Here is a 144,179-nt window from a genome sequence, read left to right on the forward strand (position 1 = left end):
TTTTCGTTACGGTCTACAAGCTGGTTTGTAACAAGTGTTCATTTCATCAGCTGTTGTACAATATAAAACACAGAAAAACTATTTTGACTACACTGGGCCTTTAAACTCAAAGGCACACTGGGAAATACGCAGATAACTATCAACAGCACAATATGGTGTATGTCAAGGTTCTTTGTTCATTTACTAAATATCCCCTCTGCTTTTCTGATTACCTGTGTTCAGTCACCTGCATTCACAAATGTGACTACATCGAGAGGTAAAACACAAATCCAGGGGGATATAAACGTGGACTACATTTAGAAAACATAGCAAACAGAAACCATGCTGTTTGGATGGCAGCTGGGAGGGTTATTGTGTACAATGTGCTGCTGCTTCAGGATTTTTTTTCTCCAAATATGCCACACATGGCTTCAGTTCACACCCTGCCAGACCTAGGTTTAAATATGTTTTATTAACAACATCAAACCCTGCCCATCTGGTAGTACAGAGCAAATACTCAATGTAGTTTAACGATTTCAAATAGTATTTCAACCCAGGTTTAGAATACTAAACAGTAGCGAACATAGCGAATACCATAGAGTATTCGTAATGAAAAGATGCTAGTGTTTTCTCCCAATTTGATATGAGTACAATTCAGGGTACAGTAAACAAACAAATCCCTCCAAAATGGCCTCAAGAGGCAGTCGATAACTCATTCACCCGTGCCAGAGCTCTTCACTCAGGTTGCATTCCTGTGCTCAGACATTGCAAGCATCAATCAATGTTTGCGTGCCACGTCCTCGACTGAGCCCCTGGGCACCAGATTGCTATAAAATATGAAATGGTTTGCTGATATGTAAAATACCTATCCAGGCGTTGTAAGATCTATAAGGGTCAGATAGGTCTGAGCAGAGGAACACAACCTCAATCTTAAGCTCATTAGAAAGACTGCTTTCCTGACCGGAGACTTGCTAAAAAATTTTTTTAACTAGTCAAGTCCATTAAGAACAAATTCATATTTACAATGATGGCCTAGGAACAGTGAGTTAACTGCCATGTTCAGGGGCAAAACGACAGATTTATACCTTGTCAGCTCAGGGATTCAATCTAGCAACCTTTTGGTTACTAGCCCAACGCTCTAACCTCTAGGCTACCTGCAGCCCCAAAAAGATTGCTAATGTCAGCCTTTTTCAATTATCCTTCCTAATTGAATCTGAGACGTTCCCACTACACGCTATTCAGCCAACTCGACATATTGGAGGATTTCACTGACGCCTGACCGGTTCAGATGTTTTATCGAGGGCACACCAGGACAACTGTTTCCCTTTAGCCCACACTGACAGCATACTAATTTATGCTAATTATTATATACAACTTTATCACGATGGATGTTATTAGATGGCTAAATGTTTTGAGCCACTACGAACTGACCAACATGTCTCGAAACAATGTGCCACATTCTTCAACTTTCTCATTTCAAATTTGAACATGAATGTTAATTAAGTTAGCTTGGGTGACAAACTGCATAACTACACTTAAAAGTATAAAGGCAACATGTAAAGTGTTCGTCCCATGTATCATGAGGTTATTTGCACAAAAACCATAAGCACAAAAACTTTATTTCTTTCAAATTTTGTGGACAAATGTGTTTACATCCCTGTTAGTGAGCGTTTCTACTTTGCCAAGATAATCCATCCACCTGACAGGTGTGGCATATCAAGAAGCTGATTAAACAGCATGATCATTACACAGGCGCACCTTGTGCTGGGGACAATAAAAGGCCAAAATGTTGTCACACAACACAATTCCACAGATGGCTCAAATTTTCAGGGAGTCTACAATTGGCATGCTGACTGCAGAATGTCCACCAAGATTATAAATTGTTAAAGCAGCATAGCTTTCTCCAACTGTAGGCCCTGAGTGTATTTGTTTGACTTCTTCTTCTTTTTTAAAGCAAATCACTACATTTGGCATAAGCCACCATAGAGAAATTCAGACACATATGTTCAACTCATAGCTAGTTTATGACTGAAAAGTAGCTAGACTCGGGAGCTCATGGGCACACAGGCTACATTAGTAATATGGTTAGACATCATTACACCACGGTCAACAATAATTGGCGACTAGTTAATTTTCAGACACTAATCATCCTCTGACCACCATATTTAGACTCATTTACCCCAGTCTTTAATGGTAGAGGTTTTTTGTTGTTGCTGCTGCTCCCTTGCCAGAGAGCTCATGTTTCTTTACGCCCATTCAGCACCAATCACACCCTTTTTTAGGCCTTAGTCCCACCCACCTCTTCAAGGAGTCAAATGCGGACACATGTCTGTCTATGGCCTTGTGCTAAACCGAGTGAGGGTGAAAGCAGCCTACAATAAGGAATAACTCCAGGTAAAAATACACTTTACCTAGTCCTTGGCTTATACCCTAAGCAGGGGTGGCCAATTCCAGTCCTCGAGGGCCTGATTGGTGTCACAGTTTTGCCCCAGCGAACACACCTGACTCCAATAATCACCTAATCATGATCTTCAGTTTAGAATGACATCTGATTAATCAGCTGTGTTTGCTAGGGATAGAGAAAAAGTGTGAGACCAATCAGGCCCTCGAGGACTGGAGTTGTCCACCCCTGCGGCCTAACCTGACTTTGTTGCAGGTCATGTTCGTCTTCAAATTATTGTCTCTGGTAAACACACTATATCAAACCAAATAAAATCTGATAAAAGTTTATTTTTCACATGCACAGGATACAGCAGGTGTAAACGGTACAGTGAAATACTTTTATTACCGTATCAATATCAAAAAATAGAAAATGTGTAAATATAAAAGTATCAATATAACAAATAGAAAAAGTGTCAATGCTAGTACAGAAAGAACACAATAATATACACTATGTACAAGAACAATATCAATAATGGCAGTGATACTGGTGATAGATGAGGTAGTTATAGTATATGCATATAATCAGGGTTGGAGTGTCTGAGCAGCAGGATACATTTATAATAAGAGTCATGTGAGTGTGCATAATCAGTGCAGATAGTCTGAGGGTGCAGGTAGACAGCCATTGATTAGCTGTTCAGCAGTCTTACTGTGGTGATGGACTGGGTCGTCTACATCATGCATCAACAAGGGAATCTACATTCTGAGAGCCTGTTTCTGTCCTGCCTTCGACTTTGTTGCAGGGCATGTGATGTCCTTGGCCTCTTCATCCAAAAACACCCTGATCTTCTCAAAAGTATATGTTTGTCGAGCTGTGTCCAGTCCGGGTGGTGTTTGTACAGGCAGGTCATCTCTTGGAGGAAGGACGTCAGCATTGCGCAGCAACTGAAACCTGTCTCTGAGTCTGAACACTCCTTGGTGACAACAACACCAGGCTGGAGCAAATGGGCTCCTGCATTTTTCAGCATGTTTTACAAAAATATAGTTTTAGAGTTAGATAAACTTAGATTTTTACAGGACATATACAGGATACTACCCTCCATGACAAACTTCACTCCAAATCAAAACTTCAGACCTACCAACCTGATTTTGGACAAATTTACCTGGAAGGATTCCTACTACCAAAGATGTTTGTTTATACAGCAAATGCTCTGGCAAACCACCGACCAGCAAAAGAGTCACAAGAAACCTGAAAACACCATCCAACCTGGAACTGAGTGAGTAATGTTTAGTCTGAAGCTACTTTTAAATATTTCACTTTATAAGGTGTGAAATGAGAGGTGTCAAAGCCCCTGAGCCCAACAATGGCAGGAGCCTTTAAAACCCTCGATCTGTGCAGAGGCCATTACAATACAGTAGCCCCTGGATTCATCTCTATTTTGAACTGGTATACCGCCAGGACACTTCAATTGTAAATTACCGCAATAAGAAACACTATTGTTGATTTGATCACAGAATATATCCTCCTCGCAATCTCCAAAATACAAGCCACAGGACAACTTTGTTTGGACGTCGTAAAGGACCATTTGCTGAAACTGAAGAGATGTAGCTATAGCTTTTTCCACGTGGAAAAAGACAATGAACAGAGACCTGCTGGCTAGCTGGGATTTTCTAAAAGGAATCTGCCTCCCGAAAAAAGCTTCTCCCAAGTGGGTGTGACACCTACTTCCGTTGCCTGCTGTACTGCTGCTTGCATTCCATCTGGTGATCTGGTCACTTTCTGGCCTGTCTCCCCCTGTATGGTACAGGTACTCCCACCACACTCCCCCCTCTCTGCAGAGCTTTCGCTCACCTCCAGCACATACGCACTGTTGGGGTGAGTGACTCTGAACTTACAATGGCTAGTCCCAAGCCGTTATATTTTTTTCTTGTGCTTTATGCTTTTTGCCTCATGACTCCTACGGGCTTTGTTGACTATGAACTTGCTTGTTTACCCAACATTGGGACAGACTGTTTGTTACCACACCTGGAACTCTGACTCTATTGGTTACTCGGACTCTTGGCCTCCCATCCTATTCTAACCACCTCTCGCCGGCTTTGTATTCATGTTACCTGATGAAATTGCTGTACATTATGATCTTGTTACCATCTAACACACAATTTAACTGTAATAATAGAGCTCTCCCTGTCCTCTGCCGTGCCTTGATGGTGTTACTGCTGATGATATGGAAATGTGCATGTACACCCTGGCCCATATACTGTTGCTAGCCCCAATTCTGACTTGTGCTCTGATATCTGCTTCACTGATTTCTGCTCTCGTAAAAGCCTTGGTTTTCTGCACTTTAACACTAGTAGATTATTACCTATAATGTATCAATTGAAAGTGTGGGTTCACAGCTCCAATCCAGATGTGTTGGTCATTACTGAGATGTGCTTAAGGAAGAGTGTTCTGAACACTGATGTTAACCTTTCTGGTTATAGCCTTTTTTGGCAAGACAGATCTTCCAAAGGTTGGGGAGTGGCAATCTTAACCAAGGATCAACTTCAGTGCTCGGTTGTCTCCACCAAGTCTGTCCCCAAACCATTTGATTTGCTGGTTTTAAGCATTACACTTTCAAATAGCTCTTTGTTGACTGTTGCTTGGTGTTATCGTCCACCATCAGCACCAGCCTGTACCCTAATGCCCTCAGCTCTCTCCTGACCCCTTAAACTAAGTCTGAAATTGTCCTTCTAGGTGACCTAAACTGAGGCATGCTTAAACCACCTGACCAAGTCCTAAAGCAATGGGACTCCCTAAATCTTTTTCAGATTATTACCAATCCATCAAGGTATGACTCCAAACACCCAGAAAAGGCTACTCTCCTTGATGTTATCCTCACAAATCATGCTGATAGGTATTAGACTGCTGTTCTCTGTAATGACCTTAGTGATCACTGTTTTACAGCCTGTGTTTGTAAGTGCTGCTCAGTGAATTGACCTGTCCTGATTTGTCATAGACTTTTGCTGAAACACTTTAATGAGGAAGCCTTCCTTCATGACCTGGCCTCTGGAAATTGGTATAGAATCAGCTTGATCCCCTCTGTCGAAGGTGCTTGGACCTTATTTTATAAATATTTTCAGTAGTATTGTTAACAAAAACACCCCCATAAAGAGAATTTGAATGAAAAACAGGTTCAGCTCCTGGTTCGACCGTGATCTGGCAGAGTTACTCCACCTCAAGAATTCCATTTGGCGAAAGGCACACGCATACTCAGGCTGACTGGCTCTCGTTCAGGTAAATGAGAAATAAGTACACTCAGGCTATCCGGAAGGCCAAAGTTAGTAACTTTAATGAGCAGTTATCTCTCTGTGGGTCTAACCCCAAGATGTTCTGGAAAAATTGTTAAAGACCTGGAGAATAAACCCTCCTCCTCACAGCTGCCCATGTCCCTTAGTGTTGATGATGTGGTTGTTACTGACAAGGAGCACATGACTGAGCTCTTTAATCAACACTTCAATAAGTCACGATTCCTATTTGACTCAGCCATGCCTCCTTGCCCATCCAACATTTCCTCATCTCCCACCACCTTTAAATGTGACTAGCCCCGATGCTCCTCCCTCTTTTTCCCTTGCCCCGCTACAAAGTTTCTCCCTGCAGGCGGTCACTGAGTCCGAGGTGCTAAAGGAACTCCTTAAACTTGGCCCCATCTGGGTCAGATGGTTTAGACCCTTTCTTCTTTTAAGGTTGCTGCCCCTATCATCACCAAGCCTATCACTGACCTTTTTAACCTCTCTGTATCTGACCGTCTCTCCTCTCTGGGGTGGTTCCCAGTGCTTGGAAGGCCGCCATGGCGTGTCCTTTATTTAAAGGGGGAGATTAAGCAGTTCGTAACTGTTATAGGCCAATTTCAATTTTGCCCTGTATCAAAAGTGGTGGAAAAACTTGTCAATCAACTGACTGGCTTTCTTGATGTCTATAGTATTCTCTCTGGTATGCAATCTGGTTTCCGCTCAGGTTATGAATGTGTCACTGCAACCTTTATGGTCCTAAATGATGTCACTATTTCCCTTGATTCAAAGCAATGTTGTGCTGCTATTTTTATTGACTTGGCCAAAGCTTTTGATATGGTAGACCATTCCATTCTTGTGCACCGGTGAAGGAGTATTGGTGTGTCTGAGGGGTCTTTGGCCTGGTTTGATAACTACCTTTCTCATAGAGTGCAGTGTATAAAGTCAGAACATCTGATGTATCAGCCACTCCCTGTCACCAAGGGAGCACCCCAAGGCTCTATCCTAGGCCCCGCGCCCTTCTCAATATACATCAACAACATAGCTCGGGCAGTAGGAAGCACTCATCCATTTATACAGTATGCAGATGATACATTCTTATACTTAGCTGGCCCCTCCCCAGATGTTGTGTTAAACGCTCTGCAACAAAGCTTTCTTAGTGTCCAACAAGCTTTCTCTGCCTTGTTCTGAACACCTCCAAAACAAAGGTCATGTGGTTTGGTTAGAAGAATACCCCTCTCCCCACCAGTGTGATTACTACCTGTGAGTGTTAAGAGCTTGAGGTAGTCACCTCAAGGGCTCCAGAGTGGCACAGCAATCTAAGGCACTGCATCTCAGTGCTAGAGGCGTCACTACAGACCCTGGTTCAATTAAAGGCTGTATCACAACCGGCTGTGATTGGGAGGCCCATAGGGAGGAGTACAATTGGCCCAGCGTCGTCCGGGTTAGGGTTTGGCCGGGGTAGAACGTCATTGTAAATAATAATTTGTTCTTAATTGACATGCCTAGTTAAATAACAACAACAAAAAACAAATCATACAGGTCCTTGGGAGTATGACTAGAGGTACACTATCCTTCTCTCACCACATATCAAACCTGCAGGATATAGCTAAATCTAGACTTGGTTTCCTCTATGGTAATCGCTCCTATTTCACCCCAACTGCCAAACTAACCCTGATTCAGATGACCATCCTACCCATGCTAGATTACGGAGACATAATTTATAGATCAGCAGGTAAGTATGCTCTCGAGCGGCTAGATGTTCTTTACAATTCGGCCATCAGATTTGCCACCAAATGCTTCTTATAGGACACATCACTGCATTCTATACTCCTCTGTAAACCGGTCATCTCTGTATACCTGTCACAAGATGGGGCGGCAGGGTAGCCTAGTGGTTAGAGTGTTGGACTAGTAACCGGAAGGTTGCAAGTTCAAAACCCCCCGAGCTGACAAGGTAAAAATCAAGTAAACCCACTGTTCCTAGGCCGTCATTGAAAATAAGAATTTTTTCTTAACTGACTTGCCTAGTTAAATAAAGGTAAAAAAAATAAAGACCCATTGATTGATGCTTATTTATAAAACCCTCTTAGGCCTCACTCCTCCCTATCTGAGATGCAGCCCTCATACAACACCTGTTCTGCCAGTCACATTCTGTTAAAGGTCCCCAAAGCACACACATCCCTGGGTCGCTCCTCTTTTCAGTTTACTGCAGCTAGCGACTGGAACGAGCTGCAAAAACCACTCAAACTGGACAGTTTTATCTCCATCTCTTCATTCAAAGACTAAATCATGGACAGTCTTACTGACAGTTGTGGCTGCTTCGCCTGATGTATTGTTGTTTCTACCTTCCTGCCCTTTGCGCTGTTGTCTTTGCCCAATCATCTTTGAACCATGTTTTGTGCTTCTACCATGTTGTTGTCATGCTGTGTTGTCATGTGTTGCTGCCATGCTATGTTGTTGTCTTAGGTCTCTCTTTATGTAGTGTTGTGGTGTCTCTCTTGTCCTGATGTGTGTTTTGTCCTACATTTTTATTTCATTTTTTTATTTTTAATCCCTGCCCCTGTCCCCGCAGGCCTTTTGCCTTTTGATAGGCCATCATAGTAAATAAGAATTTGTCCTTAACTGACTTGCCTAGTTTAATAAAGGTTAAATACAATAAACAAAGACATGTAAAAGAGTTAATTGACCATGATAGCTGGCTATGAACACCCCCAAGTGAATTGTCAAGACCTGCTTCCTGTTGTCATACATTTTTTATTATTAAATTATATTCATGAATTTATTATTATTATATTTATTATTATAGTGTCAAAACACGAGTTTAATAAGTCATAACAATTACTCCCTACACACATCCCACTTTGTACACTGGTTGAATCAATGTCGTTTCCACGTAATTTCAATTAAATAACTTTGAACCAACATGGAATAGACATTGAATTGAAGTCTGTGCCCAGTGGGCTGTGTAACACGTGTTCAGATTACTTGCATTTTGCTAAATTAGTACCTTAAACTACTCACGCTCCGATTACTGCTTGTAGTCACTCCCGACTGAAATTGATTAGCTTGTGCTAGTGCACGCAAATTAATCACTCACATCGATATTGTATTGAAATCAATGGGAACTGGGACTAACTGTGGTGACATGTACCTTTTGCGCTCTTCGAAAAGACAAACTACATCAAACTTGGGTATTCTACATGTAACTGTCGTTAGATGACAACCTGTTGGCTTTTATCAACTGATCTCCTTGTGGGAAAATGTTTACAGTAGATGATCAATACAAAATAGGAAAAAACACTTTTAGTGACAGTGGTTGGCTTTCATTTGAGTGATAGTTTGACTGTCAAATCAGTGTATTAGTTTGTGGCCAGCGACTTTTATACAAAGAGCGTCGGAAATTGTTTGTGGCATTTGAGTTTGAAAATGACAATGGCGTTTTAAGTCCTGCGACGGACAGGCGCGTATGACAAAATCAAATGGTACCAAACCAAATATATTCATCTGATTCAAGCAATCAATTTAGTGTCAGCGTGATGACTATAAACTTTTATTATAATTTCCAATCTGAGGTTAAAAAAAGGATGTGTAATTCCACTACATTTTATGTGGTGAAAATGCAAGCTTGTGTAATGTAGTAACATGTTTTGTCCACCGTAAGGGAAATAGCATAATATAACAATTTAAATATGTCACAGTAATTCAATAGTTTTTATATATGATCATAGTAAAAGTAGCACACTCACACATTTTTACAATGACATATTTCGTCCTACTCAAGCACAATTTAACCTGGCGCTCTAGGCTAGTGTCCATAGGGTCTGTGCAGCAGGCTGAACATTTTACATGTTCTGTTATCTCCACCCGGCACAGCCAGAAGAGGACTGGCCACCCCTCATAGCCTGGTTCCTCTCTAGGTTTCTTCTTAGGTTTGGCCTTTCTAGGGAGTTTTTCCTAGCTACCGTGCTTCTACACCTGCATTGCTTGCTGCTTAGGGTTTTAGGCTGGGTTTCTGTACAGCACTTTGCTATATTAGCTGATGTAAGAAGGGATATTTAAACATTTAAAAAAAAATACATCCCTGGTTGTACATTTAGCTAGCCACCATAGAGGAAATGATGCCTTATGAATCTGAAGATAAAGCTAACCAACTAGCAAGCTAGGTTTAATGTTAGCCAGCTAACGTTAACTACTTGCAAGCAAACGGTAACGTTAGGCAGTTTAACTTTCTGACAAAATTAGTCATGAGATCAATGTCTCTACATGTACAGTAGCTAATGTTATACTCTTACTGTAGGGGTGTCAAATTCATTCCACAGAGGGCCAAGTGTCAGTTTTTGTTTTTTCCTTTCAGTTAAGACCAAGACAACCAGTTGAGGAAAGTTTTTACTAATTAGCGCCCTTAATTCGTCCTAGTACAAGGTTGGAGCGAAGACCCGCAGACACCCGTCCTCCGTGGAATTACTTTGACAAGTGGTATACATGGATAACTGCTTCACGGCAGACTGGAAGTCCTCTGTCATTTGTGTTTCTTCTGTTCAGCTTGCTTTGGACGTTGTGTCATGTCATTCCAGTTCACACTGATGAGTCTCAGATGAGCTGCTACATATTCGATTCGTTTTTCAATTTGAATTCAACTGTCATTGAAGTTGGTGGCAAATACTGGTTTTAGATTTGAGGCGAGAGACTATTGCCATGTTTTGGTAACTGCTCGGAGTGACATCATACACCCAAGAAGCCTCAACCAATCACCCGACGGATATGAATGACTTGACCGGATATGCGATAACCCAGCATGTTGAGAAAAATTATTCTAAGAAAAGTGCATGGTTAATAGTGCCCTTATTTTTTTAAAGATATCAATGACAAACTAGCATGGGTCATCATGGTAATGTCTTTGATGGCCTTAAAAAGTTTCAAGTTGATAGCCCATTCTGGAGTGGATTTATACATGGAGACACAGCATCTGATTTCCTGATTCATCAGTCACTCAGCCATCTCTTAACCAATCTTATCTTTTAAGAGATGAGATGTACCATGTGCCTACATACTGAACGGTGGTGTTATTTGGACTTATGGTTCAAGAGAAGTAGTTTTTCAAAAGGTTTTTCAAAATGTGAAGATGGAGAAAAAGCTGGCCTGATAGACCTTATGGGTCCTTTAGGCAAATGGATTCAGCTTGAAGAAAGACACATTGTTTCAAGTCTCTAGGTCAAATGGGGGAAGGATTTGAGGGTTTAAGTGAGACTGCTTATAACAATTCCACCAATGGGCCAATTGGTGCCATTCTTTTAGACCAAGTTACTCATGGCCTTTAGTTTGTGTGCCAAATTAGAAAAAAGGTTACCAATGTATGCTTGAGTTATTTGACCATGTCAAGAAAAACATTCTTTAAGAACCTCTAATAATATGGTCCACCCCAGTCCTAGAGGGAAAATGTGCTATTGTTCCATCTGTCTGTGTTTCCTCCACCTTGCTTTATAAGTGCTGCTCTGCTGCTTTCATCTCCTCTCCTGCATCAGTGTTGCGTCTATCATGGCTGACAAAGAGTCAAGACTTATTGTACATCCAACTAGCAGGGGCTGCCAGGTCTGATGTGCGATAAGACCATCAGGACACAAGGCAGCCAGCCAGGCACAAAGCCCCACAAGCTCTCCCCAAGTAGACAATAACAATTCAGCACTTTTGTACTCAGCTATAGGGATCTAGCAGTGATTCACAAACTTGTATTACATAACTGTGTACAGAAACCCCTAATAAGCCTCATACAGTACTCACTGGGGTGGGAATGTAGTACTGAAAAAAGTTTGTCCATTTATGTGCCACTACGTCCTTGGTAGTTGCTACTAATTCTCCCTGTATTTGAATCCATGTATTAATATCGGGGGGTGTTGTCTCCCAGCAAAAGGGCTTTGGTGAGACTTCCTGTTGGCAGAAAAACTATATCATACCTCATAAGAGAGGTGAACTAGTCATGGTAGATTTGTCTTCAGGGCATTATCCATACATGCAAAGTCAAATTAATACAAAGCTTAGTTGTCATGAATGGCAACTCTTTGTCAAACAAATGGCCAGAAAAGGAGAACCAGGAATTTCAATCTCCTCACTGAAAAATGGAACCATCTACTTTTACCCAATTACACACTATATAAACACAACTATCTGTAACATACAGAAGTTTAACTGTACACACCCCTGGGTTTAAGATTCCACCCAAGGTTATTATAGTTTTGTGTTCGATGGGGTTGAGGTCAGGCTATTTTTACGTGCTACAGGGCTGAGCCGTTGCTGCCCCTAGACGTTTCCACTTTACAATAACAGCACCTACAGTTGACTGGGGCAGCTCTAGCAGGGCAGAAATTTGCCGAACTGATTGTTGGGAAGATGGCATCCCATGACGGTGCCACATTGAAAGTCACTGAGCTCTTCAGTGATACTATTCTACTGTGAATGTGTCTATGGAGATTGTATGGCTGTGTGCTCGATTTTATACACCTGGCAGCAATGGGTGTGGCTAAAATTGCCGAATCGACTAATTTAAAGGGGTGTCCACATACTTTTGCATATATAGTCTAGGTTTGGTTAGGTTTAAATTATATATAAATAACTCCAAATGTGACTGGTGCACTTAACCAGCATGACTACCACAGCATTCTGCAGCAATACGCCATCCCATCTGGTTTGGGCTCAGTGGGACTATCATTTGTTTTTCATCAGGACAATGACCCAACACACCTCCAGGCTGTGTAAGGGATATTTTACCTAGGAGAGTGATGCTGCATCAAATGACCTGGCCTCCAGAATCCCCCGACCTCAACCAAATTGAGATGGTTTGGGATGAGTCGGACTGCTGAGTGAAGGGAAAGCAGCCAACAAGTGTTCACCAACTGTGGGAACTTCTTCAAGACTATTGGAAAAGCATTCCAGATGAAGCTGGTTGAGAGAATGCCAAGAGTGTTCAAAGCTGTCATCAAGGCAAAGGGTGGCTATTTGAAGAATCTCAAATATATTTTGTTTTGTTTAACACTTTTTTTGCTTACTACATATTCAATATGTGTTATTTCATAGTTTATGTCTTCACTATTATTCTACGATTTAGAAAATGGTACAAATAAAGAAAAACCCTTGAATGAGTAGGTGTTCTAAAACTTTTGGACCAGTTGTGTACATCTTGTTTGGCCAGCATTGTGTCAAGTCACACCGGTTCACACTTACCGTGGTATGTGCAGAAAGTAGCCCATCACAATATTTTCCAACTGATCTGTTGATAGCCCCTGCTAAATTCAGGGCATCAATGTTGTTGAGAAAAGTAGCAAAACTTTTGCAATTCTCCATGGTTAACAACATATATCTATTTTTAAATCTGCGGTAGAAAGGATTATCATCAACACATTCTGACCAACTCACGTTATAGACAAGCATGCTACATGGCAGACCAATCCAAATTCATCTCCCGGCATGTTCAGCTCATCCATTATCTCAGCCAAATAATGGCTCGTGGGAAGGTTCCTGCCTTTTTTTTCTGTGATAAAACCAACTATGCTCGTTAGTTAACAATTTTATTTGTATTTACTGATGGCAAACTGCTGTAGGTGTTGCATCAAAGATGACTGCCAGAGGATTCAGTATGCATGTGAAGCGCTCACGCAGCAGCTTCAGGAGGACCCGTGCCAACGGTTTTGCAACAGTAGTTGACTGCAAGTGTGCCTCAAGGTTGAGAAGACACGGCACCACATCAGACAGCGAATGGCTGTAAATTTGAAGTTGGTCGTGTGGATTGCGAACGGCTCTAGCAATTTCCTAAGCTCTTCTAGCTTGACCCAGTCACGCTCCTTGCTCCCCCTTAGATTTCTTCTTCTCCCTGTTAGCTAGTGATCTTGATTCCGCCATTAGTACGTGAGCCCCCTAAACGGGACCAGATCATTTAACTTTGCATCTTGATTGACCTTGCAGCATGATTGATTAATTTCAGACCAGGGGCCTCATTTATCAACCCTGTTTAAATTTCATACAAAAACTCTGGCGTAAATGGAGATTCTAGGATTTGCGTGCCCCACAAATTATTGGGATTTATTGGTCGAATGCAACATATACATGCACGCGACATATAAATCTGAGCCCTATTATATTTGTGCGGTCTTGAACAAGCGTTACAACCACGCCTGGAAAACGCCTTCCATTCAACTTTTAAGGTAACAAAAACACAGTCATTTGCTGTATGATTTGATGATGTTGGAACTGGACCATGGTAGTTCCTAAAAGAAAGCTCATTGGCAAATGTGATCACATTTCTGTAGACGTGTGGGCAAAATGTTTCAGTGACTTTTCCAAACTAAAAATGCATGCAGCTTAGCGATTGCCAAACACTGCCAGCGCCTTCTGCAAGATCGACTGCCCTTTCAAAGAATTTAAAGGTAAACTCTACAGCCAACCATTCTATGCAAAATATTAATTGTTGTTCAATATTGTGTTTATCAATATGTTATTGTGTTTCTTTCTCTTGCCTTGGCATAGACTCTGAATTTAAATAGGCTAGGCTACATACTCTTAAGGCTGCCGGTCTATTTACTTTTCAGCATGCTTGGTTTAGCTATTGAATGAGCAATTGATAAATGGTAATTTAATATTTGTTGTGTAATTTAATCCTTGTGTGGTGTTCATGTTTTTGTTATTCACCCAATGTTTGCAGGTCTGATGGACCCACAACATTATTGGGTTTTTAATACAATACAGCCATAACAATTTACGTAAAAATACTTAATACTTAGATGTTGACTTATATCAATTACAAGCAATATAGACAGCATACATGGTTAATATTTGACATTTTCATCTGCTAGATCACATTTATCAATAAAAGCGGGAATTTGTTTTTTTTATTGATAAAACAACAAATTGGAAGGAACGAACCATCAAACAGGCAAAGCGTCAATACAGGACTAAGATTGAATCCTACTACACTGCCTCTGATGCTTGTCGAATGTGGCAGAGCTGAAAAACTACTGCGGACTACAAAGGGAAACCCAGACACGAGTTTCCCAGTGACGCGAATCTACCAGACGAGCTAAATGCCTTTTATGCTCGCTTCGAGGCAAGAAACACTGAAGCATGCACGAGAGCACCAGCTGTTCTGGATGACTGTGTGATAGCGCTCTCGGTAGATGATGTGAGCAAGACCTTTAAATAGGTCAACATTCACAAAGCTGTGGGGCCAGATGGATAACCAGGATATGTACTCAAAGCATGCACGGATGAACTGGCAAGTGTCTTTACTGACATTTTCAACCTCTCCCTGACCGAGTCTGTAATATCTACAAGTTTCAACCAGACTAACATAGTCCCTGTGCCCAAAGAAGCAAAGGTAACCTGCCTAAATGATTACCGTCCCATAGCACTCACGTCGGTAGCCATGAAGTGCTTTGAAAGGCTGGTCATGGCTCACATCAACAGCATCCTCCCGGATACCCTAGAACCACTCCAATTTACATACTCCCCTAATAGATCCACAGATGACGCAATCTCATTCACACTTCAGACTAACCTTTCCCCACCTGGACAAAAGGAACACCTATGTGAGAATGCTGTTCATTGACTACAGCTCAGCGTTCAACACCATAGTGTCCACGAAGCTCATCACTAAGCTAAGGACCCTGGGACTTAACACCTCTCTCTGTAACTAGATCCTGGACTTCCATACGGGCCGCCCCCCAGGTGGTAAGGGTAGGCAACAACATGTCTGCCATGCTGATCCTCAACACTGGGGCTCCTCAGGGGTGTGTACTTAGTCCCATCCTGTAATCCCTATTCACCCACGACTGTGTGGCCAAACCTGACTCCAAAACCATCAATAAGTTTGCTGACGACACAACAGTGGTAGGCCTGATCACCGACAACGATGAGTCAGCCTATAAGGAGATGGTCAGAGAACTGGCAGTGTGTAGCCAGGACAACAACCTCTCCCTCAATGTGAGCAAGACAAAGGAGCTGATCGTGGACTACAAGAGAAGGCGGCCGAACAGTCCCCCATTAACATTGACTGGGCTGTAGTGGAGCAGTCAAGAGTTTCAAGTTCCTTTGTGTCCACATCACCTACGAACTATCATGGTCCAAACACACCAAGACAGTCGTGAAGAGTGCACAACAAACCTTTTCCCCCCTCAGGAGACTGAAAAGATTTGGCATGGGTCCCCAAATCATCAAAAAGTCCTACAGCTGCAACGCCGAGAGCATCCTGACCGGTTGCATCACATCCTGGTATGACAACTGCTCGGCTTCTGACCCTAAGGCTCTAGAGAGGGTAGTGCGTACGACCCAGTACATCACTGGGCCAAGCTTCCTGCCATCCAGGGCCTATATAATAGGCGGTGTCAGAGGAAAGCCCATAAAATTGTCACAGTCTTAGACTGTTTTCTCTGCTACTGCACGGCAAGCGGTGTCGGAGCGCCAAGTCTAGGCCCAAAACAGCTTCTACCCCCAAGCCATAAGACTGAACAATTAATCAAATGGCCACTGGACTATTTACTTTGACACCACCCTCACCCTCCATTTGTTTTGTACACTGCTGCTACTCGCTGTTTGTTTTCTATGCATAGTCACTTCACCCCTACCTACATGCACAAATTACCTCAACTAACCTGTACCCCTGCACACTGACTCGGTACCGGTACACCCTGTATATAGCCTCGTTATTGTGTTACTTTTAGTTTCTTTGGTAAATATTTTCTTAACTCTTTTTGAACTGCACTGTTGATTTAAGGGGTTGTAAGTAAGAATTTGACAGTAAGGTCTACACTTGTTGTAAATAAAGTTCGATTTGATATATTTCTTGTGTCCCTCCCCAATGTGTACCTGGCTGGGTTAGAGTGGGGGAAAATACAGATTTTTTTTTTTTTTTAATCAAAATAATGTATTGTTAGAACATTGTCCAGGTTCTCACAAGACATTGTGTAGTTTCACACACCACAAAGGGTAAAGAGTGTGAGAAAAACGTGAGACACTGTGAGGGTCAGCCACATTCACCCAGTAAAACCTTGCAAAGGGACTGGGGGAAGCCCAGCTGGCAACCACACATATTAGAGAAGGGGATTGCCTTAATCAGCACCCAGTAGGTGGCGACTCCCCTGGTGAAGTGCGCCACCACAGAGGATGGTGCTGGGAGGCCAGCTAGGCTATATGCTTGCAGGATAGTGTCTACAATCCAATGTGACAAACAGTTCTTTTGAGAGAGGCTTACCCTGTATTTCTCAAGCACGCAAACAGCTGATCAGAGCGACGGATCGACCGAGTCTGCTCCACACGCTTAGGGATCTCACAGAACACAGAGTGCGTACATCATCATGAGCCCCAGGGGGCATGGGGGTGGATGAGGCTCTTAACACCATTTCCCTGTCCACGTGACCTGGGGGCAGGGCCTTTAGTAGGAAGGCAGGATTAGGCCGCAGAGTAACACTGGCCTCATCACTAACAGACAGCGCATGGAGCTCGCAACCTTCTTCGTAGAGGCAATGGCCACCAGAAACGCTGTCTTAGCGTCTAACGGTTCAAAGAGAGGTCTGGATAGTACTCCAATAACCAGATCCAAATCCCATTTGGGAACTGAGGGGGCTATTGAGGGGTGAAATCGATGGACTCCCTAAAGCAGGGGTGGGCAATTCCAGTCCTCGAGGGCCTGATTGGTGTCACAGTTTTGCCTCAGCTCCAGCTAACACACCTGACTCCAATAATCACCTAATCATGATCTCCAGTTAAGAATGCAATTTGATTAATCAGCTGTGTTTGCTAGGGATAGAGAAAAAGTTTGACACCAATCAGGCCCTCGAGGACTGATTGGTGCTGCCCACCCCTGCCCTAAATAAAACCTTGCCATGAGCGGGTAGCTGCCAAGCAGACCATCCCGCTCTTCATTATGACATGCTGAAATGGCTGCAAACCTTAAGTGTGGATGCAGCCATGCCAGCATCAAACTAAGACCTCAAGAACTGGAGCACAATTCTTACGCCGCAACAAGTTTTTGATGATCCGATAAATGGTTGATTTAGGTGCAATCTAACTGGCAGCAATATCCTTGCCTGTGAAGCCCTTTTGTGCAAAGCAATGATGATGGCACGTGTTTCCTTGCAGGTAACCATGGTTGACAGAGGAAGGACAATGATTCCAAGCACCTCCCTCCTTTTGAAGCTTCCAGTCTCTTATTCAAACTCAATCAGCATGACAGAGTGATCTCCAGCCATGTCCAGTTCATTTGCATGGCAAAGAGGGACTTTGATCAGATTAATTTAAATTAATTGCACTCTTCATAACATTCTGGAGTATATGCAAATTGCCATGATACAAACTGAGGCAGCAGACTTGTGTCATTCTCAAAACGTTTGGCCATGACTGTACTTTGTATTCCTCATTTACTTAAGTGTTTCCATTATTTTGGCCTAAATTTCAATGAATTATGGGAAGCTGTAAAATAAATTCTTTTTTTTTTTACCAGGGCCAGATGGAGTCCTTATTTGTTTTTCTGGAAAGAAGTGGGCCTTCTGCTGATGAACATGATCAATACTTCAATTCAAAAGGGTTCCTTTAGAACATCTGTAAACACAGCTCACATCTTTCACTGTTATTGAAAAAGGATACAACTCCTGTGTTATGTTCTAGTTATTGTACTATGTCGCTTATTAATTCAGATTAAAAAGTATTTTACAAACTAATGCAAGGGGATCAAACGGGATTTGTTAAGGGCTGCCTTGTATCAGACAATCTAAGAAGACTATTGCATGTGATTAATTTTGCTCCAGATTCAAATGCTTCCTCTGCTATCTTATCATTAGATGTTGAAAAAGCCTTTGATTAGGTTAGAATAGCAATACTTATGGTACTACTGTAGGTAATCTGGTTTTAGGTGCTAAATATATCAATCTGATTAAAGTTTTATACCTCAACTCTGGCGCAATGGTGATGACTGGTACTAATTGTTCATCTCTAGAGCGGCTATGCCAAACCCAGCATCATATGATGTGTCACTCCCTGGCCATAGAGGCTTTTATTCTCTATTTTGGTTAGGCCAGGGCGTGACTAGGGTGGGCATTCTTGTTTCTTTACTTCTATGTTTTCTATTTCTTTGATTTTGGCCGAGTGTGGTTCCCAATCAGAGGCAGCTGTCTATCGTTGTCTCTGATTGGGAATCATATTTAGGTAGCCTTTTTCCCACCTGTGTTTTGTGGGTAGTTGTTTTCTGTATAGTTGATTTGCCTTACAGAACTGTTTGTTTTTTCGCTTTGTTATTTTGTTAGAGTGTTATGATTAATAAAGTATCATGAACACTTACCACACTGCGCTTTGGTCCACTATTCCTTCCGACGAGAGACGTAACATGATGCAAAATGCACCATATGTAGATAATTTATGTATTTTAAAAGTTACATACATTATCTTGAAAACTTTTGGGACTATGTCAACAATAAGCCTTGTTCACACTGCAGGCCTTAAAGTGGCAATATGTCATTTTTTGGGGTGACCTGACCACATTCACATAAAAATGTGAGTTATAGATCTACACTAATACTTGAAAGCAAGTCTAAGAAGTGGTAGATGTGTTATATGTGCGCTACTTCTATTCTTAAGTTTTGTTTTTGCTTCTTCTACTTTAAGTTTTCTACACCAGCTTCAAACAGCTGAAACAACAGTATTTTTGCTTATGAAAAATATTTTTCACAGTGGTTTAGAAATCAGGCAAACTATTAGTTTTAGCAACCAGGAAATGGCAAAGCATTTTCTGCATAGTGTAACTTTAATGCTCAAATATAAAAATAAAAAAAATCCATTTTGAAATACTGACTGTCCAAACAGCAAGTTCCAAGTGACCAAATAGGATTTGTGTGTGTTCAGACAGCAGTCGTTTTCTGGCATGGCTATGCTAGTTGTCATAGTAACGATGGGTGTTTGCACAGTGGTGTAAGCTGACTGGTGCTGTGCTTCCTATCCCTCAGAAGTTCTGTGACAAGCTAAGGTGACACAATGCCTACCATGGTTGTTTCCCAGTTGCTTTGAATGTTTAAAATCATAGTGTTAGAACACTTTTAAAGCCTCAAAGGATAAGATGATCCTGATAAGAAGTCCTTTTTGGCTAGCCAAGGCAGTCCACTAGGTAGCTGTCCAGCTTTCTAGCACAATCAATCATTTACTTCTAAACAATTAACAAGCTAATTAGCTACCACATGTTGTTGTCAAACTGTCAACAGAGAGGCTAGTAAGCAACAAGATATGCCAAATAACAGTCTAAAAACCATTTGTGGGCAAATCAACCAGATTTGAATGTTCACATGGCCAAGAATCAGATTTGTATCTGGCTTCAAACCACCTAGGAAGGTAGTTTGAAATGTGGCTTGAAATATCGGATTCCATGTGCTTTTTGAATGTTCAGACTGCAGGACACATTTTTGATTATGAACACGGCTTTAGATATCAGGGAGATGACATTTACAAGAGTCTGGAAGCGATTGTGACCAAGAATTATACTTCCTTTTTTAAACAAGGTTAAATGTGATTATATAGATGGACTCAGTCCACATTATTGTTCCAGTCTCGCAATTAAAATAAATGTGTTGCCCCGTATATCACCTCTAAACTCTATAATTCCTCTGTGGCAAGTAACAGGATATTGGGACAGGCTTCATAGTGCAATCTCCAGTTTTATTTGGAATAGAAAAAGACCAAGAATCAAATATATAAAATGTCTTTAGTACCCTCCCCGTTATGTACCTTCTGTTCACAGAAAGCCATCGGCTCATTTATGCATGTAATGTGGAATTCTCATCAGGTTTATTGTTTTTGAAAAAAGATCACAATATCCCTATCCCACATACTTGAGAGTCGATGTACCTTGCTCTCCTGTTCTGTTGCTGTTGAATGGCAGCACATCAGTATCAATGTCGTTAGATCACAAAAGGACAGTGGCTAGCAGGCCTAACCACTGCAAAGATAATATTGCCTAAGATGGAAGCCCTAACATACACTGGCATGGCTCCAATGGCTATTCTCGTTTTTAAGATCATGTTCTTTTAGAATTGACCACTGCTCATTGTCATGGAGCCAATGAAAGAACCTTATTAATGTGGTCAAATGCAGCTGAAAGTGTAAGATCTCTTACTATGAGAAGTTCAATCTAAAGGGTCACTCGGGTGGGAGGTGTTGGGTGGATTTTATTTTGGGTTTATTTTCTAATGAATCTTGTTGCTGTTTTTACTTGTAGTGGTAGAATCCATTAGAGTAGCATATATTGTTTCTTGTACAATGAATGTACCTTATGTTATTGATAAGCATGTAATTATTATCATGTGATATGGATGTGCAGTGACATGGTATGTCATTTGTCCAGTGCTGTTTATTCTGCCGATTTAATTGAATACAGAATAATAATACAAGTTGTAAAAGATAAAATGAAAATTAAACATCCCATAATGCTTAGGGTCATGTATAGAAATGCTGGGCAGACCATTATTTTGCCAATTATTGTAGTTACCATGGCTATGCTCCCATAGGATGACAATGCCCCGATCCACAGGGCACGAGTGGTCAGTGAATGGTTTGATGAGCATGAAAACGTTGTAAACCATCCACCATGTCCGTCTCAGTCACCAGATCTCAACCCAATTGAACATTTAGGGGAGATTCTGGAGCGACGCCTGAGACAGCGTTTCCCACCACCATCAACAAAACACCAAACGATGGAATTTCTCAGGTATATGTGCAGTGGTAGAACGCCATGCTCTCAAGAACATTTCGATTTTCGGGCATTACTAAATTACATCAAAGCTCTTGCACTGAACAATTTAAAACATTTAATCCAAATTTTTGTCAGAACCGCCTCTTATCTTTCGGTCTCATTAAATATTTTGATGCGTCTTTGCCTCTGTAATGAGGTTAGCTACACACATACAATTTCAAATATAAAGGACTTCAAACATCTGAGACTGCCCGTCTCCCTCTCTGTCAGCACGGATGAATCCAGATGGAGGGATCCGATGTATCAAACTCGACAACACACACTCCAACCAATCAAAGAACATACAGTGTGGACCCAGACCAAGGAAAGCCATTATCTGAACAAAGTAAACATACCATTTACCCATGCACATGGAAGTCTGGGGAACTTATTTGCGTGAGTGTGTGTGTGTGTGTGTGTGTGTGTGTGTGGTGTGAGCGTGTGTGTCTCTAGAAACGATTAGCTGGATCTCTCTGTTCTGTTCTCTTCATGGACTATGTTTGATGATTAACTATCCATCCCTGTGCCCACATCAGTACCACTCATGCGTAATTGGGTTGGCTGGCATTTGTCTGAATCAGTCAGGGCGGATGTACTTACTCAAGTGTTCTGTTTCAGGGAAATGTACAGTCCCAACCCCCTTAGCTTTATTACTAAACTCACCATAAACTCACTATAGTAATCATAGAGTATAGCTCAGTACCACAAATACTATAAAATGCTAGCCATTCTGCTCACAATGCCAATAATGTTATTTTTTATATACAGGTAGATAACCAGGCAATTCCAATCGAAATTCACTTTCTGAATTGAAAATAGCCGATTAAGGTCTGTGAAGATATTGTCAATTCACTTCCAGAAATGATCAAATTGAAAAAGGAATTGACCCTGGATGTTCAGCTTACAGTCACTTCGGAGCCAATGTGTTGCTTTGCTGACCACCAACATGGCCTTGATATCATAGTATAATATAACCACTAAGCATAGAGTATTGCTCCCAGAGACAGGACAGCAGAAGGCAGAGGCCAAGCCATTAATAAACCTATTTACATGAATAACACAGCCCACATGGCAGAATCTACAGCTGCCATCAGAGGCTCTGACTGTATCCAAAATGGCACCCTATCCCCTTTACCGTGCACTACTTTTGTCCAGAGTCCTTTTGGCCCTGGTCAAACGTAATGCACTATAACAGGAATAGGGTGCCATTGGGGACGTAGCCTCCGAGACCGCTGTCACAATCTCCTGTCACGCGGGCATCAAATGATGTAGCCAGGCAGTGCTATAGCCACACGAGAGATGGACGGTGACATTTCATAACAACTAGCCAGTCTGGAGCCATGCACATGCAAAGGCTTTTGGCTGCCGGAAGCTGTTGATCATACAAGGTCTGACGTAGTGCAGGGGTACCATGTCATTGGTTAAGGGTGGGGGAGGGTTGTGTGTGTGCTCGTGCGTGCGTGTTTGCATCTGTGTTAGTGGACAATAGAACAAGGCCCACAAGCAGTAACCCTGACACCTTTCTGACAGTAACAAATGCCACAGGCAAAGTTATTGGAAATAAAGATTAGGGGGATGAAGGTACAGCAAAGAAAGAGAGAGACCTTGAGAAGAAGTCAATAGCATAAACATGTATCAGGCAATAGTTACACCCAATTCTCATTCTCTCCATTCATGAAAAACAGAAATGGTATCACTGTAAATAGTCAGGCTTTTAATTTCAAAGGAAGGGGGGAGCGAGTGCGAGACCTTAACCGAAAGTCAATAATGTAATTTCTTTTCAAGTTAATACTAACACTCATTTCTCACTACCCATTTACTAGTTACATCACACCTAACACACAGTGAGGGGCTCTCAATCATGAAAATGCAGACTGCAACTGCCAAACGTGCTACTGGCCCTAATCGAACGGTGTTGAGTAGAGCAGGTAATGTACAGTGCCTTCGGAAATGATTCAGACGCCTTAACTTTTTCCATATTTTGTTACGTTACATCCTTCTTCTAAAATGGACCAAAAAAAATCCTCAGCAATCTACACACAATACCCCATAATGACAAAGCAACAACAGGTTTTTAGAAATGTCTGCAAATGTATTTTCAAAACTTCAAAAAATATTCAGACCCTTTTACTGTTAAACTCGAGGTTGAGCTCAGGCTTATCCTGTTTCCATTGATCACCCTTGAGATGTTTCTACAACTTGAATGGAGTCCACCTGTGGTAAAGTCAATTGATTGGACATGATTTGGAAAGGCACACACCTGTCTATACAAAGTCCCACAGTTGACAGTGCATATCAGAGCAAAAACCAAGTAATGTGGTTGAAGGAATTGTCCAGAGAGCTCCGAGACAGGATTGTGTCGAGGCTCAGATCTGTGAAAGGGTATAAAAAAGCTCCCTAAGAATACAGTGGCCTCCATTTTTAAATAGAAGAAGTTTGGAACCACCAAGACTCTTCCTAGAGCTCGGGGCCAGGCCAAACTTAGCAATCGGGGGAGAAGGGCCTTGGTCAGGGAGATGACCAAGAGCCCGGTGGTCACTCTGACAGAGCTCAAGAGTTCCTCTGTGGAGATAGGACAACCACCTCTGCAGCACTCAACCAATCAGGCATTTATGGTAGAGTTGCCAGACAGAAGGCACTCTTCAGTAAAAGGCACATGAAAGCCAGCTTGAAGTTTGCCATAAGGCACCTAAATACTCTCGAACCATGAGAAACAAGATGGTCTGGTCTGATCTGATGAAACCAAGGTTGAACTCTTTGGCCTGAAGGCCAAGTGTCACGTCTGGAGGAAACCTGGCACCATTCCTACAGTGAAGCATGGTGGTGGCAACATCATGCTGTGGGGATGGTTTTCAGCGGCAATGACTGGGAGACTAGTCGGGATCGAGGCAAAGATGACTGGAGCAAAGTACAGAAAGATCCTTGATGAAAACTGGCTCCAGAGCACTCAGGACCTCAGACGGGGGAGAAGGCTGACCTTCCAACAGGACAACAACCCTAAGCACACAGCCAAAACAACGCAGGGGTGGCTTTGGGACAAGTCTCTGGACTTGAACTCGATCAAACATCTTTGGAGAGACCTGAAAATAGCTGTGCAGCAACGCTCCCCATCCAACCTGACAGTGCTTGAGAGCATCCGCAGATAAGAATGGGAGAAACTCCCCAAATACAGGTGTGCCAAGCTTGTAGCGTCATACCCAAGAAGACTTGATGCTGTAATCGCTGCAAAAGGTGCTTCAACAAAGTACTGAGTAAAGGGTCTGAATACTTATGTAAATGTCATATTTCATTTATTTATTTTTTATAAATTAGCAAACATTTCTAAAAACCTATTTTTGCTTTGTCATTAAGGGATATTGTGTGTAGAAAATATGAAGAAGAAAAAACAATTCAATCAATTTTTGAATAAGGCTGTAACACAACAAAATGTGGAAAAAGTCAAGGGGTCTGAATACTTTCCAATGGCACTGTATGTTGCAGTGTAGCCTACAGTCCACAAGGGCAGAAATAAAATTAAGGGAAAATAGTGATTCTACTCAAATGTTTTTCCTAATTTGTGTGATGCCAGAACTGCCAGACGTATCAATATTACTTTCGCCACATTCGTTTGCGAACCAATACGTTGCTGCAAACAACGGACACCGTTTCTTCCCCTCGGACATCATTGCACATGTGAAGAGCACAATATTTACTGCAATTCTTATCTTTTTTTTCTCACAATACTGCGTGAAGTCTCCTCAGTTCGCGCAACAGAAACAATAACAACAATGCTTGGGGGGCCGTGGCGCTGTTTCCACCTACTACAGAAAATGTATAACTGGAAAAGTATTAACATTTGAAATGTTTATGACTTTCTAATGTCAAATTATTTGTATTTCTTTGGAAGAGTAGTTTTTACTTAACCAGGTAGTCCCATTGATGTCAAGCAAGCACCTTTTGCTGTCTGCCCAGAGGGTGTGTGGTTGCACACCCACACACAAGCATAAACTTCTCAACCTTAAAGAGATCCTTCAACACATTAGAAATCACATAAACTTAAAAAGGTTAACATAGATTTTTCCCTCATTCCTCGCTTTTGAGAGTAATCTAAATAAAATGAAAAATGACGAGTAAGCATACAGGTATCAAATGTTCACACAAGCAATTTCCACTCAAGCAGGTGAGGGGAAAGGGGCTCTCCTTCCACAACGACCATATACTTCTGGGCCTTCTGGGCAATGACTGGGAGACTGTAACTGGTAGTTACAGTCTTGTCTCATCGCTGCAACTCGCGCATGGACTCGGAAGAGACAAAGGTCGAGAGCCGTGTGTCCCCCGAAACACAACCCAACCAAGCCGCACTGCTTCTTGACACAATGCCCACTTAACCCAGAAGCCAGCAGCACCAATGTGTAGGAGGAAACACCATGCACCTGGCGAAGGCGTCAATATGCACTGCACCCGGGCCCGCCACAGGAGTCGCTAGTGCGATATGGGACAAGGACATGCCTGCCGGCCAAACACTCCCCTAACGCGGACAACGCTGGGCCAACTGTGCACCAATTGGGCACCGCCCCATGGGTCTCCCGGTCACGACAGAGCCTGACCTAGAATCTAATGGCACCAGACCACTACGCCACAGGCCCATTACGCTCAGGACTCCTTCTACGATTACCACCTTCTCCACAAATACATTTACATATAAATCATTCCATCTAACCCATAACACATTCATTGCTCTCTACTTATATAATTATAAACATACCAAAACACTTGCTCAAGTCAGTTGCAAAAAATGTGTTTCCACCAAACCCTCCTCTGGAACAATGAACCCTTTCATGTTCTACCTAACTAAAACCATATTGACTTTCACAGGGAAGAGAGGACACATGTTATAACACTTACCAACCTTGATAAGAATGATATTGGGGCAAGCTACATTCTAGTGGCTCCCCTCACTGTCTCTAGAAGCCTTGCCTTCCCAAATCATAATTAGACCCATTGATAAATTATCCAACCCAAATTTCGAACGACATTGCTTAGTGATTCATGTCAGTTCTATCACTCCAAGTTAAAACCCTCAACGTAGCATACACCGACACTAGAAGAATGTACATTTACATGAACATACAGTATATTAATTTTATACTTCTAGTATTAACTTCTCTCATCACGGTCATAATTACAGATCAGTATCTTAATGCATTCTTAGTCAAAATGACTATAAATTGTGCAGTGTGTAGTCCTCCACAATCAACTTGATATCCCAAATAAACAATTTTGGGCAAGTCTAAATCAATTATGGGCACGGCACTCATTCTTCTGAAGTCTCTTCGTTGTCTTCTTCAGATAGCTTTACAGATCCTCTTCCCAATGGCACACATGTTCAAAGTGGATGGCCCATGATAATGTCCCCACTTTCAATGTATGAGGAATAATCTGATTTTCCCAGACAGACTCATGTCTCACCTGAGCCGCCACCACCTTTATCACCCATTATGTCTTCTCTATTTGCCGACCAGTATACCAGAAACATGAGAGAAGTTTAGAACGAATCTCTCTCAATGCTCACTCCATGTGGACGGTCTCAGGACTCATGTAGAAGTGGTGAAGGACAAGGCCATAGTGAACGCCATTGTCGCCATTACTTCAGCCGGTTAGTGGTGGTTGAGGATCACACTGTTCTCGGTCTAATTATCCCTTCCATGCATTTAGTCGCCTTTGCCATAACCTCGAAAGAGGACAGACCAGAACAACGGTTTAGTTTGAGGCATTTCTGAGTCAGGAATTCCAGGAAAACTCTTCACTGTATGACAAATTATTACTTCAACCAATATTCTTAATACAAATGTCTAAGACACATGTCAAAGAGAATAACAACACATAGTTGAAAAAAAATTATACAATGTGATTTTCTGGATTTTTTTTTTTCTCATTTTGTCTGTCATAGTTGAAGTGTACCTATGATGAAAATTACAGGCCTCTCTCATCTTTTTAAGTGGGAGAGCTTGCACATATGGTGGCTGACTAAATACTTTTTTACCCCACTGTATATCGACAAACCTGAAAGGCCACTCGGCAAGGAAGAAGCCAGTGCTCCAAAACCGCCATAAAAAAACCCAGACTACGGTTTGCAACTGCACATGGGGACAAAGATTGAAAAATATAACTGTTTGGCTATAATGACCATCGTTATGTTTGGAGGAAAAGGGGGAGGTTTGCAAGCTGAAGAACACCATCCCAACTGTGAAGCACAGGGGTGGAAGCATCATGTTGTGGGGGTGCTTTGCTGCAGGATGGACTAGTGCACTTCACAAAAGAGATGACATCATGAGGAAGGACAATTATGTGGATATATTGAAGCAACATCTCAAGACATCAGTCATGAAGTTAAAATGTGGTAACAAATGTGTCTTCCAAATGGACAATGAACCCAAGCATACTTCCAAAGTTGTGGCAAAATGGCTTAAGGACAACAAAGTCAAGGTATTGGAGTGGCCATCACGAAACCCTGACCTCAATCCTATAGAAAATATGTGGTCAGAACTGAAAAAGTGTGTGCGAGCAAGGAGGCCTACAAACCTGACTCAGTTACACCAGCTCTGTCAGGAGGAATGGGCCAAAATTCACCCAACTTATTGTGGGAAGCTTGTGGAAGGCTACCCAAAACGTTTGACCCAAGTTAAACGATTTAAAGGCAATGCTACCAAATAGTAAACTTCTGACCCACTGGCAATGTGATGAAATAAATAATAGCTGAAATAAATCATTCTCTCTACTGTTATTCTGACATTTGACATTCTTAAAATAAAGTGGTGATCCTAACTGAGGATTAAATGTCAGGAATTGTGAAAAACTGAGTTCAAATGTATTTGAATAATATGTAAATTTCCGACATCAACTGTATAATTTTATACACTTCTACAACCCACATAAGGTATATATTCCAACCAACTTGGAGTAACTGTCAATCATTACCAACATGTATTTCTTCCTTTTTTACTGTTCAACGCTGGTCCGACCAATCTGATTCCACACTCCAAGACTGCTTCCATCACGTGGACTGGGATATGTTCCGTATTGCGTCAGACGACAACATTGACGAATACGCTGATTCGGTGTGCGAGTTCATTAGAACGTGCGTTGAAGATGTCGTTCCCATAGCAACGATTAAAACATTCCCAAACCAGAAACCGTGGATTGATGGCAGCATTCGTGTGAAACTGAAAGCGCGAACCACTGCTTTTAATCAGGGCAAGGTGACTGGAAACATGACCGAATACAAACAGTGTAACTATTCCCTCCGCAAGGCAATCAAACAAGCTAAGCGTCAGTATAGAGACAAAGTAGAATCTCAATTCAACGGCTCAGACACAAGAGGTATGTGGCAGGGTCTACAGTCAATCACGGATTACAAAAAGAAAACCAGCCCCGGATGTCTTGCTCCCAGGCAGACGAAATAGCTTTTTTGCCCGCTTTGAGGACAATACAGTGCCACTGACACTGCCCGCAACTAAAACATGCGGACTCTCCTTCACTGCAGCCGACGTGAGGAAAACATTTAAACGTGTCAACCCTCGCAAGGCTGCAGGCCCAGACGGCATCCCCAGCCGCGCCCTCAGAGCATGCGCACACCAGCTGGCCGGTGTGTTTACGGACATATTCAATCAATCCCTATCCCAGTCTGTTGTTCCCACATGCTTCAAGAGGGCCACCATTGTTCCTGTTCCCAAGAAAGCTAAGGTAACTGAGCTAAACAACTACCGCCCCGTAGCACTCACTTCCGTCATCATGAAGTGCTTTGAGAGACTAGTCAAGGACCATATCACCTCCACCCTACCTGACACCCTAGACCCACTCCAATTTGCTTGCCGCCCAAATAGGTCCACAGACGATGCAATCTCAACCACACTGCACACTGCCCTAACCCATCTGGACAAGAGGAATACCTATGTGAGAATGCTGTTCATCGACTACAGCTCGGCATTTAAAACCATAGTGCCCTGCAAGCTCGTCATCAAGCTCGAGACCCTGGGTCTCGACCCCGCCCTGTGCAACTGGGTACTGGACTTCCTGACGGGCCGCACCCAGGTGGTGAGGGTAGGCAACAACATCTCCACCCCGCTGATCCTCAACACTGGGGCCCCACAATGGTGCGTTCTGAGCCCTCTCCTGTACTCCCTGTTCACCCACGACTGCGTGGCTACGCATGCCTCCAACTCAATCATCAAGTTTGCGGAAGACACAACAGTGGTAGGCTTGATTACCAACAACGACGAGACGGCCTACAGGGAGGAGGTGAGGGCCCTCGGAGTGTGGTGTCAGGAAAATAACCTCACACTCAACGTCAACAAAACTAAGGAGATGATTGTGGACTTCAGGAAACAGCAGAGGGAACACCCCCCTATCCACATCGATGGAACAGTAGTGGAGAGGGTAGTAAGTTTTAAGTTCCTCGGCGTACACATCACAGACAAACTGAATTGGTCCACCCACACAGACAGCATCGTGAAGAAGGCGCAGCAGCGCCTCTTCAACCTCAGGAGGCTGAAGAAATTTGGCTTGTCAACAAAAGCACTCACAAACTTCTACAGATGCACAATCGAGAGCATCCTGTCGGGCTGTATCACCGCCTGGTACGGCAAATGCTCCCCCCATAACCGTAAGGCTCTCCAGAGAGTAGTGAGGTCTGCACAACGCATCACCTGGGGCAAACTACCTGCCCTCCAGGACACCTACACCACCCGATGTCACAGGAAGGCCATAAAGATCATCAAGGACAACAACCACCCGAGCCACTGCCTGTTCACCCCGCTATCATCCAGAAGGCGAGGTCAGTACAGGTGCATCAAAGCTGGGACCAAGAGACTGAAAAACAGCTTCTATCTCAAGGCCATCAGACTGTTAAACAGCCACCACTAACATTGAGTGGCTGCTGCCAACACACTGACTCAACTCCAGCCACTTTAATAATGGGAATTGATGGGAAATGATGTAAAATATATCACTAGCTACTTTAAACAATGCTACCTGATATAATGTTTACATACCCTACATTACTCATCTCATATGTATATGTATATACTGCACTCTATATCATCTACTGCATCTTTATGTAATACATGTATCACTAGCCACTTTAACTATGCCACTTTGTTTACATACTCATCTCATACAGTATGTATATACTGCACTCAATACCATCTACTGTATCTTGCCTATGCCGCTCTGTACCATCACTCATTCATATATCTTTATGTACATATTCTTTATCCCCTTACACTTGTCTATAAGGTAGTAGTTTTGGAATTGTTAGCTAGATTACTTGTTGGTTATTACTGCATTGTCGGAACTAGAAGCACAAGCATTTCGCTACACTCGCACTAACATCTGCTAACCATGTGTATGTGACAAATAAAATTTGATTTGATTTGTTTTCTCGCACAATAGCATATCCTATAGAAATGTTACATAACATGAGCATATGAGCTCTCATGAAGTGTTTGATAAGATTTTCGATCACATTTGCATTGATAGAGTGATTAGAGGGACAATAGAGTGCTGAGTACCAGGCAGTTAGCAAGTTTGGTAGGCTACTAATGACCATCAGCAGCATCAGAGCTTGGAGAAGCCTAATAACCGTGATTAAACGGTCACTTGAAATTTGACTGCCTTCATTACTCATGACCGCCGGTGTGGTTCACCACAACAGCCCTAGCAATAGCCATCTACTAGACATATGTGCAGTGCTTTTTACTAAACACAAGTCATCATGTATTATTGTAAAGGTCAATTCGGGGACTTGCTGTGTATTTTAATTGTTTTATCAATGTTTATTCACTTCTGAATCTCAGTCTCTTCAGCCCAGCTAGTGAGTTTGAGCTGTAGTAGCAAGTGACTATGGTGTCGGATTACATTACATAGCCACCCGCACTGAAGGTTGGAAAGCCCTCCTTATTTCATTCGCTGAAAGGCACCACTTCTTGGCAAAAAGATACGCATTCACGTGCCGCACTGTCCAACGAACCACAACACAGGAAACCTATCCGCATCCACATAAACTAGTTCTTTCATGAACAAAGAACGTTGTATGTTGAATTCAGTTCCTTAATCTAGCCTTTGGATGTATTACACAGTCAAAACATTAAAGGAACTGTCAGTCTCTCTCAGTTTTCTTCATTTAGATGAGTAGGCAGGGGGGGGAAAACTTAAAATACACTCATTTTAAATATGTAGTTATAAGGTATTATATAAACCAATGGTCATCTATAAGGAATTCATTCAATGAATTCCTTTGTCTAATATATGTATCTATTCATTCACCACTAGGAAGGGTTCACTTAATTTTAAGGGTCCATAAAAGAACATTTATAATAAGGCATTTAGGGGTAAGAATAAAAGATATGCCTAAAACTTATTAAGCCCTTTAGTCCTTTCAATAAACCATTTGGAAGACCTTATTAATAAGAGCTGTCCTAACCTCTTAGAAGCTGTCAGCTGCAAGCACGCGTTTGCATGAATCTGCCTGCGTCAAAGTGTGGAAAATGGTTTGGAAATTATGAAGATGTATCAATCAATCGCCTGTCAGTGTAACGGAGGTGTTTGTGAGCAAAATGAACATTTTGTCTTCTCTGGAAGATAATGGAAATAATATTCTTCTTCTTGTTTTTCTTATTTTTTTAGTGAACCACCTTTGTTTGATGATTAACCTTGCTTGAGACCTGATGACTTGATTTAGCTTGCCAAGCTAATGTATAGGCTTTAGCTCAGTGGGCTAACACAGTCTTGTAGTAAAAAGGAGTCGTGGGTTTGAAACCCGGTGGGTCACACTGGCAGTTGTAAATTAATCAAGCAATGCCAGGCAATGGCTAAATAGGTGCTGCGTTAACTCATCTGAATGGAGGGAGTTTACAGTTGATTTAGGAATTGGCTTTCCCATTTAAGCTCATTCTGATATCACTCGCTACCTGTAAAATTCCTGCTGCAAATTTGGCTCCTGCTTCGCACCATTCACTGCGATCTAAGACTTCCAAGACACACCATAATGCTGGAACAAGCCCGGTGCCCAACAGACTGATCAAACCTCTCTCTAATACAAAACACCAGCCAAAATACTGTCCAAACACTACAGTTCACCTCCTGTTCTCAATTATAACTTCTTTAGAGGGCATCAAAAATCCACCAACTCAAAAATGTTGTAACACGATCTGTCAGATGCTTTAAGACAAGAGGACTCTCACCATGTTGTGGAGCCCCCAAAAAACAGACGGTTCTGTCTGACTGAGACATATTCCACACTTCAAGACACAGCCACGCAGAGCCTCTTGTGTCAAATGGGCCACACACAGCAATAGAAGAGCTGTAACCAGTCAATCCTTCGAGTGAACCATTGCATCAGTACATCAATAGAGGTCTGGTTATGCTGCAGGCGGTCTCTCTGTTTATTGGCTAACTCCCCTTATTTTTAGAGGGAGCACAGAGGGATATGTGCTAATCATGTTAATGGAAAAATTAAAACCCAAAGGACAGCCTGGTAGCTGGTTGGATGGCAACATCAGTGTTCTAGCCTTCACATGGTCAAGCCTGGAGTTATCACACTCATTGGGGACCTATGGAGCATACATGTCTGTACAGTACATGTGAGAAGTGATATTTTTTTATTTAGGCTACTATAGCTCATATGATTGATATATAATTATTGCTGGTGCATTTTATACCGGCCACCCCACAGCTGAGGGTAGGAAAAGCAAATACTTTCCATAAACTGCAGTGAGCTCAGTAATGCCGTACAACAAACTAGTAATATGTCGGAACCTAGTCTCCATTCTTCCAGTACCCAATGCACCTTCTGATATGTCCATTCATATTGTCCATGAACTTCAATCCAGTTAGCAGCATATGTTGAACGATTTGAGTCAGAACACCAACTTGGCACTGGCCCAAATGTGTGCCCACAGTGATTTCTCTGCTTGCGTTGATGTTCGAGGTGCTAGGAACACCATCAATTATATCCTTTCTGCCAGGGATGACAGGATGTCGATCTTCCTCTTCCTGCTCTGGACCCCCTGGACTCCTCCGGTGGCTGTTGTGTTCTTTGTCCTCATCAGAAGACACAGCATAGAGGTTGTGAGATCTGAGAGTGGCAGCTCTCTATTGTCACATCCTACTTCTTCTAAGCAGCCTTCGAGTGACTCATGACTGCCTATGACTGCTGTCCACCCTCAAAATATGATCTGATTACCTGGCATTGGTTTATTAATGAGTCATGCAGTTGCACAATAATTCAAACCCAGCATATTGATTTGAATCCCTTACATATTTTAGCAGTGGTGCCATCTGCACTGTGCTGCAAATCGCTGCATAGGATGATATGTTGGTTGTCTGAGAAAGTTAATGTTTCCCAAGACAGACACTTGCAGCATGCAAGTGAGTATATCCTCCAACCCCTTGGTGTTGAATTGGAGTAAACGAAATAGCTTAGCTCACTTTGTACCATATAGTCTGGATGGGCAGACAAATGCTGATCAGCTGCACAGGTGTGCTGAGTAAGAAATGCTGCGGTGCTGTCCTCGGTGAGCAGACTACTGCGGTGAGAGGAGCGGTCCAGGGAACTGAAATGACCAGGTGTGGGGAGCCGACTTGTCCATGGTGCTGAAATGGGAGACACAATTGAGCTATAGTACACCGAGCTATCTATGGTGCCAACATGGTACTTAGTGGCATTGTCCATGGCACTGTAATAGTAGCCAACACGGTACTATAGTACACCTTGCTGTCTATGTTGATGAATGGCCAATTTGGTACTTAGTGGAGCTGTTCATGGGTCTGAGATGAACAGCGCTCTGCTGTGTTGAATTGATCTGTCTTTGGTGCTGAAATGACAGCTGTATGTCTTGCCATGGGTTTTCAACATAATTAATCGGATTCACATCAAAATTGCAGCGACGTAAAGTACTTAAGTAAAAATACTTTAAAGTATTTTGACTTTTTCTCAAATAGTATTTTGCTAACTTTTACCTGAGTCATTTTCTATTAAGGTATCTTTACTTTTACTCAAGAATGACAATTTGTTACTTTTTCCACCACTGCAAAATTGCAATATTGACAATATTATAACAACAAAAAATGTATCCCCTTTTTCTCCCCAATTTTGTGATATCCAATTGCGATCTTGTTTCGTTGCTGCAACTCCCCAACCGGCTCGGCAGAGGCGAAGGTTGAGTCATGCATCCCCTGAAACATGACCCGACAAGCCGCACTTCTTAATCACCCACTCGATTAACCCGGAGGAAAGCTGCACCAATATCTTGGAGGAAACACCATTTAACTGACGACCGAAATTGGTTTGCAGGCACCCGGCTGCCACAAGTAGCTAGAGCGCGATGAGCTAAGTAAAGCCCCCGGGCCAAACCCTCCCCTAACCCGGATGACGCTGGGACAATTGTGCACCGCTCTATGCAATATATTTTTATTGCATCTCAGCCGCATTTAACCCCCTAGAGTCAATTGACGCACCAGTGCAAAAAAAATCTCATCAAAATCCATCCGTTTTGCTCAGGGACCACAAGTGTCATGGGACCCGTCTGAAGGTAACCAGCACCAGTTTTAAAAGACAAATGGAAGTGTGAAGGTAGTTTTGTGCCTACCCCAAAAAATGGGGTTAAATAATTATGTGTTAAAAATATCTCCTAGATTTAGGACAGACACTTCAAAACCTTATTTCTTCTGATAATTTTTTTGACTGTCCTTGAATGTGTTATTCAATGTGTTTCTATGAGCTTTAGTAGTAAAGGCCAAAATCACAATTTTATAAAATCATTTTGTCATATTTTTTTTATATTCCTAAAGGGGTCCTAATCGTCCACCAACGATTTATACTTTAAATATATTTTGATATATCATTTTTAAAATGAGTTTTATGGTCTACTATAGCGTTTTTTATATTGTCACTCGCGACCTTTGGACGCAAACATTTCACACATCCCCCACAGAGGTGGCCAGTAATTAAGCCTTTTATATCTACCGTTTACTGTCTGCATATTTAATGTACAGTATGCCTGTTTGAATCATGTAACAGTTCCTTTGGGGATATGGTGTCACCATGCATACATACTTTCAGAAGAAATTAGAACCACTCTAGATACTGAGAAACAAATTAGATTGCTGTAAGAGTGCTGCACTTGGTATTCAGATGGCTGAGCGCCACATCAAACCAACAGCTCTCTCTAGCAATAATGGAAAGCAAGCAAACATCTTTCAGTACCAAGGCAAACACTTCACCTGTTATTTGTGTGATTTTAGTAGCCTAGCCGTGGTGGTGGCAGTGGTAAAGATGAAGACAGTGAATGATGAGCGTTCATTTGGCAGAAATGGGCTGGACCACTACCACCTCCCATTCAATCCACTTTTGCAAACTAGCCCGGAGTTGTACGACGACCTGGGGAAATAGACGGTAGCCTGGCTGAGAACTCAAGCACACGCCGGCTTCATTCTGAAGCCCAAACTGACGTGCTGACTTCGGAACTTTGTCACACATAAAAATGAGACAGTAGAGAGAGACAGAGAGAGAGAGAGTCACTACAGCCCATATCTTAACGAAGGCCAGAAAGTATCACAAGAGAGTATCGTTCTTCGAAGAGGACAGTGCTGGATAGAGGAAAACGACGGTGTGAATGAACATGACCTAATACCCGTTCAACAAGTCCGGAACTCGTCGGGATATTGTGCTTATAATATGTGAGTAAACTAGCCTACTGTCTATGGAGAACTCATTTTAGGCTTGATAACGTGGGCACGGGAACTGTGGATTAACATGTTTACTTAAAACTGTAGAAATTTCATGAATTATTATTTTATGACACGGGCTACTTTAAATATACTTTTCTGCCTTTGGTCCAATGAAAAATCATAACTTGTCATGCGCTCTTCGAAGATCAAGACTATTCACATTTGTTGCACTGACATGTCATATAAAGTCCTCCAATACGAAGCTTTTAACCTGGTAGCTAATAGTGCAATGGTGTTGTTTTGGGCCAAACCCAAATGTAGAATTATATCCTATTGTCGTAATCTAGCTGCATTTTTTTGGACATTGGCAGCGTTTGTGACAATACTTGCGCCACTTCGTTCGCTTGTCACACATGACATTGTGCAGACAAGAGAGCGTCAGTTTGGTTGATAATGCATGACATGCTGACTAGACCGCGTCCGCGTGCGCCATCGCATGTTCGTTTTGTCCACCCACACCAGACGCGATCAGGACACACAGGTTGAAAAATCAAAACGAACTCTGAGCCAACTATATTAATTTGGGGACAGTTCGAAAAGCATTAAACATGTATGGCAATTTAGCTAGCTAGCTTGCTGTTGCTTGCAAATTTGCCCTGGGATATTAACATTGGGTTGTCATCTTACCTGAAATGCACAAGGTCCTCTACTCCTACAATTAATCCACAGATAAAAGGGGAAACAGAGTTTGTTTCTAGTAATCTCTCCTCAATCAGGCTTCTTCTTCTTGGGTACAATGATTGAATAACATTTTTTGTGTACATTTATTTTGCGACGCAAGCGGTGTTGTCAGCATGTAAGCCGACATGTAGCCTACATACACTACATGACCAAATGTATGTGGACACCTGCTCGTCAAACATCTCATTACAATATCATGGCCATTAAATGGAGTTGCCCCCCCCCCTTTGCTTCAATAACAGCCTCTACTGTTCTGGGAAAGCTTTCCACTAGATGTTGGAACATTGCTGTGGGGATTTGCTTCCATTCAGCCACAAGAGCATTAGTGAGATCAGGCACTGATGTTGGACGATTAGGTCTGGCTCACAGTCGGCGTTCAAATTCATCCCAAAGGTGTTCAATGGGGTTGAGGTCAGGGCTCTGTGTAGGCCAGTCAAGTTCTTCCACACCGATCTGGACAAACCGTTTCTGTATGGACCTCGCTTTGTGCATGGGAGCATTGTCATGCTGCAACAGGAAAGGGCCTTCTCCGAACTCTTGCCACAAAGTTGAAAGCACAGAATCGTGTAGAATGTCATTGTATGCTGTAGCGTTAAGATTTCCCTTCACTGGAAGTAAAGGGGCCTAGCCCGAACCATGAAAAACAGCCCCAGACCATTATTCCTCCTCAACTAAACCTTTCAGTTGGCACTATGCATTTGGGCAGGTAGCGTTCTCCTGGCAACCGCCAAACCCTGATTCGTCCGTCGGACTGCCAGATGGGGAAGCGTGATTCATCACTCCAGAGAACGCATTTCCACTGCTCCAGAGTCCAATGGTGGAAAGCTTTACACAGTTTGGAACTCGGTAGTAAGTGTTGCAACCGAGGACAGATCATTTTTAAGATCATCTTAAGTTGTCCCATTCTGTGAGCTTGTGTGGCTTACCACTTCGCGGCTGAGCTGTTGTTGCTCCTAGATGTTTCAACTTCACAATAACAGCACTTACAATTGACCGGGGCAGCTCTAGCAGGGCAGAAATTTGACAAACTGACTTGTTGTAAAGGTGGCATCCTATGACGGTGCCACATAGAAAGTTTCTGAGCTCTTCAGTAAAGCCGTTCTACTGACAATATTGATCTATGGAGATTGCATGGCTGCGTGCTCGATTTTGTGTGTCTGAAGCAGCCAAATCCACTAATTTGATGTGGTGTCCACGTAGTTTTTGTGTATATACAGTTGAAGTCGGAAGTTTACATACGCTTAGGTTGGAGTCATTAAAGCTCTTTTTTCTACCACTCCACAAATTTCTTGTTAACAAACTATAGTTTGGCAAGTCTACTTTGTGCATGACACAAGTAATTTTTGCAACAATTGTTTACAGACAGATTATTTCACTTAGAAGTCACTGTATCACAATTCCAGTGGGTCAGAAGTTTACATACACTAAGTTGACTGTGCCTTTAAACAGCTTGGAAAATTCCAGAAAATGATGTCATGGCTTTAGAAGCTTCTGATAGGCTAATTGACATCATTTGAGTCAATTGGAGGTGTACATGTGGATGTATTTCAAGGCCTTCAAACTCAGTGCCTCTGCTTGACATCAAAATCAAAAGAAATCAGTCATGATCTCAAAAAAGAATTGTAGACCTCCACAAGTCTGGTTCATCCTTGGGAGCAATTTCCAAATGCCTGAAGGTACCACGTTCATTATGTACAAACAATATACGCAAGTATAAACACCATGGGACCATGCAGCTGTCATACCGCTCAGGAAGGAGACGCGTTCTGTCTCCAAGAGTTGAACGTACTTTGGTGCGAAAAGTGCACATCAATCCCAGAACAACAGCTAAGGACCTTGTGAAGATGCTGAAGGAAACAGCAGTACAAAAGTATCTATCTATAGCCACAGTAAAACGAGTCCTATATCGACATTACCTGAAAGGCCGCTCAGCAAGAAAGAAGCCACTGCTCCAAAACCGCCATAAAAAAAGTAAGAACACGGTTTGCAACTGCTCATGGGGGCAAAGATGGTACTTTTTGGAGAAATGTCCTCTGGTCCGATGAAACAAAGACATAACTTTTTGGACATAATGACCGTCGTTATGTTTGGAGGGAAAAGGGGGAGGCTTGCAAGCTGAAGTACACCTTCCCAACCGTGAAGCATGGGGGTGGTAGCATCATGTTGTGGGGGTGCTTTGCTGCAGGAGGGACTGGTGCACTTCACAAAATAGATGGCATCATGACAAAGGACAATTATGTGGATATATTGAAGCAACATCTCAAGATATTAGTCAGGAAGTTGAAGCTTGGTCGCAAATAGGTCTTCCAAATGGACAATGACCCCAAGCATACTTCCAAAGTTGTGGCAAAATGGCTTAAGGACAACGAAGTCAAGGTATTGGAGTGGCCATCACAAAGCCCTGACCTCAATCTTATAAAACATTTGTGGGCAGAACTGAAAAAGCCTGTGCGAGCAAGGAGGCCGACAAACCTGACTCAGTTACACCAGCTCTGTCAGGAGGAATGGGCCAAAATTCACCCAACTTATTGGATGAAGCTTGTGGAAGGCTACACGAAACATTTGACTCAAGTTAAACAATTTAAATACAATGCTACCAACTAATTTAGTGTTTGTTAACTTCTGACCCACTGGGAATGTGATGAAAGAAATAAAAGCTGTATTAAATCATTCTCTCTACTATTATTCTGACATTTGACATTCTTAAAATAAAGTGGTGATCCTAACAGGATTTTGCCTGTGCTTAGCCCTATTCTGTTTCTTATTATCCTAAAAAACTCCCTAGTCCTGCTGATGACAAGCATACCCATAACATGTGTTGTGTTGGATTTGCCCCAAACATAACACTTTGCCCTTATGTCCTTAATACATGAAGTTAATTTCTTTGCCCCCAAAAAATTCAGTTTTACTTTAGTGTCTTATTACAAACAGGATGCATGTTTTGTAATATTTTTATTCTGTACAGGCTTTTTTCTTTTCACTTTTCACTCTGTAATTTAGGTTAGTATTGTGTAGTAACTACAATGTTGTCGATCCATCCTCAGTTATCTCCTATTACAGCCATTAAACTCTGTAATGGTTTTAAAGTCAGCATTGACATCATGGTGAAATCTCTGAGTAGTTTCCTTCCTCTCTGGCAACTGAGTTAGGAAGGGCGCCTGTATCTTTGTAGTGACTGGGTGTATTTATACACCATCCAATGTGTAATTAATAACTTCACCATGCACAAAGGGATATTCAATATCTGCTTTTTTTTACCCATCTACTAATAGGTGACTTGCTTTGCGAGGTATTGGAAAACCTCTCTGGTCTTTGTAGTTGAATCTATATTTGAGATCCACTGCTCCACTGAGGGACCTTACATATCATTGTATGTGTTGGGTATAGATATGAGGTAGTCATTCAAAAATCTTGATAAACACTATTGCAACACAGAGTGAGTCCATGCAACTTATTATGTAACTTGTCAATCACATTTTTACTCCTGAACTTATTTAGGCTTGTCATAACAAAGGGGTTGAATACCTATTGACTCGAGACGTATCTGCTTTTCATTTTTTATTAATTTGTAAAAAATTCTAAAAACATAATTCCAATTTGACATGATGGGGTATTGTGTAGGCCAGTGAAACAAAATCTAAATCTAATTGATTTAATATAAATTCAAGCTGTAACACAACAAAATGTGTAAATAATGATGGGGGTGTGAATACTTTCTGAAGCCACTTTTCATCTAGCACAGTCCTTTGGTAAGTCATGCAGTGTTTAACGTCCTTCTAACTATGGACGTAAACTCTATGTGTTTTGGGTGTTTTTGATGATTAGCGAGCTGGTGCCACCTTACATTGTCAGGCTAAGCTGATTTTATGGCTTATATTAAAAATGACGTTTGAAAAGTCAGTAGAAATACTTTAAAATGAACCTGTCAAACAGTAGACCTACCATGCCTTGCTTTCATGTGATTTGCGTCTTAGGTGTAGAGACCCTAGCCTGGTCTCTGATTTGTTTGTGCTCTTACCAACTCCATTGCTGATTGTCAAGCTCATTGTTTGGCATGACAATCAGTGACAAGGAATTGGCATGATATCACAACCAGACTGGCACTCAGGCTATGGAGACCCAATAGAATTAGAATGAGTAGAATTTATACACTGTATTTCTTCAGTCCATGGATTATTTTTTTTGTGATCTCTCAATATGGCAACACAATAGCCACTTGCGTGTGTAGAATAGTGAGAGAGGCACAGAATTCGGACAGTATTTTCAGCAGAAGATACTTTCTTGTACTCTGTCAGTGGGTATTGTTGGACCTCGACCACCCAGGAATTAAAGGTCATGAATTTCTCCAGGCAGTGACATTTGTCCTCTGAGAAGATCATCTGTGACCTTCCAAGACCTCCCGTTGTCTTTATGTAAAAAAAAAAAAATCCTAGACAAAAACAAAACATGAAGAATGTGAACTGGGTCATTCCACGAAATGAGTGCCTTTGGCATCTCTTTGATATTTTAAGTGGATATTGTGCACAAATATAGAATTTTAAAAAGCTTGATCTATTCAATGAAGTCCTCTTTATTATGGACCATATGGAAAATTGATTGAATCAGAATAGAAACTGGTTGAATAAATACTTGCTAAAGTGCCCCCCAAAATATTAGCATTTTGACATGCCTCTCAGTGTGACATCCACTGTGAATTCTGGGAATATTTTAACCCACTTAATCCCAACATTTATCCAAGTTTTCAACATCATTGTAAAGCCATAGGTATGTTGTTGCTTTGACAAAGTCATTTCTGAAGATTAGTGATTCAAGGTTAAAAAAAATATATATATATAGAAAGACAACCTATCCCTCATTTTAAGGTCAACCCTGTTATGTGAACTGAACTCTTGTTTTAATATCAAATCAAAGTTTATTGGCTGAGTGCACAGTTTATCAGGTGTTGTAGCGGGTGCAACGAAATGCTTATGTTACTAGCTCCTAACATTGCAGTAAAATGTCAAACAATTAAATGTAAGAAAATAAAAAAAGACATGAAATGAAGAACGGATGGACAAATCTGATTAACCACCCATATAGCACTGTATCAGTAATCAAATGCAATCTATACATATGTACACCGGGAGAATTTGCACAATATCAGCTAAGAATGTACAGCAGTAGATACTGTATATTAGATTAAGCAATATCACGAATCCAGTGTATAAATACATATGCAGTGTGTATAAACAGTGTAACTAAAATACAATGTACAGTAATAGAAATATTATGATGAGCTACGTCGGGATTATAGTATTTAAATTCACGGTGTGAAACAGGAAGTTCAATGTCTCTAGCATATAGCAGTGTTGGGTGTGTGTGTGTACGTGCGTGCGTGTGTTTGTGAATATGATGTGTGTGTGATGGCTTGTGTGTGTTTGTGTGAGTGTGCATCACCTGGTAGACGGTTAGTGGTGACTGTTCAACAGTCTGATGGCCTGGTAATAGAATCTGTTTTTTAGTCTTGGCTCTGATGCACCTGTACTGTCTACGTCTGTCAGACGGTAGCGAAGTGAACAGTCTGTGGCTGAGGTCCTTCTTGGCCTTCCTTTGACACCGGGTGCTGTAGATGTCTGGGAGGGCAGGCAGCGTGTCTCAGGCGATTCGTTGTGCTGCCTGCACCAACTTCTGGTGAAACTATTACTTTTAAAATCATTTTTTCAAATGAAACAGTTAACATCTAATAGTCAAATCATAGTGTAAAAGTAGGTGAGCTGGTTCTACCTTTTTTGGCCATTTTCCGGTGTTTTGTGGTGGAAAACTGAGCAGGTTGAGCACAACACGATAACCCTGTTACCCATAGATAGACAGGCTAGAAATGTTTTATCATTTTCTTTGTTCAAGTGAAGCTTGCATTGAATTGCCCCTCCCTTGTTGCACACAACAAGGGGACTTATGCTACGGTTAACCCTGTGACTTTTTTGGGCACTTAATAGGCACTTAGTAGTCATTTTATTTAACCTCGCAACACTACTACTTGATGGCTCAATCCTACTACTGTATGTGTTTTTACACATTTTTACACATTGGATTGGGGTTCTAATTATGGTGCAAAGCAACTGTATTGTCAAAACAAAACTCTTTGGTAGTTTGTTCCAGCACAGTGGTAATATTTCCCTTTCCTGACAAAATTGGACAAATTCTGACCTGGCATATGCTTTCTTTAGGACTTAAGGTATATCAGACAAGCTACAGGACCAGTGATTTTATTAATGAATGTAATTAACAGACCTGTTCAAAATGTAGTCCTGATCAAAATGTAGTCCTTGACCTAATGTCACTCAAAGTCCCATTGCAGCTTACGTGTACTAAAATCCTCTGGAGTGTCATGGAAATAGTGTAGGTCTACAATAGTAATTAGTACAATAATAAGGCCCCACAATAGACTAACATACTGTCTAGTAGGTGTACTTGTACGTTAAGCAGCCTTACTCTACAGAAACATTAGACAGGCTCCTGCACTATGGGCCGTTCAGACTCTGACAAGGCTACTTACAATAGCGATTGAGGCCTTTGTATTGTATAATTAGTTGGGGCCGAACCTGTGACTAAATGGCTTTGTCAGGTCCAGGCATTTTCTTAGGCAGTGTATCAGGCCAGTCAGTGTCCCCACCGGCTGTGACTGTAAAAAAGGCCTGTACCTTTGACTTTACCCGATGCCGAAGTTTGGCTGCCGACTAAGTTATCAGTGTGTTTACTGTTTACTATTCAGGGCCAGTGAAAATTGTCGAAGCAGCGAGTAGAGATGGTGAAGCTATGGCAGTGGATGCCCAACAGTCTGTGGATATCAGTCGGTTGAGAGATCCTGAAACACTAACCATGAAGGTTGATTTACTGCGCAGGTGACTAATTTTACAGGACAAACTAACAAAAATGTAAGAAACTGGACATTGTCAAAGCGGCTAAAGGATTCTTGGATCTCCAGGACTTCACGGCTGAAACAACGCAGGGTATACTGTCTGAAGATGCTTCCCCTCTCAGGCCTCAGAGCCTGTGTAGGAATCTTGAGTACTTTTTACTAAGTGAAGGAGTACATTAACTTTTGTTTAGTTTTTTGAAAAATTACATTAGTGTGTCCTATTTTTATTGTTTATTTATTTTTTGTTAAAGGATCTCAGTTTTTACCCCACCCAGTAGGTGGCAGCAATACACCTATTTGGATGTAGTATGTCAATAAAACCTTAAAGAAGAAGATTGTGCATTCATCCCTTGTGGGTTTTACGTTTCCTGTCTTCTTTGTAGGCCAAGTGTTTCCTCAAGTAAGTCTAGAGTTCCCTGCTTTCCCAGTAGGTCCAGTCTATCTTGCCCCCTCGGTAGGTCAAGAGTATCTCGGCCCTTCGTTAGGTCAGATGTGTCCTTCTCCCCCAGTATACTCTGTTTTTTTTTAAATTCGATCTTTCTTTTTTTCTACTTTTTACCCCTTTTTATCCCCAATTTCGTGATTTCCAATTGGCAGTTACAGTCTTGTTCCATCGCTGCAACTCACGTACGGACTCGGGAGAGGCGAAGGTCGAGAACCATGCATCCTCGAAACACGGACCTGCCAAGCCGCACTGCTTCTTGATACACTGCTCGCTTAATCCGGAATCCAGCCATACAACTGGCGACCGAAGTCAACGTGAATGCGCCCAGCCCGCCACAGGAGTCATGATGTGTTTTGTCCTACTTTTTCATTTTTAATCCCAGCCCCCGTCCCCCTCAGTAGGCCTTTTACCTTTTACTAAGCCGTCATTATAAATAAGAATTTGTTCTTAACTGACTTGCCTAGTTAACACCAGTGTATTAGCCTTTTCTTGGTTTGTTTGTTGTTATGTTATGAAACATGTATTTTCCCTCTCCGTTTGCATGCATTCTGTAATGTTGATATTTTGCATCAGAAGTATGGACTCTATTCGCATTAATACTTTTTGACTTACACCCTCCCCCTGTTCAGAAATGGGAGTCCAATTTTTTCTGCCACAGCATTTGCCTCAAATGGATGCATTTAGAACGGTGCAGGCTCCCCAGAGGAGGAAGGGAAGGACCATCCTCCCCAGTGAATTTCATAAAAATGTAAATTGTAAAACTAAAAAATATATCATTTTTAGATAAAACTATAAATATATTCACGTCACCAAATGTATTAAAACACAGTTTTAAATCAAGGTCTACAGTAGCCTCCACAGCACTCTGTAGGGTAGCACCATGGTGTAGCCGGAGCACAGCTAGCTTCTGTCCTCTTCTGGGTACATTGAGTTCAATACAAAGCCTACAAAACCTTGTTAGATACTACTGCACTGTTGGAGCTAGGAACACAAGCAGTTCGCTACACCCGCAATAACATCTGCTAAGTATGTGTATGTGACCAATAAAATTTGATTTGATTAGATTTTTAGGAGGGTCATGGTTCTCACCCCCTTCCATAGACTAAACAGTAATTATTACAACTTCCGGAGGACATCCTCCAACCTATCAGAGCTCTTGCAGCATGAACTGACATGTCCTCACAATCAAAGGATCAGATAATTAATCACTACTGAAAGCATAAGCCTCAGTTAGCTAGCACTGAAGTGTATACAATGTGGTGAGTAGTTGACTCAAAGAGAGAGAAAGACAATAGTTGAACCGTTTTGAAGAAATTAATTTAAAAAATGGAGAAGCAAGAGAGTGACAGAGAGATATTTCATAGCCAAAACAATTAAACTCAGTTTTTCACAATTCCTGACATTTAATCCTCTGTTTTAGGTCAGTTAGGATCACCACTTTATTTTAGGACTGTCAAATGTCAGAATAATAGTAGAGAGAGATTTATTTCAGTTTTTATTTCGTTCCTCACATTCCCAGTGGGTCAGGAGATTACATACACTCAATTAGTATTTGGTAGCATTGCCTTAAAATTGTTTAACTTTGGTCAAACGTTTCAGGTAGCCTTTCACAAGCTTCCCACAATAAGTTGGGTGAATTTTGGCCCATTCCTCCTGACAGAGCTGGTGTAACTGAGTCAGGTTTGTAGGCCTCCTTGCTCACACATGCTTTTTCAGTTCTGCCCACACATTTTCTATGGGATTGAGGTCAGGGCTTTGTGATGGCCACTCCAATACCTTGACTTTGTTGTCCTAAAGCCATTTTGCCACAACTTTGGAAGTATGCTTGGGGTCATTGTCCATTTGGAAGACCCATTTGCGACCAAGCTTTAATTCTTGACTGATGTCTTGAGATGTCATGCTTCAATATATTCACATAATTGTCCTTCGTCATGATGCCATCTATTTTGTGAAGTGCACCAGTCCCTCCTGCAGCAAAGCACCCCCACAATATGATGCTACCACCCTCGTGCTTTACAGTTGGGATGGTGTTCTTCGGCTTGCAAGCCTCCCCATTTTTCCTCCAAACATAACGATGGTCTTTATGGCCAAATAGTTATATTTTTGTTTCATCAGACCAGAGGACCTTACTCCAAAAAGTACTATCTTTGTCCCTATGTGCAGTTGGAAACCGTTGTCTGGCCTTTTTATGGCGATTTTGGAGCAGTGGCTTCTTCCTTGCTGAGCGGCCTTTCAGGTTATGTCAATATAGGACTCGTTTTACTGTGGATATAGATACTTTTGTACCTGTTTCCCCCAACATCTTCACAGGGTCCTTTGCTGTTGTTCTGGGATTGAGATGCACTTTTCGCACCAAAGTACGTTCATCTCTAGGAGACAGAATGTGTCTCCTTCCTGAGCAGTTTCACCGCAACTCCAATTGACTCAAATTATGTCAATTAGCCTGTCAGAAGCTGCTAAAGCCATGACATCATTTTCTGGAATTGACCCACTGGAATTGTGATACAGATAAGTGAAATAATCTTTCTGTGAACAATTGTTGGAAAAATCACTTGTCATGCACAAAGTAGATGTCCTAACCGACTTGCCAAAACTATAGTGTGTTAACAAGAAATGTGTGGAGTAGTTGAAAAACGAGTTTTAATATCCAACCTAAGTGTATGCAAACTTCTGACTTCAACTGTATATACTGTATTCTATTCTATCCTATTCTATTGTATCTTAGTCTATGCCTCTGACATTGCTCTTCCAAAGATTTATATATTCTTAATTCCTTTCCTTTACTTTAGAGTTGTGTGTATTGTTGTAAAATTGTTTGATATTAAATTGAGTTCAATACAAAACCTACAAAACCTTGTTAGATATTACTGCACTGTTGGAGCTAGAAACACAAGCATTTCTGTACACCCGCAGTAACATCTGCGAAACACGTGTATGTGACAAATAACGTTTTATTTGATTTGTACAAATACGTACCAAATACCCTTGCATATTATTAAGCCAAAATCAAAAACAAGTAATCGAATGTGCCTTATGCCTATGACTCTCATCTCTGGAAAGAGCAATTGCTCAGATTCAAACCTGGCTGAGAAACCCATGATATGTCAGTGCAAACTGTAGTTGTATTACTCATGCATCTGTTGTGTTTCATTAAAATGCTATTAACGCCAGGAGGCTTTCTCACTCAGTATGTGTGGCGCTCTGTCACTGGCTCACCTCTCACTGAGACGGCTGGGGTGGCTGGGTTCTAATGAATACACTGCTGTCCGGCTGCCACTCTCCATTCTGTTGTGAAAGTAGGGGTGGTGGAATTACGTGGCTGTGGGTCAAGGAACAACAGAGACTGTGCAGACAGCAAAGATGATACCCTAGATGAGCCCTTATGCCAGAACGTAACATTAGCTCCGAGCTTATATTACTGGTCTCTTTGAATGATGAAGGGTCGTTTAGTAGACTTTGTAAAATAGGGCTACAACTGTAGTCATCTATTTATAGTTGAAGTACAAAGCAGCTTTTTTTAACTTGTAGAGGGGCCATTTTCTTATTTCTTTGGTAGTAAACTTGGTGGTAAGTATGTTTGCAAAAGTCAAGGCTCTTCACAGAGGAAGTAACCATGATGTTGTTTTCTCCGTATCTGCAAGGAAAAGGGCGGCGGAACTTGAGCTCCCCGCCCACCGGCGGATGACAGGGGCGCGGGAAAAGGGTCGTCGACCAGCGATGCGTGGGCCGGCCTTCATGTTCAACGACCACACCACCAGCATGACCGCCGAGGAGGAGCGCTTTCTGGACGCCGCCGAGTATGGCAACATCCCTGTGGTCCGCAAGATGCTGGAGGAGTCCACCACGCTCAATGTCAACTGTGTGGACTACATGGGCCAGAATGCATTGCAGCTTGCGGTGGGCAACGAGCATCTGGAGGTGATGGAACTGCTCTTGCGGAGGGACAACCTGGCACGCATCGGTGACGCCTTACTCCTGGCTATCTCAAAAGGGTATGTTAGGATCGTGGAAGCCATCTTGGCCCATCCATCCTTCCAAGCCAGCGAGCGGCTGACGCGGAGTCCGTGTGAGCTGCAGGACGATGACTTCTACTCGTATGACGAGGATGGCACACGCTTCTCGCCCGACATCACCCCCATCATTCTGGCTGCACACTGCCAGAAGTACGAGGTGGTACACATGCTGCTGTTGAAGGGCGCTCGCATTGAGCGGCCACATGACTACTTTTGCAAGTGCCCAGAATGCACCGAGAAACAGGGCAAAGACGCTTTCAGCCACTCACGTTTGCGCATCAATGCCTACCGGGGCCTGGCTAGCCCGGCGTACCTTTCACTGTCTAGCGAGGACCCGGTGCTCACCGCGCTGGAGCTCAGCAATGAACTGACCAAGTTGGCCAACATCGAGAAGGAGTTCAAGGTAGGACACTTTTGAGCTACTCGCACTCAGGATTACAAAATTCTGGAAATGTTCCTAAATTCAGTTTTTTTTTTAGAAATCTATTTCTAAGAACGTTCTCAACATTGTTTGCTTTTTCAGAAAAACCTAGGAATTTGGGGAAATGTACAGAATTTTGCAAACCTTCTACTCAGAAGCTTAATGTTCAATGTCTGTTGTTTTTTTCTGCATTTATTTGGATGGCATAACCATGTTTGATCGGTTTCTTGGCATAGTACCTACTAGGGCTGGGCGATATGGCCATTATTCAAATTTTTTGACAGTATGACGGTATTTCACTATATTTTATGTTTTTGATTAATAAAAGTTCTAAATTTGCTTTATTAGTAGTGTGACCCTAGGGTGGCAACACATATATTCTAAATGATTTCAATGGGTCTTTCTCCATTCTGATTGTTTTATAATGTTCAGTTCAACTTCAACCTAAAATAATTTCCTACATTTCCATCAATTTCTGCATTTCCTGCACTCATTTGAGATAATTTCCACACTGCCATGATATGGGCAAAAATACTAGGCCTTATTTTTAACCAAATGTTGCAATTGCGATTTAGATCAAAACCCTTGGGTGAACTTTTGGAATCATGGAAATAGAATGTTTATTAATAATTCTATAATTAGAATATAAATAATGGTGGGGACTTTGAATAGTGTTTGACATTACAATGAATGAAAATGCCATGGATGAGTTATTGTGACAGGGTGGGAACAAAAAGGAATGTTCAGTGTTTCCTAGGGGACCCTATAATCTTTGGCTACATTAAATCTTTATTCATATAGCCAATTTATTCATGCTTCGCCCATTCCTCTTTGATTTAGAAGATACTGTTGCACAAACAACATGCTGATTTAAGCCTCTACCAGTAATGGTATCAGGCTGTATTAGCTAGCTACGTTTGCTCTGACTCAGTACTTTTATTAGCTAGTTAGCTAGCCAGCGAACTAGTGATTAGCATTAGTGGCTAAAACGATTTAGCTTAACTTGCTAAGAAAATACAAACTAGCTGTTTGCAGATGTAAGAAACACAAACTAATATTGTAATTGTAGAACGCTTGTGGATGTATATTAAGATCAAAGTGGAAACAACGTCGTTGACCATGCAGACAGAACGAAAGTGTCTTGTAGTCAAGCAAAAACAAATGCGCTCCTTGAGTGACGGGTTTGGGACAAGTTCTGTGGAAAGCGGCTTGGAGAGAGAGAGAGAGCGCAGAGGGATGACTCAAGTAGCAGAGTAGACTATAAAAATGGGCGTTACACACGGCGTATCACATTTAACAAACCAAACATTAAAATACCGTTATAGAAGGTAAAGTAAAAACCCAAACCGGTCCGTGCATAAATACCAGTATATAGTCAAATACGGTATATCTCCCAGCCCTAGTATCTACAAGATTGATGATTGTTATCAGGTAAAGTCTTGTACAATAGCAATGTGTTGATGCTGCTTAACTGCTCCTTTAATTTCTGCCATCTGTCATTTAAAACCGATGTTGTCATGTAATGAATCTTCAACCTGTGTGTGTATGTGTGTTATGCTGCTGCCACCACCAGGATAAAAAGAGCCATAAAAAAGAGACCATGCAGCACAATTGCTTCTCCCTGGTAAATATGTTTAATTACATCAATTCATTGACATTGCAGATAAACATTCTGAAATAGACTTGAATTACAAGAGCAGTTAATGGGAGATGGGGGGAAAACTAACATGTCCTCTTAAGAACTTAGATTTTTTTTTGTATTGCTTGTAAAAATGAGTTCACTGAACCACATTGCCACAAAAGCTTGTTATCCAAATTTACTAAGGTGTCCCATGCTGTTAAACATATGAAACAATAACAACCATTTTGAGCTTGTATGATGCAACAAGCTACACTGAATTTGTTTGAAATGAGAACATTTTAGGAAAAGATGCTTGTTTGTAGTCTGGATACCAGTCTTTTTAGCTAACATTCCACTCCTTGCCACACCCCACTGGGCACAAACTGGTTAAATCAATGTTGTTTCAATATAATTTGTCAATGTATTGTGACGTGGAATCTACATGGAAAATACATTGTATTTGAAAAAGTCAAAACTGTTGTTTTGAGAGGGAAATTACAACCACATGACTGTCATCATGGTAACCAATTGTCAACATTGGCAAACCTTGCATAAAATATGTTGAATTTCTACCTTTGAAACAATGTCAGATCTTCAATGTAATGTCCACTGTAAGAAAAAAAACTATAGGCTGGGCACCACCTCCTACTGGAAAGTTGATCTACCTATAGATACCCTTTGGTATCCCATCCAGGGTTTTAACCAAGCCCAGTCCTGCTTAGTTTTGATATCTGTCACCAACTGTTACCAATGTGCTATCGTGAGGATGATTGTTGAAAAATCTCAATTTAGTAGATTCACTGGTGCTATCAAAGTCATTCCAAAATGTAGGTTTAACAGAGCAAATGAAATGTATATCATCAATGATGCTATTTAGGCCTGTATGGGATTTGTGAAGTCATCAACAGCTATTGTTCAAATTCAACCCAGGATTAAACTAAAAATAGACAATACATATAGTCCTAGGTTTTCACACATTACATAGCTCAATATCCGGCCTCATACAGGGCTTGTTATCTTTTTGCTCTGAAACCGGTTTTCTTCCATCTGTTCTCTGAATTGTCATTTTGCCTCCCTCTGTGAGAGATCATATCAGAACATGTTCTAGTGAATCAAGCAGTAAATGGTTCACTGCCTCTTACCACATGGTGCAATGCTTCACTTTACAGTTGGATCACAATGTTCAGTCATAAGTAACTGGAAATGTAGGAATCGGACTTGCCTAAAACTGGATTCAAATTGTCTCCCATTCTATTCTGTCTTTGGACAGATGGATTACGACAATCGATCACAATTAGAAAGAATAAAGCATTAGACATGAACAATGTGGCAGAACAAAGTACACTCTGAACGTCGAGTTGTTCCATGGAAATTAAATCAAGAATAAATGCTCTCAGCAAACAATCACATTTGGACTGTTCTCCATGCTCCTATCCTGGCAGGCAGTACCGGTGCATCAAGGCTAAGACCAACAGACTCTTAAACTGCTTCTATCCCTTGGCCATAAGACTGTTAAATGGCTAACAACTACTGCTCCCCCTCACACCTACGCTGCTGCTAAAATGATTTTTTAAATGTTTATTATTGAATATTAAAACATACAATCTACTTGCAGTGAAGCCGCTTAACATTTACATTAGATTCAGACATCTAACAGACTCCCATCCAGAGCGACCCACAGAAGTAACCAGGGTCAACGCCCTGCTCAAGAGCACGTTGACAGATCTCTCACAAGGTCGTTCTATCCCCAGCCCAGCAAGTCCACTCCCACTTGTCTCCAATCTAATTGAATAGAATCCACAGATTGCGAGTTGAAGATTAATATTTTTACTAAGAGTATTATTATATTAGTAATTGACCGACCATGTCTCTCCAGATCTCCCAACAATGCTATTTTTAGGGTCAATTTTAGATTAATGTTGTGCTTTTTCAGCCATTCCTGAACTTGAGACTGTGTATCCTCACAACATAATCTGAAGAGCTGCGATGATTGTATGACCCAAATATTCAAAAAACAATTGGTGGCAAGAATTCTATATAATAATTTAAGTCTTGAATCTTGTGTCCATTTTATTTATCAACTCTTATCAATACACCCTGTAGCATGAAAATTATATATCAGAAATCTCTTCCCAGCAATCTGTAAGGCAAAGTTTTCAAAATCCTGGTCCTCAAATGAAACTGGTATACTTTCCTATTTATGCTATTTTTATTCCTCCGCCAGTTTGATCCTTTATATTGGGAAGACAGACCAGTTCCCTACCTCCTCCCGCTGCTACCTGCTTCTTCCATTTTTGGGGTAATGCTGTAGTCAATTGGTTGTAATCTTGGATTGAGCAAACCTTCCCACACAATTCTGGTAACTTCATGAAAGACATCTACCATTCCAATTTACAATATCATTTAAAAACAAAATACCATTTTCAAACATATTTTCCATAAATACAGGACTTTTATCCACCAGCACATTTGAGTTGTAAAATGATTATTGATTTGATATATTACTACCACTATGCTGCTGTTCATTGATTGCCATTAGTATCTATATATTTATCCTGCTACTGGTCACTATTACTCCTGTTTGCATGTATGTATTACCATTAGTATATTACCATAAGTATTTATATATTTCTGCTACCAGTCACTTGTCAGCCCTGTTTACATGTACTATATACACTACATGACCAAAACTATTTGGACACCTGCTCATCAAACATCTCATTCCAAAATCATGGGCATTAATATGGAGTTGGTACCCCCTTTGCTGCTATAACAGCTTCCACTCTTTTTTGAAGGTTTTCCACAAACTGTTGGAACATTGCTGCAGGGACTTGCTTCCATTCAGCCACGAGCATTGGGGGCACTGATGTTGGGCGATTAGGCCTGGTTCGCAGTCGGCGTTCTAATTCAACCCAAAGGTGGTTGATGTCTGTGCTCTGTGCAGGCCAGTCAAGTTCTTCCACACCAATCTCGACAAACCATTTCTGTATGAACCTCACTTTGTACACGAGGGTATTGTCATGTTGAAACAGGAAAGGACCTTCCCCGAACTCTTGCCGCAAAGTTGAAAGCACGGAATCTTCTAGAATGTCATTGTATACTGCAGCGTTAAGATTTCCCTTCACTGGAACTAAGGCGCCTAGCCCGAACCATGAAAAACAGCCCCAGACTATTATAGGTGGCACAATTCATTTGGGCAGGTAGCGTTCTCCTGGCCTCTGCCAAACCCAGATTCGTCCGTCGGACTGCCAGATGGTGAAGCGTGATTCATCATTCCAGAGAACGCGTTTCCACTGCTCCAGAGTCCAATGGCGGTGAGCTTTACACCACTCCAGCCGAGACTTGGCATTGTGAATGGTGATCTTAGGCTTGTGTGCGGCTGCTCGGCCATGGAGACCCATTTCATGAAGCTCACAACGAAAAGTTATTGTGCTGACGTTGCTTCCAGCAGTAGTTTGGAAGTCGGTAGTAAGTGTTGCAACTAAGGACAGACGATTTTTACGCGTTATGTGCTTTAGCACTCGGCGGTCCCGTTCTGTGAGCTTCTGTGGCCTACCACTTCGCGACTGAGCCGTTGTTGCTCCTAGACGTTTCCACTTCAAAATAACAGCACTTACAGTTGACGGGCGCAGCTCTAGCAGGACAGACATTCGACGAACTGACTTGTTGGAAAGGTGGCATCCTATTCCACTAATTTGAAGGGGTGTCCACATACACTATACATACAAAATGATCTGTCTATCATGTCTACACTGACACTATTACACTCACATACACACTCTCACCACCATGCAAACACCCACCTATCACTTATGCTGCTGCTATACTGTTTACTATTATTATTATTGTTGTATATTATTATTATCTATCCCGCTACAAGTCACTTTCTCTTAATCCCTGCCTACAGGGATGCATCTTTAATTGTGTTCTTAGAGCAAGGTTGAAACAACAATGTGATAGATTTTTTTTCACTCCAAGCTGCATTTTTTCAAAGATAAAATGATTTTAATTTCCATAATTACTGCACTTTGCTGAACTCATAAAAGTGGCTCTCGGGAGTATCGGTTATTACCTGCGTCTATTATAGGATGATAGTACTATAATATTATAGGGATTGAATGAAGCTCAGTGTTCAATTCAAATCTCCCTATCACCATATCTAAGCCAATATAATACCAATCTCAATGAAAATTAGCAAATCAACTTGGAGGTACACATCACACTCCCTGCCTCTTGTGTGAGCTGTTCGGCTTTTACCGAGAACCACATGCCGGATTTTTTAACAGGGTTGTTAGCAATTGATTTTTTTGAGTATTTCATACCCAGCTCAAATTCTAAACGTCAGATTAAAACGAGACTATAGCATCCATAAATTGACTATAGGACTTTAATAAAAATGTCTGACTAAGTTTTGTCGGCGCAACAGTTTTTATTAAATGTTTAATTTATTACCCTCAGTGCTAATTTCTGTCTGTTAAGAACTAACGATGTGCTACCTTTTTGTAGCATGTCTGACAATGCTAACATCATTTTTTTTAGCCGAAACTCAGAGTTCTAACACCGGATTGGTTGCTCGGCAACAACACAGTTGCTTGCACCATGCTACCACTGCCGGTCATAATAAGTATATGGAACAAACCTAGGATACTGTATATAGCTAGCTATATGTTGGCATTCAAGCTGAGGTTAATCAGTAAATGCAAACAAATATTTTGATTAGCTAGCGTTATGTAGCTAACAAGGAATGCTAGCTATATTTTGCTAAGTAAGGTTTTTCACATAAGGCTGAAGTAGTGTGTAAACTGCTGATCTAGACACTTGCGTGTAATCGGAGCACAAACAACTATGCACAAATAAATTGGTCCTTGGATGCTATGATAGGCAATTAACTTTAGTTCGCAAAGTAACCTTAGTCAACATAAGATTGTAACGTTAGCTAATGTGTATGGCCAGTTCATGCACCACAATAGATCATACTTTCTTACACAAAACATAACTTGCTAGTTGCGTTAAGTTTAAAATCACCAAATTTTGGGAAACTGCCACACGACTCACGTTAATTGGTATGTTATTGGGATCCCCGTTAGCTGTTGCAAAAGTTACTCTTCCTGGGGTCAACACAAAACATAAAAAATGACATAATACAGAACATTAATAGACCAGAACAGCTCAAGGACAGAACTACATCAAGCATTGCACAGACCAAGCGAAGTATGGTAGGATGAGGTAGACAGATTTCAGACCGGACAAACACTGCAGTTATCTATGCTACATTTCCTCGAAGAACAACCAAGACCACACAAACCATAGTCGAGAAAACAAATTGTTTTGTTAAGAAACAATAAAAGTAACGTATACCAAACCTTTTTTTTACGTACTCAGACGACAGTTATTAGCATGTTTTAATCACTCCTATAAAACAGGTGAAGGTCTGATTTTAATTATTTCTGAAACAGGACCGAAATGGTAAATATAAAGATCCAGTCCGTTAAAAAAATTGGAGGCCCCTTACACTTCAGTGTTGTGATGCAAACATTCTAGCAAAATGCGTAGGGTTTAGAATTTAAACGGTATTGTCAGATATTATTAATCCTAATCCTAATCCTTTTTTTTTTTTTTTTACATGGACGATACATTGGAGAAAATATAAGACAAGTACTGGAAACAATAGAACAATATGAAAATTCTGGGAAACCAGGCCTGGTATTCATAGCTGACTTTGAAAAGGTTTTTGATAAATTACGATTGGGATTTATAAAAAATGCCTGGAATATTTCATTTTGGAGAATCACGTATACAATGGATTAAAGTTATGTATAGTTACCCGAGGTGTAAAATAGTAAATAATGGCTACTTTTCAGAAACTATTAAACTGTGAAGAGGAGTAAAAGAAGGTTGTCCTCTATCGGCATATCTATTTCTTATAGCCATCGAAATGTTAGCTATTAAAATCAGATCCAACAATAATATCAAGTGGCTAGAAATCCAGGGCTTGAAAACAAAGGTGTCATTGTACTGTGATAATTTGTTTTTTTATCCACAATTTTGATAGAGGATCTAGATACAACCAAAGTATGATAAGGGTACTGCTATATTAGGTATTGGATCACACAAAAATACAACTTTTACATTACCGTGTAGTTTATTAATAAAATGGTCTGACAGTGATGTGGACATACTCAATATTCATATCCCGAAATAAATAAATAATCTCACTACAATAAATTTGAATAGAAAGTTAGGAACAATAGATAAGATCTTGCTACAATGGAAAGGAAAAAACCTGTCTATTTGTGAAAAAAATCACTCTGGTTAAGTCTTTAGTCCTATCCCAGTTTACCTATTTGCTTATGGCCTTGCCTACACCTAGCAACTTGTTTTTTTAAATTTTATGAGCAAAAAATATTCTATTGTATATGGAATGGCAAGCCCAACAAAATGAAACGGGCCTATTTATATAATGAATATGAATTCGGAGGGGAGAAATGATTTAAATATTAAAGCATTAGACCTCTCACTAAAGGTTTCAGTCATGCAAAAGTTATACTTAAATCCGAACTGGTTCTGTAGCAGATTAGTAAGAATGTCTCACCCCATGTTCAAGAATGGCCCTTTTCCCTTTATTCCAAAATATAGCTATTTTTAAAACACGCCATAGAAGTTTGGTTTAAATTTCAGTTTAATCCTCCATAAAAGACTGAACAAATAAATCAACAAATATTATGGTTAAACTGAAATATACTAAGTGATTTAAAAAAAATATATATATTTTTACAATAGAAATAGTTCTAATCTTTGTAAATGATATAATAAATCAGACATGCAGCAAACAAAAATATATGGTATATTCTGCTCTACCCAAAATTACAACTATTTGCAGCATTACCGCAAAAATGGAAGGGGTGGAAAGTAAGGAACTTGTCTGTCGATCCTGCATTAAAGAACAAAATTGGTTAAAGAAAATTGATAAATAGAAAAGTATACCAGTCATTTAAGGACCAAAAAAATTGACAGCTGTGCTATATAGATTGTAAAATAATTGGGAAGTTAATTTTGATGTACCACTTCCGTGACACATGGTTTATGAACAGATACACAAAATGACTGTACATTCAAAACTACAAGATTGCAACCAATAGAATGTTATATACATGGGGCATACAACCATCCCAGCTCTGCAGATTTTTCATAGTTAATAGATTTTAGATAGACATAGATTTTTCATAGTTAATCGATCAATAATATATTCATACTTTTGGCAAAAACAACTGTAGAAACTATGAGAATAGAAAGGTTCAGAACATTTGTAAAACAGCACAGGTGAAAAATAGATATGAAAACTGGATGTTGTTCATCGATAGTTGGGAGAGGTTGAGTGGAGCTGAAGGGTGGGACTAAAAACAATATGAAAACTAATGCAAAATATAGTGTGTCTGTAAAATGTACCGTGCCTTCAGAAAGTATTCAGACCCCTTGACTTTTTCTACATTTTGTTACGTTACAACCATATTCTAACATTGATTAAATAAATAATGACAAATCCTAAACATTTTTTCAAATAACAAGTAAAATACAAACTGAAATGTCACATTTACTTAAGTATTCAGACCCTTTACTCAGTACTTTGTTGAAGCACCTTTGGCAGAGATTACAGCCTCGATTTGGGGAGTTTCTCCCATTCTTCTCTGGAGATCCTCTCAAGGTCTGTCAGGTTGGATGGGGAGTGTCGCTGCACACCTTTTTTCAGGTTTATCCAGAGATGTTCGATCGGGTTCACGTCTGGGCTCTGGCTGGGTCACTCAAGGACATTCAGAGACATGTCCCAAAGCCACTCCTGCATTGTCTTGGCTGTGTGCTTAGGGTCGTTGTCCTGTTGGAAGGTGAACCTTCGCCCCAGTCAGGTCCTGAGAGCTCTGGAGCCGGTTGTCATTCAAGGATCTCTCTGTACTTTGCTCCGTTCATCTTTCCCTTGAGTCTGACCAATCTCCCAGTCCCCGCCACTGATAAACATCGCCACAGCATGATGCTGCCACTACCATGCTTCACCGTAGGGATGGTGCCAGGTTTCCTTCAGATGTGATGCTTGGCATTCAGGCCAAGCATTTCATCAGACCAGAGAATCTTGTTTCTCATGGTTTGATAGTCTTTAGGTGCCTTTTGGCAAACTCCAAGTGGGCTGTCATATGCCTTTTTACTGAAGAATGGCTTCCGTCTGGCCACTCTACCATAAAGGGCTGATAGGTGGAGTGCTGCGGAGATAGTTGTCCTTCTACAAGGTTCTTCCATCTCCACACAGGAGCTCTGGAGCTCTGTCAGTGTCCATCGGGTTCTTGATCACCTCCCTGACCAAGGCCCTTCTCCCACGATTGCTCAGTTTGGCTGGACAGCGAGCTCCAGGAAGAGTCTTGGTGGTTCCAAACTTATTCCATTTAAGAATGTTGGGGGTCACTGTGTTTTTGGGACTTTTAATGCAGCAGAAATGTTTTGGTACCCTTCCCCAGATCTGTTCCTCGACACAATCCTGTCTCGGAGATCTACGGACAATTCCTTCGACCTCACGGCTTGGTTTTTGCTCTGACATGCACTGTCAACTGGACCTTATATAGACAGGTGTGTGCCTTTCCAAATCATGTCCAATCAATTGAATTTACCACAGGTGGACTACAGTCAAGTTGTAGAAACATCCAAGGATGACAAATGGAAACAGGATTCACATGAGCTCAATTTTGAGTCTCATAGCAAAGGGTCTAAATACTAATGTAAATAACTAATAATACTTGTGCAAAACTTTTAAAAAACGATTTTTGCTTTGTCATTATGGGGTATTGTGTGTAGATTGATGAGGAAAAAATGTAATCTAATTGACTTTAGAATAAGGCTGTAACATAACAAAATGTGGAAAAAGTCAAGGGGTCTGAATACTTCCCGAATGATCTGTATATGCACACACAATTTTGTTGTATGTATTTTTTAATATAGGCCTATTGTAAATGTGTATTATTGTTGCGTCGGCATCTTTATTGCAACAGGGAATACAAGTACAAACATTTAAGCTATATATTATTTTGACAGAGGTAATGAACTGTCCATTGATCAGCACAGCAATTGATAAAACAGAAACAATTACATTATCTGATCCATAGCACCCCCTGATAAATCAAATTTAGAAAAAAAGTCCCAAAATATATATATACAGTATATATATATATATATATATATATATATATAACATTTTAACAATCAACAATGTTTGTGAACTAGGCCTTTATTACTCCTGTATGAGCGGAGAAAAGTACTTGTTAGCAGAGCAGAGAAAAATACTCCTCAGCACCGCCCCAAAACATCTTCCTGCGGCCATGACCTGACCTCCCCCTTGTACAGTGCACAGTATTAAGATGTAAATGTATTTCAGATTTTCATACTTGAGTAATAATAACATTTTATGAAATGTGCATATATATAACACTGCCGACATCATTGCACACAGATATTCCCATTGGGTCACCACTACCGTAGGCATATGGCTCTTTTTGTCCAGCCAAGTAGTGCTCAGTTACTCAGAAATGCTAAAAGGGTTTTCTAAGAATTTGAATTGTTTTCTCACTGATATAGCTTCTATAACAGTATGGTTGCTGAACAAAATACCACTAAGTTTATATTATGCTTGTGTCACATATTACTTTTGTAAATTAGATTTATGCAGACGAGCTTGCATTTCCCTGTCTACAGCAGCTGACTTGGCTCTAACCTGTGTTTTCTCTCCCTCTGTCCAGAATGACTATCGCAAGCTGTCTATGCAGTGTAAGGACTTTGTAGTGGGAGTGCTGGACCTCTGTCGGGACACGGAGGAAGTGGAAGCCATTTTGAATGGAGATGTTACTGCTGAGAAGGAGGCGGGGAAGGGCCTTCGCTCTCTCCTGAGCAGGGTCAAACTGGCCATCAAGTACGAGGTGAAAAAGGTAAGTAGCTAACAGTTTCCTTTATCTATTCTAAGGCCTTGCAAGCAGTTGACTTCGCTCTCTTATCTCTATCTTGTAAGTTATTTCTAGAATATAACAGTAGTTCAGTCAAAACAATTACCAAGACACACCAAGTTACATCCAAAGGATTCCATTGTTACTTGCCTGTGTACCAGATCTGCATCTCTGGCCCTTCTGTCCTTTCTACACCCCTCCACCGGACCTGCCTAAAATATTACCTGGCAAACTTTTACCTGAGCAACAAAAAAAAACGAGCATGCCTTCCAACTCAACAGGGCAACTTTTGTAACATTATCTGTCTCATATGCAGCATTCATCCATTTTTCATCAACATTTTGTCTCTACACTTTTTGCAACAGTTAGCAATTTGCATTGCTCCGATGCTGGGTGCTTTTGTTTTTTGCCAGAACTACAATATCTGATACTAGAAATCCCTATGCTGTACCTCCACGTTCAGGGGTCAACTAATAACTAAACATAATGTTCCTGTTCAGAGTGCCTAGAAGTAACACAGCATAATTCCACCTAAAGTACAGTCAACATATTGAATGTACATGCACAGTGAGCCTCAAAAGTATTGGGATACTTGAAATGGTACAATAACTATGAGGTTAAAGTGCAGACTGTCAGCTTTAATTTTCATATATTGGGTGAATTGTTTAGAAATTACAGCATTTTTTGTACATAATCCCCCCCCTTTTTAGCGGACCAAAAGTATTGGGACAAATTCACTTATGCTGTATGTGTGTTAAAGTAGTCAAACATGAAGTATTTTGGTCCCATATTCATAGGATGCAATAACCACATCAAGCTTGTGACTATACATTTGTTGGATGCATTTGTTGTTGTTTTGGTTGTTTCAGATAGTTTTGAGCCCAATAGAAATGAATGGTATATAATGTATTAAAAAGGATGTTTGGATCCTTCCCTCTGTGCACACCATGTCATTTCAACGTGGAGTATTGGGTCATATTTGGAAAGATAGATTGATCAATGAGATTCCAACCTATTTTCACCCACTCAAAAAAGACAGCTAAAAGTTTGTTGAAATCCCAATCACTAACTATGCTGTCAACCATTTTAAAAGCACAACCAAATTCCAATGGAAAATCTATGTCAGATTTTTTTATTTAGATTGTCACCTAAATGTGTTATCGCTGCGCTTTCAACCATTTTAAAAGCACACCAAAGTTCAAATAGAATACAATGTCAGATATTTAATATATTTATACAACAGCTTAATGTGTTGTCACTGTGCTTGATCTAATAGCACAACCAAATGACATTGATTACAGTTAGTTGATATTAGAGGTAGACCAATTTATGATTTTTCAACGCCGATACCGGTTATTGGAGGACCAAAAAAAGCCGATACCGATTAATCGGAAGATTTTTATAAATATATTTGGAATAATGACAATTACAACAATAGTGAATGAACACTTATTTTAACTTAATATAATACATCAATAAAATCAATTTAGTCTCAAATAAATAATGAAACATGTTAAATTTGGTTTAAATAATGCAAAAACAAAGTGTTGGAGAAGAAAGTAAAAGTGCAATATGGGCCATGTAAAAAAGCTAACGTTTAAGTTCCTTGCTCAGAACATATGAAAGCTGGTGGTTCCTTTTAACATGAGTCTTCAATATTCCCAGGTAAGGAGTTTTAGGTTGTAGTTATTATAGGAATTATAGGACTATTTCTCTCTATACCATTTGTATCTCATATACCTTTGACTATTGGATGTTCTTATAGGCACTATAGTATTGCCAGTGCAACAGTATAGCTTCCGTCCCTCTCCTCGCCCTTACCTGGGCTCAAACCTGGGACACATTGACAACAGTCACCCTCGAAGCATCGTTACCCATCGCTCCTCAAAAGCCGCAGCCCTTGCAGAGCAAGGGGAACAACTACTTCAAGTTCTCCGAGCGAGTGACGTCACCAATTGAAACGCTGTTAGCGCGCACCCCGCTAACTAGCTAGCCATTTCACATCAGTTACACCAGCCTAATCTCGGGAGTTGATAGGCTTGAAGTCATAAACAGCTCAATGCTTGAAACATAGCGAAGAGCTGCTGGCAAATGCACGAAAGTGCTGTTTGAATGAATGCTTACGAGCCTGCTGCTGCCTACCACCGCTCAGTCAGACTGCTCTATCAAATATCAAATCATAGACTTAATTATAACATAATAACACACAGAAATATGAGCCTTAGGTCATTTAATAGCGTAAAATCCAGAAACTATCATTTCGAAAACAAAATGTTTATTCTTTCAGTGAAATACGGAACCATTCCGTATTTTATCTAATGGGTGGCATCCCTAAGTCTAAATATTGCTGTTACATTGCACAACCTTCACTGTGATGTCATGATTATGTACAATTCTGGCAAATTAATTACAGTCTTTGTTAGGAAGAAATGGTCTTCACACAGTTCGCAAACAGCCAGGCGGCCCAAACTGCAGCATATAACCTGACTCTGTTTACACGGAACGCAAAATAAGTGACACAATTTCCCTAGTTAAAAGAAATTCATGTTAGCAGGCGATATTAACTAAATATGCAGCTTTAAAAATATATACTTGTGTATTGATTTTAACGAGAGGCATTGATGTTTAATGTTAGGTACACATTGGTGCGAGGACAGTGCTTTTTTCGCGCATGTGCTTGTTAAATCATCATGTAGCGGTTGTCGTCTTCCTCTTCTGAGGAGGAGTAGGAAATATCGGACCAATATGCAGCGTGGTAAGTGTTCGTCATAATTATTACACTGAACACAGAAAACAAGTGAACAAGCAAATAATGGAAAACCTAAACAGTCCCGTATGGTGAAAACACTGAAACAGAAAATAACCACCCACAAACAAGAGTGGGTAAACAGGCTACCTAAGTATGGTTCTCAATCAGAGACAACGATCGACAGCTGCCTCTGATTGGGAACCATACCAGGCCAAACACATAGAAATATAAACACAAGAACAAAACAGAATGCCCACCCCAACTGACGCCCTGACCAACCTAAAATAGAGACATACCAAAAGGAACTAAGGTCAGGACGTGACACATCACCTTTTTGTCGAAGTAGGCTGTGATTCGATGAGAAATTAACAGGCACTGCGTTGATTATATTTAAAGCAGGACAAGCAAGATAAACTAGTAACATCATCAACCATGTGTAGTTAACTAGCGATTATGTTAAGATTGATTATTTTTTATAAGATAAGTTTAATGCTAGCTAGCAACTTACCTTGGCTCCTGGCTGCACTCGCGTAACAGGTAGTCAGCCTGCCACGCAGTCTCCTCGTGGAGTGCAATGTAATCGGCCACAATCGATGTGCAAAAATGCCGATTACTGATTGTTATGAAAACTTGAAATCGGCCCTAATTAATCTGTCGACCTCTAGTTGATATTACATTAAAGTACATGGTGCACAGATAACTTTCTTGATAAAAAATATTAAGAAAACAAAAGAGATACATTGATTGTAGAAGGAACAAAACTGAACTACCCCCTACGGAGATCAATGGGGAACCAGTTGATAGAGTGACCATCGGAAAGTTTTCAGACCCCTTGGCATACTAATCAGGATCGAGGCAAAGATGAACGGAGCAAAGTACATAGATCCTTGATGAAAATCTGCTTCAGAGCTCTCAGGACCTAAGCACACAGCAAAGACAATGCAGGAGTGGCTTTGGGACAATCTCTGAATTATCTTGAGTTGCCCAGCCAGAGCCTGGACTTGAACCCGATCGAACATCTCTGGAGAGACCTGAAAACAGCTGTGCAGCGGTGCTCCCCATCCAACCTGACAGAGCTTGAGAGGACCTGCAGAGAAGAATGGAAGAAACTCCCCAAATACAGGTGTGCCAAGTTTTTGTAGCGTCATACCTAAGAAGACTCGATTGTTAGCAAACATTTCTAAAATCTTGTTTTTGCTTTGTCGTTATGGGGTTTTGTGTGTAGATTGATGAAGGGATTTTTTTCTTTTTTTTTTAGAACAAGGCTGTAACCAAACAAAATGTGTAAAAAGTCAAGGGGTCTGAATACTTTCCGAATGCACTGTATATAATTCCATACATTTTTTCAACTGGTACTGGGAGACCTTCAAACGATTCTTGTGAGGCCTGTGGGTGTCCTAGAGCAAAACAACAACATGTACATTCAACATGTACATTCATGAGATTGTCCTTATCCTGTAACTGCAAAGTTCATTTTCACCTCTCAACTTCTCCCAGGCTTTTAGTACCTCCCTCACAGTACACTCATCCCACTCATCCCAAAAATGTATGAATGTCACACATTTCTCCCTTTCCAAAGAAACTTTAATAATAGACTCGCTGCTCCTTATTTATAGCCGTTCTGGCGTCGCCTTGATTCCTCATTCAACTGCATAATTAATCTGCCATATTTTCCAATTCAATCTTTGCTAGCCTCCTAGGAAAAAGGGAGAGGTGATGTAGGACAACCATGACATTACAAATCCAAATGCACAGAGGTGTGTTATTCATTAACCTTGCACACTTGAGGATGGAACTTGTTCCTTACTACAGGTGGTAATGCACCTCTCACTGACCCTGAATTCACGAGTCTGTGTCTCGAAATGAACTTGAACAAGTGATTCTCGAAGTCCCTGGGAGCAACACCTTGTGGTCAATCCCATTTCGATTCATCAATTAGAATTTGAACTGGAATTGGCCACCACTCCCGTCCATTATCTTTTTCTTCAATTGGAATTGCGTGTCTATCTTTTCCCATATTATTATCAACATGTGAACCCATACTATTTACCTCCCCTTGAGACAGGTTGATGTTCTTATCTTGTGGTGTTTGGTCTTTACAGAGCAAATAACCAAATGTTTACTATTTTGAAATGGTTATGGATTGACTGGGCTGGCAGACAGTGTCAAGGAACCCCACAGAGAGAACTGTCCACTTCATTAATGTCTCGGTGGGTTTTGATTAAACACTTCCATTACAGGGAACACCACCTCCCCAGTTCTTCCCACACCAGCCGCCACTGGCGAAAGCCTAATGCATTTCTCCCAGATTTGATCAAGCCTGTTAATGTGATTATATGAGAAGCTCTCTCTCTCTCGCACACACTCACTCACACACACACATATACACACACAAACACACTTTATAGGCCCACTTAAAATGCAAATGACCAACCGATGACTGGTGCCTCCACTCCAGCAGTCCCTTTTCCTGATTTCCCCCTGGTGCCTACAGGATATATTCGGAACTGGGTCTTCGTACTCATTTTCCAGACTAAACTGCGTGACAGCCTAGAGGATGAACCAGGCCTGCCACTCAGCCTCTTTTCTTCCCAGACTGCTTGCCCATTGCATTAACTTTTACATGACATATTTTATTTCCGGTTCTCTCTCTCCTCCCCTACAGTTTGTGGCCCACCCCAACTGCCAGCAGCAGCTGTTGACGATCTGGTATGAGAACCTGTCGGGCCTGAGGGAGCAGACCATCGCTGTGAAGTGCCTGGTGGTGGTGGCGGTGGCCTTTGGTCTGCCCCTACTGGCCATGGGCTACTGGTTCGCTCCCTGCAGTCGGGTAAGAGTACCACGTCCTCCGACCAAACCGCCGAGTGTCGTTTACCAACCTGAAACACTTGGTCAGAATTCAGATGTAGTCTTGGTCAGAGCAATGTTGATGGAGTATGTTGTTCACAAGGCTGCACAAAAATACAATATATTGATTCAAAGTGTTAAAGAGGGGCAAAGTGCAGTTTTGTTTTTACCGTTTTGCCTCATTATTTGTCAACTCATGCACAATTTGTCTGTCCTTCACATCGGAGTGCCGGTGCAGGCTCTTTGCATGTCTTGACCAATCAGATTCACTGAAAATACAGGTTGATTGCCTAGCACAAAGCTCAAGGCATGCTCTTCACTTTTCTCCGGTAATTATTGAGCAAGCGTGATAACACATCACTCCCAACAGACACAAGCAAAAACCTATATACCTAAACATTAGTGATCTAACATGTTGTATTGCATGGAAACGAGACCATTTTTCAGTGTGATCAACTGTAGGCTACTAACAACAGAAGCTGCACAGTGTAGCCTACTATGCGCCCTGTCCCTCTGGCCAGGGTAAACAAAGCGGTAACGTTGTGTATTTATAGACCATTTGTTTGTGAGAAAATGTGAATGGGATCAAATTAGGTTAATATTCATACTTGGGCTGACTAGGCCACCTAGACTTTTTTTTTCTATCCAAAATTATTAGAACGCAGTTATTTACAACTCTACAAAGTTCAAACCAATACGTATGATTGGCCCTAAACCTGCTGTTTCGAATCTCTTTCTTTCGCTCTCTCTGACCTGCTCTCTCGACTTCTGAATACTCAGCTATGAAAAGCCACCAACTGACATTTATTGTTGAATAAATGTTGAATGTTGAAGATGTTGAACTGTTGCAACCCTCTTTAACCAATATGGTTATTATTCTATGAACATTTGAACGTGTTGAAGAATAATCTGGTCTTAATGGCCATACTCTTATCTCCACCCATCATAGCCAGAAGAGGACTGGCCAACACTCAAAGCTTGGTTTCTCTCTAGGTTTCTTCCTAGGTTTCTGGCATTCTGGGGAGTTTTTTTTCTAGCTACATTGCTTCTGCATTGCTTGCTCTTTGGGGATTTATCTGTATAGCACTTTGTGACAACTACTGATGTAAAAGAGCTTTATAAAATCAATTAGATTGATTGCTAATTGTTTTGCAATGTGAAAAGTAATATCTGCCAAACGAGTATAGATATAATTATGGCATGCAAGGCCACCCACCTCCATCATTCCTGCCACTCAGAACCTCTCAACTGGAGTATGTCTCAGCTGAAATACAGAGACTGTGTTGGGACAGAATTCACCAATTGTGTTCCCTTCAATTATCTAAACTCAAACCATAGCATATGAAGCGTATCGTGTCTAGCCCATAGAATGACATATAGAATAGTAATGTATAGGGCCTCTTTTGTCCATGTACCCTAACTCTTCCTCTTAAAAGTAAAACAAAGACATTTACAGCCACCTTTGAGTTAAGTAAGTAAGTCTAGGAACACCATAGTGCCCTCCAAGCTCGTCATCAAGCTCGAGACCCTGGGTCTCGACCCCGCCCTGTGCAACTGGGTACTGGACTTCCTGACGGGCCGCCCCCAGGTGGTGAGGGTAGGCAACAACATTTCCACCCCGCTGATCCTCAACACTGGGGCCCCACAAGGGTGCGTTCTGAGCCCTCTCCTGTACTCCCTGTTCACCCACGACTGCGTGGCCACGCACGCCTCCAACTCAATCAAGTTTGCGGACGACACAACAGTGGTAGGCTTGATTACCAACAACGACAAGACGGCCTACAGGGAGGAGGTGAGGGCCCTCGGAGTGTGGTGTCAGGAAAATAACCTCACACTCAACGTCAACAAAACTAAGGAGATGATTGTGGACTTCAGGAAACAGCAGAGGGAACACCCCCCTATCCACATCGATGGAACAGTAGTGGAGAGGGTAGTAAGTTTTAAGTTCCTCGGCGTACACATCACAGACAAACTGAATTGGTCCACCCACACAGACAGCATCGTGAAGAAGGCGCAGCAGTGCCTCTTCAACCTCAGGAGGCTGAAGAAATTCGGCTTGTCACCAAAAGCACTCACAAACTTCTACAGATGCACAATCGAGAGCATCCTGTCGGGCTGTATCACCGCCTGGTACGGCAACTGCTCCGCCCACAACCGTAAGGCTCTCCAGAGGGTAGTGAGGTCTGCACAACGCATCACCGGGGGCAAACTACCTGCCCTCCAGGACACCTACACCACCCGATGTCACAGGAAGGCCATAAAAATCATCAAGGACAACAACCACCCGAGCCACTGCCTGTTCACCCCGCTATCATCCAGAAGGCAAGGTCAGTACAGGTGCATCAAAGCTGGGACCGAGAGACTGAAAAACAGCTTCTATCTCAAGGCCATCAGACTATTAAACAGCCACCACTAACATTGAGTGGCTGCTGCCAACACACTGACTCAACTCCAGCCACTTTAATAATGGGAATTGATGGGAAATTATGTAAAATATATCACTAGCCACTTTAAACAATGCTACCTGATATAATGTTTACATACCCTTCATTACTCATCTCATATGTATATACTGCACTCTATATCATCTACTGCATCTTTATGTAATACATGTATCACTAGCCACTTTAACTATGCCACTTTGTTTACTTACTCATCTCATATGTATATACTGCACTCAATACCATCTACTGTATCTTGCCTATGCCGCTCTGTACCATCACTCATTCATATATCTTTATGTACATGTTCTTTATCCCCTTACACTTGTGTCTATAAGGTAGTAGTTTTGGAATTGTTAGCTAGATTACTTGTTGGTTATTACTGCATTGTCGGAACTAGAAGCACAAGCATTTCGCTACACTCGCATTAACATCTGCTAACCATGTGTATGTGACAAATAACATTTGATTTGATTTGGAGTGTGAGTGCATAGTGTGTTTATTTGTTTATATTCACTTACCCTGCTTTTAATTTTTTTTTATTTCACCTTTATTTAACCAGGTAGGCTACTTGAGAACAAGTTCTCATTTACAATTGCGACCTGGCCAAGATAAAGCAAAGCAGTTCGACACATACAACAACACAGAGTTACACATGGAGTAAAACAAATATACAGTCAATAATGCAGTAGAAAAATAAGTCTATATACAATGTCAGCAAATGAGGTGAGAAAAGGGAGGTAAAGGCAAAAAAAAAGTTTTTAAAAAAGGCTGTGGTGTCGAAGTAAATACAATATAGCAAGTAAAACACTAGAATGGTAGATTTGCAGTGGAAGAATGTGCAAAGTAGAGGGAAATAATGGGATGCAAAGGAGCAAACTAAATAAATACAGTAGAGGGAGAGGTAGTTGTTTGGGCTAAATTATAGATGGGCTATGTACAGGTGCAGTAATCTGTGAGCTGCTCTGACAGCTGGTGCTTAAAGCTAGTGAGGGAAATAAATATTTCCAGTTTGAGATTTTTGTAGTTCGTTCCAGTCATTGGCAGCAGAGAACTGGAAGGAGAGGTGGCCAAAGGAAGAATTGATTTGGGGGTGACCAGAGAGATAAACCTGCTGGAGCGTATGCTACAGGTGGGTGCTGCTATGGTGACCAGCGAGCTGAGATAAGGGTGGACTTTACCTAGCAGGGTCTTGTAGATGACCTCGAGCCAGTGGGTATGGCGGCGAGTATGAAGCGAGGGCCAGCCAACGAGAGCGTACAGGTCGCAGTGGTGGGTAGTATATGGGGCTTTGGTGACAAAACGTCTGGAACTGTGATAGACTACATCCAATTTATTGAGTAGGGTATTGGAGGCTATTTTGTAAATGACATCGCCGAACGTGCCAGTTGTATAGCAAAGGTATCTTGCAACGCTCCAATGAATGTTAGTGTTACATTTAACATCTTAAGGGATGTTCACTGTAAAAATAATTTCCGTTAAGTTGTAGCATAGTTACTCTATATACTTATGGACTGATTTCTCGCTTTGCATGCCACTGACCCCCACTGAAAGGTATTACTTGCTATTACTTACCTACTGTATGCAAGTTGAATGCACTGATTGTAAGTCACTCTGAATAAAAGCATCTGCTAAGTGACTGAAGTGTAAATGTGATCCTTTTTATTTTATGTAGCTAGGAAATGTCCTGCGCAGCCCCTTCATGAAGTTTGTGGCCCATGCCGCCTCCTTCATCATCTTCCTGTGCCTGCTGTTGTTCAACGCATCAGACCGCTTCCAGGGCATCAGCACCATGCCAAACGTGACCGTCACTGACCACCCCATGCAGATCTACCGGGTCAAGACCACCGAATTCAGCTGGACCGAGATGCTCATCATGGTCTGGGTCACAGGTGAGACAGGATTTATTTGTTTAACATTTTGTGGTACTGTGCAGGGTTGCACTGTACCAGAGGGGCTTGGAAATGTGTGGTCAGAGTCAAGGGGATAAATCAGAGCCACGTTTCAGGGGCGCGTAAAGATTCCATGAAGTTTCAAAGGAGAACAACCTCGGTGATTAAACAATGAAGTTCAACGATGGCTAAAAGTCTAAGCCTCCAGGGGGGGCTTTATTGCTATAGGCCATAGAAATGCATTGAATAACACATTCATAAATGGAAAAATAGATATATAAGAAAGCTCAGGAAATATATATATATATATATATATATATATATATATATATATATATACGATTTCCATACTTTCATTCATTTTTTTTGAACCAGTACCGAGTTACCCTCAGACAAATCCTGTGACACTTGTGGGGGTGGTAGAGCAAAACGGAGAACACCACTGTGTTCGTGAGTGCCTTAGTAGTTTGTGGCCCAACAGCCGTTTTCGTGATAGGAACCATTTTTGGGATATCGCCTTGTCTGTCAAACAGTGCTGTAAATCTGCCACCTTCACCGCAGATGCGCAGGCACTTCAATCGACTCTGATTTTATTTTTAAACTGAAAGTAGCTTTTCTCCAAAACCAGTACTTGTGTCAGTTAATTAGTTACCCAACTAAAGTTACCCAGACAAAATTGATTCACTGTTTACCGGATTTTCCCCTCAGAAAAGTGAGACGAGCAGAAAAAACCCCAAATAATAATTAATTCGGTGGATAAGGAATAACAGTACTTTATCACATTGTCCTAGGCTATATGGACATGAACAATAGGCAAAATATTCAATTTCAGACTGATTTCATGATTATTATGAAGACACAAAGTAACATCAATGATGTTATTCTATCATATTCAAACAATAAAAAAAAGAAAAAAAAGTGATGTATGAATGTATTATCAGTTCATGAATCTACTTAATTGCATAGCCTAACAAATTAAAGAATGATTGACAATAAATAATTGTAATCAAATTAAAATGTTGATCCATAATAATGAGTGACCTGAATGCATCTCTATAGCCTTGGCATTAACAAAATATTCATACAAATACGATTAGGCCTCTCATAGACTAGGCCTTTTAGAAAGAGATTCAATCAAGTTAGATCTGCCAAATTAATATAGCATTGGAAAAAAATACATAAATCCAGCCTTAGAGTATAACATTTCATCATTATCCAAAAGAAGAATGTCATTTATAACATGCACAATTAGAAGCATCAATCTATATAGAGCAAGTGTGACTAAATTCGAGCCTAGGAACTTTGTTCACCGCATCCTCCTTCGATTGTCTCGTCTGGCTGCCACGAAAAGCCACCACCTGCTGATCTGCACGAAGTGTGTGCGTGCCACTGGCGATGTACTTTGCTCGACATGCTAGCTGTTCTCGGCGGTGCATCATCACTTCAAACGCGTTCCGTCGTGGTGTGATCGGTTGGCCTACTACTACTGGTAGTACCGGTAAAATGTAAGTTATGAATCGCAAATCACCATACAACTGACACACGTTGATTTCATCAATCATTTTGACTTCAATTTGGTTGTCCAAAATACTATCATCTTGCACTGCGTCTTTGCTGATGAATGCCTTGATCTCTGGCCAGTCAAAGGGTTAAATTACATTGTTATTTAATCTATTAATCGCTTCTGAAAATGATGCAAAAACCATGAATTTAACCAACTGTTTGTTTATAATGAAGGACGTCCTACATTTAACCTGGACACATAAATAGTAGGAATTTGCGTTGGCTTCAGCCATGACGGCATGAAAAATGAAACATCTGCACGCCGCCTGCAGGTGCGAGTGTGTGTTTCACTGTCCAATCCGAGGCTCGAACATGATCTGAGCGTGTGATCTGAGGCTGTTTGGTCTCTTGGGCATCAACTTGGGTAAGGCTCAAGGGAAAGCGGACAGGGCAGTATACACAAAGAGCCGCATATATTGGCAAAAAAATAACGCATCTGATTTGTACTTTTTTGGGGGGTGTGGAGAAAAGTGAGGCGGGGCATCCGCTAAACAGTAATTCAACTTTGTTCGGCTAAAAGTTATGGTATCAATATTATTGTAAGGATGAGGGGACCCTCAATGGTATATAGAGCAAGTCAGGATGTCATGTGAAACCATGTGTTCTGATATACTACTCATATAGTAGTATTTGGTTTTTGAAAAGACACTCAAAATATCAACATTCATATACAAATTCCTTAGAATCCCTATATTTACATATATTTACCGTAGACCATATTAAACAGATATATGAAACAAACAATTCAAGATGGCGCCGACAGACATGGCAGCTCTGCTTCTAGCTCTTAAGCAACTTTGCAGTATTTTGTTTTATTTCTTACTCTATTAGCCCAGAACGTTTTTTGGTGTTATTACATACAGCTGTAAAAAGCTTTTGGATATCAGAGCGGTGGTAACTCACCAGCACTATGACCAGGAATATGAATTTCCCAAATTGGATCCTTTGTTCACACCCCCCAGGGCAATTGAACTTATCCCAAATGCTGCTCCAGGATGCCACCGCCCACTTCTAGACCAACATAGGAGGCAGGCACACCATCTACCGCTTCCGAGTATATTACTCTCGTGTTCAGACTCTGGACAATAAAGTAGACAAGATCAGGGCGAGGATCTCCTTCCAGAGAGACGTCAGGGACTGTAACATACTCTGTTTCATGGAATCATGGCTCTCTCTGGATATACTGTCCCCGTCCATACAGCCAGCTGGGTTCTCAGGACATCGCACAGACAGGAATGAACATCTCTCTGGGAAGGAGAAGGTCTTTTGGTTCACCTGACCAAGAATACCTCAATCAAATGCTGACCATATTACCTCCCAAGAGAATTATCTTAGATTATAGTCACAGCCGTGTGTATTCCGCCTCAAGCCAATACCACGATGGCCTTCAAGGAACTACACTGGACTTTATGCAAACTGGAAACCACATATCCCGTAGCTGTAGCTGGAGATTTTAACAAAGCTAATTTGAGGAAAATGCTACTCCATCCCCCGTGGCCGACGTGAGTAAGAGATTTAAGTGAGTTATCCCTCGCAAGGCTGCCGGCCCAGACGGCATCGCTAGCCGCGTCCTCAGAGCTGGCTGGAGTGGAGTGTTTTCGGACATATTCGATCTCTCCCTATCCCAGTCTGCTGTCCCCACTTGCTTCAAGATGTCCACCATTGTTGCTGTACCCAAGAAAGCAAAGGTAACTGAACTAAATGACCATCACCCCGTAGCACTCACCTCTGTCGACATGTGCTTTGAGTGGCTAGTTAAGGATCATATCACCTCTACCTTACCTGACACCCTAGACCCACTTCAATTTGCTTACCGTCCCAATAGATCCACAGACAATGCAATTGCCATTGCACTGCATACTGCCCTATCCCACCTGGACAAGAGGAATACCTATGTAAGAATGCTGTTCATTGACTAAACCACAGCCTTCAACACCATAGTACCCTCCAAGCTCATCCTCAAGCTTGGGGCCCGGGGTCTGAACCCCGCCCTGTGCTACTGAGTTCTGGACTTCCTGACGGGCCGCCTGCAGGAGGTGAAGGTAGGAAACAACACCTCCACTTCACTAATCCTCAACACAGGGGCCCCACAAGGGTGCGTACTCAGCCCCCTCCTGTACTCCCTGTTCACCCATGACTGTGTGGCCACACACGCCTCGAACTCAATCATCAAGTTTGCAGACGACACAACCTTAGTAGGCTGATTACCAACAATGACGAGACAGCCTACAGTGAGGAGGTGAGGGTCCTGGCGGAGTGGTGCCTGGAAAATAACCTCTCCCTGAACGTCAACAAAATGAAGAAGCTGATCGTGGACTTCGGGAAAAAGTAGAGGGAGCACGCCCCTATCCGCATCGACGCAACCGCAGTGGAGAAGGTTGTAAGCTTCAAGTTCCTCAGCGTATACATCACTGATGATCTGAAATGATCCACCCACACAGACAGTGTGGTGAAGAAGGCGCAACAGAGCCTCTTCAACCTCAGGAGGCTGAATAAATGTGGCTTGGCCCCCAAGACCCTCACAAACTGATGGACAGTTGAGAGCATCCTGTTGGCCTGTATGCAGCCCACGACGCGGTTAGTCATTGTGGCTGGGACCGCAGATTGTCCCGGGTTTGTGGCTGTCTAGATTCCTGCTGTTTGTTGTTTTTCAATTTCCCCTGTGACCTGCCCTGTCTGGAACTGTGAGGAGTAACAGCCTAACATACGTTGCTAGCTACCATGACAAAGACCAAAGCCGGCAGGAGTACCGTTGAGGACAGTGCCAGTGGTGTCTCTCTATCGCATGTGAAGGATCTTTTAAACGAACAAAAAGATACCTATAAGCAGTTACAACAACAAGAAAATAGTTTCAAGTGTTTTGTCCAAATACTCGTGGATTCTACTAATAAAAGAATGGACGACCTGACCAGAGATCCAGGATCTGAAGAAGAGTCTCCGGTCATCCTAGTGTCAGCTCAATGAGTTGAAACAGGAGAACGGCAAGATGAAAGCAATCTGTAAGTCATTGAGAGAGGACATCAGTCCTGTCTGTGAATCCATGATAAATCAGACTATCTGTCATTGTTATCTCGATGGACAATCAAGGCAAAACAACATGGTTGTGGAAGGAATTGCAGTATCTCCACATGAGACCTGGATGGAGACTGAGGACAAAGTGAGGGAAATGTTCTTTGAGAAATTGAAGACGGACTACAGGAATATTGAGGTGGAGCGCTCCCACAGGACTGGAAAACCCACCACCAGCCCAGGTGATGGCCCAGGCAGATAGTGGTCAAGTTCCTGAAGTTCAAGGACAAGGTAGCTGTTCTGAAAAGAGCCAAGAACTTGAGAGGAATGTATATCTTCCTCAACGAGGACTATCCTGAAGCTGTGTGCCAGAAGAGGAAAGAACTGATCCCAGCCATGAAAGCTGCCATAGCGCGTGGGGACATTGCGTACATCCGCTACGACAGGCTCATTGTCCACCCTCCCTACCAGAAGCCTGGAAGGGACGAGAGAGCCAATCCTATGGGTTCATAGCCTCAACCCCACAGCGCACACACACCAATTGATCAATAGACTGCTGAATGTATATTTTTTTCTCTTGCTTTGTCTGCTCTTTTCAATATTATGTCTCACTGATCAGCTACCCAGGAAAGGGCTGAAAATAGCCCATATTAATTTATGTAGCCTTAGAAATAAGGTTCATGAAATCAATAACTTGCTAACATCAGATAACATTCATATATTAGCCATTTCTGAGAATCACTTAGATAATTAATTTGATACATCAGTAGCAATACAAGGATATAACATTTATAGAAGAGACAGAAATGCTTATGGGGGAGGAGTTGCTGTATATATTCAGAACCATATCCCTGTAATGCTTAGAGAAGATCTTATGTCAAGTGTTATTGAAGTGTTTTGGTTGCAGGTTCACTTGGCACATCTAAATCCTTTTATTTTGGGGTGTTGCTATAAGCCACCAAGTGCTAACAGTCAATATCTAAATAATATGTGTGAAATACTTGATAGTGTATGTGATGTAAACAGAGAGGTCTACTTTCTTTGGGGACCTGAATATTGACTGGTTTTCACATCAAGCTGTCCGCTCAAGAGGAAGCTTCTTACCGTAACCAGTAATCTGGTTCAGGTTATTAATCAACCTACCAGGGTGTTTACAAACCCTACAGGAACAAGATCATCCATGTGTAGCAATCACATTTTACTAATGATGTATAACTTTGATCTAAAGCTACTGTATACCCGTACCCATTGGATGCAGTGATCACAATATAGTTACTACATCCAGGAAAGCCAAAGTTCCAACAGCCTGGCCAAAAATAGTGTATAAGAGATCATACAAAATATTTTGCTGTGACTCATATGTGGATGATGTTAAAAATATGTGTTGGTCTGATATGATTAATGAGGAGCATCCAGATGCTGCACTTGATGAATTTATGAAATTGCTTCTTCCAATTATTGATAAACATGCACCTGTTAGAACTGTTAAGGCTACATGGATTGATAAGGAATTGAAAAACGGTATGGTTGAAAGAGATGGGGCAAAAGGAGTGGCTAATAAGTCTGGCTGTACATCTGACTGGCTGACTTACTGCAAATTGAGAGATTATGTGACTAACCTCAACAAAAAGAAGAAACTTTATTATGAAGCCAAGATCAATGGTAAAAAGAATGATGTAAAAAACAGCCTATAGGGAGGAGGTCAGAGACCTGGCTGTGTGGTGCCAGAATAACGACTTATCCCTCAGCGTAACCAAGACTAAGGAGATGATTGTGGACTACAGGAACAGGAGGACCGAGCACACCCTCATTCTCATCGACGGGGCTGTAGTGGAGCAGGTTGAGAGGTTCAAGGTCCTCGGTGTCCACATCAACAATAAACTAGAATGGTCCAAACACACCAAGGCAGTCGTGAAGAGGCACTACAAAGCATATTCCCCCTCAGGAAACTAAAAAGATTTGGCATGGGTCCTGAGATCCTCAAAAGGTTCTACAGCTGCAACATCGAGGGCATCCTTGTTGCTCGGCCTCTGACCGCAAGGCACTACAGAGGGTAGTGCGTACAGCCCAGTACATCACTAGGGCTAAACTGCCTGCCGTCCAGGACCTCGACATCAGGCGGTGTCAGAGGAAGGCCCTAAAAATTGTCAAAGACCCCAGCCACCCCAGTCATAGACTCTTCTCTCTACTACCGCATGACGCACGGTACCTGAGTGCAAGTCTAGGACAAAAAGGCTTCTCAACAGTTTTCACTGTAAATGTCACTGTAAGGTGAGGAGTTGACACCTGTTGTATTCGGCGCACGTAACAAATACACTTTGATTTGATTTAGGATAGATATAGGTCTGTAGCAGTTTGGGTCTAGAGTGTCTCCCCCTTTAAAGAGGGGGATGACCACAGCAGATTTCCAATCTTTGGGAATCTGAGACGGTAGGAAAGAGAGGTTGAACAGGCTAGTAATAGGGGTTGCAACAATTTTGGCAGATCATTTTAGAATGAGAGGGTCCAGATTGTCTAGCCCGGCTGATTTGTAAGGGTCCAGATTTTGCAGATCTTTCGGGAACATCAGCTATCTGGATTTGGGTGAAGGAGAAATGGGGGAGGCTTGGGCGAGTTGCTGTGGGGGGGTGGAGGGCTGTTGATCAGGGTAGGGGTAGCCAGTGGAAAGCATGGCCAGCCTTAGAAAAATGCTTATTCAAATTCTCAATTATAGTGGATTTATCAGTGGTGACAGTGTTTCCTAGCCTCAATGCAGTGGGCAGCTGGGAGGAGGTGCTCTTATTCTCTGTGGACTTTACAGTGTCCCAGAACCTTTTTGAGTTTGTGCTACAGGATGCAAATTTCTGTTTTAAAAAGCTAGCCTAAGCTTTCCTAACTGCCTGTGTACATTGGTTCCTAACTTCCCTGAAAAGTTTCAGATCACGGGGGCTATTCGATGCTAATGCAGAACGCCACAGGATGTTTTGGTGCTGGTCAAGGGCAGTCAGGTCTGGCAGTCAGGTCTGGGCTATATCTGTTCTTGGTTCCACATTTTTTGAATGGGTCGTGCTTATTTAAGATGGTGAGGAAGGCACTTAAAAAAATAACCAGGCATTCTCTACTGACGGGATGAGGTCAATATCCTTCCAGGATACCCGGGCCAGGTCGATTAGTAAGGCCTGCTTGCTGAAGTGTTTTAGGAGCCGTTTGACAGTGATGAGGGGTGGTCGTTTGACAGCAGACCCATTACAGAGGCAGGCAATGAGGCAGTGATAGCTGAAATCTTGGTTGAAAACAGCCGAGGTGTATTTGGAAGGCAAGTTGGTTAGGATGATATCTATGAGGGTGCCCGTGTTTACAGATTTGGGGTTGTACCTGGTGGGTTCATTGATAATTTGTGTGAGATTGAGGGCATCAAACTTAGATTGTAGGATGGCCGGGTTGTTAAGCATGTCCCAGTTTAGGTCACCTAGCAGCACGAGCTCTGAAGATAGATGGGGCCAATCAATTCACATATGGTGTCCAGGGCACAGCTGGAGGCAGAGGGTCGTCTATAGCAAGCGGCAACGGTGAGAGACTTGTTTCTGGAAAGGTAGATTTTTAAAAGTAGAAGCTCGAATTGTTTGGGTACAGACCTGGATAGTAAGACAGAACTCTGCAGGCTATCTCTGCAGAAGATTGCAACACTTTGGCAGTTCTATCTTGTCGTAAAATATTATAGTTAGGGATGGAAATTTCAGGGTTTTTGGCGGTCTTCCTAAACCAGGATTCAGACACTGCTAGAACATCCGGGTTGGCAGAGTGTGCTAAAGCAGTGAATCAAACAAACTTAGGGAGGTGGCTTCTAATGTTAACATGCATGAAACCAAGGCTTTTACGGGTTACAGAAGTCAACAAATGAGAGCACCTGGGTAGTAGGAGTGGAGCTAGGTACTGCAGGGCCTGGATTAACCTCTACATCACCAGAGGAACAGAGGAGGAGTAGGATACGGCTAAAGGCTATTAGAACTGGTCATCTAGTACCTTCGCAACAGAGAGTAAAAGAAGCAGGTTTCTGGGCGCAATAGAAGAGAATCGAGGCATAATGTACAGACAAAGGGATGGTAGGATGTGAGTACATTGGAGTTATACCTAGGCATTGAGTAATGATGAGAGAGATATTGTCTCTAGAGACGTTTAAACCAGGTGATGTCACCATATTGTGGGAGGTGGAACTAATGGTTGGTTAAGGCATATTGAGCAGGGCTAGAGGCTCTACAGTGAAATAAGACAATAATCACTAACCAGGACAGTAATGGACAAGGCATATTGATATTAGGGAGAGGCATCATGCATATTAATATGTATTTCCATTTCTCCTGACAGTGGAAGAACTGCTCTGGTGCGTTGCATGAACAGGGGTGCGCTTCACCCGCACTGGGCCAAAAGCGAGGCAGAGCAAGGTTGTTATAGATTTGTGATTTAATATTTTATTTTATTTCTAGGTTTTTATTAGAAATTCAGTTTCGGTTAGTTTTCAGACTTGATTTATTCGTTTAATTATTTAGTTTCAGTTTGATAAAACATTTTATTTTGTTATATAATTTAGCTAAACTTTTAGTTTTTGTGTTAGGGAAAGAAAGCCTATTTGTGGGAGGCTAGAAGCCGTTTATTTGTTGAAGGCCTATATTTTGTTGGGGGGGAGATGTTACTACTTGTCACTAGAGGGCAGTAATACTTAAGGTAATGGGAGAGGACGTTAGACTTGGCTAGACGTAACATCTCTGTATCTGTAACATGATGGCGTCAGTGAGAGCATGGGTAGCGCCATTGAGGCCATCTCCATCTTGAAAAATAAAATGTTCTTCACAAGTAAAATTCATTGGCTGATCCCACCTGATGACCCGGCTGTTACGTATCCAAATGGGGAATCAGGTCATGCCAACCGGGTCATCAGGAGGGATCAGCCAATGAAGATGCAAGTCCAGCCCAGTTGGCTAAGTCCTCAATGGCGCTGTCCATGCTACAGTATCACAGGCTTTTAGTCACTAGAGGACTCCATTCAACTCCATGGACAGGACATAGGTTTGGTTAGGTTTAAATTATAAATCAATTCTAATATGACTTAGATTTAAAGGATAAGCGCCTACACTGGTGCAAGAAATATGGTGCAAGGAAACTCTTGACCATGTTTACACCAATCCGATGCTTTTTAAACTTTGGTAGTTTAAGTAAGAATAATCAAGTACCATTACCTTTTATCTGACAGAAAGCAAGGAGAAAAAAAATAACAAAATAACTCATGGCACATTTGACATGTTTTGTTTATGTCAAATTAACTTAAGGCTGCAGGGGCAGTATTGAGTAGCTTGGATGAAAGGTGCCCAGAGGTGCCCAGAGTAAATAGCCTGCTCCTCAGTCTCAGTTGCTAATATATGCATATTATTATTAGTATTGGATAGAAAACACTCTGAAGTTTATAAAACTGTTTGAATGATGTCTGTGAGTATAACAGAACTCATATGGTAGGCAAAAACCTGAGAAGAAATCCAAACAGGAAGTGAGAAATCTGAGGTTGGTATATTTTCAACCCATTCCCTATTGAAATCACATTGGGATATGAATGAAGATTCCTAGGGCTTCCACTAGATGTCAGCTGTGTATAGAAACTTGAATGAGGCTTCTACTGTGTTGTGGGACTGAATAAGAGGGGAATGAGTCAGCTTAATGGCAGAGAGCCATTTCCTGGTCACGCGCATACCACATGATATCTTCCTGCGTTCCGTTCCTCCTCAAGACACTAAGAAATTCTCCGGTTGGAACTTTATTGAAGATTTATGATAAAAACGTCCTAATGATTGATTCTGTACTTAGTTTGAAATGTTTCTTCGACCTGTAATATAACCTTTAGAAGTTTTTGTCCGATGAAATGGTCGACCAGCACCAGCTTTGGATAGGTGTAACCAAACGCGCTAACAAAAGTAGCTAATTGGACATAAATAACGGACAATATCGAACAAATCAAGCATTTATTGTGGACCTGGGATTCCTGGGAGTGTATTCTGATGAAGATCATCAAAGGTAAGGGAATATTTATCATGTAATTTCTGGTTTATGTTGACTCCAAAATGGTGGCTAATTGTATTATATTTCTGAGCTCCGTCTCAGATTATTGCATGGTTTGCTTTTTCCGTAAAGTTTTTTTGAAATCTGACACAGCGGTTGCATTAAGGAGAGGTATATATATAATTAAAAGGGGAAAACTTGTATTATCATCTACATTTATGATGAGTATTTCTGTTGAATAAATGTGGCTATGCAAAATCACTGGATGTTTTTGGAAGTAGTGAATGTAATGCGCCAATGTAAACTCAGATTTTTGGATATAAATATGAACGTTATCAAACAAAACATAGATGTATTGTGTAACATGAAGTCCTATGAGTGTCATCTGATGAAGATCAAAGGTTAGTGATTCATTTTATCTCTATTTGTGCTTTTTGTGACTCCTCTCTTTGGCTGGAAAAATGGCTTTGTTTATTCTGTGGCTTGGTGGTGACCTAACAATCGTTTGTGGTGCTTTCGCTGAAAAGCATATTTGAAATCAGACACTGGTGGGATTAACAACAAGATTACCTTTAAAACAGTATAAAATACATGTATGTTTGAGGAATTTTAATTATGAGATTTCTGCTGTTTTGAAATTGGCACCCTGCACTTTCACTGGCTGTTGTCATATTGTCCGGTTAATGGGATTGCACCCCAAAGAGGTTTTAAACCTATATCATTGACTAACCCCTTCAAATAGGGTTAATAAAAACAGCTGCAACAAGAGCAAAAGCATAAGCAATACAACCAAACAAGATTTTCTGATTTATTATCAAGACTGTGTTTCAGAGAGGTGGTCGTTTGATTTCTCAAACCTGATGACATGCTGAATATTCTCACCACAACACTTGGGATGCACGGGCAGAAATCAGATCCAGTTCCACAAGGCACAGCTTTGGATAAACAGCCATCCTTGCCTGCCAGAACTGGAGAGGTGACTCTACCAGGTATTTCCGCAGCTCACTCGGGACACTTAATGCCCTGCCAGGTTGACCCCCCGTATGGACAGTGACCTCAGACGCAATCTTCAAAGTGAGGAAATCCGTATTTCTGAAGAACTGTGTTTGAGATGCTTGCTGGATTCAACGTGCTGGCATCTTGCTGGAGTCCTGCTGCTCCACAGCTGTATTCTCTGATTTGCTGAAGTACAAAAGACTTCCCTCGTCAGTGGCCATCACTGAAGCTGGAGTCTTATATTTCCCTCGCTAACTTTAAACATCAGCTATCTGAGCAGCTAACAAATCGCTGCAGCTGTACATTTGCTAACATCTCCAGCAACTTCTCAAGCTGCACTAGCTTAGGCCACTCACACACACCTTGCTCACCCTCGGATTTCTTCCCTCTTAGCTACTGATGGTAATGCCCAAGCTAGGTCTATTTGAAACATAGGCATATACTGGCAGCATTTACCCGCCAGATTCAGAAGCTTGAAAATGCCATGAGAAAAAAACTCCATTACAGTTTAGAAGAAACTAAACATAATTTAACATGGTTTTTATTTGATTTATTTTGCAGTCAAAGATTATAGTTTCAGTATAGTTTTAAAGATGTTTTTTTTTTTTTTTTGCATTTCTATCAAGGCACAAGGTGAGACCCAGATGCAGACACAGGAGGCAGATGGTTGGCGTCTTACAATGTTTATTAATCCAAAGGGGAGGGCAAGTGTAACGGCTTTCTTCTATCTCCTCCTCGGACGAGGAGGTGCAGCAAGGATCGGACCAAAATGCAGCGTGGCTATTGCAATCCATGTTTATTTAATAATAAACAAACACGAACTTTACAAAAACAATAAACGTAATGTGAAAACCGAAACAGCCTAAACTGGTGCAAACTAACACAGAGGACACTAAGGACAATCATCCACAAAACACTCAAAGAATATGGCTGCCTAAATATGGTTCCCAATCAGAAACAACGATAAACACCTGCCTCTGATTGAGAACCACTCCAGACAGCCATAGACTTTGCTAGATCACCCCACTAGCTACAATCCCAATACATACCAAATCCCCAAGACAAAACACACCACAATACAAAAACCCCATGCCACACCCTGGCCTGACCCAATACATGAAGATAAACCCAAAATACTTTGACCAGGGCGTGACAGAACCCCCCCCTAAGGTGGGACTCCCGAACGCACCTCAAAACAACAGGGAGGGTCCGGGTGGGCGTCTGTCCATGGTGGCGGCTCCGGCGCGGGACGGGGACCCCACTCAGTCAATGTCTTTGTCCCCTCTCCTCGCGTCCCTGGATAGTCCACCCTCGCCGCTGACCATGGCCCAGTAGTCCTCACCCCGAACCCCACTGGACTGAGGAGCAGATCGGGACTGAAGGGAAGCTCGGGACTGAGGCAGCTCGGGAGTGAGGGGAAGCTCGGGAGTGAGGGGAAGCTCGGGAGTGAGAGGAAGCTCGGGAGTGAGAGGAAGCTCGGGAGTGAGAGGAAGCTCGGGAGTGAGAGGAAGCCTGGGCAGGTAGATAGATCTACCAGATCCCGGCTGGCTGGTGGTTTCAGCAGATCCTGGCCGACTGGCAGATCCTGGCCGACTGGCAGATCCTGGCCGACTGGCAGATCCTGGCCGACTGGCAGATCCCGGCCGACTGGCGGTTCCTGGCCGACTGGCAGATCCCGGCCGACTGGCGGATCCGGAATAGTCTGGTTGACTGGCGGATCCGGAAGAGTCTGGTTGACTGGCGGATCCGGAAGAGTCTGGCTGAGTGGCGGATCCGGAAGAGTCTGGCTGAGTGGCGGATCCGGAAGAGTCTGGCTGAGTGGCGGATCCGGAAGAGTCTGGCTGAGTGGCGGATCCGGAAGAGTCTGGCTGAGTGGCGGATCCGGAAGAGTCTGGCTGAGTGGCGGATCCGGAAGAGTCTGGCTGAGTGGCGGATCCGGAAGAGTCTGGCTGAGTGGCGGATCCGGAAGAGTCTGGCTGACTGGCGGATCTGGCTGCTCCACGCTGACTGGCGGCTCTGGCTGCTTCACGCTGACTGGCGGCTCTGGCTGCTCCACGTAGGCTGACAGCTCTGGCGGCTTCTTACAGACTGGCAGCTCTGGCGGCTCCGTGCAGATTGGTAGCTCCTTGCAGACTGGCAGCTCCTTACAGACTGGCAGCTCCTTACAGACTGACAGCTCCTTATAGACTGGCAGCTCCTTATAGACTGGCAGCTCCTTATAGACTGGCAGCTCCTTGCTGGCAGCTCTGGCTGCTCCAGACTGGCAGCTCCTGCTCCATGCAGACTGGCAGCTCCTTGCAGACTGGCAGCTCTGGCTGCTCCATGCAGACTGGCAGCTCTGGCTGCTCCATGCAGACTGGCTGGCTCCCATGCAGACTGGCTGGCTCCCATGCAGACTGGCAGCTCTGGCTGCTCCATGCAGACTGGCAGCTCTGGCTGCTCCATGCAGACTGGCAGCTCTGGCTGCTCCATGCAGACTGGCAGCTCTGGCTGCTCCATGCAGACTGACAGCTCTGGCTGCTCCATGCAGACTGACATCTCTGGCTGCTCCATGCAGACTGACAGCTCTGGCTGCTCCATGCAGACTGACAGCTCTGGCTGCTCCATGCAGGCTGGCAGCTCTGGCTGCGCTGAACAGGCGGGAGACTCCAGCAGTGCTGTAGAGGAGGAAGGCTCTGGCTGCGCTGAACAGGCGGGAGACTCCGGCAGCGCAGGAGAGGAGAAAGGCTCCGGCAGAGCTGGAGAGGCGAGGCGCACTGTAGGCCTGATGCGTGGTGCTGGAACTGGTGGTACTGAACCAAGGACACGCACAGGAAGCCTGGTGCGGGGAGCTGCTACCGGAGGGCTGGGGTGTGGAGGTGGTACTGGATAGACCGGACCGTGCTGGCGCACTGGAGCTCTTGAGCACCGAGCCCGTCCAACCTTACCTGGTTGAATGCTCTCGGTCGCCCTGCCAGTGCGGCGAGGTGGAATAGCCCGCACTGGGCTATGCAGGTGAACCGGAGACACCGAGCGCAAGGCTGGTGCCATGTAAGCTGGCCCAAGGAGACGCACTGGGGACCAGATGCGTAGAGCCGGCTTCATGGCATTTGGCTCGACGCTCAATCTAGCCCGGCCGATACGCGGAGCTGGAATATACCGCACCGGGCTATGCACCCGCACTGGGGACACCGTGCGCACCACTGCATAACACGGTGCCTGCCCGGTCTCTCCAGCCCCCGGTAACCACAGGAAGTTAGCGTAGGTCTCCTACCTAGCGTAGCCCTACTCCCTGTGAGCCCCCCAAGAAATTTTTGGGGCTGACTCTCGGGCTTCCATCCGCTACGCTGTGCTGCCTCCTCATACCTGCGCCTCTCAGCTTTCGCCGCCTCCAGTTCTTCCTTGGGGCGGCGATATTCTCCAGGCTGAGCCCAGGGTCCTTTACCGTCCAGTTCGTCCTCCCATGTCCATTTCTCCAGGTAGTGCAGCCTCTCCCACTGCAGCTGCTGCTGCTCCTGCTGCAGCTGCCTCTGTTGCCGCTCCTGTCTGTTGACACGCTGCTTGGTCCGTTTGTGGTGGGTGATTCTGTAACGGCTTTCTTCTATCTCCTCCTCGGACGAGGAGGTGTAGCAAGGATCGGACCAAAATGCAGCGTGGCTATTGCAATCGATGTTTATTTAATAATAAACAAACACGAACTTTACAAAAACAATAAACGTAATGTGAAAACCGAAACAGCCTAAACTGGTGCAAACTAACACAGAGGACACTAAGGACAATCACCCACAAAACACTCAAAGAATATGGCTGCCTAAATATGGTTCCCAATCAGAGACAACGATAAACACCTGCCTCTGATTGAGAACCACTCCAGACAGCCATAGACTTTGCTAGATCACCCCACTAGCTACAATCCCAATACATACCAAAACCCCAAGACAAAACACACCACAATACAAAAACCCCATGCCACACCCTGGCCTGACCCAATACATGAAGATAAACACAAAATACTTCGACCAGGGCGTGACAGCAAGAGAATGATCGTGGACAGGCAAAAAGGTCAAAACCAGATCACAGTCCAGGAGGTACAGAGTGGCAGACAGGCTCGTGGTCGAGGCAGGCAGAAAGGTCAGGCAGGTGGGTACAAAGTCCAGAAACAGGCAAAGGTCAAAACTGGGAGGACTAGAAAAAGGAGAATGCAAAAAGCAGGGGAACGGTAAAAAACGCTGGTTGACTTGAAACATAAAGACGAACTGGCACAGAGACGGGAAACACAGGGATAAATACACTGGGGAAAATAAGTGACACCTGGAGGGGGTGGAGACAATCACAAGGACAGGTGAAACAGATCAGGGCGTTACAATTTCAGTTTACTATATTATATTTAAATTTAGTAGACACTCTCATCCAGAGTGATTTAGAGGAGCAATTAGGGTTAAGTGCCTTCCTCAAGGGCATCTCAACAGACTTTTCAGCTAGTCAGCTCAGGGATTAAAACCAGCGACCTTTTGGTTACTGGCGCAACTCTCTAAACTGCTAGGATTTTCCTTTTCAGCATATACTAAATTGTTTTTCCAAATGTAGTTTTTATTTTGGTTTTCGTTTACTAAAATAACCTTGCGGCAGAGGCTGCCGAACTATCGTCAAAAGTCAGACTAGGCGCACTGCATAGTTTCCGATTGCACTCTATCCCCACTCTTCGATCCAAACGGAAATGGACATTTTTTTAGTTTGGTGCATTAATAGAGCTGTGTTTGTACCAGGGCTTAGAGTTTTTAATCTGTAGTGTTTAAATAAATGCACAGTTGGATTCATTCAGTTGATTTAATAAACAAATGAACCTATTTTCAGGCCCATAATGTGGTTTCTTTAGGAAGACATTAGGTGATTACTGAATCAACACACTGCAGTCTCACTATTGCCAGTAATGTTAATTAGTGCACGACATAGCAAAACAATTCGCAATGGAAAACGAAAATGAGCATTCTTACTGGATACGTCCAGATAGTCCCTCTTCGTTTCAGACCTTTTTTCAGTTTCGTACCTAATTAACACAACCCATTTCCTCTTGATGTTGTTTCCCCTGCAGACATTTTTCTCTCAGTTTCAGAACATTTTAATCTGTTTGGTGCCTATTGAACACAACCCACAACTTTGTTGATTCCTCTGCAGGGATGATGTGGTCGGAGTGTAAGGAGCTGTGGACCGAGGGGCCCAGGGAGTACATGCAGCAGCTGTGGAACGTTCTGGACTTCGGCATGCTTTCCATCTTCATTGCCGCTTTCACCGCTCGGTTCTTTGCCTTCCTCCAGGCCACCAGAGCCCAGCAGTACGTCAACGAAAAGATCCACACCACCGACCTCTCCCTAGTGACCCTACCCCCGGAGGTCAAATACTTTACCTACGGTGAGAGAAGAGCTACTGTATTGATGCACCCAATCAAATGTTATTTGTCACAGAAATAGTGACACGGGCAATAAATACACAGTGAATAATATTAAGGAGTAAAAGTAGCATGTCTATATAGAGAGTACCAGTACCGAGTCGATGTGCAGGGGTACAAGGTAATTAAGGTTGCTATCAAATCAAATTTTATTGGTCACATACCCGTGATTAGTAGATGTTATTGTGGGTGTAGCGAAGTGCTCGTGCTTCTATCTCCGACAGTGCAGTAATATCTAACAAATTAAACAACATATACCCAATACACACAAATCTAAGTAGGAATGAATTAAGACTAAATACATATGGACAAGTGATGTCAGAGCGGAATGGACTAAGATACAGAAAAATGTTTATACATATGAGATGAGTAATGCATGATATGTAAACATTATTAAGTGAATGAGATGCCGTAGAATAGTATAGAATACAGTATATACATATGAGATGAGTAATGCCAGATATGTAAACATTTTTAAAGTGACTAGTGTTCCATTCCTTAAAGTGGCCAGTGATTCCTAGTCTGCCTATAGGCAGCAGCCTCTAATGTGCTGATGGTGGCTGTTTAACAGTCTGATGGCCTTGAGATAGAAGCTGTTTTTCAGTCTCTCGATCCCAGCTTTGATGCACCTGTACTGACCTCGCCTTCTGGATGATAGCGGGGTGAACAGGCAGTGGCTCAGGTGGTTGATGTCCTTGAGGATCTTTTTGGCCTTCCTGTGACATCGGGTGCTGTAGGTGTCCTGGAGGGCGGGTAGTTTTCCCACGGTAAAGCGTTGGGCAGACCGCACCACCCTCTGGAGAGCCTTGCGATTGCGGGCGGCTACAGTTGCCATATCAGGTGGTGGTACAGCCCGACAGGATGCTTTCAATTGTGCATCTATAACAATTTGTGAGGGTTTTAGGTCATAAGCCTAATTTCTTTAGCCTCCTGAGGTTGAAGAGGCTCTGTAGCGCCTTCTTCACCACAGTGTCTGTGTGGGTGGTCCATTTCAGTTTGTTAGTGATGTGTACGCCAAGAAACCTGAAGCTTTCCACCTTCTCCACTGCGGTACCATTGATGTAGATGGGGGGTGCACCCTTTGCTGTTTCCTGACGTCCACGATCATCTCCTTTATTTTGTTGACGTTGAGTGAGAGGTTGTTTTCCAGGCACCACACTCTCAGAGACCTCACCTATTCACTGTAGACGTTCTTGGCATCGTTGGTAATCAAGCCTACTACTGTTGTGTCGTCTGCAAACTTGATGATTGATTTGGAGGTGTGTATGACCATGCAGTCATGGGTGAACAGAGAGTACAGGAGGGGGCTGAGCACGCATCCTAGTGGGGCCCCATTGTTGATGATCAGCGGAGTGGAGGTGATGTTTCTTACCTTTACCACCTAGGGGCAGCCCGTCAGGAAGTCCAGGACCCAGTTGCACAGGGCGGGGTTCAGACCCAGGGGCTCAAGTTTATTAATGAGTTTGGAGGGTACTATGGTGTTGAATGCTGAGCTATAGTCAATAAACAGTATTCTTACATAGATATTCTACTTGTCCAGATTGGACAGGGCAGTGTGCAGAGTGATGGCGATTGAATCGTCTGTGGATCTATTGGGGCGGTAAGCAAATTGAAGTGGGTCTAGGGTGGCAGGTAAGGTAGAGGTGATATGATCCTTGACTAGTCTCACAAAGCACTTCATGATGACAGAGGTGAGTGCTACAGGGCCATAGTTTTTAAGTTCAATTACCTTTGCCTTCTTGGGTACAGGAACAATGGTGGCCATCTTGAGCATGTGGAGACAGCAGACTGGGATAGGGAGATATTGAATATGCCCATAAACACACCAGCCAGCCGGTTAATAGTGGTTAATGGTTAACACGTTTAACACATCGGTGGCACTGTGTTATCTTCAAATCGTGTGAAGAATGTGTTTAGCCTGTCCGGAAGCAAGATGTCAGTCTAGGCGACGTGGCTGGATTTCCTTTTGTAGTCTGTAGTCCCTGCCACATACATCTCGTGTCTGAGCTGTTGAATTGTGACTCCACTTTATCTCTATACTGACGTTTAGCTTGTTTGATTGCATTGCGGAGATAATAACCACTGTTTATATTCTGCCATATTACCAGTCGCCTTGCTCTGGTTAAATGTGGTGGTTTGCTCGAATGCAGTTTCGCTTGAATGCTACCATCTATCCAGGGTTTCTGGATGGGAGCAAGATTGAGTCGTGGTCAGATTTGCTGAAAGGAGGGCGGGGGAGCGCCTTGTGAGCATTCCGGAAGTTTGAATTGCAATGGTCGAGAGTCTTAGTAGCGTGAGTAGTACAGTCAATGTGTTGATAGAACTTCGGCAGCCTAGTCCTCAGATTTGCTTTGTTAAAATACCCAGCTACTATAAATGCACCCTCAGGATATGTGGTTTCCAGTTTGCATAAAGTCCAGTGAAGTTCTTTGAGGGCCGTCAAGGTTTCGGCTTGAGGTGGGATTTAAACGCTGTGGCGATGATGGAGAATTCTCTTGGGAGATAATGGTTGGCATTTAATTGTTAGGTATTCTAGGTCGGGTGAACAAAAGGACTTGAGTTCCTGTATGTTCCTAGAATTACACCATAAGTCGTTAATCATGAAACACACCCCTCCGCCCTTCTGCTTCCCGGAGAGATATTTATTCCTGTCTGCGCGATGTACTGAGATTCCTGCTGGCTTTACCGAATATCCCGAGAGAGCCATGTTTCTGTGAAAGAAAGTATGTTACAGGCCCCGATGTCTCTCTGGAAAGAAAGACTGAACATTAGCGAGTAATATACTCGGAAGCAGTGGGTGGTGTGCGCGCCTCTATGTCAAACCAGCAGTTGCCATACCAAGCAGTGATGCAGCCAGTCAAGATGCTATCAATGGTGCAGCTGTAGAACGTTTTGATGATCTGAGTGCCCATGCCAAATATTTTCAGCCTCCTGAAAAAGGGGGAAGTGGCGCTAATGTGCCCAGTTCACAACTGTGTGGGTGTGTATGGACCATGTTAATTCCTTATTGATGTGGACACAGAGGAACTTGAAGCTCTCGAACCGCTCCAATACAGCCCCCAAACCGCTCCAGTACAGCCCCATCAATGTGGATGGGTGCATACTTGCCCCTCTGTTTCCTGTAGTCCACGATCAGCTCCTTTATCTTGCTGTAGTTGAAGGAGAGGTTGTGGTCCTGGCACCACACTGCCAGGTCACAGATTTACTCCCTATAGACTGCCTCATCGACATCGGTGATCACTCCTACCACCGTCTTGTCATCAGCAAACTTGATGATGGTGTTGGAGCTGTGCGGGCCATGCAGTCGTGGGTGAACAGGGAGGAAGGGACAGAAGCATAATCCCCTGAGGGGCCCCGTGTTAATGGTCAGCGTGTCGGATGTGTGGTTACCTACCCTGGGGGTGGCCGGTCCGGAAGTGCAGGAATGAGTTGCAGAGGGATGGAGGCATTCAGTTCCAGGGCCCTGAGCTTGGTGATGAACTTGTTGGGCACTATGATGTTGAATGCTGAGCTGTAGTGAATGAACAGCTTTCTTTTTTTTAAAGTAAAAATCTTTAATACACAAGCATCCAGGGTCAATGCCCTGCTCAAGGGCATGTTGACCGATCCAACCACCAGGCCAAAAAACGTGAACCGAAACTCTCCAAGATCCCCCCCACAGTTCCCCAATAGCTGTCCCTCAACCATTCGAGACCCCTCCCACAGGCCCTCCCGGGGAAACCACAAAAACTATTTATTCCCCTCCCCCAAGAACCCCTTAATGCACCAACAACCAAGAGAATGAACTAAATAGAAAAAAGCAAAGAAATAATAAAACAAAGTAATGAATTTAAAACAAAGGACATCAAGGACAACTAAAATCATAACAGCAATGCCAACTGTATGCATTTGTGTGCATGTCTGGCACTATTACATGTATGTGTGTGTTGTTGTATGTGTTTATTTGAATGAGGGTGTGTATATGCATGTGTACAAACACCTGCATGGCAACAGCCTCAGGCAAACAGCATTCTTACATGGGTATTCCTTTTGTCTCGGTGGGTGAGGGCAGTGTGGAGTGCAATAGAGATGGTGTAATTTGGATCTTTTGGGGCGGTATGCGAATTGGAGTGAGTTTGTGGTGTCTGGGATGATGGTGTTGATATGAGCCATGACCAGCCTTTCAAAGCATTTCATGGTTAAAGATGTGAGTGTTATTGGGCGATAGTAATTTAGGCAGGTTACCTTGGCGTTCATGGGGACTATGGTGGTCTGTTTGAAACAAATTGGTATAACAGACCGGGTCAGAGATGGTTGAAAATGTCAGTGAAGACACTTGCCAGCTGGTCAGTGCATGCTCTGAGTACGCGTCCTGGTATTCCATCTGGGCCCGCGGCCTTGTAAATGTTAACCTGTTTAAAAGGTCTTAAAGGTCTTACTCACATCGGCTACGGAGAGCGAGATCACACAGTCATCCAGAACAGCTGGTGCTCTCATGCATGGTTCAGTGTTGCTTGCCTCAAAGGAGCATAGAAGGCATTTAGTTTGTCTGGTAGACTCATGTCGGTGGGCAGCTCACAGCTGGTCTTCCCTTTATAATTCATGATAGTTTACAAGCCCTGCTACATCAGTCGAGCGTCAGAGCCAGCATAGGATTCGATCTTAGTCCTGTATTGATGCTTTGCCTGTTTGATGGCTTGTTGGAGGGTGTAGCGGGATTTCTTATAAGCTTCCGGATTAATGTCCCGAACGTTGAAAGTGGCAGCTCTAGCATTTAGCTCAGTGCGGATGTTGCATGTAATCCATGGCTTCTGGTTGGGGTATGTACGTACAGTGGTTCCTCCTTTAAGTCCTGCAGTGGAAGCTCACAACTTTTAGAGGTACCCAGCGTCTCTGCTTCATTGTTCCAGACCACCGCAAGGGGGAGTTAGAGCACTCATTATGCATTTGGGTCCAAAGGTTTTTATATGACCAATCATATTGAGTGGTTCCAATGACAAATTTAATGTTATGCCAACCGTTGCTGGTGACTTTCTCCAGCAAAGATGTCTGCCAAAACCTTACGGTGGAAGCAAATGTAAGAAATTATGATGTCATAACGAGTCAAGCAAAAAATGAGAGGAATATATTAGACATATTTGTAGAGAGAAACGATTGTGCATATTTTTTTGTCATAAAGTTAATTTACAAAAATCGCTATTTAGCAAGTTAACTGACTAGCTAACACTAGCCAGCTAGCTAGCTAGTGTTATGACATGAGTATGAAATTGTAATGTGTGTTGTACAATTGTGTAAGCTTGCCTTGCTTATATTTGCCATGCAATGCAGCTGAGGTAACAAAGCTAACTATTTACTTCTGTAGTGGAAGATAAAAAATAACTGTGTCCCTATGGATGTGTAGCTAGCTACAGTATGTAGCTGATCTGTGTATGGACCCTAAAACGTTTGGTATGAACATTAGTTCAGAACCTAAAACGTTAGGTTCTGAACTAATATTCATACCAATCTATGAACCTCAGGTATCATAGTTGTTGTATCGACTTCAAGTCTGAATGGCATTAGTGAAGCCTATGGATAGAGTAGAATATAATAACACTATTGTACCAAGAATGCAAGTTCTATATACATGTACTGTAGTTATTACCATGCATGAGATCCCCATATTGTAGCCTGTACATTGAATATATTCACTGATCATGTCACACCCTGACCATAGTTTGCTTTGTATGTTTCTATGTTTTGGTTGGTCAGGGTGTGAGCTGAGTGGGCATTCTGTTACATGTCTAGTTTGTCTAGTTCTATGTATGGCCTGATATGGTTCTCAATCAGAGGCAGGTGTTCGTCATTGTCTCTGATTGGGAACCATATTTAGGTAGCCTGTTTGGTGTTGGGTTGGGTGATTGTCCTTATGTCCTTGTTCTTGTCTCTGTGTACTTTGCACCAGTATTAGGCTGTTTCGGTTTTCGTGTTACGTTTATTTGTTTTTGTATTTGATCGTGTTTACTTTGTCTCATTAAACATGGATCGCAATAGCCACGCCGCATTTTGGTCTGACTCACTCTCACCTAAGGAAAACCGTTACAGATCATGTACTCTTCCTTGGCTAATAAAGGTGCGGTTCAGGTATGAATTTCTGTGAGACATTATTTTTCAGTCATATCCAATATGACTATAAAACTCCATTCTTTGAATGATGTGTGTCTACATGTATGTTTTACAATTATACACTTCAACAGTGTTTACCACTCTTGGGACATCAATGATTACACATTGTAACTATGCAATAGACTAGAAACATGATTTAAGTAAAGGCTGATCATATATATATATATACAGAAAAAAACAGTACACTACACTTCCTATGCGTATCTAACTCCCTTCATCTGCATTCATCTGAGGACACGGGATAGGTGTAGTATTTCAATGAGATACTTAATTTCAACCAGTGGAGAATGTGAAACGCTTTATTGAAAGTTCCTTATCCAGGTGTTTATAAATACATGCATTATAATTATGATCATTGTTATATTAAAAATACAAGTTAAATCTGTACTTCAATGCACATATGGTGTGAATTATTAAAAAAAAGAGGAGGTGGCGAAGACAGAAAGGGAAAGAGGTAAGAACTGAGGAGCGGGGAAGACAGCAGTGCTACCCTAATTCTCTTGGTTCATCACAATTACATAGTGTCTCTAGCTGTGTCTCCTAACCAGCCTTGGGCCCCCAGTTGGCCCGAAGGTTATCTTAAGAGCGGGTGAGGTGGCGATGACGGGACTGGCTTCCTCTCTCACGTCAACAAACTTACTATGCTGAATTCTTGACGCACAACCGAAGGTGCTGCCATGCCAGCACGCGAGGCACTAAGGCAGAGAATGACACATGGAAGAGGGCGAGGAACGAGATGGGAGTAACAATCCAGGCTATTTGCTCTGAGACCGGCATAATACTGTAATGAAACGAGCAGGGAGCAGGTTTCGAGCCCTCAACATTCTAGCCCGAAGTCCAGCACGCTATCAACTGTGCCCAAATGTATTAGTTGGGATTGGGGCCAATTGTGGCTAAAAACACTTTAACAAGTGGAAAGGTGAAAAAGTATTATTAGTTTTTCACAATGGGTTACTAGCTGAACAATAGACTTCAACCTTTACTAAAGAATTGTCTAATAGCCGAGCTAAGTGTGAACCCCCCAACTTGCAACAAATCATTTGTATCTACCTTTCCACATCTACCGATACACGTATCTACCTACACACGGTTAATGTTCTGAAAAACAAAATATATATACATATATTGGTCATGGGTCCTGAGTGGCGCAGCTGTCTAAGGCACTGCATCTCGGTGCAAGAGGCATTACTACAGTCCCTGGTTCGAACACAGGCTGTATCACATCCAACCGCGATTGGGAGTGCCATAGGGCGGTGCACAATTGGCCCAGCGTCATCCGGGTTTGGCCGGGGTAGGCTGTCATTGTAAGTAAGAATTTGTTCTTACCTGACTTGCCTAGTTAAATAAAGGTTCAATTTAAAGGAACAACTGGCGGCGACCGCAGCGCAGTCAATAGGAGATGAACAGTGGCAGGTGCTGAAAATATAGCTAACTTGTGATGCAACTGTTGCACACCAACAGATGGAGAAAACGTACACCCGTCGAGCAATTCATTTCAACAATATTCTTCATTTTAATTTGACTTTACAAACAACAAGAGGGCTTAATTGGAGTTTATTTCTTCGGGGCCTAGACCTACAGTGGGGAGAACAAGTATTTGATACACTGCCGATTTTGCAGGTTTTCCTACTTACAAAGCATGTAGAGGTCTGTAATTTTTATCATAGGTACACTTCAACTGTGAGAGATGGAATCTAAAACAAAAATCCAGAAAATCACATTGTATATTGTAATCACATTGTACATTGTATGTTGTTGGCCAAGATCTCGCGATACATGGCTCCATCCATCCTCCCCTCAATACGGTGCAGTCGTCCTGTCCCCTTTGCAGAAAAGCATCCCCAAAGAATGATGTTTCCACCTCCATGCTTCATGGTTGGGATGGTGTTCTTGGGGTTGTATTCATCCTTCTTCTTCCTCCAAACACGGCGAGTGGAGTTTAGACCAAAAAGCTCTATTGTCGTCTCATCAGACCACATGACCTTCTCCCATTCCTCCTCTGGATCATCCAGATGGTCATTGGCAAACTTCAGACGGGCCTGGACATGCGCTGGCTTGAGCAGGGGGACCTTGCATGCGCTGCAGGATTTTAATCCATGACGGCGTAGTGTGTTACTAATGGTTTTCTTTGAGAATGTGGTCCCAGCTCTCTTCAGGTCATTGACCAGGTCCTGCCGTGTAGTTCTGGGCTGATCCCTCACCTTCCTCATGATCATTGATGCCCCACGAGGTGAGATATTGCATGGAGCCCCAGACCGAGGGTGATTGACCGTCATCTTGAACTTCTTCCATTTTCTAATAATTGCACCAACAGTTGTTGCCTTCTCACCAAGCTGCTTGCCTATTGTCCTGTAGCCCATCCCAGCCTTGTGCAGGTCTACAATTTTATCCCTGATGTCCTTACACAGGTCTCTGGTCTTGGCCATTGTGGAGAGGTTGGAGTCTGTTTGTTTGATTGAGTGTGTGGACAGGTGTCTTTTATACAGGTAACGAGTTCAAACAGATGCAGTTAATACAGGTAATGAGTGGAGAACACTCTTAAAGAAAAACAAACAGGTCTGTGAGAGCAGGAATTCTTACTGGTTGGTAGGTGATCAAAAACTTATTGCATGCAATAAAATGCAAATTAATTACTTAAAATACATACAATGTGATTTTCTGGATTTTTGTTTTAGATTCCGTCTCTCACAGTTGAAGTGTACCTATGATAAAAATTACAGACCTCTACATGCTTTGTAAGTAGGAAAACCTGCAAAATCGGCAGTGTATCAAATACTTGTTCTCCCCACTATATATAAATTAACTTAACTGGCTGATGTAGGTTTGATACCCGTGCCAACCGCCACCGGGAAACCCATGAGGTGGCTTTTGGTTTTAATTTAGAATCCTGCAGTCCTCTATATGTAATTATTAGCGGAGAGTCACTGTAGGCCTACCCTAGGCGACATGAGTCTTAGTGTTTAGTAATGTGCTGTTAAAAGTTGTGTAGGTCTTATTTATTTATAGAGCGTATTGAAGTTAGAAGCAATAGGATTAAGCAAAAGCCTACAACTATTTTAGCACTGTTTTGCGCTGTTGAGACAAGCATGGGGAATGGGCTTGATAAATCAATCACATTTTTATTTTCACTTAATCTCAGTTTGGATATTGGATAGACTGGGATTAGAAAATTAGGGTGCAGAAATGTTATGCTCTTAGTGTAACCTTTATTTAACTAGGCATGTCAGTTGAGAACAAATGATTAGTTTACAGTTTACTCCTTCCTCCCTGGCAGGGAATTGAACCCTGGTCTCCCGCTTGCCCTGCCTGCATGACACAGGGATTCTTTAGCTAAATAGCCCAGTACTGTACTGCCGACAGTCACGTTGTACAGTGCCATGTTTTCCGTTCCATCCTAACGAAAAAACAGGGTTTTTAGTTTCTTGGAATAGAAACACCATAATATTAATCAAAAGAATTAAGAAAGTAGCAGTCAAAAGTTTGGACACACCTACTCATTCCAGGATTTTTCTTTATTTTGACTATTTTCTACATTGTAGAATAATAGTAAAGACATCACAACTATGAAATAACACATATGGAATTGAACCCCGGTCTCCCGCATTAATTTGTACAGCCATTATTGAAGTTACTTGAGGTCACGAGAAAGTCTGGACATGGCCTGCAATCGCCAATTGTGTGGAATTAAAGCACTTTCCCATGTTGACTGTAGTATGTATTGTAGGCTATGTTTACTTTTCAGGCTGCACAATAGCCTACTAAACAAATGCAGGTGGTTTCGCGCCGCTCTGAGACAAGCATAGGGACTGGTCTTGATAAATTGCACGTTCGCCAACAAAGTAGACGGCAATGATGGTCTACTTGCTTGCCAACGTAGTCAAGACACCACCTCACTTGCCTCTCTTTCGCTGCTGCTTTCTCTTTCGAGTCCCAGGGATCAGGGCCTGGTCCGGGGTAAGCAGAATGTCCAAAAATCGTCATCAAATCGAGGTTAATGATCACTGTTCTGATGTCCACAAGCTGTTTTCGGTCATATGAAATGGCAAGAAACATTATGTACAAAAAAAAAAGTAAGATCAGCAACAACCAAATTATTTTTAATGCAGACTTCGCCAGGAGCAGCTATCCACTGCAGCGCCATCTTCTTAAACCTGTGATAAGATACAGTTGAGACAAGTAGGCATCTTGCACACATCTACAAATACCACCACAAATGTCAATACAGATGTTTCCTGATCACTTGCCCTGCAAGACGTGTAACAGTGTTAGCAATGATTATGCTTAAGGGCAGGCACACTAATCTCAAGAATCACTAGATTCTTACCGCAGGTTAAGCTAATTGTCTAATCGTACACAGTGACGTACACATACAGAATGACTTTAAGGGCAACATTATCCACCTAGTACACTGCACGCAGAAGGGAGACAAATGATCATTAGGTATATCATTAGAACATGCAAAAGGGCAACCATTTAAAATCACATAAACACCTGTTTTTAATTTGACATTGAGAGCGTAAGTGGCCTTTGCAAATTGTGGTAGCACCTTATTTTATAGTCCTGTTTCATTTAGTTTTAGCTGATGTTTACTGAGAAATTGTATGTATTGGTGCTTGTGTTGATGAATCCTAAAGAAACAAAAGACTACTTTTAGGGGATTTATTATACAATTACTATTTGCTTTATTATTTCAAAGCCCACAAAGACATAGTGGGACTGTAAAACAAAGTGTAACCCAACCATTGTGCAGAACTGTCATATAGCGCAATGCATTAAAAACATTGTTCATGTTGCTGTTGCCCATTCCTCCATGTAGCAAGGGACAAATGGCTGCCATCGGACCCCCAGCTGATCTCCGAAGGGCTGTACGCCATCGCTGTGGTGCTGAGCTTCACACGCATCGCTTACATTCTGCCGGCTAATGAGAGCTTTGGACCACTCCAGATCTCCCTGGGCCGCACGGTCAAAGACATCTTCAAGTTCATGGTCCTGTTCATCATGGTCTTCCTGGCGTTCATGATCGGCATGTTCATCCTCTATTCTTACTACTTGGGTGCCAAGGTCAACCCGGCCTTCACCACGTGAGTGCTATAGCAGACATATAGAGGACACTTGTGTATAGAGAACACTTATTGGAATAGACATATGGTGAGACACTTATGGGAACAGACTTATAGCGACTCACCACATTTGAGAACATTAATTGATGGTCACTCAGGCAGGTCTGGAGTCAGTGACAGGAACAGTTACTCCGTAATGGACTGACAGTCAGTAGGGAGGCTTTGTACACATTCAACCATACTGTTTTGTCCCCAAAGCCCCTAAAATGAATACTCCTAAAACATAAGACTTGAGAATACGATTGGTTCACATTTATAAAGTAATACTGCTTGGGATCTACATAAAAAAAAACTCCAACAAATGAGTTCCCCATTCATGTAGGGAGCTCTTTTCTTCCTCTATTGAGCCCATTCATGCAGGGCTAGCTCATTCAGTCTATCGACTCAGTCATTGTAGTGCAGAATGAAGTTGAAAATGGCCAACCTTGGACTCCCTTTCTAAGAGTTCTTCAAAACTGAATTGGAAAAGGCACCGCCGAGCTTGTGGCAGCTCAGCAAAAATAACTAATTTCACACTGGAGAGGATTACTGCCAAGGTTACTGTTTCCAAGCTGAGGCTGAGAAAATGAAATCCTTCCTATTGTTATGGTTATTATTTTCCTCTATTGTTCTAGTGTCCATATTGCATTTCATTAGTCTAGCTGCCTTGGCATAAATGGAACACACACACACACACACACACTTACAAATGCAACACATACACACATCTAACATTGCCAAGAGTCACAATGGTCATTTATGCTCTTACCAAGGACATCTGTGGAATTCATAAAATACAGCAACATCACCTGAAATAAAAAAATATATATAATTTCATGGCAACAATTCTCACGTTATAAATGTTTCTCGAAGGGACTTTGGCAACCAGAATACTATAACACAGGATGATACATTTTAGTATTAAGCAAGACATGCCAATATATTTGGTTCATTCCCCACGCACTTAGGCTACACATGAGATGACATCACTTTATTTAAAGCAGCACTTTTTCGCCTGTCACTTTGGGCAACAGCCAAATGTAGTTTGTGATTTCGCTAGGGCACAACAACAAACTAGAAACCCCTAATCTGATCAGCCTGTCCTATAGCTTTCTTATCCCCTTCCTTCTTTCCTTCCTTGTCACCATAGGGTGGAGGAGAGCTTCAAGACTCTGTTCTGGTCTATATTTGGACTGTCCGAGGTGTCCTCTGTGGTGCTCAAGTACAACCACAAGTTCATCGAGAACATTGGCTATGTGCTCTATGGAATCTACAACGTGACCATGGTGGTGGTGTTGCTCAACATGCTGATCGCCATGATCAACAGCTCCTATCAAGAAATCGAGGTGAGTGACTGGTGTTGTGAAGTTGCCACTAGATACTGATCTTGGGTAAATAAGAGAAATTCCCCACTAATCATTAAGGTTAGGATTGGGGAAGGGAAGCAGATCCTAGATCTGTACGTAGGGGGAAACTTCACCGCAGAGGTAAGAGTCAGTGGCATCTGTAGACCCACCATTTCATCTGATTATAGTTATAGGGATACTAGTGTATTTTTGTGTAATCTTTTTGTATGCAGGGCATTCGGAAAGTATTCACTTTTTCTAAATGTTCTTACGTTACAGCCTTATTCTAAAATGAAAAAATAATCTCATGAAGTTACACACAATACCCCATACCCCATAATGACAAAGCAAAAACAGTTTTTTAGAACTTTTTGCAAATGTGTAAAAAAAAAACCCGGAAATATCACATTTATTCAGTACCTTGTTGAAGCACCTTTGGCAGTGATTACAGCCTTAACTTTCTTGGATATGATGCTACAAGCTTGGCACACCTGTATTTGGGGAGTTTCTTCATTCTTCTCTGCAGATCCTCTCAAGATCTGTCAGGTTGGATGGGGAGCGTTGCTGCACAGCTATTTTCAGGTCTCTCCAGAGATGTTCGATTGGGTTCAAGAAAGGGCTCAGGCTGGGCCATTCAAGGACATTCAAAGACTTGTCCCAAAGCCACTCTTGCATTGTCTTGGCTATGTGCTTATAGTCGTTGTCCTGTTGGAAGGTGAACCTTCGCCCCAGTCTGAGGTCCTGAGAGCTCTGGAGCAGGTTTTCATCAAGTATCTCTGTACTTTGCTCTGTTCATCTTTCCCTCGATCCTGACTAGTCTCCCAGTCCCTGAAACACATCCCCACAGCATGATGCTGTCACCACCATGCTTCACCGTAGGGACGGTATTGCCAGGTATTGCAAGGCCCTTCTCCCCCAAGTGGTCAGTTTGGTCGGGTGGCCAGCTCTAGGAAGAATCTTGGTATTTCCAAACTTCCTCCATTTAAGAATGATGGAGGCCATCATGGGGACCTTCAATGCTGCTGGTACCTTTCCCCAGATTTGTGCCTTGACATAATCCTGTCTCGGGAGCTCTGGACAAATCCTTCGACCTCATGGCTTGGTTTTTGCTCTGACATGCACTATCAACTGTGGAACCTTATATAGACAGGTGTGTGCCTTTCCACATCATGTCCAATCAATTGAATTTACCACTGGTGGACTCCGATCAAGTTGTAGAAACATCTCAAGGATGATCAATGGAAAGAGGATGCACCTGAGCTGAATTCTGAGTCTCATAGCAAAGGGTCTGAATATTTATGTAAATAAGGTATTTATGGTTTTTAAAATGTTTAATACATTTGCAAACATTTATAAAAACCTGTTTTCGATTTGTCATCATGGGGTATTGTGTGTAGATTGAGGGAACATTTTAATTGAATCCATACTTTTCAGAATAGATTGAATATACACCACATGACCAAAAGTATGTGTACACCTGCTCGTCGAACATCTCATTCCAAAATCATGGGCATTAATATGGAGTTGGATCCCCTTTGCTGCTATAACAGCCTCCACTTTTCTGGTAAGGCTTTCCACTAGATGTTAGAACATTGCTTCGGGGACTTGCTTCCGTTCAACCACGAGCATTAGTGAGGTCGAGCACTGACGTTGGGCGATTAGGCCTGCCTTGCAATCGGCGTTCCAATTCCTCTCAAAGGTGTTCGATGGGATTGAGGTTAGGGCTCTGTGCATGCCCGTCATGTTCTTCCACACCGATCTCGACAAACCATTTCTGTATGGACCTCACTATGTGCACAGGGGCATTGTCATGCGGAAACAGGAAAGGGCCTTCCCCCAAACTGTTGCCACAAAGTTGGGAGCACAGAATCATCTAGAATGTCATTGTATGCTGTAGCATTAAGATTTCCCTTCACTGGAAGTAAGGGGCCTAATTTGAACCATGAAAACAGCCCCAGATTATTATTCCTCATCCACCAAACATTACAGTTGGCACTATGCATTTGGGCAGGTAGAGTTCTCCTGGCACCCGCCAAACCCAGATTAGTCTGTGGGACTGCCAGATGGTGAAGCGTGATTCATCGCTCCAGAGAACACATTTCCACTGCTCCAGAGTCCAATGGCGGCGAGCTTTACACCACTCCAGCCGACACTTGGATTTGCACATGGTGATCTTGTGTGGTTGCTCAGCCATGGAAAACCATTTCATGAAGCTCCCGACAAACAGCTGACTTTGCTTCCAGAGGCAGTTTTGAACTCAGTGGTGAGTGTTGCAACCAATGAGAGAAGCACTACACGCTTGAGCACTCAACGCTCCCATTCTGTGAGCTTGTGTGGTCTACCAATTTGTGGCCGAGCTGTTGTTGCTCCTAGACCTTTCCACTTCACAAAAACAGCACTTACAGTTGACCGGGCCAGCTCTACCAGGTCAGAAATGTGACGAACTGACTTGTTTGAAAGGTGGCATCCTATGACAGTGCCACGTTGAAAGTCACTGAGCTCGTCAGTAAGGCCAATGTTTGTCTTCGGAGAATGCATGGCTCTTATTTTATACACCTGTCAGGTGTGGCTGAAATAGATGAATCCATGAATTTGAATGGGTGTCCACATACTTTTTTGTGTATATATGTGCAAAGGGAAAAGGTAAGAGGAGCTGTTTGTATGTGGCTATGAAAGTGCACTGTTTGCGTGTGATCAGGGGTGTATTCATTCCACTCATTCTGTTGAAAAACATTTCTTAAACGGAAGTGAACGGAATGACACGGAAAAACATACCCGAATAGAAACTCTCGTTTGCAACTGTTGGACTAATGATTACCCCCTAGATAAGTTAGATGCAGGCAAGAGTGTGCAAGGTGGAATTGAATGTGTCACTGTCTGTCCACGTGTCACTGTCTGTCATCTCAACCTGTGCGTGCCTATTTTGTAAACTTTCATTCATAGGCTAGTTTGTAGCAACCTCATGATGGGTATAGCAAAACATTTGAGTTAATGTAGTATAGAAATAAAGCCATGCTCATAAAAAAATAGCATCCTCCATTATTTATTTATTTATATTGTGGCAAACCTCTTCAAGGTTAGGAGCGTTTGTCATAAACTAAGTGGTAAACTGTCACCAAATCACCCAAGAATGAGAGTTCTTTCGAACAGGACAGTACCGGTGTGTTTGTTTCTCCATCCTGGTCCACCCAGGCCGTAGGCGAGGTCAAGGATAGCAGGGTTCGGTACACGAATCGGGTTCTCGGTAGGTCCAGGTCCAAACGCCAACAGGTAAGTCCAAAACAATCCAGCTCAAACACGGTAAATCCAGCCAATCTCTATAGTCTCTTTCTCTATTGTTCATAGCTCCTTCCAGCACTCTCTCTTCCTCTTCCTGGTTTTTCTTGACCCTTTATCTGTGAGTCGACTCCACCTTCTGAGGGTTCCCCTTGCTTCTGGTACTTGTAGTTTTGGCGGTCGGCCATTTTGTGATCTGTAGTTCTGACAGGGGTGGCCATTTTAGTGATCGGGCAGAGCCCGTTTATTAGTTCTGCTCTCAGAACCACACAAAAATTATCAATGGAAATCAAATTTATCAACCCATGTAGGTCTGGATTTGGAGTGACACTCAAAATTAAAGTGGAAAACCACACTACAGGCTGATCCAACTTTGATGTAATGTCCTTAAAACAAGTCAACATGAGGTTCAGTTGTGTGTGTGGCCTCCACGTGCCTGTATGACCTCCATACAACGCGTGGGCATGCTCCTGATGAGGTGGCGGATGGTCTCCTGAGGGATCTCCTCCCAGACCTGGACTAAAGCATCCGCCAACTCCTGGACAACGTGGCGTTGGTGGATGGAGAGAGACATGATGTCCCAGATGTGCTCAATTGGATTCAGGTCTGGGGAATGGGCGGGCCAGTCCATAGTATCAATGCCTTCCTCTTGCAGGAACTGCTGACACACTCCAGCCACTTGAGGTCTAGCATTGTCTTGCATTAAGAGGAACCCAGGGCCAACCGCACCAGCATATGGTCTCACAAGGGGTCTGAGGATCTCATCTCGGTACCTAATGGCAGTCAGGCTACCATATGGAGGGCTGTGCAGCCCCCCAAAGAAATGCCACCCCACACCATGACGGACCCACCGCCAAACCGCTCATGCTGGAGGATGTTGCAGGCAGCAGAACGTTCTCCACGGCATCTCCAGACTCTGTCACGTCTGTCACGTGCTCAGTGTGAACCTGCTTTCATCTGTGAAGAGCACAGGGCGCCAGTGGCGAATTTGCCAATCTTGGTGTTCTTGTGGACGTCGGGCCCTCATAACACCCTCATGGAGTCTGTTTCTGACCGTTTGAGCAGACACATGCACATTTGTGGTCTGCTGGAGGTCATTTTGCAGGGCTCTGGCAGTGCTCCTCCTGCTTCTCCTTGCACAAAGGCGGAGGTAGCGGTCCTGCTGCTGGGTTGTTGCCCTCCTACGGCCTCCTCCACGTCTCCTGATGTACTGGCCTGTCTCCTGGTAGCGCCTCCATGCTCTGGACACTACGCTGACAGACACAGCAAACCTTCTTGCCACAGCTCGCATTGATGTGTCATCCTAGATGAACTGCACTACCTGAGCCACTTGTGTGGGCTGTAGACTCCGTCTCATGCTACCACTAGAGTGAAAGCACCGCCAGCATTCAAATGTGATCAAAACATCAGCCAGGAAGCATAGGAACTGAGAATTGGTCTGTCTCACCACCTGCAGAACCACTCCTTCATTGGGGGTGTCTTGCTAATTGCCAATAATTTCCACCTGTTGTCTATTCCATTTGCACAACAGCATGTGAAATTTATTGTCAATCAGTGTTGCGTCCTAAGTGGACAGTTTGATTTCACAGAAGTGTGATTGACTTTGAGTTACATTGTGTTGTTTAAGTGTTCCCTTTATTTTTTTGAGCAGTGTATACAGTATATATATATATATACACACACACACACACACACAACCAGTCAAAAGTTTGCACACATCTACTCATTCAAGGGTTTTCTTTATTTTTACTTTTTTTTTTTTTTACAACTATGAATTAACAGATATGGAATCATGTAGTTACCAAAAATGTGTTAAAAATATAAATATATTTTATATTTGAGATTCTTCAAAGTAGCGACTCTTTGCCTTGATGACAGCTTTGCACACACTTGGCATTCTCTCAACCACCTTCACCTGGAATTCTTTTCCAACAGTCTTGAAGGAGTCCCACATATACTGAGCACTTGTTGGCTGCTTTTCCTTCACTGTTGTCTAACTCATTACAAATAATCTCAGTTGGGTTGAGATGAGGTGATTGTGAAGGCCAGGTCATCTGATGCAGCACTCCATCACTCGCCTTGGTCAAGTAGCTCACCCATGCTGGTTAAGTGTGCCTTGAATAAATAAAAAAACACTGACAGTGTCACCAGCAAAGCACCCCCACACCATCACAACTCTTCCTCCATGCTTCACGGTGGGAAGCACACATGCAGAGATCATCCATTCACCTACTCTGTCTCACAAAGACACAGAGGTTGGAACAAAAATTCTCAAATTTGGACTCGTCAGATCAAAGGACAGATTTCCACTGGTCTAATGTCCATTTCTCGTGTTTCTTGGCCCAAACAAGTCTATTCTTCTTATTGGTGTCCTTTAGTAGTGGTTTCTTTGCAGCAATTTGACCATGATTCACGCAGGACTTCATGTGTCTTTTACTTGAACTCTGTGAAGCATTTATTTGGACAACTTCTGAGGCTGGTAACTCTAATGAACTTTATCCTATGCAGCAGCAGAAACTCTGGGTCTTCCTTTCCTGTGGTGTTCCTCATGACAGTTTCATCATAGTGCTTGATGGTTTTTGTGACTGCACTTGAAGAAACCGACTGACCTTCATGTCTTAAAGTAATGATAGACTGTTGTTTCTCTTTGCTTATTTGAGCTGTTTTTGCCATAATATGGACTTTGTCTTTTACCAAATAGGGCTATCTTCCTGTATACCACCCCTACCTTGTCACAAAACTGTTTGGCTCAAACACATTAAGAAGGAAAGAAATTCTACAAATTAACTTTTAACAAGGCACACCTGTTAATTGAAACGCATTCCAGGTGACTACCTCGTGAAGCTGGTTGAGAGAATGCCAAGAGTGCGCAAAGCTGTCATCAAGGCAAAGGGTGGCTAATTTGAAGAGTCTCAAATATAAAATATATTTCGATTTTTTTTTTTAACACATTTTTGGTTACTACATGATTTCATCGTTTTTATGTCTTCATTATTATTTACAATGTAGAAAATATAAAAAATCAAGAAAAACCTGGAATGAGTAGGTGTGTCCAAACTTTTGACTAGTACTGTATATCAGTGGCCGTCTGTGACATTTAAGATGAGGGAGGAAGATTTTTTTTTTCTGAGAATGGCCTTATTTCTATTACAGCATATTGTATGACTGTCATTCATATTCCATTCACTCAGTTCAATGAAACAATTGAGTTTCTATTGAAAAATTCAGGTATGTTTATCCCCGTTTTGTTCCATTTGCTTCTGTTTAAGTTTTTTTTTTTACAGAATCGGCAGAATGAATACACCCCTGATCATACACAAACAGTTAACTTTCATAGCCACAAACAAACAGCTTGTTGTATTCCTTCTCACATATATATACACAACCGTTCAAAAGTTTGGGGTCACTTAGAAATGTCCTTGTTTTTGAGGGAAAATATATTTTTTGTCCATTAAAATAACATCAAATTGATCAGAAATAGTGTAGACATTGTTAATGCTGCAAATGAATGCATGGAAATTAATGCTGTAAATGAATGCATGGAAATTAATGCTGTAAATGAATGCATGGAAATTAATGCTGTAAATGAATGGAAACTACAGATTTTTTATGGAATATCTAAATTGGCGTACAGAGGCCCATTATCAGCAACGATCACTCCTGTGTTCCAAAGGCAGGGTTGTGTTAGCTAATCCAAGTTTATCATTTTAAAAGGCTAATTGATCATTAGAAAACCCTTTTGCAATTATGTTAGCACAGCTGAAAACTGTTCCTCTGAATAAAGAAGCAATAAAACTGACCTTGTTTAGACTAGTTGAGTATCTGGAGCAACAGCATTTGTGGGTTTGATTACAGGCTCAAAATGGCCAGAAACCAATAACTTTCTTCTGAAACTCATCAGTCTATTCTTGTTCTGAGAAATGGTGACTATTCCATGCTAGAAATTTCCAAGAAACTGAAGATCTCGTACAACGCTGTGTACTACTCCCTTCACAGAACAGCGCAAACTAGCTAACACAACGTGCCATTGGAACACAGACATGGTTGCTGATAATGGGCCTCTGTACGCCTATTTAGATATTCCATTAAAAATCAAACATTTCCAGCTACAATAGTCATTTACGACATTAACAATGTCTACAAAGTATTTCTGAACTATTCAATGTTATTTTAATGAACAAAAATGTGCTTTTCTTTCAAAACCAAGGACATTTCTAAGTGACCCCAAACTTTTGAACGCAAGTGTATATACAGTTGAAGTCGAAGTTCACATATATTTTTCAACCACTCCACAAATTTGTTACCAAACTATAGCTTTGTGCATGACACAAGTAATTTTCCAACAATTGTTTACAGACAGATTATTTCCCTTATAATTCACTGTATCACAATTCCAGTGGGTCAGAAGTTTACATACATTAAGTTGACTGTGACTTTAAACAACTTGGAAAATTCCAGAAAATGATGTCATGACTTTAGAAGATTCTGATAGGCTAATTGACATAATTTGAGTCAATTGGTGGTGTACCTGTGGATGTATATCAAGGCCTACCTTCAAACTCAGTGCCTCTTTGCTTGACATTATGGGAAAATCAAAAGAAATCAGCCAAGAAATTGTAGACCTCCACAAGTCTGGTTCATCCTTGGGAGCAATTTCCAAACGCCTGAAGATACCACGTTAATCTGTACAAACAAGAGTGCGCAAGTATAAACACCATGGGACCACGCAGCCATCATACTGCTCAGGAATGAGAAGTGTTCCGTCTCCTAGAGATGAATGTACTTTTGTTGCGAAAAGTGCAAATCAATCCCAGAACAACAGCAAAGGACCTTGTGAAGATGCTGGAGGAAACAGATACAAAGGTATCTATTTCCACAGTAAAACGAGTCCTATATCGACATAACCTAAAAGACTGCTCAGCAAGGAAGAGGCCACTGCTCTAAAACCTCCATTAAAAAAGCCAGACTATGGTTTGCAACTGCACAAGGAGACAAAGATCGTATCCTCTGGTCTGATGAAACAAAAATAGGACTGTTTTTAATAACCATCGTTATGTTTGGAGGAAAAAGAGGGAGGCAAGCCGAAGAACACCATCCCAACCGTAAAGCACGGGGGTGGCAGCATCATGTTGTGGCTGTGCTTTGCTGCAGGAGGGACTGGTGCACTTCACAAAATAGATGGCATCATGAAGGACAATTATGTGGATATATTGAAGCAACATCTCAAGACATCAGTCAGGAAGTTAAAGCTTGTTCGCAAATGGGTCTTCCAAATGGACAATGACCCCAAGCATACATCCAGGTATGGCAAAATGCCTTAAGGCTAACAAAGTCAAGGTTTTGGAGTGGCCATCACAAAGCCCTGACCTCAACCCTATTGAAATTTTGTGGGCAGAACTGAAAAAGCATGTGCGAGCAAGGAGGCCTACAAACCTGACTCAGTTACACCAGCTCTGTCAGGAGGAATGGGCCAAAATGCACCCAAGTTATTGTGGGGAGCTTGTGGAAGGCTACCCAAAACGTTTGACCCAACATTTCAATTTAAAGGCAATGTTACAAATAGTAATTGAGTGTATGTAAACTTCTGACCCACTGGGAATGTGAGAAAGAAATAAAAGCTGAAATAAATCATTCTCTCTACTATTATTCTGACATTTCACATTCTTAAAATAAAGTGGTGATCCTAACTGACCGAAGACAGGGAATTTTTAATGGGATTAAATGTCAGGTATTGTGAAAAACTGAGTTTAAGTGTATCTCGCTAAGGTGTATGTAAACTTCCGACTTCAACTGTGTGTATATATTCTGTTGCACAGCATATGCTAGGCAGTTATGCTCTGATGTCTCTGATTGTGAAACATCAGGTCAGCAATGAATATTTCTTAAATCAGTCATTTCAAGATGATCCGTGTTATGTGTAATGGGAATATCTTTCACTGTTTCATACTTGCCTCATAGCACAGCTGTACTAAAGCCACAATGAATCACACAATAATAACCCTTGTGTATTATTGCTTTAATCAATAATTTTTAGATGATCCATGTTATGTGTTGTGGGAATTTCCTTTGCTAATCCACTAAACAAGCAACAATAGGTGACATGAGGCCTCTGCTGTAATTTCCTATCAGAGACAACATTTAGTGTATGACTTTAGATGGCAGTATTAGGCAAATGCTGTTATCTAAAAGTCAAACTAGTGTTATCTCATAGATTATGCCTACAGCAAAGGAAGTGAACAGGTTATCATCAGTTCAAATAGGTTTTTGATCATGTGTGTTTGTAACATTAGCTAGCGTCACTAAGTAAATCTCTTAAGGGGGTGTTTGCTCAGAGAGAGAAATAACTCTGCTTATCTCTCAGGACGATGCGGACGTGGAGTGGAAGTTTGCACGCTCCAAGCTATGGCTGTCGTACTTTGACAACGGCAAGACACTGCCTCCTCCCTTCAGCATCGTTCCCACTCCCAAGTCCTTCTACCACCACATCAGGTGGATAGTCGGCATGATGCATTGCCGACAAAGGAGTGTGAAGAAGGATCAAGAGCTGGGGTTGGACAGTTCAAAGTCCAGGGTATGGATGGGTGTGTGTGTGTGTGTGTGTGTGTATGTACAGTGCCTTCAAAAAGTATTCATACCCTTTGACTTATTCCATATTTTGTTGTTACAGGCTGAAGTCTAAATGGATTCAATATTGTTATATGCTCAACCATCTTCACACAATAAACCATAATGACAAAGTGAAAACATGTTTGTAGAAATGTTAGTACATTTATTGTAAATTAAACACAAAAAATCTCATTGACACAAGTTCACACCCCTTAGTTAATGTTTTGTTGAAGCAGACATTGAATATCTCTCTCTAATTTGATCCCTTTGAGGACATAATTTATTTCAAACTTGAATCAGTAGGCCCCCATGGCATATATTCTTTCTCTCTGTCACGCTCTCGCTCTCGCTGATCTCGCTCTCTCTGTCTCTCAGGGTGCGTTCGTAAATTCGCTCTGGCTATCTACTCAAATTTCAGAGCACTCTGGTCTTAGTGTGCCAGAGCGCAGAATAATTGATGAATTTACCAACACTCAACACCGGTTGACTATGGCCAGTGTCAGTAAACATTGTAATAAAATCATAATTAAATTGTTGCCATCAGCACAGTTACAGTCATCAACCCTCTATATAACATGAAAACAGCCTAACCAGCTCTACTAGGGGGAGTAAAATTGTCAGGTTGAGGTGTTCTCTTATTTATGTCTGGAAGTAGCTAGCAAGCTAGCCAACATTAGCCAGTTAGATTGGGTGCTTGACTGCCATTGTGAAGTCAGAGCACTCGAATCAAACCTACTCCTCGGCCAGAGCGTCCAATGTGCGCTCTGAAAGCTCCAAGTGCGAAAACCAAACGGACTAAAGCCCTGAGCGCACTCTGAGCGCACTCTGGCACTCCAGATTGAATTTACGAACACACCCTTACTGTCTCACTCTGTGTCCATCTCTCTATTTCTCTCTCGTTTTCCCTTTCATTAACTACATTTGACCACATTGATTTCTTCTCTGAGGCATATTTCACATGGCAATCTGACAAGTGGAAAGGAAATGTTGCGGCATTCTTATCTCAATAGGCAAGCCACAAGGAAGACTTGTTGCAGTTGGTCTAAACGTTGTCTTAAACAGAAACCTGCATTGTAACATAGACCCCTTTCCATTACACTACACACTGACGTCACGCGCAGATTATAATCCAAAAGTAGTGTGAAATGCACTTTGAAGCAACATGTAAATAGAGGCTTTTTTTTGCTGGCGTGCTATAAAAACTCCCCCGTGTTCTGCCACCAACTTGCACGCATCGCGCTCACGAGGCAATGTTTGTAAACACAGAAAGGAGTCTATAGTGTGTTATGTTGTTTTTGGTTTTAAAACATGCAAATATGGGGTACATTGAATTCCAGTGCTTTATGGTCAGACACACGCAATTTATTTATAATATTTTTAAAAATGGGGAGGGGGGGGGGCTAGAAACTAAATGGGTTGAAACCGCTTCTGTTACCCTGAACCCAAGGTATTTCTTCCATTATCTACCTATTGATCGGTTGGGTGGGGTGCCAAGAATGTCCTTGGGTAGACCCCCTGTTAGCCTGTAGGGAATCAAAGAGTGGCTGGGTAGTGGGAAGAAGACATGACTGATGACTAATAAGGCTCTCTGTGCACTTGAGGCCAGATGGCCTCGGGTCATATATATATATTTTTTTAACCACACTATCGAACTATACACACTATCGAACTATACTTGGTAAGTGAAGCCTCTCCAAGATCCTTAGCCATAAGACACTGACAGCTAATGCACGGCCTTCATCAGAGCAGTGACAGTGACAGTTGAGACCCTGGTATTTTGACAATGTTTCAGGAATGATGCAAAACAATGTAGTATTCGTTTTTTGATCCCCCAAAATGTATGCGTGCGTGTGTGCTTGCGAGTGTTTAAACCAGGGGTTGGAACCAAAATTATTTTCCAATCATTTTGTTCTGAACAGAACAACTATTTATTTTATTTTGTGTCATACCACGGTTCCTACCAGCAAAACAAGGTTCTGAACCAGTTTATATTGTTCCTTTCTGTTTCTTTTTTAACCTGTGAAATCAACCGTTTTTAACATTTAGCTCATTACATGACTTCACCAATCAGTGCGGAGAGAGCAGGCAAGCTAGTTCTTTACATGTGTGTAGCCTATGGCGCAAGATGCTACTGACTTTGTGTAGGTGGGGAGAGAGCAAGAGAGACATTTTGTGGGTGGGGAGAGAGCGAGAGAGAGAGAGTTGAGGAGGAGGCTTGAAGCGCTGGGCATCTTGATATGACATGCATTATCTAAATTAGGTCCACAGAATTATACCAAGAAGGAGCGGCTTCTATGGAGGAGCTTTGAATGTCCTTTGAGCTAGCTAGCTGACACGCTTGAGCTAGCTAGCTAACAGGCTCGTGATTGCAGAGCGGCACCAGAATTAAAAACACATCTTACATTTTGTAGTTAATAAATCCAACGTGAAACGTGATAACTAGGCCTATAGTATCATTAACTAGCATTGAAAATGTAGATCCATTCTTCTCTAGCCAATTACAAATGTCTCTCCCTATCTCCTGAATCAAGCTTGGAATATCAGTAAAGGAGTGTATGTTTAGGATGGGGGAGGATCGCAGGTAACTTAAACATGCACACTCACAGGAAAAGATTTTCAGCTTGCAGGCAGACACTGGAATACATTTCTGAGTGACAGAGTAGGGCTTTGTTGCGTTTTGTTGTGGGACAAGAAAATAAATGCCTGGAATGTAAAAGAATGATATTAACCGGTTCCCATGATTTTTAAATAACGTTCTGTTCCAGAACATTATGGATTCAGGTTCCATTTCTGTTCCTTGAAAGATTTAGTTATTTTTTGGTTCTGATCCGGTTCCAACCTCTGGTTAAGACTCATTGATAATTTGTCCTTATTTTTATCATGGTTAATTGAGTATCCAGATAAAATATCCAAATGTACTTTTGTTTGTGCCTGTCTGCTTTTGCAGCTCAATCTCTTCACCCAGTCCAACCTACGCATTGCAGAGTCCCACAGCATTCTGAACCAACCCACTTGCTATCAGGTAAGCTGACCTCTCCGTCAGTCTAAATATAATGTTTAGCAAAATCTCACAAAGCCAGTCTGGTCATAATCTGAGATTTGGGAGATGATAGGTATGTCACGATGAAGTGTACCATGACAGTTTTCCTTGGGTTGATTTCAATCCTGCCCACAGCAGCCAAGTAATCATTTACATTTTAGCAGACGCTCTTATCCAGAGAGACTTACAGAAGTGAGTGCTTACATTTTCATACTGGTCCCCTGTGGGAATCGAGCTCACAATCCTGGCATTTCAAGCGCCACACTCTACCGACTGCGCCACGCGGGATATCATCAATTTGGAGCACAGCTGCACGGTACCTGATCATAATGCCCATGGTCAATTTTGTTTGACATTCAATATCCCAATGGGGCTAGTTAGGGACCATCAGTAAATGACCTCAATGTATATGGGACGAATATTTAAGAAATGTCAATAGCTCCAAATTTCAATGACTTAAAAACCTCAAGCCAATTATAAATTGTAGAAATTCATATACAAATATTGAAAGCATTTAATGAGACAACTAAAAGATGTGCAACATGAAAATATTGTCCAATTTATTTTGTGTAATTTATTGACGGTTCCTAACCAGCCCAGAGAGAGGTTATCCAATGTCAAACCAACTTCGCCATGGTCGCACACCAGCCAGGCCGTTGTAGGAAAGATGCATTGCTAACACACTGGTAAGCCTAGGTTCCATCGCTATTGGGAAATCAGGCCCCAGCCAGGTTAAGCTAATTTGTGAAATAAGTTGGCTAGCACTAGCTTGCCTAGGCGACTTCGAGACACCAGGGCCTGATTTCCCAATAGCGATGGAACCTAGGCTTACCAGTGTGTTAGCAAAGCATCTTTCCTACAACGGCCGAAGATGTAACATGCGTTTCACCACGCAGAAAGAATGGTCACTAAGTGTGTCGTTGGAGCATATGTCTATACTGATAGGATCGAAAGAAAGGGATTGCTGCTTTCGGGTCAGCTTTCTCTATTCAAATCTTTCCTTAACATTATTTCACAATACACAATACTGATGATCAGCTCCTAGAGCGATATTACCACCTACGGCTGCAAATATTGATTCTGATTATTCTAATGCTTACCCAATTAAAATGCACTAAATCACTGATTTGGTACATCATTGCACGCATGTTAGGCTATACTGTACATCATTAACTATATTGAGAAAAATTACAAACAGTAGCCTAAAAGTAGCAAAATAGAACTCAATTTATTGAACATGAAATGTATTTCAATATGATTGATATAAGCCTTGAGCCTTTATTTTAATGCAATCATCTCGGTTTTCATTTAAATAATATTGTTATACTCCGCTTGTTTGTATCAATTGCATAGACATCGACAACTTTGTTTTGAAGTCATCGGCAGTCACAGATGATTAGCAGAGATCTTCTGTGTATACAGTGATGCGGGAGGGGGGAAAAAATCTAGCCATGCACTTAGCTGTTCTACAAGTTGTCCGAGGCATGCGTTAGATTACCTGCATTTTCAAGTGCATTGTTAATTATGATGGTTTTGGGAAACAGCTCAGAGTTTTAACGATGCTCATACGAAGGTTCTAACGATGAACTTAGCCTTAAGATGCTTTTGGGAGACCGGGTCTTGGTTAGACTGTTTCATGTTATCTAGAAGGATGAGTGACTGTAACGGTGTACTGTTTTGGCAGAGTGAATGTACAAACACTTGCCACTTGCAAACACACACACAGGAGGCCCACAATAAACCACCCCCTCCAAGACAACTCTCGTTTGTCTTCAGTCATGGCTGCTGCATTTGTTAATGACCAAGCTGAAGAACAAGACCAAATCAGGAAGTTTAGCCCCACTTTAACATAACAGCATATAGGCCTACATTTTTACAATTTTCCTTCCTTGTTACAGCAAATCATGAAGCGACTCATCAAACGCTACGTTTTGAAAGCACAAGTGGACAAAGAAAACGACGAGGTCAATGAAGGTAAAGTTGCATCTTCACTTTTACTTTGAAGTACTTCATCAGAAATAGTCTTTGAGAATCTTTTGCGGTGTTGTTACACAATGCAGAAAATTAACAATTCTCAGGTGTAGAAAGAGGTCTACAAACTGCAAATTCCACAGGGTTCCCATTGGTGTTTGAAGCTCAAATAAACTGTGCTAACTGCATTGTGTACAGTATATAAAAAAATATATTGAATTATGGAGAGTGCATCAGTTCAACATTGTCAAGCAGGGAATATTTCAGTAAATATTTCATTTGAGAACCCTTTAACAGAATTCTTCAATACAAACAACTTGAACGGACCTCACATTATTTCTGTTAGGATCTCACATTATGTTACTTCGCAGGTGAACTGAAAGAAATCAAGCAGGACATCTCCAGTTTACGTTACGAACTCCTGGAAGACAAGTCTCAGGCTACAGAGGAGCTGTCCTTGCTTATCCAGAAACTGAGTGACAAATTGAACCTAGGCCCTACTACACGCTTGCCCTACAAGTGACACCCTCCCCCACCAACCCACAGTTCAAGAGATGCAAGAGGGAAGTGTATATCAAAGCAGCCAACATCCCAGCATTTCCCCACACACTTCACAGTAACCCACTGGCCAGGTTGTTTTGTAAATGATAATGTGCTATTTTGCATGAAGGTAGTTTAAACAGACAAAAACAGCACAAGGAAATAGCGAAAATGATTGCCTCACTCTTCTGTTGTAGGGAGAGGCTGCCCTTAGATGTTAAGATTGGGGGAGCGGAAGCTGATCCTAGATCTGTACCTAGAGGAAACTTCACCTGAAAGCCACAATTTTCCATTATGACAAAGATTGTGTTACTGTTAGAGATTTTTCAGATGAATATTAAATATTGGCGGGGGTTCTAAGCTGACATATGGAATTGTTTTAAGATGGTCACTATGGATCATACTATGGATCATTTAGCTATTTGAATTAGAATTTTTGGACCCCTTTAGGTATCCCCAAAAAATGATTAGATAAAATATTGAATTTGGCCTTTACTACTATAGTCCAGAGAAACACATTGAATAACACATTCAAACAGTCAACAAATAAATCATGAGAAACAAGGTTTTGAAGTGTTTGTTCTATATCTAGGAGATAAAAGAAAGCTCAGGGAATATATATTATTTTACACATATTTAACCACTTTTTTGGTTAGGCACAAAACTACCTTAATGCTTCAATTTTTTTTGTAAAACCGGTACCAGTTACCTTCAGACAAATCCCGTGACACTTGTGGGGGACATAGAGCAAAACGGAGAACATCATGTTTGTGAGAATCTCCTTGTTCCACACTGGGGTCATATAAGTTCGTAGCCCAAACGGTTCGGGCGCTACAAACAGAAGTTGGCACGTCGACGGTACCAACTTCAGACGAGTCCCCTGACACTTGTTGGGGTCGTAGAGCAAAACGGACACCACCGTTGTGTTCGTGAGAGTCTCACCTTTCCATAGAGCGATAGGCAATCCACCTACAGACGTTTTCGCGAGATCACCAATTTTCAGGATGTCTCACCGCTCTAGCTCTGCCACCTTTCACCGCAGATGCGGAAGTGCGACATCGGCAGATGAGGTGGATTGAGATGCGTCCAATGCAAAGAAGCAGATACAGTATTTTATGCAACAAATAGTGCTATAGTCTCTGTTAAGACATATACACTTATGGCCAGGGCTATCAAACTCATGCTATGGCCGAGTGTCTGCTGGTTTTTGCTTATGCTTTTCAATTAAGACCGAAACAACCAGGTGAGGGGAGTTCCTTACTAGTCAGTGACCTTAGTTAATTAATCCAGTACAACGGAGTAGTGAAAACCCGCAGCCCGTCCGTGGAATGTGTTTGACACGTGCCTTAGACAATGGTTGTGTAATACTGGTTTCATCCGTTTCTTTCTCTCGTTAGATATTTTGAACCAAACAGTAGGTTTATCTGACAAGAATTTCCCTCAGAAATAAAAAATAATCAGTCATTGATTAATGTCATTGTTTTTTTGACCCCCCCATTTTCTACATAAACACTGGTCTTGTTGGTCTTAGTGCTTTGGCTATTTTGCAGGATTCTAGAAATTGTATGTTTTAGAAGTGTCCAGCCCTGGTCCTGGAGTGTGTAAAATGTGAATACAGCCAACAGTATAGGGGAATAACATATAACCTGTAACACCTTCATAAGCTCGACATTAAGATTCAGAAATGCCTATTTCAACAGCCACAGGGTGCTCATGTAAATATAAACATATAAATACCATATAAATAGAACTGGTATAATGGGCTTGAAACCCACAGCCTTTTGACTGGTAAACTCATTAGTGCACTTAAGGCCTAATTGAACTGCATGGTGGACGATCATTCTATTCATTCTAATTCTATGGATGTAACAGCCATCTGACATTATTGTTACGATATACAGTAGTTGACATTCCATCTTAGATGGGACTTGATTGAGCATTTCTCTCAGGTCAAATGTTACAAATTCTATATATAACATGCCTCTTGCAGTATATTCTATGCTATAAACACATATTTATATGTGGGTCTCCTTATTCCGTTTAAAATTCCTTGTACTGCAAATGTCAAATACAACATACAAGGCTATGTCGAATACATTGCCACCTTATTGATCGAGGTCCTTGTGTGGGTCAACCTATTTTCTCTGTGTAGAGTAGCCCTGGTGTAAAATTGTGGATAGAAAGTGGATATTGCCTCTCCGGGGCCAGGGTTGGTTAAGCATTTATTGGTATGGTAAATATCTTTAGATTTCCTAAATAACCTATGCAGGATATTTCATTTCCTTTGTCCGATAACCATTTTGTAATTATACTAGGGAAAAGAAACATGCATTTGAATCCATATTGTATTTGATAGAAATCCTTTCCTTAGGATGTTCTTAAGACACTGTAAAGAATGTTTTTTCTAACTCAATAACTGTAGCATTTCAGTTACAGTGGGGCAAAAAAGTATTTAGTCAGCCACCAATTCTGCAAGTTCTCCCACTTAAAAAGATGAGAGAGGCCTGTAATTTTCATCATAGGTACACTTCAACTATGACAGACAAAATGAGAAAAGAAAATCCTGAAAATCACATTGTAGGATTTTATATGAATTCATTTGCAAATTATGGTGGAAAATAAGTATTTGGTCACCTACAAACAAGCAAGATTTCTGGCTCCCACAGACCTGTAACTTCTTCTTTAAGAGGCTCCTCTGTTCTCCACTCGTTACCTGTATTAATAGCACCTGTTTGAACTTGTTATCAGTATAAAAGACACCTGTCCACAACCTCAAACAGTCACACTCCAAACTCCACTATGGCCAAGACCAAAGAGTTGTCAAAGGACACCAGAAACACAATTGTAGACCTGCACCAGGCTGGGAAGACTGAATCTGCAATAGGTAAGTAGCTTGGTTTGAAGAAATCAACTGTGGGAGCAATTATTGGGAAATGGAAGACATACAAGACCACTGATAATCTCCCTCAATCTGGGGCTCCATGCAAGATCTCACCCCATGGGGTCAAAATGATCACAAGAACAGTGAGCAAAAATCCCAGAACCACACGGGGGGACCTAGTGAATGGCCTGCAGAGAGCTGGGACCAAAGTAACAAAGCCTACCATCAGTAACACACTACGCCGCCAGGGGACTCAAATCCTGCAGTGCCAGACGTGTCCCCCTGCTTAAGCCAGTACATGTCCAGGCCCGTCTGAAGTTTGCTAGAGAGCATTTGGATGATCCAGAAGAAGATTGGGAGAATGTCATATGGTCAGATGAAACCAAAATATAACTTTTTGGTAAAAACTCAACTCGTCGTGTTTGGAGGACAAAGAATGCTGAGTTGCATCCAAAGAACACCATACCTACTGTGAAGCATTGGGGTGGAAATATCATGCTTTGGGGCTGTTTTTCTGCAAAGGGACCAGGACACCAGATCCGTGTAAAGGAAAGAATGAATGGGGCCATGTATCGTAAGATTTTGAGTGAAAACCTCCTTCCATCAGCAAGGGCATTGAAGATTAAACGTGGCTGGGTCTTTCAGCATGACAATGATCCCAAACACACCGCCCGGGCAACGAAGGAGTGGCTTCGTAAGAAGCATTTCAAGGTCCTGGAGTGGCCTAGCCAGTCTCCAGATCTAAACCCCATAAAAAATATTTGGAGGGAGTTGAAAGTCCATGTTGCCCAGCAACAGCCCCAAAACATCACTGCTCTAGAGGAGATCTGCATGGAGGAATGGGCCAAAATACCAGCAACAGTGTGTGAAAACCTTGTGAAGACTTACAGAAAACGTTTGACCTCTGTCATTGCCAACAAAGGGTATATAACAAAGTATTGAGATAAACTTTTGTTATTGACCAAATACTTATTTTCCACCATAATTTGCAAATAAATTCATTCAAAATCCTACAATGTGATTTTCGGGAATTTTTTTTCCCATTTTGTGTCTCATAGTTGAAGTGTACATATGATGAAAGTTACAGGCCTCTCATCTTTTTAAGTGGGAGAACTTGCACAATTGGTGGCTGACTAAATAATTTTTTGCCCCACTGTATAGTGTTCTCTTTTCAATCTAGTTTTGAGGACAACAGAAATAGTTGAAAACAAATATTTGTATGCATACAGTTGAAGTCGGAAGTTTACACACACCTTAGCCAAATAAATTTAAACTCAGTTTTTCACAATTCCTGACCATTTCATTTAGGGTTACCACTTTATTTTTAGAATGGAAAATGTCAGAATAATAGTTGAGTGATTTATTTCAGATTTTATTTCTTTCATCACATTCCCAGTGAGTCAGAAGTTTACATACACTCAATTAGTATTTGGTAGCATTGCCTTTAAATTGTTTAACTTGGGTCAAATGTTTCAGTTAGCCTTCCACAAGCTTCCCACAATAAGTTGGGTGAATTTTGGCCCATTCCTCCTGGCAGAGCTGCTGTACCTGAGTCAGGTTTGTAGGCCTCCTTGCTCGCACATGCTTTTTCAGTTCTGCACACACATTTTCGAAGGAATTGATGTCAGGGCTTTGTGATGGCCACTCCAATACCTTGACTTTGTGGTCCTTAAGGCATTTTGCCACAACTTTGGAAGTATGCTTGGGGTCATTGTCTATTTGGAAGACCCATTTGCGACCAAGCTTTAACTTCCTGACTGATGTCTTGATGTTGCTTCAATATATCCACGTAATTGTCCTCCTCATGATGCCATCTATTTTGTGAAGTGCACCAGTCCCTCCTGCAGCAAAGCACCCCCACAACATGATGCTGCCACCCCTGTGCTTCACGGTTGGGATGGTGTTCTTCGGCATGCTAGCATCCCCATTTTTTCTCCTAACATAATGATGATCATTATGGCCAAACAGTTCTATTTTTGTTTCATCAGACCAGAGGACATTTCTCCAAAAAGTCCGATCTTTGACCCCATTGTGCAGTTGCACACCGTATTCTTGCTTTTTTTATGGCGGTTTTGGAGCAGTGGCTTCTTCCTTGCTGAGCAGATTTTCAGGTTATGTCTATATAGGACTCGTTTTACTGTGGATATAGATACGTTTGTACCTGTTTCCTCCAGGATCTTCATAAGGTCCTTTGCTGTTATTCTGGAATTGATTTGCACTTTTTGCACCAAAGTACATTTTTAATTTTTTTTTATTTTACCTTTATTTCACTAGGCAAGTCAGTTAAGAACAAATTCTTATTTTCAATGACGGCCTAGGAACAGTGGGTTAACTGCCTGTTCAGGGGCAGAACGACAGATTTGTACCTTGTCAGCTCGGAGATTCGAACTTGCAACCTTTCGGTTACTAGTCCAACGCTCTAACCACTAGGCTACCCTGCCGTCCCTGACGTTCATCTCTAGGAGACAGAACGCATCTCCTTCCTGAGCGGAATGACAGCTGCGTTGTCCCATGGTCTTTATACTTCTGTACTATTGTTTGTACAGATGAACGTGGTACCTTCAGGCGTTTGGAAATTGCTCCCAAGGATGAACCAGACTTGTGGAGGTCTACAATTTTTTTTCTGAGGTCTTGGCTGATTTCTTTTGATTTTCAAGCAAAGATGCACTCAGTTTGAAGGTAGGCCTTGAGACACATCCACAGGTACACCTTCAATTGATTCAAATGATGTCAATTAGCCTCAGAAGCTTCTAAAGCCATCACATAATTTTCTGGAATTTTCCAAACTGTTTAAAGGCACAGTCAACTTAGTGTATGTAAAATTCTGACCCACTGAAATAATGATACAGTGAATTATAAGTGAAATAATTTGTCTGTTAACAATTGTTGGATAAATTACTTGTCATGCACAAAGTAGATGTTCTAACCGACTTGCCAAAACTATAATTTGTTAACAAGAAATTTGTGGAGTGGTTGAAAAACGAGTTTTAATGACTCCAACCTAAGTGTATGTAAACTTTCGACTTCAACTGTATTTGAAAATCCATAGCTGCTGTGTTATAAAGAAGGCTTTAGATAAGCAATGGAAAACCTCATACAATATATCTCATATATATACAGTATGTAATATTTAAATGTGCAATATTATCAAAGAGTGATTTCTTGTAGGCCTCTCCACTAGTTTTGGATAGATGCACCAACTATTTTGTGGAGAAAAGCTGCCATCATTATTTTTTGGGTTGCAGTAGGGTATTTTTTTTACATTTAACTTATGCATTTTCATATCCATATGTATGACTTTATTTTGATGGTTATAATTACATAATTGTACAATAAGATGATCTAGAAATGATATGGTGATGCATATCATGTTTTCTAGATAAAATTCCTTTGGAAAAAAGCAGAGTTGGAATGATTTTGTTTGTTTTGTCATAAGTAAATGTAATACAAAGGTATTAGGTATATTTGGAACCAGGCAAAGCATTACGTAAACATAAACACTATGTAAAATGGCAACCTTTGGAGTTAAAATACACTCTCCTCTTTTAGCACAAACAAAAGGAGATGAGAAAACAAACATTGTTTAATACAAATCCAACATATTTCATGTTTTATTACAATCCTGTTTAGTCATGGGTAAATGTAATACTAAGATATTAGGTAGCAAAGCCCTTATATCAAGTATAAACCTGGTAGTAGAGCGTCACCGTGAGGGACACGTTCAAGACGTTCAATAGCACACAGTGGGATCCTTGCAAATAGTCTTTCCAAGCTAGAGGGCAGTGGTGCGCTATGAGGTTGGGATTTAGGTCCCAAATCAATCAATTGCAGATAAAACAAACTACACTGAGGGTTCACTCAGACTGTGAGGGTTCACTCAGACTGTATACGCTGTATTTTCAGGATGGTTGTTGTTTCTCGTCAATAACCAATAACAATGTCTGCAAGGGAAGAAGAGGAAGAAGTGGAATTGTTTCAGGTGTTTTAATGTGGTTAAAGTAGCTACCCAGTGAAAATCACATTTTTAAAAGTTCATATTCTTTTAACTCATATCCAAATGATGTTGACTCACCCTATACTCATTTTTGTGGCCAAAGCATACATAGGAGAAAAAAAACCCCACCTCAAACTAAAAAATGCTTGCTATTTCCTCTGCTATTTCCTCATAGAACATGCCATATTCATGGGCTGGCCAATCAGCGGTCTAGAGGATGATGAGCTGGCCAATCAGTGGTCTACATGCGTTCATATTTTTAATGACCAGTATATGCCCAAACCATTCTGTTGTTGGGATACACCCACACCATTCCAACACAGAAAAGCTATTGTAATTATAGGTCATATTTATTAGAAATCTGTAAACACTGGGCAGGTACTTTAACATGTCCAATACAGCATAAATATTCTGAATGAACCCACAATGTGGTTTTCTTTTATCATCAGATACCTGTACATACACTGAATAAAAATATTAACACAACATGCAAAAATGTCAAAGACTTTAATGAGTTACAGTTCATATTAGGAAATCAGTCAATTTAAATAAATAAATGTAGCCATAATCTATTGATTTCACATGACTGGGAATACAGATATGCATCTGTTGGTCACAAATACCTTAGGGTGTGGATCAGAAATCCAGTCAATATCTGGTGTGACCATCATTTGCCCCATGCAGCACAACATATATCCTTTGCATAGAGTTGATCAGGCTGTTGATTGTAGCCTGTGGAATGTTGTCCCACTCTTCTTCAATAATTGATCCCAGACTAGTAACACAATTATTGCTGTGTGAAGTTGCTGGATATTGGTGGGAACTGGAACATGCTGTCGTACACATCAATCCAGAGCCTCCCAAACATGCTCAATGGGTGACATGTCTGGTGAGTATGTAGGCCATGGAAAAACTGGGGCAGTTTCAGCTTCCAGGAATTGTGTACAGATCCTTGTGACATGGGGCCGTGCATTATCATGCTGAAACGTAAGGTGATGGCGGTAGATAGATGGATCTCGTCACGATATCTCTGTGTATTCAATACCCTGGTGAGGACAACGAGCACGTAAATGAGCCTCCCTGAGACGGTTTTTGACAGTTTATGCAGAATTCCTTAAGTTGTGCAAACCCACAGTTTCATCAGTTGTCTGGATGGCTGATCTCAGTTGATCCCACAGGTGAAGAAGCCAGATGTGGAGGTCCTGGGCTGGCGTGGTTACACATTGTTTGTGGTTGTGAGTCCAGTTGGATGTACTGCCAAACATTACATTCTCTGGCAACAGCTCTGGTGGATATTCCTGGAGTCAGCATGCCAATTGCACACTCCCTCAACACTTGAGACTTCTGTGGCATTGTGTTGTGTGACAAAACAGCACATTTTAGAGTGGCCTTTTATTGTCTCCAGCACAAGGTGCAGCTGTGTAATGATCATGCTGTTTATTCAGCTTCTTGATATGCCACACCTGTCAGGTGGATGGATTATCTTGGCAAAGGAGAAATGCTCACTAACAGGGATGTAAACACATTTGTGCAAAACATTTTAGCAAAATAAACTTTTTGTCCACATGGAACATTTCTGGGATCTTTTCTTTCAGTTCATGAAACATGGGACGAACACTGTTCAGTATATATCATCATGACTCAGCCAAAACAGTTGACTTTCTGCTTTCTGGCAAGTCTAACTGGTTCATTGGCTGGGGGAACACCTTTATTTCTAATACATAACCCACTCTCCTCCCAAACGTGAATGTGCAAGTCATATTGCAAAACCAACAAAGGTGTATATAAGGCCAATACAAAGAGGAGAGCAGGTATTGCATTTTGCGTTAACACACTACTTGGCTCTACAAACCACCGCTGATAGCAGAGAGTAAGTGAATGCATAGCAAAACTTTTAATCTACTCTTCTTGCCTGTTTAGTTATAGGTTATGGTTGATTTTTATAAAAAGGGTAGAAAACATGCACATTCAATATATTTATGCAAGTGCTGCTGGATATTCTGAAGTAGGAAACTGACAATAAAAACATTGACTTTGTACTGCACACTTCAGAGGTAACTAGTGTGCAGAGCCTTTAATTTTCTGTCTTTCTTACTAATAATTACTGTTTTTTTGTTTTCTCTTTAGTGTCTCTCACACTCACATATTTTCCAGTCCGAGGTACTGTATGCTGACCTGATCAATGTTCTATCAATGTTGAACTTTTCAGTTTTAAGAATGGACAGCTATTGAAGTGCAAAATACTGTAGCCAACATTTACCCTGGTTGTCGGTCTGTTTCTGCTCTCTTGCCAACACTTCATGGAATTTTCATGCAAAACTTGGCTATTGAAGTAGACTTTTTAAAGGCCCAATTCAGTTAAACGTGATTTACCTGTGTTTTTCGATATAGACAATTGTATCATTTTAATTTAAAACAATCACGGTAAGGTACTTAATTGTTACCCAGAAATTATTTGATATTGAGATTTTTTTAAATGGCTACATTGGACCTTTTAACCTTTTCTTTTAAACACAGAAACAATTATGGATATAGAGTTTGCTTATTAAACAGTAAATTGCATTTTGCCCTTTAACTCTCTTTATAACCTTGTTGTAAGAACCAGACATTTTGTCAGGCCGTACTATGGTTTCATTTGGTAGAGATTAGGCGCGTTCTCACTGCACCTTAGCTCAGGGCTAAGAGCCTCCTTAGCCCGGGGCTAAGAACAATGCAGTGTGAAAAGGCCTATTTTTTTTCCCCTGCCCCGTATAATTAAGAATTAGAATACAATGTATTTGAATAGGATCTCCATGGTCTGTGCTTTAACAGGTCGTGCTGAGGTCATCCGAGTGATGCTCAAAGACCAAGGGGCAGAGTTTGATGAGAAGGTCATCACCATGGAGATGTGGAAGGAGAGCACTCTCAAAGCCAGCTGTGTGAGTAACCCGGTAACCAGTGTACCATAGTCAAGTTATGTTATTGCATTTCACATCACTTTTACATGCAGACAAAAATGTCTTCATTAATTCAGGGGTTGGTGGGGAGGGAGTAACCTTCGGGGGGGAAAAAAGTACTTTCAAAAAGTGAATAAATGTGTATCCTTGGCTGAATGTTTACTGATACACCGTCGACAATGTTCTCCTAAAAAGGTCCGTTTAGATAGCAACTGAGCAAACATGACACTGGCAACCCGGGCTTCTAAGCAACATTACCCATGTGGGCTTTACAGAGAAGGAGAGAGCCCCTAACAAGCCTTACAAGGGAGGGGGAGGTTGGATGCAAGATCAGCCAAACAGAACTTGATAAACATATCAATAGAAAACATACCTACCACAAATAATGTCTTTATAAAAAAAATGCACACTGTGCATTATGCATAGCTCACAAGGTGTTGTTCATGCACTTATAATGCATTATGAAGAGGGTATTCATAGGAGGTATTCATCTCAGAATCATGACGTTGAGATGCTAAGTTATTCAGGACATGACAAATCCCAATTGTGATTTTTGACAGAGGATGAGAAGTGAATTGTTTTTCATTTTTCCTTTGCTTTTTGTTCAGTTGTTTGGTCAACTCCCTATATTTGAAGACGGTGACCTCACTTTGTACCAGACCAATGCCATAAGGAGACATCTCGCACGGAAACTTGGTAAATGGAGAACAATCCTGCTTGCAACATATTGAAATTCATATTGCCTCACCCAATATGTCTTGATCAATCCTCTGCTCCAGGACTCTATGGCAAAGACCAGAGGGAGGCTGCTCTCATTGACATGATGGATGAAGCCATTCAGGATCTCCTAAACAAATACATAAAACTGATGTTCGAGAAAGATGTAAGTGTTCAAATGTATGGTAAATGTAACCAATTTGATCTAAACCCATCGTCTCCCTCATAATACAGATCTGTTGCTGGATCTTAATTTGACCAGTTTAGTCACAGTAGTAAAATAATCCTGCAGCAGGAGGATTTGATTATTCTCAAAAAGGTTTTTACAGAAATGTGTTTTGTTTACGTGAGAGATCTAGTGAGAGAAAGATAACTGTTTATGGTACTACTAGGGCACTTATAATTTCCTGCAGAGCAGGAAAATTCTCTGCGACAACAGTGATCAAATGAATATACAATACGTATATCATAGTATAGTGGTAGTATAGTGTTGACTGTAGGAAAAATGACCACGTAATTACTGTAACTGCAATGCAAGTTTGATTAGATTGAGCCCCCAAATGATTAATAATGATATTTGGTTCCCCAGGACTCCGGTAAAGAGGGGTACCTTAAGGCACTGCCAACAGATCTCAAGCCCTTCGAGAAAACCCTGTCCGGCGATAAAGGAAGCTTTCTGGTTGGCGACAAGGTACATTCACTTATGTTTTCTAATTATCATCAAAGACGTCAACTGGCATATACTGTACATGGGGTAGGGGTTAGGGGTTAGGGGTGGTTTTGGACCTGGACTTCTCATGTACTCATGCTCTCTTCCTCTCTCTGGCAGATCTCCTTAGCCGACTACGCCCTGGTGATCCTGCTGATCCACCACCAAGTCCTCAGCCCCCCCTGCCTGCATGCCTTCCCCTCCCTCCAGAGCTACCTGAAGAGGCTGTGTGCCCGACCCAACCTGCATGCTTACTTTCATAGCGACGACTTCAAGAACAGACCCATCATTCCTGGGAAGAGAACCTAAAGTCCATGTGGCCTTAGTCCTCTTATCGTACCTCAATATTATATCATATCTAATATGCCACAATATGTTTACATTCAACCAGAATGGATCACCTTGAATTGTAATTTGGCTGTATATTGAGTACTGTGTGTCTTGGTGGAGTAGGTTTCTGTCTGTTTGTGCCTGGTACCAGTTCTACCCACTTGCAGCGAGGAGTGTTAAAAATGATGTTATTGTTTAATAAAGTACATTTGCATATACATAGAATGTTCGCTATTGTTTTGTGTGTCGAAAATATTGGCAGATACGTTTTATATAAAAGCAATAATACCCTTGAGGCTGTGGTCTATCAGATATATTGTAATGACTAGGTAGTTTTCCAGCCACCTTCTCCCAGCCGTGACAATATATCCAATATACCATGCCCTCCTGGGCTTCATTACTTAAATATTTTAAATGTAATATTTTCCTTTTAGAATAAGTGGTAGTGGATCCTATTGACACTTGTAGAAACAATTGACTAAAACATTGTCTCAAGTATTCTATTACAAACAGCAGCTCAACTTACCTACAGTGAAGAGCCAAATGTGCAAGTCATGGTTGTTGTCAGGTGTCAAGTTAATTAAGAAAGAGTGTGAGGAGACAATATATAGGGAAGGAGGATCAGGTTTGGTATTTGCAGTCATATATAGTGAGCATTTATACTGAACAAATACAAACGCAACATGTAAAGTGTTGGTCCCATGTTTCATGAGCTGAAATAAAAGATCAACAGAGATGTTCCATACACAAAAAAAGCTTATATCCATCAAATGTTGTGCAAACATTTGTTTACATCCCTGTTAGTGAGCATTTCTCCTTTGCCAAGATAATCCATCCACCTGACAGGTGTGGCATATCAAGAAGCTGATTAAACAGCATGGTCATTACACAGGTGCACCTTGTGCTGTGGACAATAAGAGGCCACTATAAAATGTGCTGTTTTGTCACACAACGCCACAGATTTCTTACGTTTTGAGGGAGCGTGGCATTGGCATGCTTACTGCAGGAATGTCCAACAGAGCTATTTTAACAGAGAATGTAATGTTAATTTCACTACCATAAACCAACTTCAATGTCATTTTATAGGACTTGACAGTACATCCAACTGGCCTCACAACCGCATACAATGTGTAACCACGCCAGCCCAGGGCCTCCACATCCAGCTTTTTCACCTGCAGGATTGTCTGAGACCAGCCACCCGGACAGCTGATGAAACTGAGGAGTATTTCTGTCTGTAATAAAGCCCTTTTGTGGTGGAAAAACTCATTCTGATTCACTGGGCCTGGCTCCCCAGTGGGTGGGCCTGGCTCCCAAGTGGGTGGGCTATTGCCTTCCCAGGCCCACCCATTGCTTTGCCCCTGCTTAGTCATGTCAAATCCATAGATTAGGGCCTAGTGAATTCATTTCAATTGACCGTTTTCCTTATATTTACTGTAACTCAGAAAAATAATTGAAATTGTTGGATGTTGCGTTTATGTTTTTGTTCAGTATAATTGAAAGAGACTCATTGGGCTTAGGAAATGTCAACTTTTTGCAGCTCTACATTTGTTTGCTCTCAATTTCCCAATTTACTGTGGTTTGGCCTTAATTTCAGGCATGCATGGAATTCATGGACAGTTAAACTGTAGCATGTTCATGGACCACACCTTAGAGAAGGCATTTTTAAAAGGAGATATGCTTGAAGATACATCTACAGTACACTCTTAGAAAAATGGTTTAATGGGTTCTAAGGCTGTCCCCATAGGAGAACCTTTTATAAAATCCTTGTTTTTTCCAGGTATAACTTTTTGGTTTCAGGTAGAACCCTTTCCACAGAGGGTTCTACATGGAACCTGAAATGGTTCTACCTGGAACCAAAATCGGGTTTTTACCTGGAAACAAAAATGATTCTCCTATGGCGACAGCGGAAGAATCCTTTTGGAACCCTATTTTCTAAGAGTGTAGACAGGGTGACTCAGAATGATAAACAGATTTTCTGGTATGCACTGGCTGGCCACAGAAGTCTTTATGCAGATCATGAGATTTTGCCAAGTCATAGACATTTCCATAATAGTTGTCTGTAGATGTATAGTACTCACATTTGAGTTACCCCATATTTACACCAAGAACCTTCTAGAGACATACATAAAAAGCACACATCTTGCCTCAAGTCATTAAGCCTATATTTTTCCAAAGAATAGACCTAGGTTAATATTGCAGTTAAGTACACTGAACAAAAATATTAACGGAACATGCAATAATTTCAAAGATTTTACTGAGTTACAGTTCATATAAGGAAATCAGTCAATTGAAATAAATTCATTAGGCCCTAATCTATGGATTTCACATGACTGGGCAAATGCACAGCCACGAGGGGGCCTTGGAGGGCACAGGCCCACCCACTTGGAAGCTAGGCCCAGCCAATCAGAATGAGTTTTTCCCCACAAAAGGGGTTTATGACAGACAGAAATAATCCTCAACCCTGGTCATCCCTACTGCCTCTGATCTGGCATGTGCCCCTGGCTATCCGTATATTTAAAAAAAAAATCTTAATATAAGTAATTTGAAATGATCTATAATTTTACTTTTGATACTTAAGTATATTTTAACATTTACATTTACTTTTGATATATAGGTACATTTAAAACAAAATACTTTCAGACTTTTACTCAAGTAGTATTTTAGTGGGTGAATTCAGTTTTTAATTTAGTGATTTTCTAGAGTAACAATTAGGTACTTTTCCACCACTGTAAATAAGTAATTGACTTGCAGATGATGAGAACGTGACTATAGACTTGAAGGTCACGCCTTAGACTTTGCTTGGGATTTGCATGACTGATATCGCAAGACTACAGCATATTGTTGGAAACAAAGAAGCTTTGCAACTCATTCAAGGCAACAGCGTAACGTCAGTGATGGTAAATCAGTATGACTTTGCAGAAAGCTATGGAACGCCGTTTGGGTCATAAACCAAGTGGTCAAAACGCAATCTTTTTAATACTACGCAGGTGCGGGCGCAAAGTTAACGCGTTCACTCGTTAAGTTAACGTCTTCACGGGCTAAGTTAATGCCTACACCGTCAAATATGCAGGTGCAAATGTACTTGCAGGTGGTCCAATGTGCTAAGTAAACTGCTGCAAGCGGTCCTGCACAGTCAAATTAACGCCTACAGCTGCTAAAAATAAAAATAATTTTACTAGGCAAGTCAGTTAAGAACAAATTCTTATTTTCAATGACGGCCTAGGAACAGTGGGTGTTCAGTAGGAACAGTAGGAACTGCCTGTTCAGGGGCAGAACGACAGATTTGTACCTTGTCAGCTCGGGGATTTGAATTTGCAACCTTCCGGTTACTAGTCCAACGCTCTAACCACTAGGCTACCCTACACCTACACACGATAACTTGTGAGTTTCACCAGGTTCATATATTAATATCGCATGTTGATTTGTTATTATGCATGTCTGCATCCTGGGAGTAGGGGAGTGTGTACTTACATTTTGCCCTGCGTGCTCGAATCATTTTGATGCACTGTGAGAGGTAGGCAGGCAGGCTTTTTCTGTCGTCTTCAGAAAAGTTTGATTCTTTTAAGCACAAAGTCATACACACAGTGTTTTGTTCATGAATAATGTTGTATATTTAGAGGTTACTCATAAGTGGATGGTATTGTTAAGATGCACTTGTAAGTGTACTTTTTTAGGATGATATCAACATTCTGAATTCAACATGTGGTTATATCAGGCTATTGTATGTGTGAACGATGGCTAGCTCCTCGAATGATCCCAGTCCCTTGTATTGTGCATCTGTTGTAGAAAGAGGCGACGATTCGCAGAACATATGTGGCTCTACAAAAGTTTTATTTTCTTTTGGATGCAAGCATGTGGTTTTTATCTATGTAAAATATATGTTGTGTTGATGCATAATAAGGAGAGGCTGTAAAAAATTTTTATTCGAAAATCAGTTTGATGCACTATGAGAGAAAGAGTATGTTTCTCAGAACATATGTGGCTCTACAAATGTTTTATTTTATTTTGGATGCAGATGCAGGACGCAGAGTGAGTTCTGCTTGATTAAAACTACCACACACAACGCAGAGTTACAGCGGTGCAGTACAGCACCGGCATTAGCTAGTGGGAAAACCCCCTTTTGGATCTTTACATGTTTCCTTTTCGGGTTTAGTATAGTTCAGGGTTCATATCGTTTGTTTTATGCTCGGAGATTGAGGAGAGTTCAACACATGGGAAAAGGTACCACCCCATCTTTACAGAAGGATTCAGTCTGGATATCGGTTGGTCAAAGTGCAATGGCAGGTAACAGACTGTGTGTATGTAAATGAAACATTAGAGGGAGCCATAACCCCATTAAAAGGAAGGTACTGCTGAAGTTAATGAGCAGCAAGGTTGACTCACTTTTGCCCCTGATGCCAACCAAATTAACGTGATGAGGGACAAGGTTGATTGTGGTTTAAGAGATCCTGCTTTAATCCGGAGGCAAAAATAGACATGGTTTTTAGGGATGCTGACGGAGAAGGGGCAGCTGATGAGGGTGATCCCTCAAGAGAATGTCTTGGGCTGCTAATGAGTGCCATCCATTCCTCTGCAATATTTGAGGGACCTGATTGGCAAAAATGCCTTTCTTGCAACTCTCAAGGTGAGTTACACTTTTACACCAACAGACACATTTGTTCATGGCAATATGTATGACTTGAGTAAGACATTTTGTTTTTTTATGTTATGTAATGTGTCCTTCATTTACTGTTTGTCTTCTGTGTGACAGCACTCTATGATGGCGTATACAAGCAGGAGGCCGCATGATTGCGGTCTGTCTGGTACTTGGGGGTGTAGAGCCACACTTTTTTTTCAGAGAGGCTATACAGGCAAATGTGTCGCCTACAACCTCCTGTGCCAAAACTGAAAGAAATTGCGGAATATGACTCAGAAGTTGGAGAAGGTAAGTAACTTTAGACTGTCATGGATATTCTGTGACTGTTCATTTGCACTAAGTTTGAAAAAATATTAGGGTTCTAGTTGTTCATGAATACTTTTCCACATGGATTTGGTTTCCTTTTGTTGGCAGTCAATCTTTTTTAAGGGTAGTGATAATCAGTTTATTGTTCTGCTAATTTGTCCCAAAACACGGTTATTGAACTATCTAAGGTCTAGTTAGCACAAACTGTTGACGAGGCACAGGAAGTGATAGAGGCCACCAAACAACTGGTCATGTTGGGTTCAGTGCGATACATTCGTACATTGGAGGAGAGGGATGCCCTGGGGAGTCAGCCACAAAGTTCTACTTAGAAAGCAGGCTACGGGATGCTCTAGAGCAGTGAGTTTCCACATATCTCAGGAATCTCATAAGTTGAGTTAAATTCTTTAGGGCAAACTCATTATGTGACTTTTTTTGCTTCATGAAATAAGTGTCTGGAGTGTCTAGGTCTCCTGCCTTACATTAATAGACCCTCAAGCCTCTTCAGAGAGGTTTTCATCTACGCTGAGAAGCCTCTTTTGGCCAAAGACATAGCTTCTCTCTTCAAAGCAGGGCTCTCCCCACCTGGTACCAATCAAAGAGCAATAGAGAGCAGAGTCGTATGTTTCTGGAGGGACTGGCTGCTGGAGGTGGAAGGTTAGGTGCAAAACCATGATCATTGAAGTAACACGGCCCACATCAGTAAAATATATCACCTAATCACTCACAACTGTGGGACACCATGTTATAACCTTATTATTTCACGTAATAGATCAATTAAATACCAAACTACTTTCACTTAGAGTATCGTGTTCTCCAATAAGTGTTACTTATGGACCCCCCCCCCTCCCCTTCTTTTTTCAGAGGGGAACGCATACCCTTTAACCCTGGAGAAGGTTATCATTTTCACTTCGGGGGCTTCAGCCATTCCTGGGCTGGGATTCCTAGCGGAGCCACAGATACAGTTCTTACACAAACAAGAGAAGGAGGCTGCCAGGATCTTCCCGGAGGCAAATACATGCAGCATTATTTTAAGGCTGCCAATTCACCCAACTTACGCAGCCTTCGGGGAGAAAATGGAGAGTGGAATTCTACAGTCACTAACATTTGGTGTCATTGTCAAAGACAGCCACCCTAGTCTTAGACTGTTTTCTCTGCTACCGCATGGCAAGTGGTACCGGAGCGCCAAGTCTAGCTCCAAGAGGCTTCTAAACAGCTTCTACCCCCAAGCCATAAAACTACTAAACATTTAATCAAATGGCTACCCAGACTATTTGCATTGCAACCCCCCCTCCTCTTTCACGCTGCTGCTACACTCTATGCCTAGTCACTTTAATATCTCTACCTACATGTACATATTACCTCGACTAACCAGTGCCACCGCACATTGACTTTGTACAGGTATGCCCTGTATATAGCCTCACTATTGTTATTTTACTGCTGCTCTTTAATTACTTGTTATTTAATTATACTTTTATTTATTTAAGGTATTTTTCTTAATGGAATTGTTGGTTAAGGGCTTATATGTAAGCATTTCACTGTAAGGTCTACATCTGTTGTATTTAGCGCATGTGACAAATAAAAATTGAATTAATTTAAGGGGAATTATCTAAATGTTTATTGCATGACTTTCTAGTAAAGTTCAGAATACTGCAGCCAATGTTAATTGGTTATGTGTCCCAAAAGGTTTGATATTAAAGTTTCCGACAGGATCGACCATCAGCAAAAGAAGTTGTGTGGTGAAAGTTTAAAAAAAAATTACAACCAATCAGAATCAGTTGTTGAAATACATAATGCAGCTTTATTTTAATTAATGTACGATTTCTTAGTCGGTAAACTGAGCATTATGCAAAGCAGTTAAGTCATGTATGAAAAAGGACTATAATGTTACAATATGTGCAATATTACCATAAATCGTACAGTAAATATGGACAACATTTCATTTACATGTGTTATGGCAATAAAAACAGACACACTAATTTTTATATAGGTTGTGGTGCAGCAAGTTGATGAGGGTAGTGGGGGAGAATGGTCATTAAGTCTCACCATCTACTTTGTTTTGCTTATGGTGAGGCTGTTGTCCTATCACCATTATGTCAGGTCCCACAGCTCCTCCATGTGCTCGTGATCACTGGTGATAAGGTGTACAATGGTAGTGTCGTCAGCATGTTTAGGTGTTGGGTCCATTGTGGGGATACACATTCTTGTGATAATGTAAAAAATCGAATTTGTTATTACAGGGTTTTCACACAGAGGCCTGAGTCTGCTAACCAGTTTGTGGGTCAGGATGGTGTTGAAAGTGGAGCTATGAAAGAAAACGCACTCTGACGTATGTAAAATGCATAATTGACTAATTTGTTGGGACAACAGGTAAACTGGAATTGGTCCAGTGAATTTTTCTTGGTACACCCACACAGACACTGCAGTCAAAAATGCCAACCAGCGGCTCTCTATCCTACGGTGGCTGAAGAGGTTTTGCCTGACCTCAAACATTAAGAGATTCTGATTGAAGTGTCTGAAAAAATTCAAACAGAACCATAAGAGCAGATTACTTTTTTGTGTAATCTTTACTGGCACAGTGGTTTTAAAATAATTTCTAATTGTAGTCACTTTCAATTGATTCATTGACTCCAAGAACTATAGATTGTTTGCAGTTCGTAACATGAACACACAACTGACATTAAACGTTGCTTGACCGTAGATTGGGATATATGTTTTAATAACATTGGATATTTGATTGGACGTAATGTTGCATACCTTGCAGTGTTGTGCATGCCAACCAGGTGAGAATCACCAGAATGAATTGATACTTGATGAATCAGGTCTTCTCTGCTGTTTTATCAGCCTCCCTCTTGCCCACACCAAGCTCCTCTTCATGGTTTCCTTTTGCAAGACACAATTGTGTGAAAATAAAGTGGAAGGAATGGGAACCCTACTCCTTTGAAGCAGTACTATATAGTACTGGTACATGCCTGAAGTTGTTGTGTTACCCTAATAGGCTTTGATGGAATGTAAATATTCCAAAAACGAAGTGAACGTTAAAGTCTACTCTGTTAGAAAGCTGATGATGTAGATGTTAACAAAGGTTTTGCAAGGTTGTCACTGGCCAAATTTGCTTTATGAGCTTTGCAGTGTCTTCATGCTAATCGCGAGCTAGCGCGGCTAACGCTAGCAGTAAAATGACAGTCACTCCGGCTGAAGAAGTTGATACCTTCAGTTTGTTTCAGTATGATATGTTAGATAAAGGAATAACGACAGACACCAATGTCAGGTTCAATAGCCTTGTTTGTGCCTTGTACGAATGGCTACAACTGGAGTCCGGGGAACAGTCCGGCTAGTCGATTGCCTATCAACTAGACTCCGTAACATCATCCTTTTCAATAGAAAGTGCAAACATAAAAGGCATAACATTAAATTCTTAACAGTCAGGTCATAACAATAGAAAAGCATTACATTTTCTTTTTTACTTCAGTTGTCATCTTCCTTTTTTAATTTCAATTTAATTATTTAAGAACAAATATAGATTTTAATTAACCGAGGGCAAGTTAACAGTCCCTTGCTTACAGAGTAAGCCTGTCCGGTGGCTTGCACAGCCGACCCACCCGTGAGTAAGTATTGGCTCTGACAGGGGTAGGATTAGGGGCACGAGCTGGAGAGCTTGGTGGGGTAGAAGCCTCACCTTCAGTTGGCCCATGTCTCAATTCTGCACCCCTTACCCTTAGGCCTGGACTGTGATCCAGCTCATCTAGGTGAGTGTATGGCGTGTTCTGGTTTGTCTGCTCTGCTACGCGCAGATCCACCCGATTGTGACGATAGAGGGAGCCACCAACATCCACCAGGTAAGAACGTGGTGCAACTCTCTGCAGGCATGTGCCCAGCCTCCAAAGTCCTGTGTGGTCTCCCGGCAGCGGTTTCATCCTTATCGTTTCACCCACCTCCAGCTCTGGTAGGTCCCGAGCAGTCCGGTCATAGAAGCACTTAGCGAGCTGCTTTCTGTGACGCAGTTTATCCGTGACGCCAACCATGACGCAGGGCTCATGTAGCTTGTTAGCTACGGGGATGGTAGTCTTCAGACGTCTGGACAGAAGGCGTTGTGCTGGGCTGCTGTCCATGTTTTCAGTGGGTGTGTTCCTCCACTGTAAGATCGCTTTCCATGGGTCGTTGCTGTCGCGCAAGGCCCTGCTTAACAGGTTTTTTGCAATCTTGACAGCTGATTCTGCCTTGCCATTTGCTTTTGGGTGTCTTGGAGAGGAGGTCACATGGTCAAACTCCCATTCTGAGGCGAAACGCTTGAACTGTGCAGTGAATTGTGGGCCATTGTCTGTGATTACCTTGTCAGGCTGACCTTGCCTTGCAAACTGCGCCTTGCAGCGCTTTATGACCGTCTCTGCAGACAAGTCAGGGAGCAGTTCAATTTCCCAAAAGTCAGAGTAGTGATCAACGATGAGAAGATAGTCCTTTTGTCTGTGGCTGAATAAGTCCATGCTGACGATTTGCCACGCCCTTGTGGGCAGTTCGTGTGACATCATGGTTTCCTTTTGCTGTTCATGAGCGTACTCGTTGCATGTGGTACAGTTGCTGACAAAGTCTTTAATTTCTGCTTGCATGTTTGGCCAGTGTAATGTTTCACGAGCCTGGCGGTAGCATGCATCACCTCCAACTTGACTGGAGTGTATGCGGGTAAGCATCTCTGGACGTAGGGATTTGGGAATAATGACCTTCTGACCGCTGAACAAGATGCCATTTTGCACGCTGATCTCATCTCGAAAGGTCCAGTATTCTCTCACTGTGAAAGGTGTCTCCTCTTTCAGGTATGGCCAACCTGCGAGATCCATGGACTTCAGTGACTGTAGGCGTTCGTCCTTGTCAGTGTGTTGCCTTATCTGGGCTAGGCGGTGATCTGTGACGTTTAAGTAGTCTGCCTGATTGATCTGTTGAACATCTTGTTGTTTCTGCTGTAGCGAACAGATGGCCTGCCGCTGATAGACAGTGCCTCTGCCTGTACATTGTTTTGTTGCCCTGCTCAGTGTGTCGCTGATGTACATCTCTGGTCCTGGCTTGTAAATGACCTTCAGGCTGTAGTTTTGCAGAGTCAGGAGCATGCTTTGAAGCCTCTTGGGCGTGTTGAGGAGAGGTTTACTGAATATGGCAATGAGTGGTTTGTGGTCAGTTTCAGCGATGACCAGGTCTCGCCCATATAAGTAGTGATGGAATCGCTGGCAGGAGAAGACGATGCTGAGGCACTCTTTCTCAATTTGTGCATAGTTTTGTTCGGTGGGGGTGAGCACTCTCGAGGCAAACGCAATGGGCTGGCCTTCCTGCATAAGGCAGCATCCAAGTCCCCTTTGGCTGGAGTCGCTCTGGATTGTGACAGGCTTCATGACGTCGTAGTAGTGCAACACTGGCATGGATGAAGCCAGAGATTTCATCTCCTGCACTGCGGCCTCGTGCTTGGGTAGCCAGTGCCATGGTGTGTCTTTGTCCAGCAACCGGCGCAGAGGCTCACAGACTGCTGATAGGTGTGGCATGAACTTTGCAAGATAGTTTGCAAAGCCGATGAGACGCTGTACTCCTTTTGAATCAGACGGGTTTGGCATGTCAAGGATCGCTCTGACCTTGTCTGGGTCCGGCTTCAGGCCTTTTGCCGAGAGAATGTGGCCATGGAAGTGGACGTCTTTCACCTTGAACTGCAGCTTCTTCAGGCCAAGGCGAAGCTTAACTGATCGGCAGCGCTCCATCAGTGCCAGGAGCTTCACATCGTGGTCGCGTACTGCTTCTTCGTCTGTGTCACCACAGCCTACGATCAGGACATCATCTGCGATGGGTTCAATGCCCTTGAGCCCAGCCAGTAACTCGTGCTGCTTACGTTGGTATATCTCAGGCGCCACCGAGACACCAAACGGGAGCTTGAGCCAGCGTTTCCGACCCCAGGGGGTCCAGAAGGTAGTCATGAGGCTGCTTTCTTCATCCAGCTTGCATTGAAGGAATGCATCTCGGGCATCCACCAAGGTGAAAATCCTGGCCTTGGGAAGCTTATAGAGGACATCCTCTAGTGTCGGCATGATGTAGTGGGATCTTTTCAGTGCTTGGTTCAGATGCTTTGGGTCGATGCAGACCTTCAGCTTCTCTGGTTTTTTCACTATGACCATATTGCTGATCCAGTCAGTTGGTTCAGTCACAGATGTCATGTGGCCATCGGCCTCATACTTGTCCAGCTGGGCCTTCACAGCCACTTTCATTGCAATGGGCACATTATGAGGAGCACACTGGACTGGAGTGATGCTCTCATCCACTTCAAAGTGTACCTCCCCAGGCACAGATTCAACGGGCATGTTGAATACATCGTCATATCTGCTAAGTAGTTGTTCTTTGGACAGGGGTCCATGCTGGACATGATCCACAATGTGCAGGTCATTTGGTACAGTGAACTGCATCAGTCCCAGGCGTTCGCATGTAGAGCCTGAGAGGAGAGGATGTTGACTGGTTTTTACAATCTCAAACTCCAGCTTGTGTTTGCGTCCCCGAATAACACATTCGGTCTCAAAGGTGCCCATAGAGCTCATTAGCTCTCCTGAGTAGAGCTTTAGTCTAGTATCGCTGGGCAATAGATGTGTGTCAGGTGCCAGATTGATTTTGTCTTTGTAGCTCATTACGTTGCATGTAGCACCAGAATCCAGTTGACATTGTTGTTGCCTGTTGTGTAATCGTAGTGTCACAAACCATTTCTTCCCTCTTGAGTGTACAGCCCCAATGGATTCATGCATGTAAATGTCACTTTCACTTTTCAGCTCTGAACATTGAATGGCATCATCAACACAGTGAATCTTGCCCTCACTCACCCTTCTTTTGCTTTTGAGACACACTTTTGCAAAATGATTATTAGTTCCACAAGCTCTGCATGGTTTTCCTTAGGCAGGGCAGTGCTCTTTGCCACGTGTGTGTGTATTCCCACAGTATTTACATGCTACGGGGCTCTCTGTGTTCACCGTTCGTGGTGAATTGCTCTGCCTCGATTGGTTTAGTCTGAATGTCTGCCTAGCAACAGCGTGAACGGGTGATGATCAACGTCGGAGCGTGGGATTTCGATTTCCATTGCTCTCAATCTCATGTCAGTGACTTCAGCAGTGCGGCACATTTCAATGGCAGTTACTAATGTTAAGTCTCTCTCTCTCAGTAGACGCCGGCGTGTATCCTCATTTGCAATTCCCAGCACTATTTTGTCACGAATCAATTCATCTTTCAATCCCAAGTGGCGGATTTCTCTCTCAAACGGGTTACAAAGTTGTGTACTGACTCACCCTCTTCCTGTTTACAGCTTCCGAAAACGAACCGTTCATAAATTACGTTTCTGGCGGGTTTGAAGTAATTCTCCAATGCATCCAATATAGCATTTGCATCACACTGTTGACGTGCTGTGAGGGTGAGATTGTGCTGGTAGTTATGCCTGCATTCGCTGCCCATTAAACTCCTCAGAGTTGCCGCTTGTACCTCGTTGGGTTTCTCATGTAGACCGGTCGCCAGCGCATAGTCCTCGAATTCATCCCTGAAGTTGTCCCAATTAGTATTCCAGTCCCCTGTGAGAACCATGGGATTTGGTGGCGGAATGTTCGCTGCCATAGCAATGGAATATGAGATTTCTTTGCCTTCAGTCATCGACGTAGGTAGTGATGCTAGCTAGGCAGCTAACAACGAGTTGATCAGTGTTGTGAGTAGGAAACGGTGTGTGTTCGCATATGGAACGTAACTGCGCCTATACTGTACTTAGCTACAAAAATAACAAACGTGTGTTTTCCGAGCCACTTCTGACACCATGTTTCAGTATGATATGTTAGATAAAGGAATAACGACAGACACCAATGTCAGGTTCAATAGCCTTGTTTGTGCCTTGTACGAATGGCTACAACTGGAGTCCGGGGAACAGTCCGCAAAATAGACAGCATAGTCCAAAAATCAACAACTACCAGGATTAATAGCGTTAGCCCCAGCAGGATGTTTTTGGAGTATCACCGTCGTCTAATCTACGTATGCCTGGCCCTGCATTCAAGCAACAATTTTGCTAGTATGTAATTTACCTTGATAGTATTAACATAGTTCAACGTGTTTTTCCGTGGCGGTTATAGTATACATGTTTTTTCAGCAGGGCTTTTAATAAAACACAAAACGGCACTGTTCACTGCGGTTAGCAGTGTGGCCGGGCAGAGTTTGAGGCTAACTACCGTTATATGATATAATATGGCAGGGTTTCAAGGCTACCAACGTTAGCTAAATTAGCTAGCCAGTATATGATTCTGGTGCTAGATTAATGTTAGCTGAATTTTATAGCCAGTGATGAGAAACAGATCCTTCCACTCTGGATAATAAACTTTATGATTCAGTAACAACAAATTTCAAAGACAAAACCATTAAGTTGTGAAGGTTCATACTCTGCTTGCAGTGGAAAATGAAGTTCTTTCAAACTGTTAAAGCTGGTTGAAAGGAGGAGCTAGGGAAATTGACTGGTAAAATTTGCATATTAAAGAAAATGTTAAGTTAGTGTGTATATTTAGCAGCTGTAGGCGTTAATTTGACTGTGCAGGACCGCTTGCAGCAGTTTATTTAGCACATGTTGGACCGCCTGCAAGCACATTTGCACATGCTTATTTGACACGTGTAGGCGTTAATTTAGCACCTGCACCTGCAACTCAAACCGGCTGCGCATGTGTGCCATCATGCATAAATTGTTTTGTCCCCCCACACCAAACGCGATCACGACACGCAGGTTAAAATATCAAAGCAACTCTGAACCAATTATATTAATTTGGGGACAGGTCGAAAAGCATGAAACATTTATGGCAATTTAGCTAACTAGCTTGCACTTCCTAGCTAATTTGTCCTATTTAGCTAGCTTGCTGTTGCTAGCTAATTTGTCCTGGGATATAAACATTGAGTTGTTATTTTACCTGAAATGCACAAGGTCCTCTACTCCACTAATTAATCCACACATAAACCGGTCAACCAAATCGTTTCAAGTCATCGCTCCTCCTTCCAGGCTTTTTCTTCTTGTCTTTATATTGCAATTGGCAACTTTCATAAATTATGTGCATTACCGCCACCGACCTATTTTGTCTTTCAGACACCCATGTGGGTATAACCAATGAGGAGATGGCACGTGGGTCCCTGCTTCTATAAACCAATGAGGTGATGGAAGAGGCAGGACTTGCAGCGTGATCTGCATCAGAAATAGAACTGTCTTCTATTTTAGCCCTTGGCAACGCAGACGCTCGTTGGCGTGCGCAATAATTGAATAACATAGATTTATAAATGTATTTTGCAACGCTCACGCAAGTGACGCGAGTGGTGTAGTCAGCTTGTTAGCCCTTGGCAACGCAGGCGCGAGCAGTGTGTGTGAAATAACTGAATAATAAAGATTTTGTATTTTTTTTCGCAACGCTCCCAAACGCGAGCAGTGAAGTCAGGGTATTACTTCACACGAGTAGCATTGACAATATTGCGTTTTGGCCACGGGCTTTTTGACATACACGGTGTTCCATACAGTGCTGCCAATTTAGTAATTTTGTTGCTAGATTTACCAATTTTTCTGACTGCCCTGGCAACTTTTTTTCAAACAGCTCCTAGCAACAAATTTAGCTACTTTTAAAAATGTATTTGGAACTTTTAGCAACTTTTGAAAAGTGACTCAAACGCTGAAATGCACGTATTAACCCTCTAAATGACACAAAAACGATTTTCTCTGTAAACACACTCAGTCACAACACACGTGCCTGGCTGCAAAAGTGCATTGTGAGTTACGTCAACGGCAGGCGCTCAGCTCGTACACAGGCAGCAGCAGGCCAGCAGCAATTCCAGCAAATTGTTAATCATTGTTGGCTGGCTGCAGCAGTAGTAGTACGAGATCGACGAGCCAAACCCAATGAATATAGTTGGTCACGAATGTTTGATATTGAACAGAACGCACAACATCAATCAACATCGTACAGCCGGAATTACAGAAAAGAGTGGAAGTCTGTACCGGAACAAATGTCAAATCATATTTTTTGCGGAGCTGGCCAGTCAACTTGAGTAACGTGATTGTGTATTCTACGTAATGACGTAGTTTTACGTTACAACGTGATTTAGCAACTTTTAGCAACAAATCAACCTGACTAGCAACTTACCCTGAAAATTAGTTCACAGCACTGGTTCCATAGTTACTGTCAGGGACACCACGACTCTTACAGCATAAAAGTAAGTAACTAGCTATAGACAGTAATGCCTTTTTAAACATTATAAAGCGATGTGCAATAGCTAATCTAAATTAGGATTTTACCCCTCATACTAGCACACAGACAGCTGTCTGTCGTGCACTCACTGTGTAATTTAATGAAGATAGTTTTGAACTAGCCTAGCGATCTAGGACTAATCGTTTTTGCAACTTGATCGTCGACGGTAAACGAAAAAATACGACCGAAAAGCACTATAGTTAGCTGGAAGTTAGGCTATTTTCTTGGTTTAAACGGAGGGTTATTATGTAACGGCACAACCGATAGCCCTTCTACCCAGTTATGCATGGTTGACGTTTTTAATTCATTATATTCTAGCTAGCTGAAGGTGCAATGTTTTCACGTGCAGATTAAAACTTCGTATTCGAGCATGTCTATATTTTAGTCGGTTGAGATGTGTTGTCAGGCAGTGGCCAAAGATTTTTATTTTCCTTGCATAACGGTGGTGTTGGGTGAACTTTACTAGACCAGAAAGTACCCGGATACTCGATATGCTAAAAAGACCCACAGACTGGTCACACTGACAGATTTGATTGGCAACAAAACTATGTCAAGCAATATGTAATGTTGCATGGCATTTTCACATGCAAATAGCACTTGATACTATACCATACTAAATGTACTCAAATCAGCTATGTAATTAGTTGAAATATCAACGGGACGCAGACTTGTCAGAATCCATGTAATAAGTCAGACTAATTAAACTACATTGATTTAAAATATTTTTATTTGAATAACTTGACGTGTGTTGTGTTCTTGTATCTCCTCTCCCCAGTGGGTCCCTACACAATCACCTACTTTGGAGTCCGAGGTATGTTGAGTCAGTTAATCCTATTCAACATCACATGATAGAGCCTGGCTATTGTTTTGATGTAATAATAGCCTACTATTGGAGAGTGCATTCCCTGTTATAAGCTTTTCATATTGATCATTTATTACTAAATCTTTCCTTCAATTTGACAGACATAAATGTTATATTGTGATGGAGTTAAGATTGCTTGAAGTCAAAGACAAAAGCCTTGCAAATTCTACTGCGCATATTCATAAACTTTGCATTTAAGTGTAATATCCAAAGACCTTATCTGTCATTCATTACCCAATAGCCCAGGGTTTCCCAAATTGTGTGTTTTAGTTTTTGCCCTACACAGCTGATTCAAATCATCGACTAATCTTGAAGTTTTGTTAATTTGAATCAGCTGTGTAGTGTTAGGACAAAAACCAAAAACGTTCACTCCTAGGGGTCCCGAGGACCATTTGGAAATGCTGCAATAGCCTACTGCTAGCAGCTTGAATCACTACTCAAAATTGTGTTTCTATTGGTTTTAAACTGTAAGTGAAGTCATTCCAGGTAATCTTATCACCGTGTGTGATTTTTCACACAAGATATGACCTGGATTTCACCCACAGTGGCAGTTTAGCCTCACCCATACCTTTTTGATTGTTATCACAGGAAATACTAGTATTAGTTTGGCTTAGCTGGCCCCCATGATCACTGTTCATGAACTTAAACAGTTTTGTTTCCAAAGTACTCCTATTTGTTTACATTATTCATGGTGCTTGAGCAATGAGGAGGGCTGGCTTTCTGTCAGGAGCATGTGACCCAGATTAATGTGGAGTGCACTGGTGAACAATTGTCATGGGATTAAGGGTTCATTGACTTGAACCCATGAAAGGTTTTTTTACATGAATAATCATGAAAAGTTGTGTATATAAATAATTATCTAGTCTGGAAACGTATGTATTTGCCCAACACTAGTGCTATGTATGACTTGTTAGATCTGTGCCAAAGTGTCTTATGATTGAGATCTGTTTTGGTTGACCTGTGCTAACAGAGACTCTTGTTTACCACAGGGCGCTGTGGCGCTATGAGAATCATGATGGCCGACCAGGGACAGGAATGGAAGGAGATCGTGGTGGACTTTGCGGACTGGATGAAGGGAGATCTGAAAGCCACTTGTGTGAGTGGGGAATGGATCATTCCTTTGTTACCATCTTTTTCCTTTGTCAACCTGTTCAGTTTAGCCAGTGATGGTCTAGTGATAACAGCTGGGATGTGCTTTTGAAGGATGATCGGTTTGTTTAGTGTACACTGTTTGTTTCTACAATCTCTGCCAGCGCTTTCCATGATTCTTATTTAAGTAAAGAGATTCATCTCTTGTTCCATTATTTACCTGTATCTTCTGTTATCATCAATGTAGATTTGATTCAGCTACAACAAATGTAAACCCCCATGTCCCCATTAGTTGTTGTT

At 42.0% G+C, this 144,179-nt stretch overlaps 3 protein-coding genes across 3 annotated transcripts in view; all 3 read left to right on the forward strand.

Moving 5' to 3' along the window:
* Positions 1-47,740: 47,740 nt before the first annotated feature.
* LOC112257103 (short transient receptor potential channel 3) lies at positions 47,741-115,614 on the forward strand. Its single transcript, XM_024430672.2, has 11 exons — positions 47,741-48,582; positions 59,995-60,180; positions 65,610-65,774; positions 69,908-70,124; positions 86,871-87,104; positions 98,102-98,366; positions 99,535-99,730; positions 109,368-109,577; positions 112,560-112,634; positions 114,551-114,626; positions 114,995-115,614. Exons 1-11 carry the CDS (start codon positions 47,848-47,850, stop codon positions 115,144-115,146), a joined length of 2,511 nt encoding a protein of 836 aa, XP_024286440.1. The 5' UTR covers positions 47,741-47,847; the 3' UTR covers positions 115,147-115,614.
* Positions 115,615-123,781: 8,167 nt separating this feature from the next.
* On the forward strand, positions 123,782-126,950 carry LOC112256363 (glutathione S-transferase P). The gene is made up of 7 exons (XM_024429563.2): positions 123,782-123,908; positions 124,166-124,198; positions 124,850-124,956; positions 125,583-125,670; positions 125,754-125,857; positions 126,281-126,382; positions 126,521-126,950. Coding segments are annotated over exons 1-7 (624 nt in total). The 5' UTR covers positions 123,782-123,907; the 3' UTR covers positions 126,710-126,950.
* A 14,568-nt stretch (positions 126,951-141,518) lies between these two features.
* Positions 141,519-144,179, forward strand: part of LOC112256361 (glutathione S-transferase P) — a 3,943-nt gene continuing 1,282 nt past the window's right edge. The window contains exons 1-3 of the mRNA XM_024429562.2: positions 141,519-141,893; positions 142,704-142,739; positions 143,780-143,886. Of these exons, the coding sequence (XP_024285330.1) occupies position 141,893; positions 142,704-142,739; positions 143,780-143,886 (144 nt within the window). The 5' untranslated portion in view covers positions 141,519-141,892. The remainder of the gene's footprint in view (positions 141,894-142,703; positions 142,740-143,779; positions 143,887-144,179) is intronic.

Source organism: Oncorhynchus tshawytscha, linkage group LG08 (assembly GCF_018296145.1).
Source record: "Oncorhynchus tshawytscha isolate Ot180627B linkage group LG08, Otsh_v2.0, whole genome shotgun sequence".
NCBI lineage: Eukaryota > Metazoa > Chordata > Actinopteri > Salmoniformes > Salmonidae > Oncorhynchus > Oncorhynchus tshawytscha.

Excerpts from the sequence above, each read along its gene's own strand:
- LOC112257103 (XM_024430672.2), top strand. The coding sequence starts at position 47,848 with ATGACAGGGGCGCGGGAAAAGGGTCGTCGACCAGCGATGCGTGGGCCG. Across the intron at positions 99,731-109,367 it reads GCTCCTATCAAGAAATCGAG|GACGATGCGGACGTGGAGTG; the intron begins GTGAGTGACTGG and ends CTTATCTCTCAG. Across the intron at positions 114,627-114,994 it reads AAACGACGAGGTCAATGAAG|GTGAACTGAAAGAAATCAAG; the intron begins GTAAAGTTGCAT and ends GTTACTTCGCAG.
- LOC112256363 (XM_024429563.2), top strand. Across the intron at positions 124,199-124,849 it reads CACATATTTTCCAGTCCGAG|GTCGTGCTGAGGTCATCCGA; the intron begins GTACTGTATGCT and ends GTGCTTTAACAG. Across the intron at positions 125,858-126,280 it reads AACTGATGTTCGAGAAAGAT|GACTCCGGTAAAGAGGGGTA; the intron begins GTAAGTGTTCAA and ends TTGGTTCCCCAG.